Below are 115,697 nucleotides of genomic sequence, written 5' to 3'. Positions count from 1 at the left end.
GGGCACTGTGCTGTCGCAGGAGTCCCAAGCTCACTCGGACTGAAGGGGCCGGGAACACCCCCAGGCCCCTTGAAGGGAGGAGTGCCAGGGGCACACTGTGGAGGGGGCGGGGCCGGGGGCGGAGACTGGCGTGGCCACGGGGGGGTTGTAACCGCATGGGGTGAGTCCATGCCTGTGCGTCCAGGAACCTGAACGTTCCTCCTCAGCTCCAAGTTGAGAGGCTAGTTTTTCTTTGTAATTTCAGGGTAGGTACTGGTACCTCTGGCTTCATTTTAATAATGACTGGCTTGTAGGGCAACCGTTTTATAAATACACGTGTATTATATGGTGGGTATTATATTTAATACATTTTTTCAAAGTCGATCAGGCAGAGAAATGGAAATTTATTTTCTACAACAGTGCCCCTTCCCACATGACCAATAAAAATGGGAAGTCTGTGTGACTCCGGTTACACGGAGTGCTACTGTGAAACGAACCTCTTTGCCCTGGACGTCCACTGTGGGGGGTGGGATTCAGCGGAAGAACGGCCGGATGCGCGTTCCGAACAGAACAGCCCCGCCCCCAGCGCATTGCCCCTGGAAGCCGACCTCGCCGCTGTCGAGTTTCTTGGAAGGAAAAGGAGAAGGCTCGTGTCCGGAGGACGGCTGTGGTCCTGCCCGAGCGCAGGCCAGCTGTCCGTCCCTGACGAGGAAGCTGCAGGCACGCGGGTGCTGGGCTCCTCGAGGCAGCCAGGTGTGCACCGTTAGCCCCACGGTGTCGCCGGGCTCCTGGGCAGGGCGGACCTGCGCAGCTTCGGGTGGTGTCGGTGCCGGCCTGGGAGCCTGCGCCTTCGAGAGGAGTGTCCTCCAGGGAGTAACCAGCGGGAGGAATGTTTTGCAACTAAAGAAACAACCGTAGCCGTGGCTCGCTGCATGGGAGCAGCAGCACCTTGATGCAGGGAAGCAAGGGACGTGGGCTGTTGCCCTGGCAGCTGGTTCGTGGCCGAGGGGTGATGTCGTGGTGGTGGGACTTAACTGTCACCCCAGCACTCCAGTGCAGTGCAGCTGGTCTTCCAGCACAGAGATGGTATGTCTTAAAGGGCTCTCACTTGTCCCCCGAATGGTGGTGTGGTGGATTCATTTCCCTTGACAGCGAATTGCTCTTTGAATTCCTTTTTTAGCATTGGAAACGGTCATTGGGTCAGGGATAGGTTTGGATTGTGTGTAGCCACACCTTAACCAAGATAGTTCATTTCTCACATGAAGACCTGGAGGTCATTAGTCCCAGCCTGGCGTGGTGCCTCAGGGATGACCCGGGTTCTTTCTGTTCACCATCCTGATTGTGGCTGGCAGCCTCAGGGTCACTCACGGTCCCGGCGACTGCTAGAGCACCAGCGACCATGCCCAGGTTCTCGGCAAGAGGAAGGAGCACCTCTCCGCTCAGCCAGCCTTTTCGAGGAGCTGTGCTGGGAGCCCTCCCCAGCTCCTCCATCAACCAGAGCAGATACATGGCTACAGTTAGCTGTAGGGAAGTCGGGGGGTTCCGGCCAAGTGCTTTGCCACCCAGATTCCACTGCAGTTCTGGTTTTGCCCACACGGTCACTCTCTTCAGTCTTCTGTCCTGAAGTGGGAGGCGTTTGGGGTGGGTGAGTTTGGGCACAGGGACCACAGGAACGGTGTCCCAGCAGACACCCCAGTTTGGCCTGTGGACTGAGGACCTCTGGCTTTTCCAGTGAGGGGGCTCGGAACAGGCTCTGCTTCCCTTTTTGTTTTGTTTTCTTTAAAAAAAATTTTTTTTTAATGTCCTGGCTGGTGTGGCTCAGTGGATTGAGTGCTATTCTGTGAACCAAAGGGTCGCCGGTTTGATTCCCAGTCAGGGCACATGCCTGGATTGCGGGCCAGGTCCCCAGCAGGGGGCATGTGAGTGGCAACCACACACTTCTCTTCCTCTCTTTCTTCCTCCCTTCCCCTCTCTAAAAATAAATAAAACCTTTAAAAATACGTAAATTAACTTATCTTTAGAGAGAGGATAAGGGAGGGAGAGAAACATCCATCGGTTGCCAAACCTGCAACTCGGGCACGTACCCTGACTGGAAGTCCAGCTGGTGGCCTTCCGCTCTGCGGGAAGGCGCCCAACCACTGAGCCCCACCGGGCAGGGCTGGCTCCCGTTCTTGTACAGAGCCGGGAACGTGAGGGTGCATTGCAGTTTTTTGCCCTTTCGTGTGGCTTGTTAACGGTTTCAGATCCAGCTCACTCTCTTGAAATCCTTAACAATTTTACTTTAGATTTGTCTGTCTCTCTCTTTTTTTTTTTTTTTTTTTTTAGCACAATCTGATGGAATGGTGAGATAGGCGCCGTGCGTGGCGCCTGGGCTTGTGCACGGCCCCGCCTCCCCAGGGCGGGTCCTGCCCCTTGGCGCCCCGCCCCTCCTCCTCCTCCTCCACTGAGGGGGATTCAGGCCAAAACTCCACCTGCCGCTTGATTCCGTGCGCACTCACTCTGGGGAGCACAGTGGCACTTTGGGCGGCTAGCAACTACTGTCAGCACAGAGCCAGTGTCCAGGGACCCCTGATGACGAGTGTCTCCCTCCCCCGGGGCACAGCTGCCCCGCCCGAGGCCAATGGCGCCTCTGCAGAGGGGCTGCTGCTCACACTTGGGCGGTCTAGCAGAGCCCCGTCGCCCCGATGGAGTGTCCGCCAGGGTGTTCTGGGTCTGAGAACCCGGAGAGAGTCCCCGAGCTCCGCCGCGGGCTTGCGGACTTCTGCCCGCCCGCCCAGGCTTGTACAGGGAGCCACCCAGCGGCGGGCCGCCCAGCCTTGCATTCCTCGGAGTCAGATCGCTCCTATGGCGCCTCTGTCTTTGACGCCCACGCAGTGTCCGCCGCCCCCATCGGACCCCCTCTGAAATCAGTTGTCCCGCCTCGTCCCCACCGGCCTGCAGGGCACACAGCCCACGGAGCTGTTCACAGAGGCTGGTCTCCTCACCAGCGCGTCTCAGCGCCTCGGTGGGGGGTGCACTCTGGGACCCGCCGCGCACGCGTCACTCTGGCCAATGTGTGAGTCACCGACCATGAGTCCGGCCCCACGTCCCTTCTGTCCTAAGTCCCTGGCTTCCCACCTCTTGAACCCAGGCCACTCATTGCATCTGGGTCACAGTCAACACCCCCCCCCCCAAGCCTGAGACCTGCTTCGAGAGGAGCAACTCTCGACTCTTTGCATCTCACGGCCCGCGTGCACTCACCACCAAAACGCTGCAGCACGCCCCGAAAATGCATTTTCTACTGCTCTGCCAGAAACACAGGTGTAATTGTGATTCATTCACACCGACGGCTGCTGTTGTGTTGGCTGGTGTCGTTATTGTATTTGACAATCGAAAGGACCGTGCCCCCAACTGAGGAGGCCGTGCGTGTTTCGGAGGTTCTTGCAGCGCGCCGCCGATGCCGCCATTCTAGATGCTCGAGCTCAACACCGAGTTCGGAGCCTCTGCCTCACGGGTCCCTGCCGATGCAGTGGACCCGACCTGAGCTCACTCGCATCCTGCCCATTGACACCTCAGAGTTCGTTCCCACACGTGCTCTCCAGGTTCCTGTTAGTAGACATTAGTGACACCTCACTGAGCATGTAGTCACTCATGTCTTGCAGGAATAATTAGCAATTGCTTTAGTGAGTACTTCCTCCCTCCCGGCTCCCTGTTTGCCTGCTGCTAGTTACGGGCATGGAGACAGTGAGGGGCTGTCAGGTGGGCGTGGGGAACAGGCGCCCTCTCAGAAGGGCACTTGACAGACGAGGTTGTTTATTATTCGGACAAGAAAAGGCTGCTGTGTTCAGACCGGGGCAGAGCTGGCCGTCTGGGCAGGAGCGGCCTGGGGGTTTGTGAGTGGAAGATTCTCCGATTTGTTTGCATCTGCCCACACATCCTCAGTCCACGCCCCGAGGTCTCCTTCCTAGTTAGCGCCCTAAATGTCACCTGAGGGAGTGGTTACGGCTGTGAATTCAGTTTCAGGTTGGAATTCTGCTACCCCAGCAAGTCTGGGGCCTCATTTTATGCCCTGCAGCTATGAGAAATGAGAGATTTTAAAAAATGGCTAACATAGAAATGCCCTAGTTCTCGGGACACGCCCTGACCTTAACATTGAAGTCCTTGACATTGTCCTTTCCTGTGAATAGCCAGCACAGTGCAGAGCAGCCAGCCGGCCTCACTGTTCCCATCATCATCACCTTCTACGAATGCCAAGTGCGGCATCTCCTTGGTCCAATGAGCCTTGTTTCCAACAGGCACTTCACGCTCAACAACCCAGTCCTAACACACGGCACGCCGTATGTTACCAGATGGCGTTTTCCACGGGCTACAAGGTCTGCATTCAACCGCGGGGTGGCAAACCAAGCTCAGAAACACGTCCTTGAGAGAGAGTGAGTGTGCATGGCCACCCAAGGCCACTCGCGGGAGTAGTCATGGGAGCCGTGTTCCTCCTGATGAAAGTCCACACCTGCAGACACCCCACGGGGACGCGGGTAACAAAGGGAACAGGTATGGGGGTGGATCGGCTGTGGCACCCTCAGCCATCCGAGCATGACTCGGCGATGAGTTTCACGGCCTCGGACCAGAGAGGGCCCGTGTCACGTGACCCCATGTACACGGAGCCCCAGCATTGGCAGAACTGATGCGCGCTGACAGAGACGGAGTAGCACTTCTGGGGGGGGGGGCTGGGGGGGGGGCCCGCTGGTCTGCTGGAGACGTTCTCTCTGGATTTGGGTGCTGTTTACACGCACATACCTCACCGCGTATGTTAGTCCCCAAAAAGATGGGAAACAGCTAAAGCCGGGTTTCAGGTAGATGTAAGTGCTCAGAAGAAGTTAAAAGCGATGCGATAGGTGGATGGAGGCTGACAGGCCAGCACCGGGACCTGAATGGGGACGAGAAGGGGGCCCCTTCAGGAAGGAGCCGAGGGGCTGCTTTGTGGGAGAGGGGCGGCGAGCGCAGGGACCCCCAGGTGGGGTCCCGTTTGAGCAGGTGGGCAGGTGAGCAGGGCCGAGGCAAGCCCTTGGGTGGCTGCTTGCTCAAAGAGCAGTGGGAAGCCGTGGGGGGTGGGGGATGGGGGTGGGGGTGGGGGCGGCATTTTCCGAGCCGTGCAGGGAGTAAGGTGCCTGGAGAGGGGTTTCTGACGACTCCTGACTGTGTGGCCAGGCGCTCTGGCCGGTGGGACGGGGAGGCAGGCAGGCAGGCAGGCGGGAGGCTCTGCAGGACACGTGCTGTTGGAGATGCCCGCCGGACACCTGGGGAGCTGTCGGCGAGGCCGCGGGCCGAGGGCCTGAAGTTCCAGGCCAGGCCCAGGCTGGGACACGTGTCACTGGCATAGAGGTGGCATTTCAAGTCTCAGTCACCTGGGAGAGCAGAAAGCAAGAGGAGGGGACACACAGCATTTAGTGACATGAGCTTTTCTGGAAAGAGACAAGAGGGTTTGGGTTGAAACTGCTGTGTAAAGCGCTCCGGGCCCAGCATCCGGGGCCCAGCATCCGGGGCCCAGAAGTGCTGATGGCCCGGGGCCCTGGGTGCCGAGGTGCGGGTTCCTGGTCCCAGCCACGACCCTCTGAAAGGGCTGACCCTCTGAAGGGCTGGAGACCTTCTCAGACTGCGCCCGTGGCATCTGCATTTTCCAGTTCCCTGGGTGAGTCTTTTGCACGTGGGGCTGAGAGAGAGAGAGAGAGAGAGAGAGAGAGAGAGGGAAAGGGTGCAATTTCCTCTCTGCTCTCTGAGGGTGGGGCTGCTCCAGGAGTCAGGAAAGCGGTCTGCTCTGTTAGCTCTGCCGTGTGTGTGTGTCTGTGTGTGTGTCTGTGTGTGTGTTTGTGAGAGAGAGAGAGAGTCTGAGTGTTGGCATGCCTGGGGGGCGGGCACGGTGTCCCAGGAGGACAGAGTTTGCATTGATGAAAACCCTTCCAGCCCTTTGATACCTCTCTCCCGCCGCCCTGAAGCTAACCGGCTCAGTCCTCCGTGCGTCCCGCTCGCCGGCCACACGCTCTCGGGCCAGGATGGCATTCCCTCTGGCCCTGCGCATGGCGCTGCTGCTCCTCTCCGGGGCCCTGGCCCCTACGGTGCTCACAGGTAAGGCTGCTCCCCGGGCCCTGCCGCCACGAGCCTCCCGGGCTCAAGGAGCACCTTGAGCCCGATTCTCAAACGCCCAAGGGCAGAGGTCCTTCACCGCAGAGGGGTGGCCACGGGGGCGATGCCGCCGAGGGCTCCCCCAAGACAGACGGCAGCGGTCGGGGACTGGCAGCCACAGTGACGACGGTCTCTGAAGCAGGGCCTGGGGACAAGGGGACGAGCCCAGCACCCTAACACCTGAAGCCTTCCAGGTCTGAGAGCCAGGAGGGGACTCCTGGCCCAGGGCGAGGTGCCAAGGGGCTAGAGACCTTCTCCGACTCTGCGCACCTCCCCTGCTGGTTTTCTGAGAAGCCGCGAGTGAAGCCCCAGGCGCTCTCCCCACCCCAGGAAAACTTCCAGAGGGCGCACAGGGCCCGGGGGCCTCGGGAAGACGGCCAGGATGGGGAGTCAGGCTCTGCATGGAGCCAGGGTGGCGGGGCCTGGGGTCCAGCGAGGGCGGCAGGCTCCCAGGACCTCAGCCCCAACCCTGGGCGTGGCTGCGGGCCCGGGCGGGAGAGGCTGACCCAGGCCGGCTTCGAAGCCTGAGAGGGGTGACAGCTGCTCTTCCTCCTGGGAGGGAGCAGTCTGTTGGCCATGCTGTGGCCGAAGGACAATGTTTGAGGACCCTGGGGGGGTCCCCCATGACGGGAGAGCCTCCCTGCAGCATGGGCTTTGGGGGGCCCTGGGGAGCAGGTGAGTGTGACTGTGGCCCTCGAGCGCTGCTGGGGGTGGGGCAGCCACTCGCAGGCACCCGCAGGGAGGCTGGAGACGCCCTAGGAAGAAGGGGCAGCCTGGCTTGCTTCGGACCCCTCCTGGCTGTTTCTCGGCATCTCTGTGCCCCTCCTTATCTGCAGGACGGTGACCCTGTGGTGTCCCTGCCCCACCGCCCCCAGGGCTGCAGGCCGACCGAGTCCAGACCCCAGCTTCCCGGGGCGGGCCAGGCATCGGGCGGTGCTCAGTTGATGTTGATGATGAGGTCTCAGTTGATGTAACGTCCCAGCCCCTCCATGGGGTGCGGGGTGGTCTCGGGCAGAAGCACCCCCTCAGGCGGGCTGGGAAAGCACCACTGAGCTCCCTTTGGGGGGAGAGGTGCCTAGGAATTGAAGAAGTGACCGAAAGTGTGAGGTGGCATCTTCCACGGCCCGGGTCTGGGACTGGGGTGCTCGCAGCCCCCTGCGCCTCACTGGAGCCTTGTCCTGCTGGCCCGGGGGGTCCGGGCTGCCGGGGGAGGGGAGCTCCTGTCCCATGTCCTGTGCCCCAGGCAGCTGGCTCTCCCGGCCCAGGCCTCGGGCCAGAGGCGCCGGGCCGCACTGGGCATGCACGGCCTGGGTGGGTGGGCTCCGCTCTCCACCACAGGAACGCTTGGGTGGGGGGACAGCCTCATGTTTGGTGTCACCAGGGGTCTCGGCTGGCCTCGCCTCTTCCCATGTGTCCCACCGAGAGGGACAGTCCCACTCCTCCCCGAGTCTTCGGGGTTCTGGCTGGCTGTCCTTCCTGCCATGCTGGGAGGGGCATACCCAGCCCAGCAGCCCCCTGCCCGCTGACCGGCGGGCGGGGGTCCTGTGGCTGACAGGCCAGGAAGGAGCGGCCCCGTGGCTGCCGTCCAGGCCGGCCCGCTGTCCTCCCCACCGGTCGCCTGTGGCCACAGCTCCCGGGGCAGGGGGAGCAGGCCAGGTTGCGCAGGCGGGCGGCCAGGGCGGGCATAAAAAGGCCCTTCATGGCCCGTACAAAGGCCGTCTGTGAGCACGGCGCCTGGCCTCGGGGCCCTGTGGTCCGAGAGGGTGCTAAACAAACGTATTTACCTAAAGGCAGGGCAGCTGGGGGCGCAGGGCGGGGGAGAGCCCGCCATGCCCAGGCCAGTGTCACCGGGCCCACTCCCACCGCCTCCCTTGGTCAGAGCCCATGGTCCAGGGCCTCGTGCACTCTGGTGCCCGGGGTCCGCGCCTCCTCCCGGGCCCTCCGCCTTCTCCGTCCCCACGCAGCGTCCCCACAGCTGACTCACTGTGGCCTCGCCTGCCTGTGGGCACATCCTCCACGCCCGGGCCCACTCGGGGCCCTCTGCCCGGCTTCCCTCGCCCCTCTGCTGCTGGCAGCGTGGGGCGGCTGCCTGGGGGAGGGTGGGCCGTGGCCTTGAAACTCTGTTTCCCCTCGCACCGCAGCAGCAGACAGTGGAGAGAGCAGCAAACGCAGAGACAGCTGGACGGGGTCGAGAGGGTGATTCGGCCCCTCCCTGGCAGCTGCACCCCATGCTGGGGGCTGAACCCCGGCTGCCGCCAGGGTGCCCACCCAGGTGGGCAGGGAGCTGGCTGGCCCCGGGGGCCCTGCTGCTTGGGCACAGATGAGCCCTGGGCCAGCCCGCAGGGGTCTCCTGCCACGGTCAGCTGCGGCAGGCACACAGCCCACGGGGGGCCTGGCCCGTGTCCAGCCAGGTGGCTGATGCCGGAGGGGCCCTGGGGGGCGGGGTGCAGCCCCGAGGATGGCGGTAGTGGCACGGTTACTGCCGTGTGTGGCTGCGAGAAGCCCGGGCCAACTCTGCTGCACAGGTCGGGAAAGTGGGGGCAGAGGGGCCCCGGGTGAGAGTGTGCAGGAACCAGGACCTGGACCCAGGGCACTCACTGGGTTTGGCAGCCCACGGGCTGAGTCCCTGGAGCCTCAGGGACCAACTGGTGGGGTGTTGGAGGAGGGGCCGGAGGAGGGTGCGCTCGGCAGGGACGAGGAGCCGGGCCGGTGGGAGCGGCAGGGAGGCTGGTCACAGGGCAGGGAAGGGGAGAGGGCCTGGGTGTGCCCCCCGGCTGCCCTGCTCAGGGGCCCCGCTCCCCACAGAGATGGCCCCCGGGCTCCGGCAAAGGGCAGCGGGTGGCCAGCTCCAGGGCGTGAGCCCATCTGTGGCCACCTGAGGGCCATGGGGCTGGCCACCCGCCTTCTAAGCTCAGAGCCGACTTCCCAGATGCCTCCCAGGTCAGCTGGGCAGGTAGTCTCCCCGGGAGCCTCGGGGCAGCCTCCCTGGCCAGGCGCCCGGCGTTCGGAGGTGAGCTCAGGCCGGCAGCGGTGGACCAGGGAGGTGCCCGCCTGCCGCCCTGTCTCGGGGGTGTGGGGAGCAGGTGGGGGCCAGTGGTTGCTCCGTGTATGTGGGGAGACAGACAGTCTGCGAGCCCTAGACCTCCGGGCCTGCCAGGCGGTGTGTGTGCTCAGGCGTTCTCCCTGCCCGGCTACCGGGAGCCCGAGGGCAGCCTGCGTGGGGCCGCGGCCTCCCTGGCAGCTGCACACGGCTGCGGGCCCTGCCCTCCCCCGGGCTGTGACCGTCGAGGCCTGAGGGACCTCTGCCCTCCCCACAGGGACAGCCTCACAGTTGGTGGGGGCCGGGGTGGCCCCCACATGAGCCTTGGGCCCCAGGACAGGGGAGCTCCCCCAACCTCTGCGCCACTGGGTGCTGGCACCCTTTGCCCCCGGAGGCCTCCTTGTCGGGGGCATTTTCTGAAAAGGGGCACCAGCTCCCATAAGTCTTGGCTGAGCCTCCACACTGAGCCAGCCAGGGGCTGGGGGAGGCTGCAGGGCAGGCTGGGGGAGCCGTATACATTTTTCCTGGGAAAAGATTTTAAGTTTACAAAGGTGTTGCAAAAATGATCCCATGACCAGTAGAGTCTTCACTTAGATTGATGGGCTTCCAACACTTGGCCACATCTGCTCTCTGTCCTCCTGTCGTCTCCCGCCCGCCTGCCTGCCGGCCTGGAGGCCCAGTCGCTTGAGAGGGAGGCGGGGCCGTGCCCCTCCGCCCCACACGTGCCCGAGGACAGGGGTGTTCTCGGCCCAGCCAGGCCCGTGCACAGCGGGCGTGGGCCTGGGGGGAGCACCGTCCCCTGAACACTGTCCGCCTCCCTTGGCTCGCGCCCGTGGCCCAGACCGGCCTCCACAGCGGCCCTCGGCCCCGTCCAGGCTCACGCGGCACTTAGTGGCCACGCGCCCTCGGGCTCCAATCTGGCACCGCTCCTCAACCTCCCTCCGTCTCTCACCTGATATTTTCGAAAGCCTAGTTATGTGAAGACTGACCCCAAATTTGGGCTTGCTTGGTGTTTCCTCGAGACCTGGCCCTGGGAGGCACCGGGGGCAGGAAAGCCCCGACAGCACCTTTGCCTCTTCCCAGAGCACCCCTGGGTCCCAGTGAAGCCCAGGCGTGGGCGGGCCCCGACCCCTGCCAGAGCTGGTGTGCCGACTGAGCCTTGGCTTGTGTGGGAGGGTGGGGGGCACCCACCTTCTGCTGGGGCTCCCTGCACAGGCCCCAGACACCCCTCTGGCTGGTCTGCAGACTGTGTGGGCAGGCTTCAGTCCCTTAGGGTGCAGAGGGCCACTGGGCTTTGAGCCTCAACACCTAGAGGCATGTGTGGGTGGGTGCTGGGCCCTGTGTCCCAGCACCCATGGCGGGGGGGGGGCACGGAGAAGCAGGACCGGCAGCCCTGGGTGTGGGTGGCCTCTGCTGCCCAGCCCCCACAGCAGGGACGCCCTCCAGCCCCGTGGGGCCGGCCAGGGTGGGCAGGACCCCTGGTTCCTGGCGAGGGCCCTGCTCCCCCGTCCTGGCCTCTTCTCCAGGGTGCAGGCTGCCTTGTGGGGGTCCCTCCCAAGTGTCACCCCGCCCAGGCCTACAGAGCCCACAGGTTCAGACGGGGGACCCCAGGCTCCGCTGGGGGAGAGGAGGTGCCATGTCCCAGTTCCCTGATCTGCTGCCAGTTGAGGGCTCTCGCAGCTGTTCTCTCAGACTCTGGTCCCTGCACCCCAACCCCGGCCCCTGCCCCCCACAGCCCGTTTTCACCGGGGCCTGGCAGCTGTGGGGCTCGGGGGTCCCATGAGGGCCCTCACACTTGGTGGTGTCACCCACGACATGGGAAGGCTGGAGGAGAGCTGGACTCCGGGGACCCCAGACACAGCGCCACCTCCCCAGGGGGGCGGGGAGACAGCCCTGTGGGCCTGCAGCCCCGGCCGCAGCGCCTGTCCTTGGCCTTGCAGCCGAGGGCTCGCGGGAGCCCGTGCCCACGCTGTGGAATGAGCCCGCCGAGCTGCCCTCCGGAGAAGGCCCGGTGGAGAGCACCAGCCCGGCCCGGGAGCCCGCGGCCACAGGTCCCCTGGGCGCCACCGCCCCGCCGAGTCCGGAGGACAGCACCGCGCAGGAGCATCTGGACCACGACGGCGGTATGCGGCGGGCCGGCCGGGCGGTGCGGGGGCAACGGGGGGCCGAGGGGAAGGCAGAGGGCGGGCTGGACCCAGGCTGACGCGGCTCCCGTGTCCTTGCAGGCTCGCTGGGGCCCGGCGCCATCGCAGCGATCGTCATCGCCGCCCTGCTGGCCACCTGCGTGGTGCTGGCGCTCGTGGTCGTCGCGCTGAGAAAGTTTTCCGCCTCCTGAAGCGAATAAAGGGGCCGCGTTCCCGCCGGACGCGCCCAGGTCTCGAGTGTGTGTATGTGCCTGAGTGTGTGGCGAGTGGGGGAGGGCGTCACCTCGCGACCCGTGCGTGGGTGTGCACGTGGCCTGGGCGCCCGCAGGAGCCACATGCGCATGCGCGGGCCGGGCCGCCGGGTGCGGAGCCGGGTGCAGCGGGTGCTGGGAGCAGAAGCCGCCCCAGCGCCCTCGGTCCTGGTGCCCTTTGCTCCACCTCAGGGGCCCCTCCACCCCAGGGAGCCCCAGGAGCTGGACGAGCCGAGGGGTGAAGCCAGGGAGCCTCCAGCCTGGCCCGGTACCCGCGATCCCACGCAGGCCCCCAAGGCGGAGCTTCGCAGGAGCTTAGGGCCTCCGCCCCTCCACGCAGGGCAGCTGTTCGGGTGTAGGGAGGGGCCCGCACCGCCCACCTCCTCTCCCCATCTCGCCCCGCCCCCGCCCGGTGGCCTGTAGCCCCCAGCTCCGCCCTGTCTTCCACACTCCTCAATAAGCCTAGCGTTAGTAATTCGGAGATTTAAATCACTGCCTGGCTGCTCTGGGCACAGCAGGGAAGAAGCCGTAACTGTGTCCTTCCTCCGGAAGGTTCTTCCAGAGTGAGGACACCTGGAGGAGAGACTTTTGGCAAACACCTCGGGCCCCTGGGAAGTCCCTGAGTGGGCGGTGGAGGCGGGGGGAGCGGCCGCTCCTGCTCCTCCTCCTCCTCCTCCTCCTCCCACCATTGTCGCAGCTGCCGCCTGGCCCCTTGGTTCCCGAGCTCCTGCGGAGACCCGAGTCCTCCTGGGCACTCCAGATGAGTGCACGTCGTCGTAGCCACACACACACTCTGCCCAAAGCACACCGCGGGCTACACTTTCCTGCTGATAAAGGACTGTCATGAACCTGGCCAGTCTTCAGGAAATTGTTTCAAACACTTCATTTCAGAGAACCTCCAGTGGCCAAAACCCTGCTTTTAGCGCACATGACCCGAGGCAGCAAGCTCTCTCCCAGCTTCGGAAGGAAGGCTGGACGGGGCCAGGTCCTCCAACCACCCCGCCACCTGCAGCAGAGGGCTCGGAAAGGGCCCCGCTCCCACGTCCCTCAGTCCTGAGGACCCAGGTGGGGCTGCCAGACCCTCAGGCACAGAGCTTCAGTCCCTCCCAACGTCCAGGGGCGCTCCCCAGGGGTGAACCAGCGAGTTGCGGGTCTGTGCATCTTGCAGGACTCATGGGGTTCTCAGAGGACCTGGGGGGCCTCAGGCCGAGGCCGAGGGTCATGCCATGGCCTGTGGGAAGGAGCTACAAAGTCCCACTGGATCTAAACCACGGGCTTCTACTCAGAGGCCTGTCCAGGTGCAGAGGAAAGGGCGTCCTGGTTGAGAGAGCAGGCTCCCAGGCAGGCGGGGCTGGGTGGGGTCAGAACCAGGGTGAGGGTGGGGTGGCTGAGGGTTGGGGGAGGAACTGCAGCCTCTGGGTAACCAACCACTGCCCCCACAGGTGGGGAGGAGTGCCCAAGCTCAGTGACTGGCCAGGTAGGCAGCCCGGCCCCCTGCCTAGTGGTCAGACTCCCTGTGGGACCGCCGCTCACTGACACCTCAGTCGCCCTGTGGCCTTGCAAACCTGTGTTCTCACAGGGCATCTCCGACTCCTTCACACACCCTGGTGTCTCTGGAGGCCTCAAACAGGTGGAGGCCCCAACCCCGGGGGCTCCCTTTCAGCCTCCCTTAGAGGCCGCTGAACCCCTCCTTCGGGGTACAACTCCTCCACTGACCTGGGAGGGGGCTCCCCGTCCAGAACCAAATGCCTCATTCCTGTGTGCAGCCGAGCAATAAAGAGGAGAATGTCACCTCCTTTATTTCATACATGATGCTTCTTTTAATGCAGCCAAAAAAATGGTATTTGCTTTTCTTGGAACCATAACCAATACAGGATGCAGTGACCAGTTCATTCCTTACAATACCCGGGCCCCCTCAGGGGCCGGAAGACACAAGGTACAGCCGGCCCATGGGGGAGCCAGAGGCGGCAGGGCCCTCGGCCAGGCTCTGGGAGGCCGGCCTGCCACGAGGCAGGGCCTGGCCGTGCAGCCAGGGGATGGCAGGGGCGGACGGAGGCGGTGGGTCTCTCAGTCTCGTAAACTGGGGACCGAGGGCTGCTCAGCAAGCTCCAGCAAGCTCACCGGGCGAGGGCAGCGAGCCTGGTGGACACGAACGCTTCCGGGTGGAGAAGGGCACGTGCAGGGGGTCATGGCAGTCACCACCGTCGCACCTGCCCTGGGCCAGGGACACCCGGGCCTGGGGCCCCTTCCAGTGCCTGGCCAGGCCCCCGGAGCATGCCGGTCCCCGCCCACCCCCTCTAAGAGACGAGAGGGAGAGGTGGCGTAACACTGTTTAAAATACACTTTCTCATCTGCAAGTGCCTCGGAGAAAAGGCGTGGGCACCGCTTCTCCAGTTTGCAAGCAAGGGGCCGAGACGCATGAGCATTCGCACGCGGCAGGGATGCGGGGCGGGGGCAACCCCCCCCCCACCACGGTCGCCTGTCCCCAGAGCCCCTCCGTGGTCCACGGGATCGCCCGCCAGGCCCTGCTCCCACCCTCCCACACCCCTGGCCCGGCTGGGAGCAGGGGGTCATTGCCGGTTCCGGCTGCCCAGCTTCCTGCGGTCCTTGTTCTGGCTGCGCTGAGGGTCCTCCATCTTGTGCACCCGGAAGCACTCCTTGAGGTTCTGCGATCGGATCTTGGGATTCAAGATCTCCTCGGTCATGTTGCTGGGGAACCAGCCTCTCTCCTGGTCGTGCAGACGCTCGCCAAAGACCCACCCTGTTTGGGGAGGGGGCGGGAGGGGAGGCTCAGGGGGGCCCAGCGAGCGGGGCCTCCCCCCACCCCCACCCCCGCACAGGGGCCGGAGAGACAGGAGTCCAGGGGGCCTGTCCAGAGGCGCCTGCTCCGGAGCCCCCCACCGGGACCCTCAGATGGGGTTGGCCTCCCACTCGGGAGGGAGGCACAGCCCTGGCGCGGCCCCGGGGAGCACGGTGTGTGCGTGTGGCTGTCACATGACAGCCACACTCCGTGCCACGGCGTGTCCCCAGTGTGTTGACTTTGGAACTTGCTCCCAAGCCCTCAGTGGCCCCAGGCTGTCCCACATGAGGTCAGGAGACCCCCAGGGCCACCCCTAAAAGCAAGAGACACTGAAACGGCCTGTGGGGGTTGGGGGTGGCTGACTGGTGGCCCCGGGCCCGGGGGGTCCCATTGCCCTCTTGTTGGCCCCCCCTCTCTGAGCCTCTCAGCCCCCGAGGGGCAGGTGGTCAGCACGGTGCCCCGGCTCTCCCTCCCGCCCCCAGAGGCCGCCCCGCAGCACGGGTCCCGGTGCAGGTCCCAGCGCACACTCTGTGGGCCACGGGGGACAGGCGTGTGCTGGTTTATTCTGTGGGGGTCAGGGAGCCCCTGGAGTTTGGAACCAGCGCAAGTGGCCTCCCTTGGAGGTCGCCAGCCGGAGGCCTCCCAGCCAGGACCTTGAAGGGGAGGAGGATTCGGGGGAGGGGAGGTGCTCTGTGCGGTTTTGGGGAGTCTGTCGTAGAAATAAGGGACCAGTGTTTGGGGAAGGGGTATGAACCCCACTTGGCACTGGTGCACCGACGGGGATGGGTGGGCGCCGGGTGGGCGGCTCCCTGGCCCACACAGGGATCTGAGCCTGGTGGTCACAGGCTCACCTGGAAGCCTGTTGCAAATACAGGGTGTGGGGTCGGGGTGAGGGTCAGGGGTCAGGGTGAGGGTGTTCCTGGCTGTCCTTCCCCCACCTGATGGGTGGGCCACGCCCGGGGCCGTCCGAGGGGTCGGCACAGAGCCGGTGCTGGGCCGGGCCTAGGGTGAAGGCGGAGACGGCCCTCGCTGGTCTGGGGAGGGGAGCAGAGACCCTGGGAAAAGCGGGGGCAGCCGGGGCGGGCAGAGCGGTCGGGGGGAACAGAGACAGCCCGGGCTCGGGCCTGCCTGCCCGGCAACCAGCCTCTCCACCAGGGGGCACACTGCACCCTCGGGCCGGTGCAGGCCGGCAGCAGAGTCCCGGGGGCACCGGTGGGCGCCGCACCCGGCCCCCGCCTTACCGTCCTCCGTCTTGTCCAGGATGTTAAGGATGTCGGCCAGCTCCAGCGTCAGCTCATCGGGCTGCTGGGCCACGTACGGGTGCACGCACTGGACCTGGGGGCAGTCTGGAGGGAGGGGAGGGGGGCGGCCCGTCCTTATCGCCGGTCAGGCGTCACCGTGTCACCGCCCTGCCCCCTACCCAGCAACCCCTGGACACTGCCTGTCTTGCAGCAACTGAAAATAAGTCATTTGAAGGAGGGGCCTCAGCTCCAGAGAAAATGAGGCTGCGCTGGCCGGGGACCCGGAGAAAACACGACATGTTAAAGGGACGGGCAGGCACGCGGGCTCTTGTTTGAGGCTTCCCAAGGGACTCCTCGAACGCGCACCGGGCCCCGGGAGGAAGAGTGGTGTGCCCGGGGCGCAGCGAGGGGCCAGACACGGCAGCTTCCCGACAGGCAGCTGGACGCTAGCGCCCTTCCGTGTTTTGTGAGGTTTTCAGACACCCAGGGACCCCAAAGAACACTGCGTCCGCCTTCTGGGCCCAGGCTCCGAGGAGCCGGTTTCCTTGCAGTGCCTGTCGCTCGGACCCAGGGGCTCACTCCTTCAGTACCCACCCGAGCGCTGGCCGGGCTCAGCACGCCAAGCGCCTCTGCCAGGCACTAAGCTAGCAGCTGGCAGCTGGGGCCCCTGGCAGTTGACGCGGGTATCCCGGAGGCCACTCGGGCCTCGGGAAAGATGGGCTCGGGAAGCACCTGAGGCTGACAGGTGAGGGAGGCCTCACCTGTCCTGCCCAGAGAGGTCCTCATCCCGGAGGGCCACTTACCCAGCAGCCGGGACGTGAAGGAAACAAACTTGGTTCTCCGGTTGGGGGCCAGCGAGGTCATCCAGCGCTTCATCTCACTCCTGGGACAGGGGAGAGGACGCATGCCCCAGCTGCAGAGCCATGCCCCCCCGCCCCCGAGGGACAGTGCCCAGTGCCCAGTGCTCAGCCCGCTGGCTGCTCGGTCCTGAGCCTCGCCCAGGGCTGCCGCAGGACGGGGTGCCCAGAACTCGGCCGACAGGCCGGGGAGCCCTGCGGAGTCTCCCCGGTGCGCTTTAAAACGTCAGCGGAGGACGGCGAGCGCTCTGCCACGCCCCACAGCCGCCCACAAAGAGGCTTGCTGGTGCCTGCTGCCCAGAAGCCACATCCCCGCCCGGGCTGTGGGGGCGGAGCCTAGATGGGCAGGGCGGGCCCTGGGGCTCTGGGGGAGGAGCCAGCGTCTCCAACTCTGATCTCGGCTGCAGGGCAGGTCCCTGGCTGCTCAGAGATGGTGGCTCACGGGTCAGCCCGGGCCCAGGGTCCTACAGCATTCCATGGGGAAGGAGGGCCTGCCCAGTGTCTGAGGCCCCAAGGGAGTACGTGTGCACACACACACACACTCACACACGCACACACAGGGCAACGTGCTGCACCCCGACACCGATGGGGGGGAGGGGGAGAACAGGAGCGCGGCGGGAGCGCACGGGCACTCACTGTGAGGACGCCTTCAGCATGTAGGTGGCCTCGCGGTCGTCCGAGTTCTCAAGCAGCCGCAGGATGAACACGTTGGCCAGCGTCTGGCCCTGGTCCTCCAGCTCCTCCACGCGGAGCAGGCCCCGCGGCGCCGAGTCAAACACCTGGTACTTGTCTCTGGGGACCGGGGGGCGGGGGGCACATCGGTCCTGAGGAAGCGCTGGGGTCCCAGGGGGCCTCGCCCTGGCCGGCGGCAAGACCAGCCCCACCACTGCCACTCCCGGGATCCCTGTCCCCATCCTGAGACCGCCCCTCCCCCGGTGTGGCCGCTCTGCTGAGCGCTCACCATGTGTCAGGTGCTGAGCAGGCCTCTCCACATCCCTACAAAAGCCCCACTGGACAGGAGGGGAAACTGAGCCCAGGGGTTTAAGCGAACTTGACCAAAGGCCCCAGGCCGGGCAAGAACAGAGCTGACGTCAGACCTGACTGACAGCTGGAGCTCCACCCAGCCATCCCGCCAGCCCCCGGGGGAGCCCGGCCCCCAGGGCGGCGCCCCCAGCAGCACACCACCCCCCCAACCCCCACCCCGCGCTCACCCCGGGATCTGCCGGCAGATCACCAGCAGGTCGTTGAAGAGGAAGAGGTAAATCTCCTGGAAGAGTTTCTTGGTCCTCAGGGTGCGGGAGGTCTTGGGGCCTGACATCTGCTGCAGCTCACCTTGCTTCAGCAGCCAGCGGGAGTGCGAGATGATGGGCACCGACTGCGCGGGGGGGGCGGGGGGTGTGCGTCAGAGTGGCCGGCCCCGTCGCCGCTCCCCGAGGCTCCCCTGGGCCCTCGCGGGGGTGGTGAGCAGCAGGCACTGGGCCTGCGAGGGCTACACTGGGCCCGGGGTGCACACAGCGCTGAGGGCGGGTGTGTGTGTGTGTGTGTGAGTGCAGCTGTGAGTGCAGCTGTGCGTGCAGCTGTGTGAGTGCAGCTGTGAGTGCAGCTGTGAGTGCAGCTGTGCGTGCAGCTGTGTGAGTGCAGCTGTGAGTGAGTGCAGCTGTGAGTGTGAGTGCAGCTGTGAGTGAGTGCAGCTGTGTGCGTGCCTGGGTGCAGCCCTGTATCACCTGTTGCGTGTGTATCCATGTGTGCTTCTATGTAATATGTGTCTAAGTGTGTCCCTGTGCATAGCATGTGTCCCTGTGTACAATGTGTCCACATGTAACTATGTGTTCAAGTGGGTACCTGTGTGTGTGTGTGTGTGTGTGTGTGTGTGTGTCTGCACCCCCGTGTGATGCAGACCCAGAGGGGCTGGGGTCCCAGGGAGTGGGGACGGCAGGCTGTGCGAGGCCCCCACTGCGTGGCTCAGGGCCGTCATCCTGGCAGGTGGAGCGCCGTGACGCACAGGCCACATCTGCATCCACGACTGGGGCTCACTCCCCGACCCAGCACGACCCTGGTGACCTTGGAGGGCACTGTGGGTCCACGTGTCCACGTCGCCGGAAACCCAGGCTCTCGGGCTCACTGAAGCCCGAAGCTTCACGTGAGGTTGCGGGAGGAGGGTGGTGACTTCTGTCAGGATCTCGGACCCCGGCTCTGAGAACCCCGGGCCGGTCCCTGTCAGGCGTTTCCTGCAAACTTGCTGCTGCCCGCTCCCAAGGGGGGGTGGCTGCGGGGGCCGCACCCGCCTCTCGGAAGGAGCCCAGGCCCAGGCGGTGGTCTGCCAGCCACAGGGCAGAGGGGTGCCCCCTGCCTGGGGGTCAGGGACGGCCTCGGGGCGAGGTGACACTGCACTGAGACTCAAGGGTGCCTGGCCGGTGACCAACGGGGCCAGCGGGCTGGGCCGGGGACACGCAGGTGGGGGCAGGCTCACCTTGATCTTAAACTCCATCTTCTTCTGAATGCTGATCATCTGCTCCGTGCGGCTCATCTTCCGCACGCCCTCGTTGCACGCTTTCACCACCTGGGGCGAGGGGGGGGACGCGTCAGGCCACCTGCAGCCGGCTGGCCCCGGGCACTGCCCCCTGCCCACGGCCGAGGCCGCCCGGCCCGCCTCGTGCGCGCTGGGGCGCCCTTCTCTAGCCCCTTCCGGAACAAAGGCCGAGCGGGGGGACTCGTCAGGCTGCTAGGAAGCGAGTTTAAGCAATAAGATATGCTTAGTGGTCCGTCAGACTGGAAAAGGCAGGTGACGTGGGGGGACCGAGCTCTGCCACACACTGAGGGGGAGCCAGGGTCCCCCCACCTTCCTGGGGGGCAGCTCAGGTACCCAGAGGCCTAATAAAACCGAGTCTCTGGGGACTTCTGGGGACTCCTTACGAAGAAACGATATTCCACACCGGGTCACAGGCGCCTGGGACAGACAGAGCCCAGCAGCCCCAGCGGGCACCCAGTGTGTGTGCGTGAGGACGGCGCCCAAAGACGCGTGAGCTGGGACGGTCCCTGCAGCGGACGAGAAAACTGTCATCGACCTCAGTGTCCGTCAGCTGGCACTGACGAGCACTAACAGAGCCACGTCAGGAAGTACTCCGAAATCCTAAAAATTGTTAACATGCTCTAGACTTCACACGCTCTAAACCGGAGCACAGAGCCGGTTATGAGGAGCCGCCACCTCTTTTGCAGAGAACGGGACCGCAGCAGCGCGCCCTGGCCCGGAAGGAGGCCTGGAGGGGTGGGTGCCGGCTCAGCGCAGTGGGTGGGGGACTGGCGTGGTCTCTACCTTCTTCTTTCTGGCTTACAAGCACTGTCTGGAAATTTTTGCAATGAGAAGCAGCTGCTTTTATAAATTAGAAAATAAAACCTCTGTAAAAGGAAGTCGTCTGTGAGAAATAGGAGCATGCCTTTCAGTACATGGGCAAGAAAGGGAGAGGACAGAAGAAAATACCTGAAGCCACAGACAACACTTTCTGGCCGCAGGGGACCGTCCCCTGGGGCACTCAGGCCTCTCTCAGGCCTCGGTGGTCACTGGACTCACCTCTGTGTGTGACCCAGGGTGGTCGGCTGCCCGGTGGGGGCTGTCATGAACTCCCACCTGAGCAGGTATGGGCGTTCTAGGGGTGCGCGGAGGGCCCTGAGAGCTGCTACTTGGCCCACACATCCTGACCCTCCCCGACCAGCCCGCCGAGGGCTGCAGCCTCTCCCCCAGAAGCCCGGGACGGGAGTGCTGTTTTCCACAACCAGCGAAGGGTGTGATGGCCGACTGGTCCGAGTAGGGGACAGGAGGAGAGGTCAGGGGCCACTGTCGCATTAAGTTCAGAAGTCCTGGTGGCTCCTCCGCTCAGAACCACCACCAGCCGCCCACGGAGGGAGGCTCGTGCTTTCACTGAGCTGCTGTCTCTGGTACAAGGAGTGGGAAGGACTTCTCAGGACTCATGTCCATCCTCTGTGGGATCCCCAGCATGTCAGCGTGCCCCACACCCCAGCTGCCAAGAACTGGCTCACAGCTGCCGCTGACGCACGAGGCAGCACTTGAGACCAGGAGGAGCCACGTGAGCCCGCCCGCGAGAAAGCACGCACTCGTCGACCCCTCCCGCACCAGACTCTGCCGGCAAATTCCGGGTCAGGAGCAGAGCTGGGGTTTCTCTACGCCCAGCGCTTGGCAGGGCCCCTGCGTCCTCTCGCAGAGTGGGCCGCTGCAGCTCCAGGGACAGGGACGCTGTGGACGCACGGGCTCGGGGCGGGGCTACACCGGGCTCAGAGAGAGAGCCAGGCCAGCCTCTGACAGTCACCGGAGGTAAGACGCCGGAAACGGGCAAGGACTCGGGAGGGGCCTCGGAGGGCCCAGACGTCCGCAGGGGGCAGCTGCTGAGACACGCTGGGCCTCCAGGGGGCAGCAGAGGTCAGCAGGTGAAGCGGGCTGGGCTGCTGCGGGGTCCACCCGGCACGGCCCCGGGGTGGACAAGGAAGACCCGCCGCTCTGTTCCGGCCGCACCTGACCTACTGTTACACCCTGCGACTTCCCTGGATTGCGAAAGCAAATGCTAAAATTAATCTGTATTTTCCAAAGACACGCCCACCTGCGAGGGAGCAGGACCCGGAAGGCAGGTCTAGAGGCGGGGAGAGTCGATGGGGAGACACGGGGGAGGAAGCCCACTCACCAGTTCCAGCTCCTTGTGGGCGTCCAAGGCGGTGCACTCCCGCTCCGACCTCTCCTCCACTCTCTTCAGGATGTTCTGCGCACAGGCGGGGGCGCATTAACCTTCGCAGCGGCCGTCCAGCCCCTCCCCGCCCCCCACCTCGCAAGGGCGGCCTCCTCCTCGCAGCTGTCCAAACAGCCTCTTGGTGCTGCAACACCCACGCACAGCCCTACTAGGTGACGACAGGGAGCCGGAGAACCCTCCGCCAGGCCGAGGGCTGAGCATCCTGGCCCGGCCCTGAACTGGCAACCCCGAGTCGGTGTCCCATGAGGACTAACCCTGAGGGCCAGCCCAGAGCGGACACCTCACTGTACCACGGCCAGCAAAGCAAAGGAAGTGACCAGGTGTCAGCGCGGAGGGCGGGGTCCTGCGGTGAGGGGCGGGAGCGCGGATGGAGATGCAAGGGGAGCTCCGCACATGGGAAGACGCCAGGGGCTTCGAGTCCCCCTCCTCTGGGACTGTCATTTGAAACTTCCTCAGCCGGGCGCACATGACCCTCACACTAGTCTCCTCTCTGGCCCTTCTTGGGCATGGAGAGTCCCAGCGCTGGGTTTCTGGACCCTTTTCTGTCCTTCCTTGCTGGTCTCACTATTGAACGGCATCTCAGTGCTGACAGCTGAGGCCCCTACTCCTCCCTTCCACTCTGAACTCGGATGTTCAACTGCTCAGCCCTCTCAGACTTGGCTAGTTCACCACCGAACCTGGGCTGCTCCCCACCCTGTCTCCCTGCCTCGGGAAGCTGCTCAACCCAGGAGATTCTTTTCTTCCTTCTTACTCCACAGTAGCAAGTTCAAGGCTCAGCTCACTGGCTTCCCTTCAGGATCTCCTCCATGCCATCTTACTTTCTTGAGTCATTGCCAACCCTTTCTTTCTCCCATTTTCCCTCTTGTCTTCCTGCCCAGTGCTCTGCACATGGTGGCCTCTGTGGTCACCGAGGAGAGCACTCGATGTCGTACCTGGCCCCTTAGGGCCCCGAGTGGCCTCTGTCCACATCCCCACACTCACGCCCGTCACTTCCCCCAGCTCACCACTGGCCTTCCTGCCTGTGCACCCAGTGCCCCAGGGCCTTTGCTCGAGCTGCTCCATCACCTGAATGGCTCCTGCCCGTCAGCCAGGTCTCAGCTGAAATGTCACTCGTCCGAGACTCTTTCTGGACCCCCCACTGGCAGTGGCTGGGCAAGCACCCCCATCACATGCCCCAGTTTCACTGTCCTCACAGCCACGGCCACTTCCTGGTTGCGTGTGTGTGTGGGTCTCTCCTCGGCCAAGGACGGGGGTCCCTGGGAGAAGGGAGTCCCCCACTGCTTGGCACCCAGTAGGGGTTCCACTGGGATTTGAGGAGCAGACCGACTTCCTAGAGGCCGGCAGAGACCTGGGTGCCCGAAGGGAACGGTTCTGCAGCAGGGGCACAGTCTGCCCGTTGGGGGGGGGGGTCGAGGGGGCAGGAGGCCATACCTGCACCAGCAGCTTGAGGCGCGTGATCCTCTGGAAAGGCAGGATGAGGAAGGAGGAGAGGGGCAGCCCCCGGCACTTGGGGTCGAGCTCCAGCTGCGAGATCAGCTCCCGAAAGGCCGCCTTCTCCTGCCTGGGGACAAGGACAAGGGAGTGAGCAGGCGTCTGGCTCTCGGGAGGCGCGGGTTGGTGGCGCTTCCTGCCCACCCACAGCCTGGCAGGAACCAGGCGGCCCACGGACACGTAATGCATGTCCATTGACTTGTTTGAATGGAAAGCAAACTGTTCAATAGTGGCTTCACATACCAGGCCCCTGATGACTTAGCCAAACACTGCGTGGGGCACGCAGGCTGGCTGGCCGGCCTCATGCAGCCAAGTCTGCGAATCAGACACACAGCCCGGTGGTTTACCCGGCAGGAACCGCGGGGAGGTGAGCCCAGGAGTGACGGGAGCAGGCGGCAGCTGGAGCCACCCGCCGGGAACCTGCGCCCTTCCTGCCAGGTAGGGGCCCCGCGTCTGCAGGCAGCTGGGCAGTGGGTCGGGGGCACGGCTGCCAGGGCTCCGGAAAACTGCCGCTGGCATTAGAGGCAGGCCCCAGCACAGGCGGGGACACGGGCACCCTGCCTCGTCCTCGGGCCCAGGGCGGTCTGCACTGTCGTCCACACCAGTGTCCCCACGGGCGCCGTGACAGACTGTTCTCCTGTGCGCTCGTCTTCTCCGTGTCTGCCCTCAAAACTGGCCTCCCGGCCCCTCCCATTCCAGTTCTGAACCCCAGATCAAAAGGCGTGTCCCCTACCCCCGCCGTACTCCAGCTTTAAAACGTCACAGCGGATGACACGGTTGGATGGCACGGCCCAGTGGGTCAGTGTGACGGCCGCGTGCCAGCACTCGGAAAGTTCCCGCAGGCTCCCCTGCCCAGCCGAGAACACGTCACAGGCTGCGCTGTCGTCACGGCCAGCACAGAAATGCAGAGGGGACCAGGGAGGCAAGCTGACTGAAAAACTGTCTCGGCCGCTAGAACCCCCAGCAAGTTCACTGAAAGGGCAGATTAGCCAGAACGTCAAGGGTGCGGCTGGGTAGCCACCAAAGAGACCTCGTCCCGCCCACCCTTGTTTTGTCTCTGGTTCAAGTCCCTTTCCTGCCCTCTCGGGCCTCGAGCTGTCCTCTGGGCCTCAGACTCCCTTCTCTAACCCGCAGAGTCTGCACGGCCGTTCAGGACAGAGGTCCCTCGGGCGCCGTGGTGCCCAGTGCACTCACAGCAGCTGCTTGTAGGTCCTCTCCTGGTAGGTCTGGTTGCTGACGTAGGTGATGTAGACCGAGAAGTGGTTGGCCGCGTAGTGGTACACGATGTCACACACGTCCGAGATGACGACGTTCTCCTCCATCCGGCGCTCCAGCTCCAGGAGGAACCTGCAGGAGGCAGTGGCCGGGAGCCTCAAGACACAGCTCCCCCGGCGGGGTCTCCCTGGGACAGACCAACGGACACCGGGGGACCAGCCCGCGGTGCCAGTGCTGCATCTGGTCACATCCGGGAATTCCTGTCTGGGCCCTGGCTGGTGTGGCTCAGTGGATTGAGCGCAGGCCTCTGAACCAAAAAGTCACCAGTTCGATTCCCAGTCAGGGCACGTGTCTGGGTTGTAGGCCAGGTCCCCAGTAGGGGGCGTGTGAGAGGCGACCACACATTGATGCTTCTTTCCCTTTCTCTCTCTCCCCCCCTTCCCTTTTCCTCCCTCTAAAAATAAATAAAATCTTTTTTTAAAAAGAAAAGGAATTCCTATTTGTTTTTTTAGGTGGAAATGGCACTAGGACTATTTTTAAAATCCAGAGAGAGACTTTATCTTTTAGGTGCACACTGATGGGTTCACAGATGAAATGAAATGACGAGGATTTGCTTCAGACGGCTCTGGTGGGTGTCGGGAGGGGTGGGGACGTGGCTGAACCCAGACACTGAAGCGTGGGCTCCCCGTCGCCCTGGGGCCTCTAGTCTGTGTGTTGGGGATGTTTCCTAAGAAGACATAAATGGGTGCTTAACTACAAAGACCCTCTCCTCCCAGAGAGGGTGCGGCGGCAGAGGCTGAGGGGGTCTCAGAGCTCTGGGCCTGCCGACCCCACAGCAGAGAGGCGAGGTGTCAGCGTGGGGGGGGGGGGGCGGGCCTGTGCAGCGGGGGCCAGGCGAGCCAGCACCGGGCTTCACCTCGGAACCCTCGGGGTTGGGCCAGAGGCTCCCAGAGCTGAGTTTTGCGCTGTTAGCTGGTAAGTGGAGCTTTTGCCCTAATGATAGGGTTGGAGTTCACCTCTTCTTCTTTTTAGATTTTATTTATTTATTTTTAGAGAGGGAAGGGAGGGAGAAAGAGAGAGAGAAACATGAACGTGCGGTTGCTGGGGGTCATGGCCTGCAACCCAGGCATGTGCCCTAACTGGGAATCGAACCTGCGACACTTGGGTTCGCAGCCCACGCTCAATCCACTGAGCTATGCCAGCCAGGGCTGGAGTTCACTTCTTCTTCCTGAATAGATGTCGGCTCCTCCCCCACGAGGCGTGCCCCTTCCTCCCTATGGGCGCAGACGGAGGCGCAGTCCCGAGAGCCACTACCCCACACGGGCAGGCGCCGCCCGGCCGGAGGGGAGAAGGCGCTTACATAGACGCCCCTGGACCTGCCACGACACCAGCCGCACGCCCACCTGACTGTGTGGGACCCAGGGACACCCGTGCTCCCGGGAAGGGGCCCGGGGTCACAGTCCTGTTCTAGGGGCGTGGCCGGCCGCCCTGCCGGGAGGGAGGCGGGTCCTTGGGTTCCCGCGTCCATTCCCATCTTGTCACAGAAAGCCCCCAACCCGCGGAAGGAGAGACGCCGTGTCTTGATCACGTGCCCCTGCTGCAGCCGTGCCCTAGGCGAGAAGGGGCGGGAAGCCGGTTCCGCGGGACACGGGCCGGAGGGGCAGGGGCGGGGGCGGGGGCGGGGGGAGGGGGGAGGGGGCTCACCGCTCGCTGACGGCCATGACGTCCAGGACGTTGGAGAAGAGGATGTGGGCCTCGGACGGGTGCAGGATCTTCTTCAGCCGCTCGTTCTCCATGAAGTGGGACACCAGCAGGCTCAGGCTCTTGTAGTAGGACGCCTCGGAGGTGACCAGCTCGAACATGGCCTGCGCCACGGGCCGGCAGAGGGACGAGAGGAGACAGTGGGGACCCCGGAGGACTCGCACCCCCCACCCAGGGTGCCCACCGGCTCTTAGACAGACGTGCGAAAAGGCTGAGGGAGGGCCTTCGAGGTAAAGAAAAGCCAGTGGCGGTGCCGCAGGCATGGTGCGGGGGGGCGGGAGAGTTGCCCTCTGCGGGGAAGGCCCCGGGGCCACGCCCTTCTGCAGGACACTCTCATGGGTTACAGTGGTTAAAACTGCAGACAACCAAGTGTCCCAAATACGGAACACGGTGCTGGTGCCAGAGGCCAGCCGCTGAGGGTGACAGGCCCGGCCCCTGGTGTGGACAGGACTGGACAGTCAGCACCAGAGGGGCCGCACTTGCATCCCGAACGGGGTCTGGGAGGGCAAAGGCCATCTGCAGCTGTGGGCGGGGGTGGACGAGGGGAGACGGGAGGGAGGAGGGGGGAGGGAGCGATGAGTGTGTTCCCCAACACACTGGGCTCCGTCTCCTTTAATCCTCACGGGTCCCTGCAAGGACCCAGGAAGCTCTCAGGTGCAGAGGTTCAGCACTGTCCCGAGGGTGGACTGCTGGCTGGTGGAAGAGCGGGGATTCACCCGGGGTCCCCCTGGGCTCTGCACCACCAGCCCTGCCTGTGAGACCCGGGGCCCGCCCAGCAGCCACTCTGCGGTGTCCAAGCAAAGCTGGCACACAGCCGACGTGGCAAGGCACTTTACAGCAAGTGACCTCTTGGTAAGCGGGGGTGCTCAGTAGCAGGGAAGGACCAGCAACAGTGAGAAAGTCCAGGGGTGGCTTCCAATCACAGACGCTGGGCCACTAGCAGCAGTGAGAGCTGCCCCCACCCCCGCCCCCAGGTCCCCAGTGTCTGTAGCTGATACAGGACAGTGACAGTGAGATGAGGCGCGGGATGGGTCCTGGCCTCCCTGTGATTGTCCCTGGGTCACAGCTGCTTGGCCTCCCGACAGGCAGGAAGCCACGGATGGATGGCACAGCACACTGGCCGTGCTGGCGGCAGAGGCGCGGCCCCGGCGTGGAGCTCCCGTCCACCCCCAGCTCTGCCAGCACCCATGCCAGCGGCCCACCCACCGCCCCAGGCCTCACTGCCTCCAGCCCTGCCTGGCCAGACTGAGGCTGCGATGGGCAGCAGGTTTTCTGGAAGCTTCTGTGTTGCTGATGCGGAAATGAAGTCACTTTCCTGCTGCTAAATTTAAGTGTCTTACGAAAAAATGTCAGGGCATTGTAGCTCATGAGTTCTAAACAAATGCAACAATAAACGGCAACAACCACTGCAAAGCCAATTTGGAGGGGTGCTGGAGAAGACGCAACACCCGGCCCCAAACGCAACACCAGAGGGGCCACGCACGGAAATCAGGTCCCCTGGGCAGATGGCATCTTTGTCATCATCTCTGGAGGACAAGGAGTCTGGGGGGGCAAGTGGCCGGTCAGCCGCTGACGCACAGCGGGCGTGAGGGGGCAGGGGGCGGGGCCTGGATACAGCTGATCTGTGCCGGCTGAGCACCACTCGCCGCCACCACCACACCCACCCCCTCTTTCTCTGTTCGTCGGCGGTTAGTCATCTGGAATTTTAAGTTTCCAGGCTGTTTGTCCTCATTTTAATGTCAAATTATTTGCCACATCAGTAAGGTTGTCTTTTTTTGATCAGTGTGATTTTTACTCTTATCTCATTTAAGTCCTTGCTGGGTAGTGCAGAGCTGACAGGGGCACAGGCTATTTCTTCACTCACTCATTCATTCATTCATTCATTCCCTCACCCACTCACTCAGCCACTCACCCACCCTTTCGCTCCCCAGAGGTTTACCGGGAGCTGCTGGGCTGGGCCCCGGCACCGGTGGTGAACACGGCAAGCGCCCTTCAGCCCCTGAGCCCACTCCCGAGGGGGTTCCCAGCGAAGGGCAAGACCCTCGGTGTTCCAGGGTGAACTCTGGCCGTTTCTTCAGCAGGGTCAGCCCGGGTGGCTGGCGGGCGGCAAGGGCCTGGCGTCCACCACGGGCCGAGGAGCTGCAGGGTGTCCAAGGCCTGGCCTTGGAGTCAGCCAGACCTCTGCTGGGAGTGAGAACTGCTTCCCCTGCTAAGCCTCAGTTTCCCTACGTGCAAAATGGGAACAGCCCTCAGCGGGAAGTGCTCGCCTGCAGCCGGCCCATCTCAAAGCGCCTGCAGACCTGTGGGCTCATCATCAACCTGGGCTCTGGGCATCGCCGTTGCAGGACCAGGCGTCCCGGAGGGCGCTCTGGCCGGAGGGGTCAGGGAGGGCCGGTCCCAAGAGGTGACCCTGGGGCTGCGTCCCACACTTCAGCAAGGAAGCCCCTTCCGGGGGCGCCCATGCAGGGGAGGGAGGAAGGCTCCCAGTAGGGATGGTGGGGCTGGCCCCAGTCCACTGGCTGGGGGTGAGTAGGGGGCTGTGGTTACGTGTAGGGTCCACCCACTCGGGTGGCCGGTCGGTCGTGTGGGCCAGAACCGCAGCCTTGCTTTCGCGAGGCCACGGCGGGCAGCTGCGCCTGGGCTCCGAGTGTGTTCACACAGCTCCCCAGCCGGCCTGTGGACCAGAAGCTGTGCCCGGCTGCCCACGGGCCTCCCCCGCCGTGCTCGGGAGGCACTGAAACATATTTTTCTCAGTAAATTTAGATTTTTCTCCAAAGGAGGAAACAACACATCAGAGAAAGCAGTGGCGGCCCAGCTGGGACCGTCAGTCTCGGAGGAGCTGCGGGTCTGGCTTCAGCTGCTGGGCGCGTCTCCTGTCCTGGGGGTGGGGGGGCAGACTTCCGAGTTTGCAGACCCTAGCCGGCACCACTCGGGAGACACCCCACAGACGTGCAGAGTCAGGACCCCACAGTGCAGCACAGGACCAGGGGGCTGCTCAGGGGTCAGTGACCTCGGTTGGCCTCGGGACTGGAGTGGCCCAGAGCTAGGCGCGGCCGGACACCCCCTGGGGCAGCGCCTTTGAAGAAATGACCAGGCCTGCCAGCAAGGGGGATGGAGGAGGAGGCTGAAACACCAAGAGCAGCCGGGAGGGAAACGCCCCGCTTCTGATGAAGACAGGCCGAAAGCCAGCCCAGAAACAGCCCTGGTCGCCAGGAGCTCAGTTTCCGGACCCGAGGTTGCCCGGACCCGAGGCAGTTCAGCTCGCGTCGTTTCTGTGTGAGTCGGGTCCTCGCCGTCTGGCCCGCAAGGCCTCCTCACGCGGCCCCGCACCCCGCTGCGCCGCCCCCGCTGGTGCCTGCCTCAGCGGAAGCTCAGTGCTGGACGACCCTCGGCCCGCCGGCCCCCCTCCCCTCACAGTCCCGGATTCTCTGCGCCCCACCCCGCCCCCACGCAGTGCTCCCCACCCTGGAGCGCATTGCTTCCGCTCCCCCAACCTCGGCGAACGGGTTGCAGCGTCTTTGAGCCTCCGCCCCTGCTTCCTCCCAAGGCCGCGCGGGGTTCAGCCTGCGCCTGCAGGGCGAGCTCTGTGGGGGCGGAGGACGAAGGGGGGCTGCCCGAGGACTGAAGGTACACGTCACCTGCCTCCTGCTCCTTTTGTCCGGTGTGTCATCAGCCCAACCAAGGAGCAAAGTCACCCGGTCACCTCCCCCCGCGTCCGGGCTCTCCCAGGACCTACCCTCCGAGGTGGCTGGTCTGAGTGCCCGTTGATCTCAGACGGCCACCCTCTGCCTCTGAGCCACCCCGGGGTGGGGGCCCCACTCGCTCCTTCGGACCTTGCTTCCCCCGTGACCCAACTCTAAAGGTACAAAGCTTTCCTCACTTCTGTGGCCAATACGGGGCGGGGGGGGGGCGCAGGGCGGACAGAAATACTTCCAAAGAGGCTGGTGGTCAAGAAACCCCGAGAGAACCCCTTTCTTCTGCAAATAGTAACTGATTAAGTCCGGCCCCAGGGCCTGTGCCCGGCCCCTCGGCAGTGAGATCGAGCCCCGGAAGGGAACGCAAGGAGGGAGGGTCAAGACTGAGTGAGTTCAGGGGGCCTCGGCTGTCACCTGGGGGGACAACTAACTCCTGGGATTGCTGTGGGACTAGGGGTCACGGAGTGACTGCAAGCCATCCACGATGGCCTCGCGCGCCCAGTGCACGCCCCACTGGGCCAGCAGCCCAGACTGGAGCTGATACGGAGAACCAACCAGATCACAGGGGAGGGGCAGGGAGGGGCCTAGGAGGGGGCTGCCGTGGCAACGGTAAACAGCCTAGGACGGGATTGGCTGAGAAGCTGAACGCCTCCGCAGCGCAGGGAACTATGGGCCAGAAGATTCTAAATAAAAGAGGGGCTCTGGGGCTGGCTCCTCTACTCGGAGGCTGCCTGGGTGGAGGTGCTGAAGTTGCCTGCGCTTCCCAGCGGACGGTAATTTGGATGGGTTTGGCAGGGGCAGGAACTCCGGGCGCAGACGAGGGCCGGGCTGGCCTGGCAGCGCATGGGGGGAGGGACGGACACACGCAGGGTGGTTCTCCTCTGGGCGTTGTAGAGGGGATGGGCTCTGAGGCAGAAGCCTGCCATTCTTCCAACATTGTGTGGCTTTTGTATCTTATGTTGTTTCACTGTGTGAACTAACCCTATAGAAGTAAGATAATTAAAAACTAATGGGGAAATGATAGGAAAACCTGGGTGTTAAACATTTTAGCCTTAATCGACGGGGTTAAGTGATGAAAGCTGTAACGAGAGAGTTAAAGAGTTTTGCCTTAATTGTTAGGCTGACGTGACTAGTGCATGTGGAAAGCTGTTATTCCAAAATTGTGAAGCTTTTGAATAAAGACTCCTTTCCTTCCTCACCAAACCTTTGCCTCGGGAACTTTGCCCGGAGGGTGGTGGTTGCTGGGCACCGGAGCCTCAGCAAGCTCTCTCGCCTCTCCTGCATGCCAGTGGTTACGCTTCCTGAGGATGATCTAGTTCATAAGTTACACAAAATGTACAGAATAAAAAAGTTTACATTTTGAAAGACTTGTTGTGTTTGCAACAAGGAGACATCATTTGCGACCCAGCGCCCTCGTCAGGACAACCTCGTGAGACGCAGGTGACAGGAGGCCAGCAGCCTCATCCGCGGCCGAAGCGTGAAGATAACCTGGCAGCATCTTCTCAAGATTTAAAGAAAGCATGCGTCTTTAACCTAGCAGTGCCACTTAGCAGTTCCCGGAGTAGTGCACTGTATAACTAACTCTCGGTCTTCTATTACTGTAAATAATGCTGCAGTGAACATCCTTAATGCACAGCAATTTCTGACTGCAAGTGTCCAGCACCAGGGCACTGATTAGATAAATGACGGAATGTCACAGACCATGGAGCCCCATGAAGCTACCAAAAAGAGAGGGAGAGGGGGAGAGAAGAGAGAAGAAAAAGAGGGGGTACTCTGGCCTGATGGGGGAAGATTTATAACAGTGTACATAGTATCCTACATTCGTGTAACACACACACACACACACACACACACACACACACACACACACTGGCCCTGATGGTGGAGGGGGTGGCAGGGAGACCCCCCTCTACACTATAGATCTGTTTCCTCTTTTTGAATTTTATATCAGGTGCCTAAATTACTTATCCAAAGGTTTCATCTTAAAATGATAAAAGTTACCACTGTCGCATTGTTAGATTGTCCCCTCTGCCTGGGCAATGTTATTTTTTAGGGGCCTGCGTTCTCAGTCGATACAGCAGGAGCTACCTGGGGTTTGGGGTGATGGCTACCGTCCCCCTAAGGCCACGGTGCAAACATCCCTGTGCCGCCCCAACCTGGGCCTAATCTGCGGAACTGGCGATGTGTACCCTAAAGAGGCAAACATGTGATACACTTAAGTTCTGCGCTGTGAAAACAGGTTGAGAAACAACGAAAGCACAGCCCTGAGGTCAGAGGCCGCGCAGGCGGAGACTGAGTTGTACGTAACCGTGACTGCAGCCAGGTAGATCCCCTGGCGAGGCCACATGGCGTGCTGCTGGGTCTCCACCCCTCCGGGTCCCAGCAGGGCGAGGCTGGCAGTGCTGTCTGGGCATGCCAGCTGGGCAGGGCGCCCCGCCTGAGTGTGTGTGTGTGTCCCTGTTTCCCTGGAGACACTCAAAATATCATTCCCTGCTCATTTTTCAAGATCTGCACACCGAGCTCCCCAAGACGGGGACCACGGCGAGCCTGCCTTTTCCCATCTCCTTCACCTGAACAGCTCCCTGGCGCACGCTGGGGACAAAACTCGCACCAGACACAGAGTGACTGCGCCAGGAACCGTGCTGGGGCATGGAGGGGGCGGCACCTCCGGGTTCTCCTGCATTTCTCGTGACACCAGTGTCAGGAGGGACAAGAAGCGAGGACTGGCTGAAGTCCCGCTGCCGGCAGGGACTGTCCCCACCCCTGCACAGTGGCAGGTCCTCCCCCCCCTTGCCTTTTGTTCTCCTGGTGGGACGATTTCGTGTCCCACCCCTTTCTAGAGGAGCTGCCCACCTTCCCACCCGTGCACCCCTGACCCTTTCCACAGTCGCCCCCTTCCAAACTTCGCAGTTTGAATAGGGACCTGATTATTTTCTCCACCTCCTTCCCCAAAGGCGGGCGGGGGCCAAGGAGCCTCAGAACGAGTTCCCAAACCGAAACTGACCCACGAACAGCACCCCTTCCAAACTCAGCGACCTGGTCTTGACGTGAAAGAGGAGGAGGGAAACATGCAACCTTGTTCTTGCAACCGATTCTTCCACAGCTGACCGAGAGTCCGGCCCACGAGAAAGCCATCGTGTGGGGGTCTTCCCTTGTGTGAACCTTCGTCACGGGGGCCTGCTGCTTGCACAGCTGAGGGAAAGGAGATATTCCAGCCACAGCCCGAGTGGGCAGGACAAGCTGCCCAACTCTCCCTGGCAGATGGAACCGCAGCCCGATGCCGGAGTCACCCATGCCGGAGTCACCCATGCGGGAGGCAGCGTCTGAAGCTCTCGGCGCCGTGCCCGCGGCCAGACGGGAACTAAACGGACGCGCACAGTGAGCGCTTTAAAGTAAATATGAGAAGTCAGAAGCCCGCGCGCCCAGGTGACGGTCCCCTGCCTGTGACCACGTGTCCTGTGAGGTCACCCTGATTTATCAAATATTTTGTATGGTCCACGGGAATGACAAAAAGTGTAATTTATCGTCATTTCCTTCTGTGCCCACTCTACTACAGACGTATGTCCCACCTTTTAAAAACTTCATGTGCCGTGAATGTGCACCTAGTTCATTCTCTGGAAACATGGTGTTTTGAGGGCCGTGATTTTGCACAGCCGTACACTGTCCGACTAAACAATTCCTCCATCACCGGGTATTTAGGGTTCTTCCCTGGATTCCTCCCCTGGTTGTGGCTGGCGTGAACATCCTAATCAATAAGCATTTGTGCACATTCCTGATTGTTTCTCAAGGTAAATTTCTAGAACTAGAAACACCAGACAGTGTGCAAACATATTCTTGTAAGGCTCTGGGTTCAAGCTCTGCTCTCCCCGTCAGCTGTGCGTGAGTGTGCATTAAACACCCGCCGCACTAGGGTTGGCATATTTACATTGAAAAGTTTCTGCCACTTCGAAATGCTTGTACTCAGGTCGCTTTGATTTTACCTCTTTCATTACCAGTGAGTTTTCTTTTTTTCTTTTTTACTTTCTGCATGTAGTCACTGGCCATTTGCATTTTTTTTCCACAAGAAATGTTTTCCCCATTTCCTTCTGGTGTTTGTTGACAGAACTTTCTAATTAATTAAAACCTGGTGCCTACAAAGCCAACTAACTTTCGCATGTTTATCTCATCATCAGCCACCTCCCCGGACGGCCTTACTGGGTCCAGGCTTCCTGCTAACGGGGGCCCTGTCTCGCGCAGTCTCAGTCGGGGTGGCTCTGACCTCCCTTCCTTACGGCCCCCTCTCTTTCTCCTGTCCTTGCCTCGCCACCCTGCCTAGCAGGGGTGTCCAACCCTTTGGCGTCTCTGGGCCACACATTAAATATATTACGATATGTAATCACAAAAAATCTCATGTTTTAAGAAGATTTGCGATTCTGTGTTGGACCGCATTCACAGCCATCCCGAGCCGCATGCGGCCGGTGGGCCGCCGCAGGTTGGACGCCCCTGGTAGAGCTTCCAGAGCTGTGTCCGTGTTGGCAAGCATCGCTGTCTGGCCTTGACAGCCACCACCGACACTTGTCGTTGAGTCTGATTCTGGACAGGGCAGCTCCTCTGGACTGAGGTCCTCCTCGTGACTGCGCCCACGCTCCTCCCGGTGAGCTTCAGGGAGCAGCCATCCAAGGCGGGTGTGCAGGCAACGGGGTGCACTGCTCCCCTCGCCCACCTCCCTCCGGGTATTTCTCTCCCCGGCGCATTGAGAGGGTAAATTTGGGTCCCAAACAATATACCATCTTTGCACGTTATTCTTTGTGGGGTTTTTTGTTTGTTTGTTTTAAGATTTTATTTATTTATTTTTAGAGAGAGGGGAAGGAAGGGAAAAAGAGGGAGAGAAACAGCAATTGGTTGCCTCTCACACGCCCCCAAACAGGGACCTGGCCCACACCCAGGCATGTGCCCTGAGGGGGAATCGAACCAGCGACCTTTCCGTTCACAGGCTGGCGCTCAGTCCACTGAGCCACACCAGCCAGGGCCGCATGTTATTCTTTTAATGTATCTCCAGATTTGATTTTCTTACGTTTTATGTCCATTTTTTCCTTAATTCACAGTGAGATAGATCTGTGTTTTACTTCTGGTGGGGTGGGGGCGGGAAGGAGAGTACCTATGTTGTTGGGTTGAACAAAACGAGGACATTCGACCCTTTTTACAGTGTGCTGGGTTTTAAATTAACAGACAGTAAATCGTCCTCTTTGGGGTGTGTGGTTCTCTAAGTGTGAACACGTGGGTAGATCCTCCCTAACTCCACGACCAGGACGCAGCGCGGCGTCCCTCCCCGAAACTCCCCGCACGGCCGCCGCCTCCATCACACCTGCAGCCCCGGCCAGCGCACCACTTCTGCGCTCGGTCCTCGAGGCTGCGTCCTCCTCGGAATGCCCTGCAAACGGGATCCTGCAGGACAGACCCTTTGCGACTGCTTTTGCTCTGCAAGCTGCCTTTGAGATCCATCCCAGTTGTGTTTATCAATTCTTTTTACTGATAAAAAGCCCTTTATCAGTGAGCACACTGCCCTGGGTGAGTGTTCCAGGCTTTGTTTGGAGGACACCTGGGTCGTTTCCAGTTCGGGGCAGTTATGAATGTAGCCGCTTTCTGGGGGAGCCTGAGTTTTTCTTTCTCCAGAGCTGTGGTTCTCCACCAGGAACTGCTTCGCTCCCCGGGGACATGGAGGCATTCAGCTGGGCCTGCAAACGGTGTGGTTGTCACCGCCGGGGGCAGGGATGCTGCTAACCCTCTTACAATGCACAGGCAAGCCTGACAACAAGAGGGACTCGGCCCCCAAGGACGACGGTGCTGCTGTGGAGACCCCGTGCCAGGCGAACACCCAGGCCTGGGGTCACCGGGCTGTGGGGCAAACGTGCGTTTCACTTGGTGAGAAACCGCCAGCACTTCTCCACACACTAAGCGTCCCGCAGCCCCATGCGGCCAGGGGTTCTGTGGTGGGCGGCACAGCCTTAGGGAGCACAGGGTTCAGCAAAAGTATTTTAAGTCAGCCTCATTGTTTTTTGGTTTTTTTTTTTGGATTCCTTGTATCCGCATTGCGCCCACTCCTATAGAAACAGTACAGAGTGTGTGGCATTTCTGCCCGTGTGTCTGAGGGGTCCTGCCCTGTTTGGCTGCTAGTTCCTAACAGTTTATAATTGTCGCCTCTTGGGAATGGCCTTTCTAATCAAGACACAAAATCCAGGGCCCCGGCTGGGTGTCTCCGCTGGTGGGAGCACCGTCCCGATGCACCGAGGTTGTGGGTTCGATCCTCGGTCAGGGCACATACAAGAGTCAACCAATGAATGCATCAATAAGTGGACTGGGAAACTGATGTTTCTCTCTCTCTCTCGGATCAATACATTTTTTAAAATTGAAAGAAAATGATACCACGGACAAAGCGAGAAAGCAAGTGTGCGCTCCATCAGCCGTCGGCCTGTCGCCAGCTCTTCCATGTGTTAGCTCACTCGACCTTCCCGGGGCCGTGATTACCCCACTTCACAGACCAGCGACCAGAGGCGCAGGGAGGTCCAGTAACCTGCTCAAGCTCACAGAGCTAAGCAGCAGCAGAACTGAGATGCAAGCCCAGGTGGTCAGCACCCCTGCACCTGGGTGCCCAGCCACTACGCTACATCCCCTCCCCTTTACTATACTGCAGGAGAAATCATTTGAAATGTATGAAAAATTTAATATCCAGAATGCATAAAGAGCTGCTATCAATGAAGAAGACCAATGTAAACAGCCGGAGAGAGAAAAGAGCAAAGGACAGATCAGCAATTCACAGACAGAGAGATCAAAACAACATAGGAAAAGGTGCTCGATTTCCAGCCCACGAGGGCAGGCAAGTTAAAACCAGACAGGATTTTCCAACCAACGGATTCGAGTGAAATCGAGAAGTCTGCTCCCAGGGCCGGGACGCTGTGTGAAAAGGACCTGTTACTGTGAGAGCCTGTCAGATGTGCCCTTGTGAGTGGCCGCTTGGCGGGACCCCCCACCATGGACAAAGCACTTCCCCCTGGACCAGCGACGCCACACCCCAGCCTCTGCCCTTGGCCATGGGCTCGCAGAAGCCCAAAGAGGCACACACAGCGTCCCAACTGAGCTCTACAGTGATGTTCAAGTTCAACCGCACTGTTTTCCTGCAAAGCTGTGGGGGAACCCGCTGAGTGCTGGGGTGGCAGGCCCCTCTCAGGGGCCACCTGCATGCCTCCCTCCCCACCTGAGTGCCCTGTGTCTGCCCTTAAACTTATGCAGGTCAGTGACACTCGCCGTGTACTTACGTCCTTTAATGATGACAACTAAAGGGTTTTCAGGGCAAAGGGCGCTGTTTTCATGGAAACAAAGGTGGAAGCTGTATGAGCCCCACAGAGGGAGGCTGCACAAACTGACCAAAACCAACGTCAAACTGCTGCTGAATCGTACATCCGTGACCACAGGAGCACACAGCATCAAGACCCACAAGGATTTTGCATGCAGAAACCTTCCGAAGCGTCTGAGCTGCGCAGTCAGACGATGCCTGCTGGCGGCGTCAGGAGAGAAGACGCAGACGCAGCCGGCTCTCCAATGAGAAGCCAGGAGCCAAGAAAAGGCCCGCACATTTGCATCGTTTGCCCGGTTCGTTTTTTTTTCAGCAATTCGAAAAACGTAATAATAAGCTGCTCATTTAATTTCAAAACATGTAAAAATGAAGTGGCACCTTTAACACTACAAAAGGACTCATTTAGTTTTCTAGCCAATTGGAGAATATCTGGCCTTCAATGCAGCATTTACGCAACTCACATTTATTGCTGAGAGTGACGGTCCCCGTGAGCTCCGCCCCCTCATTCGATGCCGTTTCTTTTCCCGCTTCCCCACCGTGTGCTTTCCTTTACTCCCAGGGCCCGGCTGTCTCTGCCTTTCGCTTTGCTTATATCGTAGAAGGTTTACATCAGGTTTTAAGTCCTACTGGCATTTATCTCTACGCTTCCTAAAGTATTTAAAACCTTCATTTCTCCGATTACGTAAAACACAAGTACCGTATTTTGCCGTGTATAATGCACACCCACGTTTTTGGACCAAACTTTCAGAGAAAAAAATCTTTCGTTTTAATTTTTTAATTCAGTTATTTATTTATATTTAGAAACAGAACTGATTATCCTATTCTGGGGTGTTATTTTGCATACGGATATCGTTATTGCTTTCTAGAGTTACACCTTTAACACATAAGCATAACTAAAAGAATTAAAAACAGTTATACAAATACAGAATGAGTACTACCCATGTATAATGTGCATCCTTATTTTTCCCTAAAAAATTTAGGCAAAAAGTATACATTATACACTGCAAAATATGTTATTCCCCCCACCTGGTGTCTTTTCTTTGTTCTGAGGACAGGAAGGAAAAAATAAACCCGGCCCCATGGCGGTAATATTGCATGAAAGAAACCCAAGCAAAACATTGTTGTAGAATTCCTTTTAGAAGGAAGTCAGGGGCCCTGGCTGGGTGGCTCGGTTGGTAGGAGCGTCGTCCCCAAGCACGAAAAGGTTGCAGGTTCGATTCCCAGTCAGGGCACATCGTTAGGTTGCCGGAGGAAACTCATCATTGTTTCTCTCTCACACCGATGTTTTCCCTCTCTCTCCCTTCCTCTCTTTCTAAAAATCAATAAAAACATAGCCTGAGGACAAAAAAAAAAAGAAAAGAAAGGAAAATTTTTTTAAAAAGTCAGAGTTAGGGCCGGTGGGGCCCCTGAGTGTCTCAGGTAGGAGGGATGGCCACCACAGGGGATGTCACCATGTGTTCTGGCCCCTTCCACACTTCCAGCACCTTCCGTGGGCAAAGCCTGGCGGGCTCCGCTCCGTCCAGCTCCACCTGCCTCCGTGGAGACGGGGAACTAATGCCTGGACGTTGTTTGCATCAGAAGTTTCATATAAAACCCTGGAAGCAGCCGTTTGCCAGTCACTGCTCACGGCCCCCGGGACGTCTGAGCTGAAACCAAGAGCTCCTGATCCTACCGGGCACCACGCAGGTGAGCCGTGGGTGGCCCCGCACACCCGGTTTTTATCAGGCTTTCCCGGGAAGCACATGCGCGGAGCGACCCGGGCGAGCCGGAGGACCCCGGTCAGGGAGCGGTCTCAGTCCTGGCCGCTCACGGCGCCCAGCGAGTGTGGTGCCTCTTAAGTAAACGAGAAGAGCTAATGTGCCTGCGGAACCTGGCGCAGGAGTCAGTAACAGGGGTGAACGCCTGGGGTCCGGACTCCAACCAGCAACAGGTTCAGGGCAGCTGCAAGGAGCTGGTGGGTGGGGGGAGGCCGCGAGGGGGCGAGAGGACAGAGACAACGGGATGTGGACTGAATGAGTCGGAAAAGCCCAACCTCTTCACTTCCCCCTCCGTACCCACTTTTTAAATTTCACGACGAACACACACCTGCACGCTCCCCATGTCTCTCGCTCCATCTCCCTCCCTCCTGCTGACCATGCCCTTGCCTCCTATTCCGCGGATTTTCCCTCTGTGCCCACACACCCTCTGTGCAGCTGACGCGAGTGCAGACATTCCTTAGCTACCCATCACTGCCACTGCTCATTTGTGATGGGTCGTCTCTGTGTGGTAGCCACAACCCAGGGGGCGCCTCCTCCGAGATGCCCGAGCCTAACAGACGGAGGGGCGACGTCTGCTTGGACCATCAAACGAGAGGGAAGAGACGCAAGCCCCACATTTCTGCACCAGTTCCAGGGGGGTGGGCATGCCCGGGGCTTTCTTGTGGAGCCCCCAAGTCACCCGAGGCTCAAGCGACTGCGCGATAAAGTTGTGGGCTACGACCGAGTGAGAAGCCAGCACCGACGGCAGTGACTCCACAGTCACCGCTTGCAACGCAGCCCCTCACGCGTCAGCGGTCACAGGCGCCAGGAGACGCCCAGCAACAGCACTGGGTTCCAGGGACACAGTCTTGCTGTCTAGCGAAAGCACTGTACCGAGAACCCTCGGCACGGGGATTACCATCCCAGAAGGTAACGCGGTGCTTTTTTTGTCTCCTGTGCCATCAGTGCATTTCCCTGCACGTTCTGCACGGAGGGACCCTGTCAGCGACTCTCGGGGTGAACCTGCTGGGCTGCCTCATGCCGTGTGCGTTCAGCCGCCCCCGAGCGCCACTCCCCCCCCACCCCCACCCCCAGGTGCCGTTACCTCCTGCAGCTTGATCTCCTCGGGCTGGAGGATGTCCAGCACCCCGCTGCTCTGAATCTCCGGGAGATCCTGCCAGAGATTAAACCGTGAGTGCGGGTTGCTGAGCAGGCAGATCTGGGGCAGCGCCTTCCTCTCGGGCGGGCTGTCCGGCTCCTCCCGCCCCTCCTCCTCCTCCTCCTCCTCCTCCTCGTCCTCCTCCGGAGCCTCCTCGCCGGCCTGGGAACCATGGTCGGTGACCTCCGCGTCCTGTTGCCTCCGGGTTTCAATTTCCTGGAGAGTGGACTTGTCTCGGTATTCCTGATACAGGAGCCCTGCAACCAGACAGAGCGGGAATGGAGAAGAGGAGACGCTGTGGACGAAGACCCTTCAGAATCGCTAGGTCAAGGCTCTGCCTGCTTCTCGGGGCCCGGGCGGGGTCTGGGGAGACGCACAGGTGCCAAAGGGCTGCACCCGGAATCCCCCGCCGGGCCTCCGCCTCCCGGGGAGGACCAGCCCCGACGAGGAACCGGGAAATGCCGGCACTGATTTAAAATCCAGCCACACAGACAAACACACACGCTCCCCGTCCACACTTGTCAAACGACGAGAATCTACAAGTTGACGTGTCAATAAGCAGCGTGTGCGGACTGGATGAAAACACCCCAGTTACGACGTCCCAGCGTCCCAGCAGGAGACCGGGCTGCCCGGCCGCATCCGAACACCGGGGCCGTGGTCTGGGAATGGGGAGGGGTGGTCAGTTCTCCTTCTGATGGAAAGACAGTATTTCACCAGCCTTGGGACTCAAAAGGGAAACATTCCTTTTTCCGCTCCTACAGTTTTAGACTACTTCCCAGACCAATTGTACTAGAAATAAATGTGTTTTCAGTCTCCAAGGAGATTCAGGGGCCTGCAGATCAGCCCTGAGGTGGCGCCTCCTCCTCAGCACGTCTCAGCCATGGGCCGGGCGGAGGGGCTGTCCCTTCACACAGGAGCAGCAGGAAGCTTCCGTGGTGAGGGGGGTCCCTGCCCAGGGAGAGGGGTAGGGGTCTAGGGCGGGGGAGTGGGCGTGTGAAGCTGGGAGGAGGGGCCTCAGACCCCAAGGGTCTTGTCTGCCGGCTGTGCCTTGGAGGTGGCAGTCTGTCCTGCTGGCTGTGGGCGAGAGGGAGGCCCGAGAGGCCGCAGGCAGGCAGCTCTGGTCCCCGGTGCAGGAGGCCCGTGAGGGGATGAAAGAGGCTGTGGCGGTTCTCCCGGCTGGTGGCAGCCGATGGACGCGGGCGGGAGCTGCAGTGGGGGCGGGGGCATGCAGGTGAGCCTGACTGGGGTGGGGGGGCAGGGATAAGGGGGAAGACGGGTCCTGGTGACATGGCTCATATCCAGGTGACCAGCGTGGCAACAAGGTCAGCTGGCCACATCCAAGGAGACAAGGACCCCAGGAGGAGGGTATGGCTGGGGAAGGGGGTGGTGGAAAGGCCCAGTGGGCAGCTGGACACTCTGGTCTGGAGGGCAGTGGGGACCCTGGGCACGTCTGAGGGACAAAGATGACTCTCCCGGAAAGCTCTGGTAGAAGCAAGTGCACGGCTTGCACAGGTATTTCTCTTACAGCGCAGTGCGGACACCGGCTGTGGTGCCTTCTGGACCCAGCGGCTCCATACGCCTACACGGGAGGAAGAGGCGGGAGGGAAAACAAGCTAACTCCGAAACCCTGAGTGTGGACGGATACACTGTATTTACAAATGGGAGCCTAATAAACCCACCCTTGGGGTTAAGCCAGCTGGCCTCCTGTGCCCCAGGAGGCTAAATAACAAAGCCTTCCCAGGAAGTGTAGAACTCACTTAGAAGAGTAAGATCCCGTGATGCCACAGGGTTAGAACCCAGCAGAAGACAAATGGACTCAGCCCGACAAAGGGATGAAAGAGAAAGCCAGGTCGGCTCGAAAAGCAACCCAGACTGAGGATCTACGAAGACAGAAGTTTAAAGTCGCCGCAGGAGCTGGGCCAGCGTGAGCACAGGGCCTCTATTGTCACCGGCACAGAACCAATTACTCCGCAGGTCTGATACTGCGTTCACGGAGGTTTAGAGAAACCAGGTTCCCACCGTTGGCTTGGAGTCGGGTTTCTACACTTAGCACGTGGTGGGTACATACATATCTGTTGAAATGAGCACCTTTTAAAAATGCAGCTTCCAAGCTTCACAAAAGCGTCTGATTTAGCATCTTTTTGCAGGCACAAAAAACATCTCAGGCAGGCTACAGGGGGCAAATCATGGGTGAAATCTGTCTGCAATATCGTATGCTGGAGGAAAGACGTATCAGCAGTGCGGGTAGTTGGGCTGAATTATTTCTGAAACCACACGGTGGCCACACACTCCTCACTGTCCCTCCTCTGTCCCCTCACACCCCTTCTTCCCAGCTGACCGGGGAGGGGTTTGTTTGGATGCTGACCCATTCTGAGCTCAGGGATGCGGGTGAATGTCCTCTGATCAAACCCTTCTGTGACAGGTCCCTTCCCCTCGTCAGTGGCGGGTTTAGACCTAAGCATGTGTCACGACTGGGCTGTGGAGAGCAAGTGCATAGCTTCTTAAGATGTCTCTCTCCAACAGACACTTGGAGAAGACTGCCCTGTTTTGCTTTTACGCCATGTGGCTGCTTGAGGATGTGATGTCTGGAGCTGTGGCAGCCACCTTGTGACATGAAGCCCAAATGCTGAGAATGGTGAAGGAAAAGGAGCTGGGGGATTGCTTAGCTGAATTAACCAAGGCAGACCCTCCTACCCCTGAACTCATGACTGAGAATACTTCTACTGGGTTTTTTTTTTAAAGATGTTATTTATTCTTAGAGAGAGAAGAAAGGAGAAAGAGAAGGAGAGAAACATCAGTGTGTGAGAGAAACATCAATCAGTTGCCTCTCACACTCACCCTAACTGGGGACTGGCCCACAACCCAGGCATGTGGCCTGACCACGAATTGAACCAGCGACCTCTCGCTTCGTGGGACGACGCCCAACCAACTGAGCCACGCCAGTCCAGGCTACTTCCATTGTTTAAGGCCATTGTTTTCTGGCCATTCTATTACATTCAACCAGAGACTCTCAATGCAAGTAATTTTAGAATTTTCTTAAAACTTAAGATTTTTGAAGTATTTAAAATGCAAATTTAAATAGCAATTTTCCTAGAGTTCCTGTGATTGCACAGAGTTATATGGCACACTATGTATCAATTTTTCAAAACCTGTTGATTTTTATTAGCTTTCAAACTCACGTTACCTGAGGAGCTGTGTCACCTGATGACATCTCTGTACTCGATACCACGTTTCCCTATTTATGTTTTGCACATGCAGCAAGCACAGCTCCATGTGAAAATTCACTTTGCCTACCGAACCCTGAGCCCGGCCCCAGCCCCGTGCAGGGTGAGGAGGCTCAGTTCTCGTCTCTCCAAACTCTGGGGGTCTGCAGCAAGCAGATGGCGCTGCCCTGCCAACCAGGGTGGGTCCCCAGCCCTTCTCGTCACGGCCGGCGGGGTCACTCAACATCTCACTTTCTGAACAGAGCAATTCCACTCTTTGGATCTTTCGAACAGAAACCTCTCAAGGACAGGGGATTCTTGTACTGTATTTACTTATGTCTTTGTGGACTGCCGTGACTTCTGCATGCCAGGCGTGTGTGAGGTGTCCGAGGAAACGAGGGATGCCCAAGTGTGTGTGTGCACACCCATGTGTGCACCTGCCGGGACTCAGGGTCCACCACCTGGAATGACCGCTGGGGACTGCGTCATGCGTGATCCCTGCCTTGATTCTGCTCTGGCCCCCGTGGGAGCTGCTGCAGAACCCAGCGCAGCCGTGACTCCGCTTCCCTCCCCTGCCAGTCACAGTGTGTTTTTCGGGACCTGTCATCCCTTCCTGACACCTTGGCAAAGAACGCCCTTCACGCGCAGGGCTAAATGCAAGTAGGGCTGGTGCAGAATCTCTTGGCACAGGCCTCCAGTCTGAGGAGGGCGCAGGGAGAGGGCAGCGACAGCTCTGGGCTGCCATCCAGCCCGGGAACCAGAAACAGGCAGTCACATCACGCCAGCAGACACAGGCAGGGGGCCCGAGCGTCGGTCTCTACTGTGGAGCACTCGAGGAAGCTGAGGGCCAGGAAGGGCAGGCCCCAGAGCTCAGGGTCCCAGACCCCCCGTGTCGGGCTTACGACACTGGCCCAACAGGTCCAGCTGCCTCCAGGACAGAGGAGTCTCCACACGCCCAGAGGGCTGACCAGCGTCAGTCTCTCTCTCTCTCTCTCTCTCTCTCTCTCTCTCTCTCTCTCTCTCTCTCAGAGAGGGGTCACAGGACTCCCCAGCCCCACCCCAACTTCCTTTCTAGTCGTGACATTGATCTTGGCCAAAGAGGACCCCTCTCAAGAGGGTGGAAGTCTAGACGGGGCCCTCCAAGAGGTGGCCCTCCGCACTGGGGGAGGCCAGCATGGCAGGGGGGAGGGAGAATGGCGTTTTCGGGAGTCTGCTCTCAGGTCGGCCCCTCTCCGTTCCCCCAGCAAACAAAGGGAAAGGCCACCACCACCGCTACCACTGCCCGTCCCGACACTCAAGGGGCCGCTGGAAGCAAACTCCCCAAGTCAGCAGCTTCCCGGCAGGCGCTGGGCGCTCGGCCGCCCCCCCCCCCAGCGTGGCCGGGGCTGGGCTCCTCCTCTGGGGCTCGCTTTGGGAAAGCCCTGCCAGGGAGGAGCGAGCCGCCCCCGAAGTCTCCCCAACGCGGGGGCCTGTGGGCAACGGGTGCTCCACGACCACTGGAGACCCTCGGTGTCCGTCTGACGTTTGAGATGGAGGACGGCAGCAGTGTCCGGGGGAGAGAAATTTTCCCAACCTCACAAATCTGACCCTGACAAACGGACTGTCTGCCGAGGACAGTGAAGAACGAAAAGATGTTCTGCGCAGCCGGTGCCGTCTTCTGGATCGCGGGGCCCACAGGACGAGCACTAGTTTGATGTCGTTAGCAACTTTTAAGTCCAAGTGCTGGCGTTCGTGGGGTGATTCTCAGGCTACTTTCTGCATTCACAGGGCTTCAGCTGCAGCGGAGCGGGGCGCACACCGGCTGCACCCCACACCTCCCACCTCGCAGCCACCCCGGGGCTGGACGGGCATCCCTTCCTCAGCGGGGGGTCTGGGAGGGGGTCCTGGGAGGGGGGCTCGCTTTCTCTCCACTCCACTCACTACGCCATTCAAAGTGCACCACTGCCTCCTCTTCCTGAACCCCACCGGTGACTGTGGCTCTCTCCAGAAGCCCCTTTTTGCAGACTCCCTCCCTTTCCAGGTCTCCCCCAGACCGTTTCCTGGGGTTCCCTCCGGTGTGGCCTCACAGCACCTGACCCCTGGTCCTCCCAGCAGAAGTGACCCCGGGCTGGGTGGGGAGAGCCCGGCCGAGAGAGCAGGACAGAAATGCATTTGCTAAGGCCCACTGATGCAGCACCGTTCCAACGTAGCAGTTTTGGAACCCTTTAGAACCAAACATGTCAAAAAAATGTTCTTTTGCCACGTCACATACTTCTGGTCACAGAAACACAAGGATATCTCACAAGCAGGGGACCCTCAGAGTCCCCCCGGGGGGCCACGGTCGCCCCTCCAGGCCGGGCCGCTGCGGGAGCACCCACCTATTTGTTCGATGAGGTTCCTCCAGGAGTCCGTGGGAATGGGGCGGATCATCTGCAGGGCCTCGGTGAGCGTGGTGGGGCTGTCGGCCAGCGCCGGGCACTCCTCGGGCGTGGCCCCATTTCCCGGGGTGGAGGACGACTCGCTGCCGGAGGGAAGCAGGGACAGGGCGGTTATTTTTAAGCAACGACACACACCTTGGCCAGCTGGAGAGAGACGTCCGCACACGGGGCGGCCCTGGCCGGCGGGGCCCGCCCGGGACCGTCCAGGCAGAGCGGCCGCAGCCCCTCCCGGCCAGGCGGGCCCCACAGGCCCTTTCTGTCGCCGCACCAGGGCGCGACCGAGTGATTCACTCCCACAGCAGCCCGCCCAAACCTTCATGTTTTGGGAGCTCGCGGGCAGGCATCGGAAACTTGGCGCGCCCTGCCCGCTCCGCGGCGCCGCCCGGCCGCCCCGACGGTCCCGCGGCCAGGAGCCCAGCCTGCGCGGCGTACCCCGTGCCGCCCGCCGTCGCCTGGCCCCAGGCCCCCTCGGGCTCGGGCCCCCCCCCCCGCCCCCGTCCCAGGGCCCCAGGGCTCGGAGACCGGGTTGCTGAGAAAAACGCGCTCGCCCGGGGCGCTCTTGGGAGGGCGCGGGAGGCGCCCCGGCGCAGGGACAGGCGTGTTGGCGGATCGCACTGGAACTCATCTCCGATCCCGGGCGGGTGCGGGAGCCACTAGGGTCGGGGGCGGAGTGAGGGGCGACGGGGCCCGCCGGGCACAGGCCTCGGGGGTCGGCGTCCGCAGCGGGGGACGCGAGCTGGGGCCCAAGGTGCGCGGGGCGGCGTGCGGGGTCCAGACGCCCGCTCGTCCTCACCTGCCCGGCAGGTGTCCCGTCGCCGAGTCGCGCGCGTCGCTCTCCGAGGTGGAGCTGTCGTGGTCCACAGCGCAAGCCGCGCTGAAGGCTGCGGCCAGCAGCTCCATGGGGGCCGGCGGCCGGACGGGCGCTGGGGTGGATTCAAGGGACGCTCTGGGGGCCGGGGGCCGGGCGCGGGGCGACGCGCGGACTCAGGATCGGGGTCGCAGCGCGCGCGGCTCCAGCCGGAGCTGCAGCCGCCGCCGCCGCCACCGCTGCCGAGCGCCAGCGCAGGCGGACGAGCGCGCGCGCGCGCGCGCGCCTGGAGGATCCCGGGGTTGCTACGGCAACGGGGGAGGCGGGAGGGGCTCACGCGGCGGGGGCGAGGCATGGCGGCCACTGGGCGGGGGAGCAGGGGCCGGGCGCGGAGCCGGGCTCCGGGGCACCCATTGCGGCCCCGGACCTCCCTCGGGCTCTCACCTCCCTGCCCGGCGGCGACTGCGCGGGGCCTGGGGAGAGGGGAGGGCAGGATGCGTGGGGGGCGGCGAGCTGCGCCCTCCGCTTGTGCCCCCTCCTCGCCGCCTGGCTGGACCCCACTGGCTCACGAGGCGGACTTGGAAAGTACGGGCGAGGTGACCCTCTGCCCTGCGCGCCCTCGAACTTCCCCCTGGCGGGTCCCGCACCTTGCCCGCGGTCCCCGCGGGGACCAACCCTGCTTCTGCCTCTCCAGGCTCAGCTGAAGATACTTCCGTCTACACCAGGGAGCGCGAGGCGAAGACGGCGGTCGTAGAGAGCCCCTGCACACATGCTCCCGACCTTGACTCGGGAGAGGGGGGCCGCCTTCAGCCCCCCGCAGGCCCTGGGGTCCCGGGAGGGGTGCGGGGGATGGAGGAGGAGGAACACAGTGCCCCCAAACCTCCACCGCATGTTCCTGCCCGGTCGGTCACACTGACTCTTGGAACCAGCACGTTCGGAGTAACTAGTTGAATCCGTTTCTGGATGCAGAAAGCAAGCAAAAACTGGAGTGTGAGTGACCCCGTGTGACGTGGAAATCTAGAGGGGTTTCCCCCCAGCAGGACAGCTGGCACACTCCCCGTGTCCTTTCTGAGGCCAGACCGCCCGCTCCCTTCCCTGGGCGCTGCGGACAGTGACAGCCGCCAGCGCCCAAGGGCACCTGGGGGTAGGGACCCAGTTCAGAGTGCAAGTTCCACCCGCGGGCCTTTGTTTAAATTAGCAAATTGCTTGTATTTTTGGATGCAGATACTCGTGGTGCGAGGGGTTTGGTTAGCAGCCTGAGGCTGGCTTCAGCAGGTTCCCCAGCCAGCTGTCTAGAACAGGTAGTTGTAACACGGTTCCCTCCAGGGACCAGAATGGACAGGTCCCAGCTCCTCTTGTCCTTAAGGCCTCGATGTCTTCGTGACAATCACCTGGTGTCCTCTTCTCCCAAGACAAGCCGCTCCCTTCCTTGATTCTTTCCTGGTCTCTCCAGACAGCACTCTCTCGAGTGCTGCATTTCCGTCCGCTCACTGGCGGTCCCCTAAACCCTCTCCCCTGACCCCCACACTCACATCCCCCTGCCCAGGTGGGCAGCCACCCCGGCAGAGAACTGGCCTCACTTCTCCTGTTCCTCCTGTCACCCCGGGACCCCCAGTCCTTTAAAGCAGGGCCCCACTCCTTGGCGTGTGGTCCTGTCCACACCCAGTTCACCCTCTCTCTGCCTTCTCAGCTATGGGTCTGCTCTGGTCCCTCCCGTGCTTAAAAACGTGCTCTGCAGTGCCACCGCCTGAGGTGGAGGTGACGGGTTCTCCACGGGGTGCACCCGGTGGCCCGTTCCTTGGCAGCGTCCTCAGGCCACTGTCCTCTGAGGCTTTGGTGTCACACTGGGCTCTCCCGGCTGGGACTCAAGGCGCACTTGGGTGTCGCACCCCTGTCCCTTTCTTCCGTGTAAGCAGCAGCATTGCCAGACACTGTAATTCCCTGTGGACAGGCTGTCCCTCCACTGAGCCCTGGGCCCCTCCGGGGGGGAGGGCACCATGGTGTCCTACTCCTCTGTCACCAGGGCCCGGGATGGGCAGTGTGGGTGATCGCCCGGCCCTGCTGGTTTCGCCGCCCCTTACACCAGCTGCAACATTCATGGAGCTGTTCCTTTCCCACTTTGCTGCACTAAGGGGAAAAGATTAAATTTCTTTTTTAAGCCAGAAAATATTCAAGTGGAACTACATACAGAGGTGGGCAAAAGTCGGGTTACTGTCGTTCACATGGAAAATAATACCATCATTAATGAATAATAACGCACGAATTAACTCTGTTTTGCATGCTCACAACTGCTAGCCCGCTGTGAGCATTCGGGTGGGCATAATGAAAACCTTCCTGCTGAAAAGCAAGCAACGAACGTCTTCCGATTTACAGAGTCAGGTGGGGAAGCCACTGAGTCCTGAAGGCACGCAAACCCCAGCTGACTTCCCCGAGCCCTATCTCACATTCTCTCAGTGCTTCCTGGGCAGGAAGTCACCAGCATCTCCACTCCACTGACGTTTTGCTCACAACGTACTTTATTCTAGATACGATTTTCAAATATACCTGGTTAGCACATGGCCAGCGCTCTGTATTGATGGTATGTTTTTGAACATACTTAGTGTCAAGGAAAAGAATCAACAGGACGAAAGTCACTTTGGCTAAGCAATGTCACCAAAACAAAACTCGATAACTAACCTAACTGTTGTCTCAGCCTGGCCCGGGAGAGACGTTTTAGACCAGTCGGCACTGAACTCCCTGGTCGGCTCTTGAGGCGTCTTCTGCTTGGTAGGAGCCCCTGCCTCCCCCGGGGGAAGGCGTCCTTGTCTGAAACAGCCACGCTTCTAACTTCTTAGCCCCACCCTCTCCTGCCCGTAAAAATCCTTCATTCGGTGCAACTCAGAAGAGCAGCTTCCAGTCGCCAGACGGGATGTGGCCCGATTCAGCATCCCTTAATGAAGCCAATTAGGTCTTCCATTTACTCTGTTGAGTCACGTTCTTGAGAACTAGTTATTTTATATATTTTATCTAAAGGTTGCTTATTTTTGCCTTTGGGGTTTGAATGGTAAGTATTGGGGGAAAAGTGGATTCTTATTTATATGACTACCTCCTCATTTAGAAGTCTTCATTTTTGTTTGCAAAATGTTACCTTATTCTGCGGGAGAGTCGCTAGAAGCAGAGGGAAGTTTGGAACCGATCTGGTCCGATGTTTAGGTCACAGGGCAAGGAGCAGAACCGAACCAGAGGGCTACGATGACAAGCCGAAGGTCACGCAGCTGGCCAATGGCAGATGTTGGAAAATATGCTGGTAAATCAAGGCTGTGTTTTGTGAGAAGGAACGGCCCATTTCTATTTGATTGTTCTGAATATTTTCAGAGTTATGTGGTTTGCAAACAGACAATCAAATGTTCAAATACATGTGTAGTCAAATCTAATAGAAAAAAAAATGACAGGGAATTTTTTTATAGTGAGGAAAACATCCTTAAATATGTATTAGTAACATCTAGAAACAGGTGCTTGATAGCTTTTAATGAACTGTGTCTTTCAAAACCATAAACACAGTTTGGTTTTGCCACTTTCAAAAGACTTTTTCAGTTGCCTCGAGAATTGACTAATTTAAACCACAAAGACAGCACCAGTAGGAAACTCATGGAAGGCTACAGCTTCATGAGATAAATTGACCCCCCCCCCAAAAAAAAAATCAAGGGAGATATTTAGGGAAAAGCCTAGTCCTGGTTAGGGCATCGCCTCTCTCACCAAAGCTCCAAGAGACCCACACGTGATGGGTGCAAAGATTTCTCCACAAGGAGACTTTTCAAAAGTAGACTGTCGGTTGTGTGGTTGGAAGTGTTTTTTGGAGAGGTGGAGGTGGAGACCTTCCCTTCGTTTTGACCACAAAAATAATTTGTAAATGAAGATTGTGACTTGTTATGGAAATAAGCTAAAGGCACCGTCAGTTTAGCCCCGTGTAGTAAAGCATTGATTGGACCCAGAGAGAGGCCTGGCCTTTGTGCCGGGCTCCTGGGAGGTGACCCCTAAGCCATCTGAAAATGTCATTTCTGTTAAGAGTGTCTTTGTTTATCCGGGGCCCTGGGGCCACACCAGAAAAGGGAGGGCTTTGGGCCGCGTGATGGTAGCTCACCCTCCAGAGGGGCTGGGGGCTGAGGTCAGCCGCCAGGGTGGCCAACCAGCTCTAGGTGATGCAGCTCCAATCAGCTCTCTGGACCCTGAGGCTCAAGTGCGCTCCCCTGGTTGGCAGTATCACCGCGCATGCGTCGTTGCCGAGGAATGGTAGCGCGGGCCGCAGTCCCGCAGGGACCCGGCAGCCGGAAGCTCTGAGCAGAGCGTCTCTGGCCCCCGCCCTGTGCATCTCTTCCCCCGCTGACTCCACTGTTCACGCTAGTCCACGGGAACCGTGAGTGTAACAGCTCGCCGGGAGTTCTGAGTTCTTCCAGTGAATCGTGAACTTGAGGGTGGCCTTGGAGACATGCCCCTCCCCCCCAGAGTGGCCTTGAGGCCCGTGCCCTAACTCCACCAGCCTCCAGTCTGATTCAGAGCACGGCCGCCACGCCCCTTAACTGCCTCCCTTTCCGTGGCATCTTGGTCTCTCCTCTAGTCCGCCCCGCACGCAGCTGCCAGTCGGGTTTCCTCAAACCTGGCCGATTCCACAGGGCTGTCACCTTCAGTGACCCCCCAGGCCCTCGCTGGTAATTCATTGCTAACGGGGTTGATGTACAGCCCGGGCTGGGCCTGCCTAGGTGAAGGTGGGGTCACCCTCGAGAGCTCCCGTGGGCCTGCCCTTGGCTCTATGGGTGCCGGCTCCCTGCTGCACGGCTTCTGCCCCGGGGGGGCCTGGCATTCCGGGAGGCAGCTGGGCAGAGGTCGTTGACCTCCGCACCCCCAGCATCCAGCACATGCCGGAGGCACCAGGAGCGGGTGGTGGCCAGGCAAACACACGGAAGCTGGCGGGCGTGACGTCGACAGGTCCTCCGGTTCAGCCCTTCTACAGTTATTGAGTGTCGTGTCAGCATGGCCTCGGTGCTACACTGTGCCCTTCCTCGGTCCCTGAAGGTGTTTCTCTAAGTGTCTCCTTTGGGAACCAGCAGACTTCTAGGGTTGGTGCCTCAGGCTTGGGGGCCGTAACTGCGCCCCGTTAGGATGAGCTAAGAAACCCACTGCAACTCACCTCGCCGGTTTGGTGTAGTGAGGAGCGTTGCTTTTGTCTGTGTTCTTTGTCTGACGTGGTTGCTATGGTGGACATTGTTCTAGATTTGGTTAAATAGGGAAACCCCCGAGGGATGCGGAGATGCACACAAATCGTCGTCTGGTTCAAGGGGACGTGCTAGCGCTGGGTAGGCGTCCGTGGCGTGGGAAGCAGGCGCTGAGATCTTGGGGCTTCGTTGCCGATGATGACGTCACAACACTGAGCTGAATGCATTTGCAGAATCAAACAGAGGTGGCCCAGCTTCGCCTCCCTGCTGGGCCTGAGAAGCAGCTGGGCGATGTCGCTCGGTTAGCGAAGTGTTGGAGTTTCCGAAGGTTCCTGACAGCTTATGTGTCCTTAGTAGTGGCGTTAAAAGATGGGGACACAGGGTAGCCATATGGTCAGTCATGAGACGCAGACAATTGGGTGGTCTTGATAGACACGTCTAACTAAAACGGGCTCCCCGACTAACTCCCGGACGAGGCACTGTAACGCTGGTGTGCGTGTCCGCAACTGTGGGGAATAAACGCGAGGCCACCTGTGGGTTTTCTCAGGATGTCCCTGACCCCTTGGGGCCTGCGACGCAGAGGGTCCAAGGACTCTGGCTGTGCCGGGTGTCACGGGCTTCTGACCAAGAAGCATCCTGAAACTAGGGGGACCTGAGGAAAAATACGGGTTTCCCCCAAGATTTGTTGAGGATGAAACGTGGGGAAAATGGGACGAGGAGCTGCCCGGCACACGGTGTAGGCTGTGACTGGGGAGGTCGTGGCTCACCCCCTCCACCTGCAGAGGGACAAGAGCTGCCTCCTCCCACCGAACCTTGCTCGCTTGGAGTCACCCCGGAAACTATGTGGTTAGAGCTAGTTCGGTCCTACAGGTAGTGGGTCCTTTAAAGCAATATGCGAATAGGAAGTGATATCATTAGTATTTAGGAAGCATGCGTTTAGCACTTAAATCCACTGTTGTCACGGGGAATGCATTGCCTTGACCATTAATCACATATAGCAAAACTATTTAAGGTATGAAGTGAGAAAGAAACAGATGTCCATTCATAAACAACGTAGACTTGAAGGAATAGAATGCAGTTACAATTAATAATTAGACATTATCCATATATTGTTCCATGAAAAGAGCAAATAACTGCCTTTTAGAGAAGCATTTTTGCAAAACGAGAAGTAAGTAGCATGATAACTTTGCATTTGTTATCGAAACAAATCCCTCGCCCTTAACCTCCAGGGGAAAGAATGCTCTGTGTTGAGCCACTGGGGGGTGGGGATGTTCAAAGACCGGGAGTCCTGTATAGAGACCGGCGTGTGTGTCTTTGGTAGAGACCAGTCACTCCGCGGGAGCCACTAGGGGCGCCAACGAGGTGCACTGCCGGGCACCTGGCCCTGCTGGGCCCTCGACAGCCCGTGGTCACGTTGACAAGAAGGCCTGTCCTCCCAGGAGTTCAGAGCTCCTGACTGCTATGGGTGTTTCTTTCTTTGAAGAGTCTGATACGGGGACTGGGGACCACGGCGTGGAAATCAGCACCAAACAAATGAACGTCATCCTAGAGAGAAAGCACATTTCAAAACCATCCCAGACACACAGCCGTCGAAGAGGTTCAAACGTGAACAGACAGTTAGCAAGGCTTGGGAATGGTCCCTGGGCTCCCGGGATGGACGTGGGAATCAACACAGCCCTCATGGAGCGCAGGCTGGACCACCTAAGGCATAAATCCGCAAATGCTCGCCCCGTGAGCGCGGGGATGCTTCTTCCAGGAACAGGTCCTAACGAACTGTAAGAATCCATGTGAAAATAATTAGCTATGAGATTATTTCTTATAGTTCTTTATAATAGCAAAATATTAGGGGCAACCTGAATGTCCAATAATAGGCTATTTAACTATTTAAATTATAATGTATCTCTAAAAATCATTACAAGTGATTTTTAACGTATTGAATGATCTGGAAAGCTGCCTATACTACATTGAACAGACTTGCAGATTTCCTAACTCAATGGCTGCGATTTTGCTTCCCCCCCCCCCCAGCCTGATGGCCCCCACGAGGAAGGGGGGCCGGAAGGGGCGGGGCCGTTTCACCGTCAGCCAGACGGGACCAGAGAGCACGCCACCAACACCCACGAGCGCATCCACGGGGTGGGCTCCGAGAAGCGCGCCCCTCAGGCACTCAGAGAGACCTGGAAATTTGCCGTGCAGGAGGTGAGAACCGCAGACGGACACGTGGACACCAGGCTCGGCAGAGCCGCCTGGGCCACGGGAGTAAGGACTGTCCCATCCGGCGCTCAGGTGCGGTTTTCCAGGCAACGGAACGAGGATGAAGATTCACAGAGCGAGCTCTATACCTTGGTCATCGTCATGCCTGTCATCCCTTTTTAAAATGTGCAAACAGTTACTGTGGGCGAGCACGAACGGCTGACTGTCCAACAAAGTTATAAAACTGCCCCCCCAAAGGTCACATTTTGTTTGTAAATAGACTTATGGAGAGGAAGTTCAGGCACATAGATATTTGAAAAAGGACTGGGAGAGCGATGAGCAAAAACATTTCTCGGTACTGGCGGTTGATTAGTCAGAATCTCAGGGAATTTTCTTCTTTCTACTCATATGTGTTTAACATTTTTTTCTGCAGTAAATGTGTCACTTATGTAATAAGGGGGGGGGAGTTGCCTCGAAAGACATCATTCCCTCACTGCGCACAGATTTAGAGCTGAGCTAACGCGCTCACACACCCAGAGGGCGTCCTGGTGGACAAACGGGGCCGAGCTGTTTCGTATTCTGTAGATTCACTTGGGGTGGAAACACCTCATCGCGTCACAGAAATCCATCTTGGCCAAAGCTCTTCAGTTTCCAAAGAATCGCGGATTCAAATCTCACAGCCGACAACTTCCTGGCGTCTCTAAAATTGAAGCACCTAGCTGATGTTCTAAGTTGCCCGGTTATCCAAACGGTCCTTTCCTTCCGTAACCCCATAGGTGCGACTCCTGACCAGAAGACTTCCTGTTCTCCTTGGGAAGTCACGGTTGCTCGCAAGGAGTCTTTGCAGAAACCGCTGCCTCCCATCAAAGGCAGGTCTCCCTCACACCCAGCCCCCCTGTGAGGCCCTGCCCCCCCAGCTGACTCCAATGCCACCTCCTCCGTGAAGCCCACCCCCGTCCCATCCCATCGCTGGCTGAATTCGCTCACGCTTGGGACTTCCTGCAGCCTTCACCGCGGCTTCCCTTAAGGCTCGGTCGCTTCCCAGAGAATATTTCTCTGTCTTCCCGGACTGTGCAGGGAGCCAGGACTCAGCCTGACAGAGGAAGTGGCCCCCTCGCTGTGCAGGCAGGCGCCTTGCACGTCCTGGAGGCTCGAGACATACTTGCCACGTGGAGGCGGAGCTGAAGAAGGGTTGACAGCGCAGACGTGCCTGCCACAGTCTCCGAGTGAATCACAGCCCCAGAAACATCTCCCAAACCCTTTCCTTTCAGCCACTAAACACAGGCCTCCCCTCCCTGCCACTCCCTTAAATGGGAGCGGGCCTCCAGCTAAAGTATCAATAGCATTATTATCTGGGGGGAAAAAGAATCAGGCTACCCCCGAAGAAGTGTAATTCCAGTTTTGTGTCTGTACCTTCTTACAGTTCGGCCCTCCCCAGAGCTGACCGGCTGAGGTTTCTTTTTTTCAATGTGAAGCCTGCGCCTCATTTTTTCCACGCAGCGAAGATTGCACGTTAAGTGATTGCTACTTCTGAAATGCTGCTCAGCCTTCGGAGTGGCTTTTGTTCGTCACAGTCAGCGGGATCTCCAGGCCTGTTTTTCTCTCGGGCGCAGGGCAAAACGACGTGTTTTAATAGGTCTCTCTTTTCTGCCTCACCACGAGGGGCTTTTGCAGGCCCTCCGAGGAGGGTCTCCAGCGCCCCAGAAATGGATTCCTCCATTTGAAATTAGCGTCTGTTCTCAAAAAAAAAAAAAAGAGAAAAAGACTCTAACCCGTCATCAGCTGAGTGTTTTCCCCGAGGAGTGATGGGTTCTCACCAGGAGAGGGGAGCGCGTTCCCGACACAGTGAGTCAGAGGACGCAGCGGAAAAATTCCTCCTGGTTGAGTGCACCTTAGCAGAACGCACGCTGCCCCTCCCCGCACCACTGCTCCTCCCCGCACCGCTGCCCCCCCCCCCCACACCCGCAGCCCTCAGCTTCAGCGCTTCACGCCGGGAATCGCCACCGACTGGGCGCCGGTCTCGAGGGCGCAGCACTCTGCGTCTTCTGGACTGAAATGCACCGTGGTCACCACACCGAAAACCGTGAGGGGAAGCGGGCACTGGCATGCCTGGCCAACGGGAGCGCAAAGTGGTCCATCGTCGCACGGAAGGGAATTTTTCCGTGACCGACAGAGCCACAGCTGTGCCGTGGGTCGCGAGTTCGTCTCCCCAGATTCTCATGCTGAAGTCCTGGGCCCTTTGGGAGGTGGTCAGGTCGTGAGGGTGGAGCCCCCACAGATGGGATCAGTGCCCTTATTAAGGAAATCCCGAGAGCTCCCTCGCTTCGGTCTGGGACTTCCCAGCCTCCAGGAGGGCGAGAAATACACGTGCTGTTTCTAGGCCACCTGGGCTATGGTGTTCTCATAGTGGCCGCTGATCCAACTGAGCCAACAGGCATGTACCCCTTGACCCAGCAATTCCGCTTCTAAGAATTGACCCTGAAGCCACACCCTGAACTATGAAACAAGCCATGTGCAAGGCCCTTCACTGTGGCAGTATTTCTGATAGCCACATGTTGGAAGCAGCCTCTACACCCCTGCAAAGACTGGCTGCGTGGACGATGGATCGCCACACGGTGGAATGCGGCACAGCTGGGGACCCACGGGAGGGCAGCGCCCCCACACTGATGCCTGACAACGGCAAGCCCCCGCCACGAATCCGCAGTGATACGCACAAACCCCACAGATCAAAAGACAAGGAGGGGCCTTCCGCACAGGAGAAAATCAGTAAAAGTAGGAGGCATAACAGAACACTCCCATTTTGCAATTCCCAATGTCACGGTTGTTTCCGGAAGGACCATCGGTGGCTGTTGAAATGTACACGGTCTTAAATGATCACTTGTTAGTTTCAAAATGGAAAATTGTAACTTTGGAGCAACCTGGCAGTTTCCAAATTAACCATCAGGAGTAGCGGGCCAGCTGGCGCTAATGCCGGCCGACGGGTCGAGGTTCCACGAACTCGTCCCCTGAATGGAATCCAGCTGCCCGCCTTGACTCCCAGCCTCCGGGGAACTCGGAGAGCAAGGTGACACGCTGCACAAGGACGCAGATACCCCCACGTGGCGGTCACCTCACAGTGGATAAGCGTGGACTTTCAAAACGTAAGTCCTGGAAAAAGAGGGCGGGAGGCTGTGTCTATTATAGGAAATGCAGTGCTTGAACTGTATTAGGTTTTGATTCACAAACCTCAGATATAAGAGGCGTTTTGGAGACACTTGGGGGAAATTCAAAAGACAGGCTTAGCTTGTGGAATGATTCATTCCGTAGCTTATGGGATGATGGTGAATTTTCTTCGGTGTGATAATGGCCTTGTGGTGTTGTGGAAGAACATCCTTATTCTTAGAATTTCTAGGCTGGATACTTAGGGGTGAGTCGTAACGATGCCTGCAATTTACTTTCATGTGGCTTTAGTGGAAATGGGGGAGGGAGAGATGGGGGGAGGTGTTTTTTAAATTAACTTTTTTAAATTTTAAAATTAGAGTTGATATATGATATTGAAGTCATTTCAGGTGCATAACCCTGTGATAAGACATTCATATAACTTAATAAAATGATCACCCCAAAATCTAGTACCCATCTGACACTGTTATTACACTATATTGACTATATTTTTTTATGCTGTGACTGTTCTGTAACTACCAATTAGTACTTCTTTAGTCCCCTCAACAGTCCTTTGGCAACGGTCAAAATGTCCTCTGTATCTATGAGTTGGCTTCTGTTCCGCTGTTCGTTTATTTAGGTTTTTTTAGATTGCACCTATACATGAAATTTGTCTTTTTCTGCCTGACTTTTTTCACTTAGCATAATAGGTCAAGCCATGTGGTTGCAGGCAGCAAGATTTTATTCTTTTTTATGGCCGACTCATATTCCACTGTATATATGCATCACGTCATCTTTATCCACGCACCCACTGACAGACACCCCGGCTGCTTCCATACCTCGGCTACTGTAAATAGCGCTGCAATTCACACAGGGGTGCATGTGTCTTTTCGATTTAGTGTTTTGGGTCTCTTTGGATAAATACCCTGAAGTGGGGTTGCTGGGTCCTTCTTTGCCTCTCGTTACAGCCTTTACTGCAAAGCCTATTTTGTCTGGTGTACGTATTGCTCCTTCAGATACTTGTTTCCTCTTGTTTGCATTTTTTAATGAAATGCTTTTAGACACTCAGTCTGTGTGTGTCTTCTCATCGGGTGAGGCTCTCACAGGCGGCCCATGTAAGGGTCTTGTTTTGTTAGCCATTCGGTCATCCTGTGTCTTTTGACTGAACATTTAATCCACTTGCATTTAAAGTAATTGTTGATACAGATGCATTTATTGCCATTTATTATTCATATTTTTATCCTTTTTATTTCTCCTTCTTCTGAAAGAAGACCTTTTTCACATTTCTTGTAATACTGGTTTGGTGGTGATAAACTTTTAGCTTTTTCTTGCCTGGGAAGCTCTTTATCTGTTCTCTGATTCTACATGACTGGTTCTTTTTTACCGATTCCGTGTCCCTATTTCACGCTGTTGCAGTTCCCTCTACGTTCATCTCCTCTTCCCCTAAGTTCATTAAGCATCTTTGCAACCAGGATTTTCAACTGTGTACCTGGTAGTTTTCTTGACTCCATCCCATTTAGTTCTTTTTCTGGAGATTTCTCCTGTTAATTCATTTGGGACGTGTTTCTTTGTCTCCTCATGTCGGCTGCCTCCCTGTGCTTGTTTCTGTGTGTCAGGTAGAGCTGCTACGTCTCGGTCTTGGCAGAGTGGCTGCATACGGTAGGTGTCCTATAGGGCCCAGTGGTGCAGATGAGACGGATCCTCCAGGTGTGCTCCCCGTGGGGGCTGCGTGTACCCTCCCATTGCAGTTCAGCCTTGATTGCTGTTGGCGCATCAGTGGGAGGTACTGACGCCCAGGCTGACTGGTCGTGGGCACTGGCAGCGGAGGAGCTGCTGGGCAGGGGCCCGCCCCACAGAGCAGGACTCACTTCAGCGGATCTGTCTGTGGTGCCCACCACGTCTGCCTCTTGAGTGTGTGGCTCAAGGAGGTGGGTGAGTTGTGATCTGGTGTGGTCTGAAGCTGCTCACCAGGTGTGCTGGCTCTGGGGCCTCCTGGTAGGTTCAGGCCAAGGTCATGTACTGCCTGCACCCTGCCTGGGGCCACCTGGCGTGAGCTGCACAGCGGTCTGCAGACGGCTGCTACTTGGGTTGGGCTTGGAGCTGCCCAGCAGAGGCCACGCTGCAAACCGAGGCTGGCTGCCGCTAGTGCTGGGCCTGGAGCCACTTAGCAAGAAGGACAGGGTAGCAAAGGCTCAATGCTGCTTGTTTGGGAGACTAAGAAAATCCGAAGCATGAGCCAAGACAGGCCGTTTGCAGGCAAAAGCCACCGGAAATGATTTGGGTGGACCCACAAGCTGGTGGGGTGAGGTCCCAGGAAACCACCCAAGTGGGGCCAACGACTCAGCCAGGTTGGTGGAGACGCAGACACGGCTCCCGCCTGCCAGCTCTGCAGGGGGCAGCTCAGCAAAAGGAACAATGGCCTCTGCCAGTGCTCTGGTCTGGGAGAAAGCTGCCCCTCCAGCCTGTGTCCTGAAGGCAGACAATCCACTTCCTCCCGGTCTGTCTCCAGTGCCCTCCACGCTGCTGCCCAGCACTGAGGCTCAGGGGGCGTGAGTCTCAGTAAGTCCGTGTGCGGGCCCTTTAAGAGGCACTGCCTGGGATTCCAGCAGCCCTCTGTCTCACCCCGCCACAGTCCCTGTGGTTTTTACAGCCAAAAGTTACGGGCACTTCTCGTCCTGGCAGTGGGGCCCTGGGCCGGGGGGCCTGGTGTGCAGCTGGGACACCTCGCTCCTCAGCGGGGACCTTTGCCGTCCAGATATCCCTCCCGATTTTTACCCACCCCCAGTGGCTCTGGGACAAGCCCCTCCTGCACCTCGGCCCCTCCTGCACCTCTGCCCCTCCTGCCCGTCCCTATAGCTCCTTCTTCATACCCTTCGCTGGAGGACTTCCGTTCAGCCAGATTTCAGGCGGTTCCGACTGGCGGTTGTTCTGTAGTTTAGTGGTGATTTTATGTGGCCGTGGGAGGGTGCGAGCCGCGTTTACCGCCGCTGCCATCTTGACCAAAGCCGCAGGGCGTTTTAATAATTCGTTGAATCTAGGTTCACAGTGCATGGGAGTTCAATGTACAACTCTTCCCACTTTCTGTATGTCTCAATTTTTTCTTTATAAAAAGTCGGTGGGAAGGGGAAATGGTATGTAGAGAAATACCTCATTTGGTTTAAAGAAATGTAGCAACAACCCAGTTGAAATATAGGCAGACGTCAGGTGCAGAATATTGGGTTTGGCCTGGGTTGTCAGGCACCTTGCTAAGCGTGGGGGCCCTGGGGGTCCCGGGAAAGTGGTCCCTGGGAAGGCAGAGCTTCGGCCCCCGCCCCCGTGTCTGCTGCTGAATCCCCCGGACCCGGCGCAAAGCCCGAATCGGGGTTGGTGTTCAACAAGCATTCGTCTGATGCACTGATGTGTAAATAGCTCGGTGATACACACTTTTGCCTGGTTTTTAAAATTATTTTTAAAAAGATTTTATTTATTTATTTTTAGAGAGGGAAGGGAGGGAGAAAGAGAGAGAAAAACATCAATGTGCGGTTGCTGGGGGCCATGGCCTGCAACCTAGGCATGTGCCCTGACTGGGAATCAAATCTCCAATGCCTGGTTCGCAGCCCACGCTCAATCCACTGAGCTACGCCAGCCTTTTGAATTATTTTTTCAGTATAGACTCTTGGTCAGAGATTAAGAGCATTATTACTGCTTTTCACAAATGTTGAGAAATTACAAAAGGTTACACTGGTTTACACCCAACCAGGGTCTCTGTCTGAGCTCTTTCCGGTACTCGGGTGAGCGTCTGAAGCGATGTGCCAGTTTAACGCACAGAAAGTATCTTGTTCTAGTTTGCGTTTCTCTGCTAGTGACGTCGTCCTAGTTTATGGCTGCTGTCATAATCTTACTTATGAAAGTTTTGTATTCTTCTCTTGTGAATAGTCCTTTCATGCCTCTTGCTCGTTTTAATTTTGGAACGTGTGTGTTTTTCTAACCGATTTGTAAATACAGTGTGCGATGTTGTTTGCAGGAGTATTTTTTTTTTTAGAACGCGGCTCACTTCGAAGGTTTCCCTTTGAACACAGGAGCCCCAACATCAGTTATTTTAGCTCGCGTCTGAGGCGTGTGTGACTCACAGCAGCGGGGAGCACCGCCCGGGGCTCAGTGGCGGGCAGCGGGGTCGGCTGCGCAGCCACTCTCCCCTGGTGCCCCGGAGTCCGGGGGCCAGCCGCCCACTGGAGGGTGGGGCAGGGTGCTGGGCTGGGAGACGAGGGTCTGGGCGTCAGAGAGGGGCCTCGCAGGGTCTTTTGGTCCAGCTCCTGCGTCCAGGCAGGCAAGACAGTTAGTTGTACTGTAATTGTACAGGACAGACAAGCAAGGGGCAAGACCTCTCTCCTCGGACACACCCCGTTCCAGGGCCTTGTGGGAACTGGCGGCTCTTCAGTCCTGACAGTGACAGTGACAGTGACCCCAGGTCCCTCTCAGGCGGTCCCCTGTCACTGCCCGCCCCTGACCCCTGTCTGAGACAGTGTGACCTGAACCAGACACCAGCAAAAGCAGCCTTGCCTCGTCTGCCGGTTCTGTCTCCTTTTCACGAACCCACGACCGACCCCACAGCGCGCCGCAGGAAGACGTGGAGGGGGGAACAGCTGATGAATGCATAGCAACGGCCCGCTGTTCGGTCATGAACTTGTCCCACGAGGGACTGCTGAGCATCCACTACCTGCGAAGCCCCGATGGACCATCAGTCCTCGGCGCCCGCCGTGGCCTCCGACAGCAGGCTGGCCGCTGCCCACTCCCAGCGGCCGCGACGCAGAAACCCCAGGGGCCGGACGATGGGCCGCTGACGGCCGCGGGCCCACCGTGTCCGCAAAGGCTGTGCTCCCGGACGGTACGCAGCTTCACCTTTCCAGTCCCTGAAGGCTTTGTTTTATTGTCTTCCAGGTCACAGAGGCCTAAGGAATAATTCCCGAAAAAAATTGCTAGATAAATTACATATTTAAAGTCATAAACCTATGTGTTCTTTGTTTAACGTTCTCTTCGTGGATTAGAGAACTGGAATAATTTCTTCAAGAATCTGATAACTCCAAGGGGACGACATCTCAGTAAGACAGAGGGGAGTGTTTTCGGTCTTGGCTGCTCCCACAGCAGGGGCTCTGGAGCAGGCACTGCCCCTCGGAGTCGCCCCCTACTCGTGACAAGGAAGCTGGGATGTCGTGCTCTGGCGAGAGCCGACACCACTTACAGGCCCTGTGGAGCGTGTGTGGGTGGGGGCAGGTGCACGGCCAGGCAGGGGACAAGGGACAGGCAAGGTGCAGGGAGGGGGGCTGGACGTCAGACATCCTGCCCAGCATTTGATGTGTCGGTAAGTTTCTAGAATGTTCCCAATGTTTTAGTCATCTACCGCTGTGCAACAAAGGACCACAAGACTTTGCAGGTCGCAGCGACACGCATTCTCCCACGTGGCTCCTGCGGGCCGGGAGGCCTGCCCTGCGCAGGGTGTCCCATGGGGCTGCCGTCCAGCTCACTTGTGTGGCCGCTGGCAGGAACCCTCGGCTGCCCACCACATGGAGGTTCCCTTAGGCAACCTGCCACGTGTCCTCGATAATGAAGGTGGCTCCCCCAGAGCCACGGGTCGGGGGGACTGGTGCCCATCACATTTTACAGCCATGACTCCGATGCATGCACTGGTAATGCACTGTCGGTGAGAAGTGGTCGTGAAGTCCAGCCGTGCCCCGCAGGGCGGGGAGCAGGGTGTGGGCCGGCAGCGGGGTCACTGGAGGCCGTCTTGGAGGTGGACGGCCACACGCTCGTTCTGCTTCCTTGCTCGGAAATTTCCGAGGACAATCCGTGCTCTGTCCCAGTGGGGGAGTTTGACACTCGCCAAAGAAAAGACTTCTATGTGTGCAAAGACACTGGGCCCTGTCGGGGTCCTTCTGCTGCCCCTCAGCCCTCCCCGGGGGCTGCACTGGCCCAGGCGCTTCCGGTAGCCTCTTCAGCCACAGCCGACTCCTTCTGGAAAATGAGGCCGCTGTGCTGGGACGCCCCCCCCGTACCCATCCCAGCCGTCCCATTCCTCCGGCGCAAACACAGGTTCCTGGCACCCTCTCCCCAGGCCAGGCATGGCAGCTTTCTCTTGGCGTACACGTGACTTTGCAACCTGCGAAGACCTGGCTCCTGGCACAGTCATTAAACCTGGCCAAGACAGAGTGTGCTGTTCCCGCCCCGGGGTCTGAATTCAGAGGTTTGTAGTGGCAGGACTGGTGGCGTCGGGCCCTGACAGCACCGATGACCCGGGTCAGAGAGGAAAAAGGAACCCGGGAGTCTGGCGCTCCCTCTCAGGCTGCTGGGCGCCGGCAGCTTTGCGGTGCCACTGCGGCGGCGCCCAGGCCACCTCGCCCCCTTCTCTGTGTCTGTGGCCCGCACCTCCCCTCCCCCACCCTCCACGTGCAGTGGGAACCCCAGCACGTGGCTCGTCGGCGGAACAAACCCTTCCTCCCGTGGAGGACAGGCGCAGCGGTACGGCTGTAGTCAGCTCGACAGGAAGAGCTGCGGGTGTTTCGTGGCAGGACACGGGACGAAGCTCCGTGAGTGGAAGGCGGAGGGAGAGCGTGATACGCTAAGGCCCGAGCACCGAGGGGGACAGGCTGGGGCAGACCAGAGGCGTGACCCCAGGTCACAAGGATGGGTGGGCCTCGAAGCCTTTGACTGCGTGTCAGAGAGGGTTCTGCAGGGATGGGCGGCCGAGCCTCAGGGTCCCCGCAGGACGCAGGCGGGTCTGTGAGGACAAGGCCAGGGCCCTGCTAACGGAACTGAGATGCGAATGCAAACTCTAAGCACAATGCATCAGGACCATGCAGTGCAGGAACCGCCAGGAAACTCGTGCTATTCAAACCCCAGCTGACGGCGCCGATTGAAACGTTTCCCGAGTCCCCGGTCTCACAGACTCCGCCCAAGTCTGGGGAGCAGCGTGATACACATTTCAGGAGCTGTCTGTCGTAGCTCCTTGACAGCCACGTGGTTCTCTCCAACGCACTGCTTTCTCACCGCGTGGACCAAAAAGGCATTCTTAAATTCCTGAAGGGGCAGGTCCCGGGGATGGTCGTGCCCCGGGTCTGTAACCCCCAGGGAAAGTTTATCTTTGCCCTGAGTGTGCCCAGTGATGCTTCCGTGCTTCCAGGTTCACACACTTCCCAGCGACCGCCTCCCAGTGAGAACATCATCCTGTTAACAGCCCCCCGCCCCCCCTTTCTCCCACCTCCAAGGTCCTCTTCCTTAGGTTTACCCCATAACTGCAAGTGCTTCAAGGAGATCGAGAAATTGTGGTCATAATTATAAAGGTGAAACTAAAAAGGGAAACATTTAAACAGTGATTAAAATAGAGGGAAAATACGAAGAAAGGCAACAAGGCAAAGTGCGGAAGCTCAAACAGTAAAGGAACGATTGGCCAAGGGAACTAGCATCGCCAAAATAAGGCCAGGTAAGCCCAGAGGGACCGTCCAGCAGGCGAGAAGACGCCAGCCGTGCCAGAGGCTGCAGATGCAACCACAAGCAGGTAAGATCCATGAGTCCAGCTCAGGCCAGTGCCTGTGACTGTTATTGTTCTTGTTAGTAGTGTTATTATTGTTATTGTTATTAGAGCGAGCAGGTCTCCTGTTTGACCCCTTAAGATCTGGGTTCCTTGCAACTTCCTGAGGTCTGGTCACTGCTGGGGCGGTTAGGTGGCAGGGGGTGGCGTGGGGGTGCAGCTCGGCCATCTCGAGGCCAGGCCCTCCGCCCATACCAACAAGGACTTATGGGGAGGGGGAGAAGACGCCCCTCCAACTCCCCAAACAGGAAAAAGTTTAGAGCTGCCGAAAAGCAGATACAGCTGTCGGAAGTGTCTGTCATTAGCGGCAGCAGCTGTAAAACCTAAGTCACAGCCGTCTTTGTGCGGAGACAGTGTAAGAACAGAAGCAGTGTTAGAGACAGAAAATCCAGACCTCTGCTGTCACCGTGTCCAAGTGGCCCAGGCACCTCTGAATGCTCTGGGGTTCTTTGCTCATGGCCCGTGGGCTGGACGGGCCCTGCCAGGTGGAACAAGGATGCCAGAGAGGAAACTGATGAGCATTGCCGTGTGTGTGTGTGTGTTGCTGCGGGCGTTGGGTCTCCCGTCCTCCTGGGGGAGGTGCGGGAGTGAGTATCCCCAAAACCCCGAGTTCCTGCCAGGGCTGCGGAGATTCACCCGCCCCCTGACCTGGCTTGGCCGGGGCCTTGTTCTGCACGGTCCTGGGCCGCTATTGGCCCAGTCTGCACTGGGGAGCCTGCAAGAGGTTTCCAAGCTCCCAGGTTGCAACCTCTGCCCAGGGACTCTGTATCTGTTCATGCGTCCATCCATCCGTCCATCCATCCGTCCATCCACCCGCCCATCCATTCACCAATCACTCGTCAATCATTTGCACATATGAGCGCTTCCAGGGTGTCAGCTGCGTGCTAAGTGCTCAGGGGAGGACACAACGGGGTATGGGCCCCCCTGTAAGGAGCCCACGGTGACACCCCCGCGGCCTCCGGGGCTGAACTGAGGATCCTGCCCCACCTCCCGGAAGGGGAGACACGGGCAGACGGGCAGGGGGTGCGGATCGCGGCGGGCTGAGGGTCTCTCTGCTCCGGGCCCTGCCTTTTCATTTTTAAAAATAGTGACTTTCAAAAAAAACATAAACATTAAACTTTTACTATGGAACATTTCAAACGTGTTCTAAAGTAGACAGAAGGGTATCGTGAACGCCCGGAGACTTTTCCCCAGAGACAGCAGTTAGAGACGGCTGGCTCGTCTCCCTGCGTCTCTGTCCCCAGACTCCTTCCCGGGCCGGGTGGTTCTGAAGTAGATGCCAGACACCACCCCATTTCATCCAGACCATTTCAGAACGTGTCTCTAAAAGATATGGACTTAGAAGGTAACCATACTACCTCTAAAAACTAATAGTTTTTAGCACCATCAAATATCTGGTCTGTGTTCAAATTCCCCTTGATCAACGTCCTCTGCTGGAGGGGAGACTCCACGGAGGTCTCCACGGAATGGGGGGGCGCGTGGCTCGTGTTGCTTCGAATCGCCCCCTCCCTTCCTTGCACTTGGATGAGAAACTGGGTCACCCGTCCTGTTTGGCTTGTGCTGGTGGCATCTGCGTGGTGTGGTTGTGCCGGTTCCTCCCTCTCCGGTGGTTTCTTCTACATCGGGGGGCGGGGTCTAGAGGCTGGCTGGAGCGCAGCCGCATTCGCCCCGTTCCCGCAGTGCCACCCCCCCCCCCCCGCCCATGACCAAGCGGTGGTAGAACCCGAGAGCAGCTTCCTTGCGTGAAGAGGCAGCCCCCAGCCCACCGCGGAGCTCCTTGCGGTTCCAGATGGTAAAGCCCGCGAGACTCCGGGTAACGACTCACTGCAGCTTTTACAGGCTGCCCCCAAGGTTACGGTACACGGAACGGGTCTATCTCCATGGAAACACGTACAGTTTCTCACATCGAAACTGGTTCTCGCCCAGAATCAATGACACGGCGCAGGCATGCGTCTTTGGTGGCCACGAGGGATTTCATGGCCATGACCCTTTTGGAGAGGGATCCCGGGATAATAGTTGCGATAGTTAATGGCCAGGAAGGTCTGGCTGGACTAGCGGGAGCAGAGCTGGTCACGCTTCGTGAGCTCTCTGCCCCTGGCCGCCCCACTGAGCACGGCCCTGGGGGGCCTCTCCCGTCTGAGGCAGGCTGCCCACCCTCGGAACCGAGAAGGGCTCGTGCAAGTCCTTCAGGGCCCGGCCAGCAGAAGACAAAGGAATTCGAGGTCGGAACACCCGTGGAAAGCAGTCTGGGAAGCATCAGCCTGCTGGATTTAGGCAGAAACACTGCCCCATGTGAAATTTCATAATGCAGTCTAATTTTATATAGAAATGTCCATTTATAGAAACACATATTTGAGTTCTGTTCTTTTTTTATGTATATCTACTTGGCACTTCTGTGACAGGAAATGATTTCTGGGGTTCGAACCTTGGTTTGTGACTTTGCATCTCTAGCAGAGACCCAACTTGGAAGGCTGGACTTGAGGGGACCCGTAAGGGGTTGATGGGGCAGTGGGATGGGGGTGGGGCCCCCGTGCCTCTGGGCTGTGCCCGCTGTGAGCAGGTTAGCAGGAGCACCCTCCGCCTCACAGCCAAGTGCACTCTGGCAGTGTCTCCACCTGGGCTGCCTGGGGAGCGGGAGGCCGTGAGGGGTGGAGTCCAAGCCCCGCCGGGGTTCACGGCGCAGCCTCAGACTACCATATTTTGCCGTGTATAATGCACACCCACATATTGATCCAAACTTTCAGGAAAAAAATTTCATTTTAATTTTTCAATTCATTTTTTATTTATTTATATTTAGAAACCAAACCGATTATTGTATTCCAGGACATGGTTATTGCTTTCTAGAGTTTCACTTTTAACACATAAGCATAAATAAAAAAATTAAAAACATGTATACAGATACAGAATTAGTACTACCCATGTATAAGGCCCATCCTTATTTTTCCCTCCGAAATTTGGGCAAAATGGCACATTTTGCATGGCAAAATACGGCAGTGAGGAACTTCTGTTGGGTCTCAGTTTTCTTGTCTGGGAAACAGGCACAATGGGAAGAGGATTTAAAGAGACAGTGCACACAGAGGCACTCCGCACTTGTTAGTTCCTTCCCTGTTCTCTCCATGCGGCACATCTCCCTGCAGTGACTGCACTTCTCTCCTGCCGCACTGCCCAACAGCACCGTGCCCCCCCCCACCCGCTGTTGGCACGTGGGAGAGGACTGGCAGGACACCCTCGGGTGCGCCACAGGCAATCGTAGGACCTCTGGGGACAAGCACTGGCCACGAAGAAGAACAGCACGTGCTCCGTGTCAGCCCCACCCAAGCTTCCTGCAAGCGGGGGACTGGCCGCTGGGCCCACGGCGGGTCTGGGACGACCTCACCCCGCCGACCTGCTGCCCCCGGCCCCCACTGCTCTGTGTCCGTTCCGCTGCACCTCCCCTCCCCAAGTCGTCTTTGTCATTCGCTCACACGGGAGACCCAGGCGCTCACTACAGGAGACCTGTTTGGGGGGCCTGGTTCTTCTTCACACACTTCTCAAAGATGCCCCCCCCGCCCACACAGCTCTCACTGAAGTGAGAAAGGCCCCGTTAATCCCGCCTCCTGTTCTCTTAGCTGACTGGCCCAGAGATAAACACCAGGCCCAAGGAGAGCCAACCAGATTCTTGTCCTTAGAATTTTTCCTTCTCCAAGAGGTCTGGAAGGAAGTCCCCACTGGCTGCGGTGAGCGGAGCTGAAAGGTCACCCTGGGTGTGGCTGCCATTCCGGGTCACGTGCACGGGACCAGACAGAGAGAAGTGCTGGTCTGGGACGGCACGGGGCTGACTGGAGCCGTCCGGGAAGAGCGCCCCGCTGCCCTGAGAAAAGGACAAAGTGGCTCTGGTTCCCGATGGCCTTCCAGTTCCTGTAAAGCGGGGGTCCACCTCATATACGTGGGTTCTGTGGGATTCCAGCATCCTTACAGTATCTCCCCTTCACTTGATCAAGTTTGAGTGAGTTTCTGATCTTCGTGGTCAAAGCAGCCGTGACCAAGGACATCTACCCCCATCACTTCTATTCAACGTGTAACAGACGCCTTCACCAGTGCAATAAGGTAAGAAAAAATAAATAGCAGGCACGAAGACCAGAAAGGACTGGTACTGTTTTTACTTGCAGATGGCAAGATAGTGTGCATGGTAAATCCAAAGAAATAAACAGTAAGAACTAATAAGTGAATTCATCAAGGTCATGGGGTACCAGGTGACCATGCAAACATGAATTTTTCATAACATACTACTAGCAAACAATTGAAAAACAAAATGAATAAACATTGGCTTTCAAAATAGAATCAAAAGGGTTAAATGCCTAGGAACAAATGTAATTAAAATGTGTGTAAATCCTCTATACTGAAAACTATAGATAATTTCTGGATTAATTTAAGGAATATCCAAACAAATGGAAAGTTAGGACATGTTCATAGATTGAACAATTTACAGTGCCAATATTCAGATGTCATATCTCCAAATTCATCTGCAGTGACGATGCAATCTTACCCAAAACCCTAACGGACTTTTTTTGGAGTAGACATTGACAAATTGACTTTAAAATTTGTATGGAAATGCAAGGACTTAAAATAGCCAAGACCATCTTGAAAAAGAACAAATAGGAAGGGTTACACTAGCAGACTGTAAGACTTAGCACAAAGCTACAGTTATTTAAGAGAGTGTGACTAGACATAAGGGAAAACAATGAGATCAATGAAACAATAAAAGTCTGGAAAAGACCCACATGTCTGCAGCCAGTGGATTTAAAACAAAACAAAACAAAACACCAGCGCCATTTACTGGGGAGACAGGAGCTCTATTTCATGACATTAAAGCAACTGCTATGCACGTGGGCCACAGACGCAAATGGGGAGGGCAAAGTGCAAAACTTCTACGAGACAAACACGGGAGAATACCACTGTGACCTTGAAGTAATCACATATGTCTTCGATAGGATGCTAAAGGACTAACAATCCAGGAAAAACATTGATAGACTGGCCTTCGCCAAAATAACAACTTTCTGCTCATCGAAAGACAAGAAAACCTAAGAGCTAATCCACAGGCTGGTAGGAAGCATTTGAGATACATATACCTGACCAAGAACTTGTGTTCAAGACACACGAGAAAGCCCGCAAACTAAAATAAATAAATAACAGGCGGAAGACTTAACCGGGTACGTCAGGGAAGACGACGAGCGGCCCTTCAGCATGTGAGACGGCGCTGGGCGTCATCCGTCAGCAGGGAACGCACGTTAAATCCCCCGTGAGAAGCCACGGTGTCCTCGGGTGGGGAGAGCTGCCGAGACTGAGAGCTCCGAGCCCCGGCCGGGCAGACGTGCGCGCGACAGTGCAGCCGCTCTGAGAGACCACGTGGCCGTCTCTAGTAACGTGGAACACGCCCCTGCCCCGAGACTCAGGGCTTCCGCTCCTGTGTGCGCCCCCCAGAGAAACGGGGCCGTATGCCCACAGAAGGACTTGTTCTCGACCTGGCTGGCGTAGCTCAGTGGATTGAGCGCGGGCTGTGAACCAGGCATCGCAGGTTCAATTCCCAGTCAGGGTACATGCCTGGGTTGCAGACTATGGCCCCCAGCAACCGCACATTGATGTTTCTCTCTCTCTTTCTCCCTCCCTTCCCTCTCTAAAAATAAATAAATAAAATCTTAAAAAAAAAGGCTTGTTCTGTGAACCTTAATGGCAATTATTTGTAATAGTCAAAAACTGAAGATGACCCAAATATTTATCAACAGAAGGATGGATAAGCAACTCGTGGTAATACTTCTCAGCAGTGAGGAGCATAATCTGATAGGCAGGCATGAAGGAAGCATGGAAATATTGTGTTGGGCAAAAATAAGCCAGACACCATAGAGTTCACACTGTATGGTCCCACTGATGTGAAGTTCAAGAACCAGCAAAACTAATCTAATGGCGGTAAAAATCAGAAGAAGGCGATATATGAGGTGGTTAGACATTGACTGAAGACATGGGCCTTAGGGAGCCTCTCGGCGCAATGGAAATGTTCTGCATCTTGGTCCGGCTGATAGTCGGGTGGGCGTGTACAAGTATGCGTGTAAACACTCATTGCCAGGGACTGAATTGTGTCCCCGCTCTCAAATTCGTATGTCGAAGAAGCCCCAGCCCTCAATGTCAAGGTATTCAGATATGGGACCTGTGGAAGAGAGTGAGGTCTAATGAGGTCGCGAGGGTGGGACCCGGATAAAGAAAGAGGAAAAGACCAACACTGCCTTCCTCCTCCGTCTGCCCCGTGAAGGCACAGCAAGGAGGCGGCCGCCTGCACGGCAAACAGAGAGCCCTCCCTCCCAGGGTGCTACCACGCTGGCGCCCGGCCTTAGGCATTTCCTTCTCCGGGGCTGCGGGAAAACGAATCTCTGTTGTCTCAGCCCCCAGTCTACGGTGTTCTGTTACGGCAGCTCAAGAGGACTAATACATTCGTCATTCCTCCAGCTGTGTGCCCACGATCTGTACGATTTGTACGAGGAAGCAACGGGGTGTCTTTCCCCCTGGTTCTGGGACAGGAAGCTGGGTCCGCGCTTCCCCGGGGCAGCTATGAGAATGCCATCTCCCTGTAACTATCCAGGGATTTGTGGGGAGTGTAAACTTTGTAGGAAATAATGAGAGATGGGCAAGAGGATTTTGCCACAGTAGTATTTATCATAGTGTAGCTTACAAAATAGCCAAGAATTTGAAACTCTCTTGGATCAGAGGTTGCTGTGGCTTTCCCTCTATTCTTTGTGCTTTCTTCCTTATTCTGCAACTAGTTTACTGGAGGAGGAGCGGACTCTGACCCGGTTTAAATAAGACATGCACTTCTCAGCTCCCCTTGCCGATGGAGGTGGCCATGTGACCCAGTTGTGGCCAATGAGATATAAGCACTAACTGTTGGGTGGGCTTCAGGGAAGCTCCTTAAAGGGTCTGACTAGGCTGGCATATGCCCTCCCTCCTTCTCCCTCCCTCCTTCTCCCTCCCGCCGACCCCCCACCACCCTGGCTTTCCATTTTCCCTCCGCCTGAACGTGGCTGTGAGGGCTGGGACTTTGGCCATGACCTTGGCGGAGGTCAGAGTAGAAGGTAAGGGGCCTGAAGGCGGGAAGGAGCTGCTGTTCCGGCAGCCCTCCAGGCGTCCATCCCTCCAGCTGTGTTATCTGGGGGCTTGTTGGGTTGGCTGGCGCTTGGTTTCAAGCAGCTCAGTTCAGCCCTAACTGATACAATACCCAAACGCCCTCCACAGGAGCGCGATTAATGACCCCCAATCCAATCATACTATGGATTGGTTCATAAAATATTTAGAAACACAGAGAAGTGTTGTGACAGACCATTCATTAAGCAGTTTATAAGACTGAATGCAGAGCAGGATGCTGTGTTAGGAAGAGAAAACACGCGTAAGGAGTGGAGGAAAAAGACCCGAAACAAGTACAGCGAAGTAAAACCTCTCCGGGTGGCGGCAATACGGCGATTTTTGTTTTTCTTTTTTTATATCTCAGTGTATGCAATCCCTACAATCTCCTAGTTTTGTGACGGAGGAGTCACAAGGGGGTTACACTTCTTGAAGGACATTGTGGTGATGTTAAAAACACAAGCAACTAAAAGTTACCCCCCTTTTTATTGTAACACAAGACACCCCCGCCTCCCCATGGAGACTCTGCCCAGAGGTGCCTGCTGCGTCCTCACGAACCGGCCCCTCCACGGCTCGCCGTCTCTCACCTGGTTCCCTCGGCTCCTGGGTCCGTCCGGGTCCGTCTTCGCCAAAGAGGCCTTTCGTTCTGGGAGAAACCGAAGGCCGGGGGCTCTTTTTCAGGTTTTCCATTTTCCGGTGGATCTGTAACATTTAAAAAATGTAGCAAGTTAGAAAACGTGTCCCCTTTCCAGGCAAGGAGGGACTGTCCCCTGGGGTGGGGGGGGGGAGGGGACACAAGAAGGGAGTTAGTTCTTCCTCTCCCACCCCCGGGGGGGACGTGGTGCACCTGGCGCTGTATCTGGGGACCTTGGGTGCCGCCCCTGTGGAAATTACAATTATGATACAAGAAAGTCCACCTGCACGCGCACGTGCACACACACACACCTACATACACGTGCACACGCACACGGAAGGAGGGACACCGGAAAGAGCCCTAGTCGTTTCTGTGGGACAAAAATCACGTGCGACACACTGACCCGTAAACGTCAAACTGTACAATGTCCACGTCCTAATCAGCGTTAAATAAGTCCCGTCCCACAGAGCGTCACATCACCCCTGTGTGTGTGTGGGTGGGGGGTTCGTCAGACCCCTGGCGTGACTTTGGAAGGGCGCCCGTTCAGCAGGCGACACAGGGAATGTCTTCACCTCTGGCCCAGAGTGCAGGCCTGCTTTATTGTTACGGAATTGGGAGTGAACCCTTTTCTTTCCTTTCCTTTCCTTTCCTTTCCTTTCCTTTCCTTTTCTTTTCTTTTCTTTTCTTTTCTTTTCTTTTCTTTTCTTTTCTTTTCTTTTCTTTTCCTCTCCTTTCTCTTCTCTTCTCTTTTTTTTGTAAATAAGAATCAAAACTGCTTTATGTGTCTTCTTTTCTCTCGCGTTCTTTCGGAGCTGGGTTCATTTTTCCAGTCTTGTGGAAACGTAGAAGTTCCAGCCACCCTCTGTTGTGCTTCCGTGTCCCGTCTTCACAACCAATCCAGATGGGCCCCGGGAAGATGAGTAAGTCTTATGACTAACTCATATTCCTAAAATTATTTAAGACAGAGGCTTCACTATTTTATTTTTTTTTAGTCCCAAAGCCCAGGATTTCAGCAGCAGGCTGATGCCAGGAGGCCTGTCTGTCTGCCCCTCGCAGGCTGGGCCGAGCAAAGGACTCTGGGTCAGGAAGCACAGGGCCCGCTCGGGGAGTTAACTCCCGGGGGGGGGGGGTGTCACTTTAAAAATAAACCCGGGAGTCTGATGAAAACACTCCTGGTCTGGATACAAGCGGCACCTTCGGGGCTGTTGCCGCTTATCCAACTTCTGCACGTTCTCCATCAGGCCCAGAGGCCCGGGGCTGGAGGCCCCCTCCCTGGTGACCCCGTGCCCTCTCCAGACTCCTCTCACTCACTGCCCCCACCCCCCTCCTCCTCTCAGGAAGATCCCCACCCCGGCCCTGAGTCACTCTTCTCTGCATTTCAGCTCTCTAACCTACCCCCTCCCCAGCCCCGTGCGGCTACGACACACTTGAAGGGTGGCCAGTGTGACTGGGAGGTAAATGCTTGTTTATTTTTTTTTAATTTAAATTAGTTCAAATTTAGATATAAAAACTGGTACTCGAGTCAGTTATTGGAAACCTTTTGAGGATATCTGGAACAATCTGCGTATGTAAATCTGCTTTTCTGACTGTATATTTTAAGACACATAAATCCAGTTTAAGTCTTTCCAATGGAAATGAAGCATGTAAATGGAGGTGCTATAAATATACACTATTCAATAGATTTCAAAAGCTTGGTGCCAAAAATCACAAAGTATCTCATTACTGATTTTTATTTTATTTTTTATTGATTGATTTTAGAGAGGGGGGGGAGAGAGAGAGAGGCATCCATTTGTTGATCCGCTTACTCTTGCACTCATTGGTTGAGTCTTGTATGTGCCCCGACCGGGTTCGAACCCGCAACCTGGGAGCTTCAGGACAACATTCTAACCAACTGAGCCGCACAGCCAGGGCTCATTACTAATTTTTATATTGATTATTGACTACGTGATCAAATGACAACGTTTTGGATGTATTGTGTGGCCTTCAGTAAAATGCCTTGTTAACGTGAATTTTACCCATTTCTTTTCACTGTGGCAACGTGGTCCCTGGAAAGTCTGAAGTGACGTGTGGCCCGAGTTACGTTTCTGTCGGCCAGAGCCGCCCTAACCGGCTCCCCCATCTGCACAGGCTCTGGGACCAGAAGGGTCTGAGCCCTGGCTGAAGCTGCACCACTCACCAGCTGTATGCTTTGGGGTGGGCGACTCAGTCTCTCTGGGCCTCGGTTCTTTTTTATAAAAAACTGTAGAATGGGTACGGTAAGGTCACCCTGGAAATGCCTGCCCGACACAGTCACTGCACCTGTACGTGCTCAGCCAAGGTGGCTCTCGTTGTCCCTCTGTCCCTGTCCTTACACAGCCTTCAAGACTCATCTGAAACCTTGCCTTTTGGTGGGGGGGCTCTTTCCTAACTCCCCCAGAAGGGTCTAGTTCTTTGCCTTTACCTCTCATCAGCTTTGACACACTGCTTGCTATGAAATGACACCATTGCGATCTTGTGGATCCCTCAAGGACAACACCTGCGTCTTTGTGTGCGAGTTTTTGAACGTGTGGGAACATCCCACATTCACGCGCAGACGCCGGGGGAGTAGTACAATGCACCGACCCCCAGCTTCCGCGACTGCCGTATTTCAGTCGCCGCGTGTCTCTCTTGCTGGCCGGCATTCGACACGTGACTTTGTTAGTGTTTGGGGCAGACGGCAGGTGACCACACGCTGTGTGCCGCCTCCCCCGGCTGCTTTGATCTAGGCTGGCCCTGTGAGCTGCTAGGACCCGTAGAATGTGGTGGAAGTGACCGTGCAGGACCTCTGTCCGGGTCTCCAGGCCCGGAGGGTGCTGCTGTCGCTCTCTGGGAAGCCTGCTGCTGTGCGAAAGAGCTCGAGCCGACCTGTCGGAGGATGAGAGACCACGGGGAGCAGAGGCGGCGGTCCCAGCTGAGATCCCCCCCAGGACCAACCTCTCAGCTCACTAGTGACCAGAGAGGCCAGCGAGGCTTCCCTTGACCTTCCAACACCAGAGAAGCCAAGGCCGCTTCTAGCTGACCGCGGAGGTCCAAGTGGCCCAGGCAGGAGCCACCCAATCCACCCCCGGGATCACGACAAACAATGAACATTGTTTTGTCTCTGTGATTTGAGGGTGGATTTGCATATGGCAAAGGGCTTCCTCGTAGAGTTTATGACACGAGTTATTGGCAGAACACGTGACGCCCCCACGTGGAAGCAGGGGTTGCCACCTGCAGCACACTCAGGGGGCGCACTGTCCGGCCGGCGACAGCTGCCGTCCCCCGGGGATGGGGACACGGTCACCCCCTCCACACCCCCAGTGTGCTGCCCGCTCCGCCACATGAGTTGCCAGGATGGGGGTCCGTGGCCCTGACACCCCCATCTGTAAATGTCCCTGAACTGTGCTCTGCCCGACGAGCAGACTCGGAGCAGGAAACACACGCTAGGAACAGGATTACAGACGCAGGGCTCCGGCTGCAGGCTCCTCCAAGGGTATTGATCTTGTGTGTCTTCGGAGCCGCAGAAACCCCGGCTGTCATGGTAACAGGGAGAGGACCAGCACAGCCTCGTGTTCCCAGATGTCCCCAAACATGGATGGCTCCGAGCCTCCCTCCTAGGATGCAAGGACGCCTGGGGGTGTTTTGTTGAGTCCTAAAACCAAACATCTTTTACACAAAAAAGCCAGTTTTACTGTGTGATTTGGGTCAATGCTTTCTGCCGGAGTATCTGCATCACCACCATATGGGGAGAATGCGTGTTCGTTAGGTATCGGCCTCAGACCGTCCCACCGTGTGGGGCCTGTCCTTGGTCGTTCTCATGGCCTCGTATGCTCCTGTCATCTAACAAGGGCCTTTCCGCCCTGATGGCTCTGGGTGCATGGCAAGGAGCAGCTGGGACAGCTGTCCCTGGTACTGACCTGCCAGATGCCCAGGGCCCGGCTCAGAAGTGTCGCCAGCCTTGCCTTTGCTCCTGCGTTTCACGGTGCGGTTGAAGACAGACTTTCTGTGAATCCGGCTGCGGTAACGGGGTTCTGTGTCTTGGATCTCGTCAGCGAGGGGCGTCTTGTCTTCTTCCGAGAGTAGCTCGGGTCTCGCCTTGGCCGGCTCGTCAGCAATTTCCCATGAACCCCCTGCCGATTCCTTCCGGGGCCTTCGCAAATGGTCACCGTCCCTGGTCTCCATGCAAACAGGGCTGATTTTTTTTTTTCTCAACAGAACGACTGGAGATCAGTAAGCTCCCCGAACTTTGCCAGCTTTGAGGGCTTCAGACTAGAAAAGAGAACAATCTCCCATTAGGATCACCGGGCTCAATGTTCCGTTCAGAATGTGTTTTCGACTCCCATTCAGATTTGATGAAATTTGGGGTAATTTGCGCATCCCGGCGAACCACATCTTTATCGAGGAAAATTACCGTTTAACCACGGCAATTTGGATGCATTCACGAACATTTTATAATTGAGGTTTGTTTATTCTATTCATAGGATGCACTTGTGGGGAAAAGGCTTAGGGTGGCTTGTATAACTAACTTGTAAGCAAACGCTTTCTGAGGAATTCGAGAGGAAAGGAGTGGACCGCGGGAGAGGGCAGGCTTCAGCTTTGACGTCAGAGCCGTCGGAAGGCGGGGCAGCTGCTCTGGGGGCGATAAGTTTGCTGTCACTGGGGGGGTCCCGGCAGGGGCTGCGGGGAGTTCAGGGTTCAGTCCTTCCAACGTCTCCTTCTCTCGCCTTTCCTTGAACCCTGTGCCTCCCTCCTGGGGTGACTCTGCTCAGCTGAGAGTTGATGTGGGGACAGCGAGAGGGCAGGGGTCCCGTTGGGGGGGTGTGTGTGGGTAGTACAGGAGTTAATTTGAGTCAGGGCTGGTCTGTGGGGGTCTCTGAACTGGGTCAGGGAGCTCCTGCTACATCTTTGATGCTCATGAACCAGGAGGAGGCAGACCCTGGAAGCCGGGGCAGGCCGGGCTGAGGGGCTGAGGCCAGAGGGCAGGTTTCACACAGGTGTCACCCAGGTGTGGCAGGTGAGTGCCTCAGCCAGGGCGGAGGCTGGGGTGGGGATATTGTGCCAGAGGGATGACAGGATTGGTGAGTCATGGTGATCTGTGAAGGAGCAAGGAAGGGGCCGTCCCAATTTGGGGTTTCGGGGGCCCAGGGTAACTGGGCGGGCCACTACCACTCACTGCCAGTGGGAGACGCGGGAGCAAAGCTAGCCTGGGGCTGGGGCCCTCGGGTTTCAGGGACCTGCAGGCAAAGAGCCTCCCGGGAGAACCTGCCATCGGAAATGCTTGGCCGAGGCTGACTGCCGAGAACAAGGTGTCTTCCTGTGCTGACCACAGGCACCTGGAAGACCTCCCTAAAGTGGGCATGAACTTGGCTGCCTTTTGGCATTCAAGGTTATCATTATTATCATTCTCGTTATCCTCACCACTACGACCTGAGGCTGCTCTTTTCAAACAACTGAGGTACACCTTGCATCCAGGAGAACTTGCCCTCGTTCGTGTCCAGTTCCGTGAGCTGTGACGGACACGTACAGCCCTTGGAGGCAGCGCCAGGGGCAGAAATGCAGGACGCCCCCGCCCCGCCGGAGCTCCCCGGTGCCCCGCCGCACGCAGCCCCTCCCGCAGCCCCAGCCCCGGCGACCGCCCGCCTTGGTCCCTGCTCCTCCAGCCTGCCCTCGCCTGGCTGGCATGCAGATGGAGCTCCCCGTGCGCAGCCTGTGGTGTCCGGTGCGCTCTGGTTGGCGCGGTGCCTTGCCCATTCAGCCCGGCGTATCCACGCCGACCACCAGTGTTTCCCGGGCCGTGCTGGGACCTTGAGGAGGGCTGCACAATGTCCGGTGAAGGGCCCTGGGCCGGGAGTCAGGGACCTGGGTTCGAATCCCCATTTCCTGCTGCCTGGAATCACCTACTTAACGTGGGTAGTGAGGGCCTCGTTTTTCTCCCAGGAGACTTGGGGCCGGTGGGTGCCCTCCAGGGCCCCCTCGCTGGCTCTCACGTTCTGTGATGGCAGCAGGCTCAGGGAGCCCTCAGCGGGAGTGTCAGGAGCCTGAGGGGGCGTTCTCCGCCACCCCTCCCCTGTTCTCCGCACGAGCAGGCTCTCAGACTGAGGGAATGTGTTCCAAGTCACACCGTTTTTAAGACCATCGCACACACACACACACACACACACACAGGCACACAATGAATTTGTGCAGCTCTCCGAAAAACAGCTCTAATTCTGCCTCAATTACTGCCTATTTCGGGCAAATGCATTCTAAATCTGAAATATTTTTATAATCGCTCCATTCCTTCCGCATCCATCAGCTGCTGGGAGCCCGAAGGCCCCACCCCCACCCTTCCACGGTGTGTCTGAAACCAACTCCTCGGGAGCTTTCCGCCCCAGAGTGTCCGTTCCAGGGGCTTCCGGGTGGAAGTCCACAGAGGCAGCTTTGTGATTGGAGGAGGGGGGCTGATGGAGGAGCTGCATTTGCATAATTCATTCAGTCATTCACTCACTCACTCACTCACTCACGCACACAGGCAACAGCCAGGCTGGCAGGCCGCTTGCGTGTTTTGGTTCCCCCTCTGCCCACAGTGCCTTGTTGGGAAACCCCAGAAGGGCAGGGAGCACGCTGTTTTTGTTCCCTGCTGTCCCTGGTGCCAGGCACACACTGCTCTCTGTAAACAGCTCCCCCCCATGAGGCGATGGGACAGTCACCCCCCGTCTCACCGATGACAGAGCTGCAGGGCGGGCAGCTCTGGCCCTTCGCCCAGGTTCAGGCAGCGGGTGAGTGGTACGGCGAGGATCGCACCTCCTCGGTCTGACTTGTTTGTGGGGGGACCTGAGACTCATGGGATGTGGTCAAAAGGTGCTGTGACAGAAACTGGCTGAAGGCTGCCCAGATGACTCAGGCAGAGGCAGGGGGTCTGGCCTGCTTTCTCAGGGCGAGCTATGTGGCTTTGGGCACAGGAGTCAGGACTGACTATTAATCCTCCCAGCGGGACCTCCCTGCGTGAGTCAGGCAGCGGCTGCCTGGGAGGTCACAACACACGCGAGAAGGTGGTGGGGACAGGGGGCTGCCCCAAACCCAGCCATGGCAGCCTCAGCCAGCTGCTCGGGGCGGAGGGCGATGGCATGGTGGGCATAGGGCGGCACATCCCCGGGAGCAGACTTCTCAGAAGTTCAAGGGCAGGAGTCATCTCGGTTCTCGTCAAGGCACAGATTCTGACTCACGGGGTCTGGGGTGGGGCCAGGGCTGCCTCTGCTGTGAGTCCACAGACCAGCCTCGAGTCAGGTCCTGGGGGAACAGACCCCTAGTGGCCTTGGCAGCGTGGGTGTGGGGCTGCTGGGGGTGTCCAGGCGCCGCCCCACACTTGGGCTGATCTGGGCAGCATCACCCCGGGTCAGAGGCAGAAGGAGGAGGAGCAGCGGTGAGGCAGGTGACAGGAGAGGCATCAGGAAAGGGGCCGTGTAAAGCAGGTGCCGTCCCTGTCCTGTCCCCCTCGACCTCTCACCAGGGAAGGGGGTGGGGACAGCAGGGGAGCTGGAAAACGAGAGACATGCAGGGCTGAGGGCGAGCAGGAACCTGGACAAAGGAGCTGAGCCCCTGCCCGCGGCAGGACCCTCTGGGTGCCCGGAAGGAAGGCCCTGTCAACGCCAGGCCTGGCCTGTGGGTCAGAGTTGTTGGGGGGGGGGCGAACACTAAGGGAGGGGCAAGTTATGCACAGGGAGCAGAGAGGGACTTGGGTCACACCCGATGCAGACAGTGACATGTTTGGTGCCCAGAGGATAGAGATTCTCTTCCCGGGAGCAGGCAAGACAGCTGCCTAGAAATAACTGCGGGACGGTGGCGGGGTGGAGGTTAGAGTAACTGAAGGGGGCGGGGCCTGAGCTGAGGCCTGAAGGAGGCCACGCTCCAACCTGGACTTGTCAGCTGGCCTCTGGCTCCAGAGGGAGAGAAGCAAAGGCGCCCCTGGGTTTTCCTTCAGGGCTGTCGCAGCACTGGGGAAGGAGCAGGGGTCTGAGCGGGGGGTTGAGCCTGGGGCCAGAGGGAGATGGCGAGTTTGGTGGGAAGCTGGCCTTGAAAATGGCCCATCGGGACAGAGTCTGAACTCGTGCGAATGTACACTGGAAGGCCACACACTGATTCCAGCAACAACTCACTGAGCACAGGTGGAACCGTAATGCCTTCTGGCCCAAACGGCGTCTCTCTAGAGGCAAGAGAGCGCTGTAACACTGCAGGATAAGGAACGTCCTCAAGGTCACGTGGTTGCCAAGTGCCTGCTGGCTGAGTCCAGGCCTCGAGACGCTGGAGCCAGCGGTGCCACCAGCAGTTGGAACACACACTGAAGACGGGAGGGGTGGGTCGGACACTGTGACAACAAGAATTCCTGCACCAGACGAAACAGACGGCAATCGACCGAGCGTGAACGCCACCCCCTTTGCTGATGATGCCACAGAAATCAGTGAAATGAACTTTAAACCAGGGCACTAGACGGTGGGATAGCAGGGCTGGGCTTGTTTCTTTTTTACAGGACGGGTCCAAATGCCAGAGAGCGGAGGCCTACACGTCTACTTTCATCTGTGTCTACATATGATTTACAACAGGGAGAAAGCCCGTGAGGGAGGAAGAAAACCAGAGGCTCAAAACCCAAACAGATGCTCCTGTCGGCACCACGGTCAGTGACCGGCACAGGGGGAAGAGGGGCCACGAGAGGGGCCTAGATCTCAGGCGGCAGAGCACTATCGAGCCGGGCCACCGCGGGCGATGGAGGCAGGACAAGGTCACCTGCCGGGACCCCGGCGATGGCAGGCCCAGGGCGGGCCGAGGGACTCCAGACAGTGCAGCTCCCTCTGGGAGCCTCCTGTCTCCTAAGCGGAGTGAAAATCCAAACCACGCTGAGATCCTTTTTTCGCTTAGCATGTTGGCAAACACTCAGAAGTCTGAGAAGTGACTGGTGAAGCTGAGCGGCGGCGGGCAGCCCCCCATCACCGATTCCATCCCCATGGGGTGGCAACGTCTGTCAAAGTAGGAAGCAAACCTGCTCTAGCCCCGTGGCCTGGTCTGCAGGAACGTGGCCCACGGATCGGCCCCGCCCGAGTGGGGAGTGGTCTGGCAGCGAGCAACCGGGGACACGGGGATGTGTCTCCAGCAAAACTCGTCACACCAGTTGGAACATTCTAAACGTGTCCACAAGTGGAATAAGATGCAGATGGAAAAGCAAGAGAGAGGAAGCTCTACACACTGATTAAGAAAGGATCTTGGGAGACCTCAAGATTAAAACCAGCAAGGGCAGGAGGTTATGCGTTATGTTTCCATGAGAACACAAGGAGGAAATGCATTCACATTTATCTGGATGTGCCTGAAAAGCTGAGGAAGGAGTTAAAAGAAATTAGCCTCCATGGTTATTTACATACATAGCTTTTTAGACTACAGAATAAAACCTGGGCAGATGGGGAATGAGACTGGGAGGAAAAAACACTTTAAATTACGTATCTATTAACATATTTTTTTATTTTTTAAAGGCTATGTCAATGCATTAACTTATTCAAAAATCGAATAGGTAAATCTCTTGGGGAAAAAACTGAGGAGGACTGAATCTTAAATAAGATTCAGGAAATGAATCACTTCCAAAAACTGAAAGTGACAGAGAAGGTACGGGAAATGACCGAGGAGCCGCTGAGAGCCCTACTGTGCCCCAGGGAAGGGGGTGAGGGCAGGGAAACGGGTAGCCCTGATGGGGAAAAGGAAAGCTACGTTATGTTTATATCTTCAAAAAATCAAGATCCCCCTCCCAAAACCAGATGGAGAATAAGAATGAGCTGCTAAATGAAGTGTTTTCATTCCCTGATTCAAATGTTCTCAGAGTGATTTAACTGAAACGGAGGTGATTTTATAATCCCGAGGTGATCTTAATACAATCTAGCACACCAGTGGGTTAGCGACAAAACTCAGTGCCCGTCTTCAGGAAGGGCCTTCAGAGGTGCGGCCAGAAGGAAACTCATCATGTTCAAGAGCACCGTGCGCACTACAAACACAGTGACGCCGCCGCCGGTCGGAGCCGAGCCCCGCTCTCATTCTCCTCAACCTGTTTCCTGGGCTTCGGCCAACGTCATGAGACATAAAACAAGTGTCACCAGAGAGAAGGGTGAAATAATCGTAATTTGCAGCTGCTATGATTCGTATGCCTAGAAAATCCAAAAGAAGCAATCAAGATGATTGGAATTAAAAGGAGTTCAACCCAGGGCCAAAATAGGATAGATTCACTACCTGTCAAGAATAACAAGAAAGTAGGAGGTAGAAGTAACAAGGCCAGGACACCCAGGAAAGCCATGCTAATAAATACAAACACCCTATATAAAGGGAAAACTTGAGAGATAGAAAGAGACTTGCATGTGTAGAGAAGCATGGGTTTTTCTTGGACGGAAAAATGGAAAGTTACATATAGATCAGTTCTCATGAAGTTAATATATAGTTTTAGTGCTATTTCAATGAAAAAACTCCACTTTAGCCCTGGCTGGTGTGGCTCAGTGGATTGAGTGCCAGCCTGCGAACCAAAGGGTTGCAGGTTCAATTCCCAGTCAGAGCCCATGCCTGGGCTGCAGGCCAGGTCCCCAGCAGGGGGCGTGCGACAGGCAACCACACATTGATGTTTCTCTCCCTCTTTCTCTTCCCCTCCTTTCTGTCTAAAAGTAAATAAATAAAATCTCAAAAATAAAAATTCCAATTTAAAAAACTCATTAGAAGGTTTTGATAAAATGATTGTGAAGTTCATTTGCAGGGCAGACAAGCAAGATAAGCTCAGACTTTTTGAGCAACATAGGGAAAGAAGAGAGTCTACTTCTCCTAAATATCACAGTAATAAAGGAATGTGGTACTGGGACAAGGTTGTCAATCTGTAAAACAGAATGGCCAGCCCAGAAATTCTTATCTATAAAAATATTATGTTATAGATGAGGCATCACAGACATTAAAAAATGGAGCAATCACAAAGCCAGAGGAAAACATTCCGGGAAAGAAAACTTTAGATCAATATTCCTTATTGATATAGATTTTTTTCAAAAGTCCCAGCAAATGAATCTAGGAACATATGAAAAGGATTAATTCACCATGAACAAGTAGATATTATCTCAGGAGTGCAAGGTTGGTTTAACATGCAAAAATAAATTACTATAATACGTCACATCAACAGGCTAAAGGACAAAAACCACGTGATCATCTCAGTTGAATTTGACAAAATCTGACACCCATTTATAATAACAACTGTCAGAGAAAGGGAGAGAAACATCGATCAGCTGCCCCTTGCACGTGCCGGCAACCCAGGCAGGTGCCCCAGCTGGAGACGAACCGGAGCCTTTCACTTTACGGGGCAATGCTCCAACCACCCGAGCCGCGCCAGCCAGGGCGGCTGGTCCCATCCTCAGCTGTAAGAGACTGCATGTGCTCCTGGAGGTCAGCAGGATGGCAAGGATGCCCGTTCTCACCCCTACTATTCAATGTTACAATGGAGGTTCTAGCCAGGGCAATTAGCCAAGAAAAAGAAATAAAAGATATTCAAATTACAAAGAAAGAAATTAAACTCTATTTGCAGAAGACACGATCTTGTATGTATCAAGTCTCAAGAAATCGCCTAAAAAACTGTTGGGACTATGTTCAGCACGGTTGCAAGATATGAGATGAGCATTCAAAAGTCAATTGTATTTTTGTACAGTGGGGATGAACAAACTAGAAATAAAATCCAAAAAAGAATTCTACTTACAATATCACCAAAAAGAATAAACTATATAGGAATACATTTAGCAAAAAAGTGTACAACATATTCTGAAAACTACAAAGTGTTATTGAAAGAAATTAAAGAAGACCTAAATAAATGGAAAGACATGCATTTTCATTGATCAGATGAATTAATTTTGTTAAGATGGTAATACTTCCCAAACTGATCTACAGATTCAACACAATCCAAATCAAAACCCCAGCTGACTTCTTTGCAGAAATTGATAAACTAATGATAAAATTCATGCCAAAAATTTTTGAAAAAGAAGAATAAAGCTGGTCTCATACTTCCTGGTTTCAAAACCTTCTACAAAGCAACAGCGACCAAAACAGTGTAGTACTGACACAAGGTAAACATAGGTCAATAGAACAGAATTAAGAATCCAGTAACAAATCCATATATATGCAATCAAGGGATTCTTGTCAAGGGTGCCAAGACCATTGGATGAGAAAGGAACAGTTGAGTAAACCGATGGCACTGGGAAAACATAGTGAGCACGCAGAGGACATTTGAATCCCTCCCTTACATTATATACAAAAATTAATTCAAAGTGGTTAAAAAAACCTAAGTGTAAGAGCTAGAACTATAAAAACTGTTACCAGAAAACATGAACCTTCTTGACATTGGACTAGGCAATGGTTTCTTGGCTGTGCCAGCAAAAGCACAAGCAACAAAAGAAAAAACAGCCGGATATCATCAGCATTTTTGAAAGCTGTGCTTCCAAGAACACCATCGAGAAAGTGAAAAGACAACTTACAGACTAGGACAAATTTTCTTCAGATCATATGTCTGATAAAGAATTTATATCTAGACTATAGAAAGAACCCTGACAACTCAATTAAAAAAAATAAATAGCCACCCTGGCTGGCATAGCTCAGTGGACTGAGCGCGGGCTGCGAACCAAATTGTCGCAGGTTCGATTCCCAGTCAGGGCACATGCCTGGGTTGCAGGCCATAACCCCCAGCAACCGCACATTGATGTTTCTCTCTCTCTCTCTATCTTCCTCCCTTCCCTCTCTAAAAATAAATAAGTAAAATCTTAAAAAAAAATAAATAGCCTAACTAAAATATGGGCAAAGGATCCAAACACCCATGTCCCCAGAGGGAATACACAAATGGCCAAGAAATAGGTGGAAACATGCTCGACATCCGCGGTCATCAGGGAAATGCAAATCAAAACCACGGTGAGATACGACTTCACACGCACTAGAAGGACCGTCATCAAAAAGACAGACCATAACACGCGTTGGTGAGGCTGTGGAGAAATCGGAACCCTGCACTGCTGGTGGGGATGGAAAACGGAGCAGCTGCTTTGGGAATGGCAGTTCCGCCAAAGGGCTACCTACAGAGTGACCACACGACCCAGCAAATCCATGCCTGAGTACATCCCCAGGAGAAATGAAAACGTGCGCCCACGTGAGAAGCTGAACGTGAATATTCATAGCGGCATTACTCACAACAGACGAAAAAGTGTAAGCAACCCAAATGTCTAGTTACCGAGGAATGAATAAGTAGCATGGGGTGTGTCGTGCAATGGAATGTTATTGTCACAGAAAGAAATGAGGCACCGATCCACGCTACCACACGAATGAACCTCGAAAGCACTTCGCTAAGTGGAAAAACCATGTGCTGTGTGACTTCTCTGACACAAGCCACCCAGAGCAGGCACCTCCACGGAGGCAGGTAGTAGATTAGCGGCCGCCTCGGGCCGGAAGGGTTGTGGGGCGTGGGCGGGGACTGTCTGCTAACGCGGACGAGATTCCCTTTGGGTCCGACGTCGAAACTGTGCTAAAACTCATGGTGCTGTTGGTCAGCCATTCTGGGAACACACGACAAACCACTGCACTGTGTGCCTAGGAGGGCAAATTGTGTGGCATGTGAATTATAGCTCAATAAAATTGTTATTAAGAAAAAGGAGGGGCAGCAATAAAACTTTGGGATATTGGTTAGCAGTTTGGGGAAAGCATCAGTTTAGATCCTTAAAATAAATTCCCTCAATAAAGTCCAATGGAATTAAAGCATTAAATATTTTCTTCAAATGATAGAGCATTCTAAAAAAAATTTTATATGGTTTTGTTACTTTTTTCTCCCATAAAACTGTGTTTTGGGAATGTTCTACTTCAATAAAGTGGGGTATATAGGTTCACTTTTAACATTTTTATGATATCCTGTAACACGCCATATATGTTTCAGTTATTTTATGATTATTTAATTATGTTTGCCTTCTCTCTTTTCCCGTGCATTTAAATCGGGCTCATTTCTGGTTGTAAGAAAGAGACAGCCATTCAAGTTCCTTGGAGGATAAAGAGGCTGACAAGACATCCACGAGGTCGAGACTGGGCCAAGGCACTGTGGGGACCAGCCCCTCCACCTCTGTCGGGGGTTGAAAAATAGAACATTTTGAAAAGGAATGAAACCGTTCCCAAATCTTGCCTGAGGACACGGGGGAGGGGGAAGAGTGTTTAGAGCCAAGGGCAGGGGGTGAGGGTGGAGCCAAGCAAGCGTGGGTGCTAACCCCCCTCCTCACAGGCTGCGTGAGAGGGACGCGTAGCTTCCTGTCGGGCCCCCCAGTCCCTCCGCTGTCGTGCTGGGCGGGTGGCATTACCTAAGTCCCGGGACTACCTGAAGGACGCACAGCGCTGGCACTCATACGTGGTGGCTGTTGGTGCGTTATTATGTGAGTGATGGTACTTCCACTTGTAAGTATCATGCGTATTTACACTTACAGCTCCCTTACTCATCACAGCACAAACTGAAAAAGCGGACAAAAGAAAGAAGAATAAAAGGTGGAGGCATAAAACTCAATGGGGGATAAATATAAAAATTCCTATTACAAGGACTCCTGCTACGGATGGGCCTGAAATACCCCTACGTGTCCTAACAGCCACCGTGAGGACGGCCACATGTCAGCGACCTGTGCCCCTGCACTCGGAGATAAAAATCGCCGGTCGCTCAGGAGGAAGTGTGTTGGCAGTCAGTGCCAAGGTCAGCTAAGGGATTTGTCTCGAGGGGTTTTACGGAAGTGCCGTGTGGCGGTTTTCAAACTTGAAAGTCAGAGCTTATCGAAGTGATGGATTTCTGGGCCCCGGGGCCTGGAGTTTGGACTGAGGGAGGCTGAAGCGGGTCCCCAGAATAGTGCACTTTAGAGAGCGTCCCAGGTGAGGCGCAGACCCGTCTCTTTGCTCCAGTGGGGCGGTCTTCCTCCCGAGCTCCCAGGGCTCACGCACACGCACGCACACGGGTGTCCGAGACTCTTCCTCTCCGCCTTCCGGTGGAGGCCGATGGTTCGTTCCCACAATGCAGCAGGGTCCTTCTGCAGGTGACACTGTGCAGGCTTTTGCCGGATGGGGGAGACCTCAGAGGGGACGAGCCCTCCCCGCCTTCCTCTGCGTGGAGGGTTTGACGGACGTCTGGGAGGACAACCCCGAGACCCAGCTCCTCTGTGAGCCTACAGGTGTGGCTCACCTGTGTTGCCTGGGAACCTCCCTCTCGGAGCACACTGGGGGCTTGGGGAGGGTGGACATCTTCAGGGACAATGGGGGTCCCCCAGGAGGACCAGGATGATCTCATAAAGAACATTGTTTGGACGCCAGTCTCGCCACCCGGCTGATAAGGGCCAGAGCCACAGAGCTCAGTTCCAGGCTGTCGAGGCCCTGAGATGTCTGGCCTGGAAAATTCCTTGGCAGGGGAGGCGAGATTCTTCTTTCGACCTTCACCTCCCCCCCGCCGCGCACCACCGCCGGAGTAAAACATTCACAGAGTGTCACCTTGTGCAACATGACTTCCTGATGTCCCCTCCAAGATAAACTCGCTGTGAAATGCGCACCCGGGGTAATTGAATGCGGCTGCTTGTTCTCTGCAAACAGTGTCTGTAGACCAGGGAAGAGGCGGGAGCCGCAGCCGCCATTACCATGAACGGCGGTGCTCGTTTCAGACGGGAGGATCGGCCGCCCTTCCTCTCTCGGGTTTCCATTAGCTGTTGTCTGCTAGGACCTCGTGTAGGTTGGGTTCATGAACACGTTTTGGCCACGGGGAATAGGATGCCCAACTTCTCACTCCTTGGAACAGGAGGACAGGCCCCACCCCTCCCAGGTCATCCCCAAGTGATTCCAGCCAATTACTAGGCTACACAATGAAGAGGGAGCTGGCACTTCTAGTTTACCCTTTCATGTAATTCAATGCTTTTTAAAGAAGAGTTTATTTTGTTTATTTTTAGAGAGAGGGGAAGGGAAGGAGAGAGAAGGAGAGAAACATCACTGTGTGGTTGTCTCTCGCATGCCCCCTGCTGGGGACCTGGCCTGCAACCCCGGCATGTGCCCTGACTGGGAATCGAACCGCAGCCCCTTGGTTCACAGGCCCACGCTCAGTCCACTACACCAGCCAGGGCCAATTCTTGTTTAAATTTAAGTGTATAGAATACAGAAAGTGTCCATCTCTTAAGGGCTGAAGGTCAACACCTGGTGTCTCAGCACCCAGGTCCAGAAGGAGAATGTCACCAGCACTCCAGAAAGGCTCTGTGCGCCTTCCCGGCCCCAAGGGGAACGGGCGACTCCTAACAGCAGGGGTTAGTTTCGCCCGTGTTGATACGTGATGCAAATGGAATCTTTAAGCATGTTCTCATGCCTGACTTCTTTTTATGACATCAGGCTTATAAGATCCATCCATGCTATTCCACACTGTTTCACATTGTTCCGTGGTGTTTCACATTGTTCCATGCTGTTCCACACTGTGCCATGCTGTTCCACACTGTGCCATGCTGTTCCACATTGTGCCATGCTTTTCCACATTGTTCTGTGCTGTTCCACATTGTACCATGCTGTTCCACAGTGTTCCATGCTATTCCCATTGTTCCATGCTATTCCACATTGTGCCATTCTGTTCCACACTGTGCCATGCTGTTCCACATTGTGCCATGCTTTTCCACATTGTTCTGTGCTGTTCCACATTGTACCATGCTGTTCCACAGTGTTCCATGCTATTCCCATTGTTCCATGCTATTCCACATTGTGCCATTCTGTTCCACATTGTGCCATGCTGTTCTACATTGTGCCTTGCTGTTCCACATTGTCCTGTGCTGTTCCACATTGTCCTGTGCTGTTCCACATTGTGCCACCCTGTTCCACATTGTTCTGTTCTGTTCCACATTGTGCCATGCTGTTCCACATTGTGCCGTGCTGTTCCACATTGTGCCATGCTGTTCCACATTGTTCCATGCTGTTCCACATTGTACTATCCTGTTCCACATTGTTCCATGCTGTTCCACATTGTTCTGTTCTGTTCCACATTGTGCCATGCTATTCCACATTGTGCCTTGCTGTTCCATGTTGTTCCACACTGTTCCATGCTGTCCCACATTGTTCCACCCTGTTCCATGCTCTTGCAGAATCTGTTCTCATTGTTCTGAAGCAGTGGCTCTCATACTGGACCAAGCCTCAGGATCGCCTAGAGAGTTTGAAACACAGATTGCTGGGCCCCACCCTCAGAGTTTCTGACGTAGGAGGTCTGGGGTGGGCCTGGGAATTTGTATTTCTAACAAGTTTCTCAGCTGCGGCAGCTGCTGGAGGCCTGGGGGCCACACCAGGCTGACTGCCTCTTGAACCTGGCAGATCCCCTGTCCTCTGGAGAAGGCCTCTGGTACGGTGGAAATTTCCAGAATATCGACTGGTTCCTAGAGTCCCGCCGCACATGAGACCAATTGGCTCTCCCTCCCCGGCCCCTGCACACTCACCCCTGGACACCAGGCCATTCCCCAGCCCACTGACGGGTCTTGGATAAGGGGGTCTCTTTCCTCCTCTTTCCAACGCCTGTTGCCCACCTGCCCACGCTTCAGGTGTGTGTGTGGGCACGCTCCCAGCGCCCGGCCCCTCTACGGCCTCCCGTGTCCCAGCTAGTGCACCCCGTCCCCTCCTTGCTCCGCAGTGTCCTCCGTCCTCCTCCAGCCGCCCCTCCCCCAGCCCTGGGCCTCCTCTGCTGCTGGGGCTGCCACTGGCTGCTCTTTCCAGGAGGCCTTGCCCTCCCCCCGAGCTGCCGATGGCGGTCCAAGCCCCTGCCTGGCACCGCTGTGTGGCCGTCCACAACCCGCCACTGTTGTTGGGTCAGGGTGCCCTGAAAGGACAGGCGGCGGCCCCTGGCCACCCCCGGCCACCCTCCTCGGGGTTTCTGAAGAGGCTAGGATGCAGGCTGCAGGGTGGGTCAGCTCGAAGTGCTGAGGAGGACAGCAGTGGCCCGGGCCAGAGGCAGGGACGGAGGCCGCCCCGCCAGAGAGCAATGGCGCCGAGCTGCAGGCACAGTTCTGGCCGCCGGTCAGCGGGGGTTCCCTTTCAGGCGCTTGTCCTTGAGATCGCCTGATCCTCAGACAGCCCTCAGGGAGGAGGGAAGGAAGGGACGGTTACTAGTCACGTTTCAGAGACGAAGAAGCTGAGAGAAACGCAGTCCCTTGCTAGAGATCACGCAGCTGGTAAGTGGCTGGGGCAGAATTCGAACCTGGGTCTTGTGGGTCCCCGAGCCCTGCCTTTCCTCTGGGAGGTGGAGGTGGTCCAGGAAGCCATGCAGCCCTTATCGAAGAGCGACAGGAGGCTCAGAGCACACCCAGGGGACCAAGCCAGGGCGAGGTCCGACTGGCCCTGCTCTCTCTGGGGGAGCTGAGCCGTCAGCTCCCTGGGGACTCACCCTGGGCTGCAAAACCCCCTCCACGCTATGTGGAGGCTCCCTTATGGGGGGCCCTGGGTAGTTTGGGGTCAGGGGCTCAAGCCAGGTGCAGAAGTGTCCTCCCCAGAGTGGCTGTGTCCCACCCGCGGTTAGTCACGCGAGAACGGCAGCCACTCCCAGGCTTCTTAGGGAGTTGGGGGGGGGTAGTGTGAGTGCTTCCCACCAGCCCTCTTCCTCTGAGGTCTACGTCAGGCTGAAACTGCGGGACCTCTGGAACACGGAGGGAGGGGGAAAGCCAAGCTGCCCCTCCCCCAGAACCTCCTGGCAGGACTCTGGGGGTGGGTCTCCCCCCGTCCTTGACACACCCTCAGTCCTCAGCACCCCCTCTGTAGGGTGGTGGCACCCACCAAGCTCACTTGGGGCTGCACTGGGTTATGATGCCTCACACGCTGAGCACAGCTGTGTCCGCCCTGTGCTGGGCACAGCATCGCAAGACAGAGGTGGCCTGTGGCGCAGGAGCCCAGGGAGCAGCCTGGAGGGAATTTCACAACACCCCCGTCACCCCATTTTGAGGTGACAACCAGGGTTAAATGTGCATGCGTGCCTGGCCCCCATCAGCCCACAGTAAACAGCACTCCCGGCTACCCTTGTCTCGCTCTGCGACTAAGTGAGAGATCTGCTCGTTTAAATGGTTCTTACTTTTTGGTGTAACAAGAATCCAAGATGGCCCTGGCTGGCTTAGCTCAGTGGATTGAGCGCAGGCTAGGAACCAGTGTCGCAGGTTCGATTCCCAGTCAGGGCACATGCCTGGGTTGCAGGCCACGGCCCCCAGCAACCGCACATTGATGTTTCTCTCTCTCTCTCTCTTTCTCCCTCCCCTCCCTCTCTAAAAAATAAATAAATAAAATCTTTAAAAAAAAAAAGAATCCAAGATGGTAAAATGCCTATGGCGTCCCATATACAAAGTAGGTGTAGATGTTTGGAAAAGCCCAGACAGACGGTCCATCAGAGCCTCAGCTCTGTCCCAGCAAGCGAATCTGTGCCTTGCCTCCAGGGACGGGCTGGCAGCACCCCTGGGAGTCCCCTGCCTCCTGGTCACATCTCAGCCACTCTCGGCCGGGTGGGGGAGGCGAGGGCTCAACCTACTTTTGCAGAGTGAAGCCAGAGCTTGCTGCGGCTCTGCCTCCCCGTGCATAAGAGAACTTTCGCCTAATTAATGGAAGCTGACCCTCTTTCGTGTGTCCCGGCTGTCACCCAGGCTGGGAGCCGTGGCAGGGAGTGAGCTGGGGACAAGGACTGCTCCTTCAGGGCGTGCCTCCGCCGGCCACGGCCCTTGGCCAGCTCCCTCGCGCCCGCGGGTGAGGTCTGCTGGCCCCAGCCAGAGGTGCTGCCGGCCGGCTGGCTGGCAGTCACGGCGCAGGCCAGACACTGCACAGAAGCTGGCGATGCCATTTCCACAGCCAGACAGGGATCGTTAGGGGCAGGACACCGCTCTCGGACTCTGGGTGTGCGCTGGGCTCCAGGAGCGGGGTGGCGCGCCCTTCACCCTCCACCGCAGAGGGCTGGCCCAAGCCCTGCGGCAGTGGCCACACCTGCAGCGGTGTCTGAGCTCAGGCTGCCCGGGCAAAGCGCCGTGGACGGGTGGCTGGAACAAGACATTCATTCTCTCGCCGTTCTGGAGACGGGAAGTCGGAGGTCAGGGCGAAGTGTGGTCAGGTTCTGGTGATGGCCCTCTTCCCGGCCTAGGGATGGCTGCCTCCCGGGCATGTCCTCACCTGGCCTTTCCTGGGTGTGTGCGTGAGAGGGAGGGAGGCGGGGGAGGGGAAGGAAAAAGAGAGGGAGGGAGGGCATGGTCTTCCTCTCCTTCTACGGCCACCGGCCCCTTTGTAAGGACCCCCACCCTCAAGACCTCATCTACCTCATTGCCCTCCAAAGGCCCCATCCACAAATGCTTTACACTGGGGGTTGGGGGCTTTAACATGTGAATTTTGGGAGACCATGAGCATTCAGGCCATACCATTGGCAAAGGGATGAAGGGTCCTGGCCTTTCCGGTTGGGAAACCCTGAACCCCGCCCCGGTGTCTCGGGGGGACCCTGGGCGGTGCGCAACCAGAGCTGCACCCACAGGCAGCCCCCCCTCCTCCTGCTCCAGAACCTTCCTGGGGGTCTGCTCCGCTGTCGGCTGCAGAAGACGAGGCCCTTGGTCGTAGCTGACGAGGACAGAGTGGACCTGTGACCCAGGAGGACCCAGCCCAGCGGCGGGCTGACCCCATCAGATTCCATCTCTCGGGAGAGGGCTGCACCAGAGACCGGGCCAGGGGCCGGGGGCTCCAGGCTGGACGGCCACGGGCCGGGGGAGGGGTTGAACGGCCCCGGACGGGCCGGGCGTCCGTGCAGCGGGGCCAGCTGTGCGTGGGGGTGGCGGGAGCAGAGAATGCGAGGACGAGAGAGATGTGGGTGCCTCCATTCCCCACCCCTGGGTGTTGCCCCCAGCAGGCTGAGGTGTTCGTGGTGCCCTTCGGTTCCTTGCATTTTCTCCAGTAACATCTCCTAAACTTTTTCCTTATCCAGCTTGAAAGGATCGCATGTTACTTCCCAGTGGTCTTTGTGGTACGCCTAGTACTGAGCTGGCTTGGTCCGCCACGTCCTCGTGTCCTTGGTTCTTGTGCCCAGTCACACGCTGAGCGCCGCTGTGTCTGCCCTGTGCTAGGCCCCGGTCACGAGACAGACGCGGCCCCCTTGCTCAGCCCCCAGAGGGCAGGCAAAAGGGAATTTCCTGACATTCCCCATCGCCCCAGACATTCCTCTGGCTTCTCTTTTCCTTCTGGAAACATCTGCTATCTGTGCAGCTCTGGAAACATCCCAGGTGCCTCCGCACACTGCTGGTGTGACCCCGGGACCTCCCTGCAGGTGGGAGGGCGGTGACTCAGGCCCTGAGGAAGGTCTACCTCGGCTCACTGAGCAGGCGGTAAACTGAGGCATATGGCAGGCCATCGGGATTGAGACCCGGGGAGCGTGCCTGGGCCCGGGCAGTGGGCCGAGGGGGGGGCGTAGGAACCCCCAAAGAGAAGGGAATGCTGGCGAGAGGTGGGAGGTGACAACCGTGGGCGCCCGGGGACAGGAAGGCCGGGACTTCCGCCCGGTTCAGGTGAGCGAGTAGTGCCAGAGGGAGACACGGCGCTTGTCCGGAAACAAGCCGTAGCGGCGGAGACGTGGAGGGGCTGAGGGTTCTTCGAGCATCCACGGGATCTGGACGAATCCCGAGAGCCCCCCGCCCCCTGCCAGCTGCGTGGGGCGTGAGCAGCCCGTGGCTGGGAGCTGGGTTTCAGAGGCGCCTCAGACGTCAGAAAAATTAATATTGTGTGTGTTAGAAAAACCCCTGAGTGCATCCAGCCTGCAGTTTCACAGACATCAACGCCCGGGATGAAAATAGGGACCTGAACGGAAGCCCATCTGTGGGAAGCACTAACGGCACGGCGGCACACGGCCGCGGGGAGAGGGGCATACGCGGCAAGTCCACAGTCGACCTTGAAGTCACCTTCTGGACGAGCCGGCCAGCAGGGCTCTGCTGTCTTCCCAACGGAGGCCGCCTTCCTGCCCTGCGAGCCAGGGCTCCCTTGGGCCGGGCGGGGGGGGGGTGCGGCAGGGACGCCTTGTCGCAGCCCAGCAGGGGTTTTGACGGCCCATGGGGCCACTCAGCCTCCTGAAACTGAGCCTCGGCCAGTCTCAAAATCTCCAGGACCCGAGTGCGGGGCGGGGGGAGGGGAGCGTGTTCGCCGTCATCCAGCCCCCAGAGGACGAAGGCCCCTGCTCTCCGAGGTGTCTGCCTCATGCGTGTTCCTGCCACCTCTCTGACACTCGTGTTCGTGGATCCATGTGCTTTCGATGATAAACAACCCCAGCCTTGCAGGGGGTCTGCAGGGCACATTCAGGGATGGCTATAGCAGCTGTTTGAGGCTGCCCCCGTGGAGGAAAGTATCCAGGAGGCAGCTGGGGGCTTCCTCAGGGGGGCTGCCCACCCCGCAGGCCACAGCGGCACTGGGCAATCTCCCCCCAGGGCCTGGATCTCCGCCCCTTTCCGATCCTTTCTGCTTCCGGCAGTTTCCACCCCACACCCCCCTGGGAATTCTCCTTCAGCCCCTGCTGACCGGGCTCTGGCCGTGGCATTGAGCTTAGACCAGCCCCGGGGCTCCTGCCCGTGGCCCCGCCTGCTGCCAGGCCCCCTCGCCCTCTGCCCCTCCGTGCTCTGCCTTCCGGGGCACTGCTGGTTCCCGGGGGCCTGGAAGCCCTTCCCCGCACAGCCCACGCCCTGAGGTCCACAGAGCCTTCCGTTCATTCACGGACCCCTTTCTCTCGCCAGCATCTGGCTACGACGCTGCCGGCCTCGGAGACAGAGGAGGAGGCCGCGAGGCTAGGAGTGTGGGCCGTGCCGGCCCCTGGCAGCCGAAGAAAGCAGAGAGACGTTCTCCCCGGAGCCTCCGGCAGGAACGCAGTCCTGCCCACACGTGGGCTGTGGCCCAGCAAGACACCCACGGCGTCGTGTGCCTCCTGGAACCGGAAGGCAATCGTCGGCATGGTTTTAAGCCTCTCGGGGCCGGTCCTTCGTCTCGGCAGCCGCGGGAAGCTAGAGCACTCCTCCCCAGACGGAGCCCGAGACCTGTGAGGTCGGCCCACCGCCGGTCTCCTCGAACTGTTCCCACACCAGCGTTCAGAGAAAATCGGAAGCAGCATCTACGCTGGCCAGGAAGCCACGCCTTCCCTTACTCACTGGAGGCCAGGCGTGATTCCAGGGCCCCTGCGCCGGCACCCCGAGGGAACCCTGGGGTGCGCAGTCCCCCCTGCGGACGGCGGGCCGGAGGGCCCCATCGGGAGGAGGCGCTCTCAGGGGGCCCCCTCAGGGTGCTGGGGGCAGGTGGGGTGCGCTCTCCAAAGCACCCCAGTTCTCCGTGTATCTGAGAGCCCTCTGCACACGTGCCGTTCAGTCTCACCGTCCACTTCTCCGTGGAAAAGGAGGGTCCCGTTCCTCTCCCCGGGACTGTCGCGATAACGAGAGCTTCAGGGGTGGGCGCCGAGGGCCTGCCACCCTTCACCTCGTCGGATTTCAGCGCGGTCCTGCATGATTGCCACAGTCCTGTCCCATCCCCCCCCCCATTGTTACAGAGGGGGGCCTGGAGGTTCAGAGAGGCCGACTGCCTCGGCCAAGGCCACGCAGCAGCAGGTGGGAGCGGCAGCCTGGTGGGCAGAGCGGTGGGCGCGAGCTTGCCCAGCTATGGCTGTCCGCCCTTCATTCCGGACATCCGACCTACAGCCGGCAGCCTCTCCCGCGGACACAGCGTGAGAAGGTGGGAGAGGTTTGGGGAGCAGTAAGAGTCGACAGAGGCCCAGCCTGGGGCTGGGCAGCGACAGGAGGGCCACCGGAGCCACCGGAGCCTGTGCCCGTCCCTTTATTCCGGCAATTTCCGTGGTATCTCTCCAGTGAACGAATCTGCGATCAGGAATCATACTGCTCCAAACAGAGCCCGGCGGGTCTGTTTATCCTCGACTGCACACCAAGACGGCTTCATTCTGACCCCGAGCTAGAATCGCTCCATGTCTTAACCTCGCCTTGAAACCCAAGTTAGCCGACCGCAAGTGACTCTGATCTTGACTCTGAACTGGTTCCAAAAAGGCCAGAAAGCTGTGCAAAGAAAGTTCCAGATAACCATTCTGATATCCCAGGCACCAAAAAAAAAAAATGTCTATGTGCCAGATGCCTTTAAAAAAATTTTTTTTTTTTGCCCTGGCTGGCGTAGCTCAGTGGATGGAGCGCGGGCTGCGAACCAAAGCATCACAGGTTCGATTCCCAGTCAGGGCACATGCCTGGGTTGCAGGCCACAGCCCCCAGCAACCGCACATTGATGTCTCTCTCTCTCTCTCTCTCTCTCTCTCTCTCTCTCCCTCCCTTCCCTCTCTAAAAATAAATAAATAATTTTAAAAAAATAAAAAAATTTTAATTGATTTAAGAAAGAAGGAGGGGGAGAGAAACATCGGTTTTGTTCTTTTATACATGTATCCACTCATTTATACATTCATGGGTTGGTTCTTGATGTGCCCTGACTGGAGATCGAACCCACGACCTTGGCCTATCAGGCTGGCGCTCTAACCCGCTGAGCTACCAAGAACCTTAACGTCACTTTCCAATTCAAAGATAATCCCCAAAAAAGTACTCCATAAGAAAGAAGTCTTTCCCTCAGCATTTAAGAATCGGAGCCGGGCATCCAGGACCACTGTCAACCGAGGCGAAGAGTGCGGCCAACAGGCTCCTCCTCCGGGCACGTCCTATAGGCCCAGAGGCGGAGCTCCGCCCCCTGGGCGGGGCCAGGGAAAGGAGACCAGAAAGAAAATTCCTTCGATGCCTAAGCCGAATAGAGGTGACCCTTAGGCTCAGAGAGGGACCCCCTGGCTCTGTACCCCCTGGCTCACCCGGCAAAAGGCCTCTCAGTCCTAGGGCCCCACACTTGTTTTTGGACGAGGAGGGTGTTCTGGGCCCCCTGGCAGCGGAACCGCCTGTAGCCTGGCCTCTGGCTTCTGGCTGTCCCCTCTGTGCCCCTAGCGCCCCTTCAAAGCCTGGCCTGCCAAGGTGCTCAGCAATGATTCAATGAAGGAATTTTTACCATTTTAGGGCGGTGCTGGGGGTAACCTCAGAAGATCAGAGCTGACCCTTTTGGGGGGAGGCACTGGGCTCACGAAGAGGGGAAAGACCCCTCCTGGGAGATGGGGTGTCTGATCTGGGGCTGGCGGGCTCAGTGAGTGGCTCACCGGCTGTTGAGACACTCAGTGGCTCCAGGGCCCGGTGGAGCCAGCAGGCGGACGGCAGATTTGGTCTCCTCCCCCGAGTCTCCGGGCTGGTCTGTCCCCGGGGCAGGTGTCCTAGGCTACCCGGCCTGGGCCAGAGGGGTCCTCCACAGGCAAACAGTGGTTCCCCTCCATCTCTGGCCCCTGGGGTCCCCCTGCCTCTCCTGTGGGGACCCCCTTCAAGGGTGAGGTTTTCAAGACAGTTTGGACTCCGGGAAGGGGTCAAGCGGTTATTGTTGGCTGTCATGGACTGGACTGGTGTCCCGTCCACCTGGGTTTAGACACCCCCAGGGACCTGGGTGTCTGCTGCTCAGTCTAAACGGTGCCAAGGGTGGCAGGAGGTGCGGCCGCCGTGAAAAGGAAAGGGAAACTCTGGGCGGAGAAGTGGAGAGGGACACGCGGAGGGGAGGACAGAGGTGTGACAGGGCGTGATCGGCGGGTCCACACCGACGGTCTTCCTGCAGTAGCACCAGCATTTTCCCAAAGGCCAGGAACGTGTCGTCACTGTCAGGACGCCGCACAGCTGGCCGGGGAATGGAGCCGTGCATCCAGTTCTGTTCAGCCAGTGACCGTGAGCACCCCAAACTTCAAACCACGACAAATGAGAACCCACCCCCACCCCATCCAAGTCAGAGGTGTCCACAGACAGCTGAGTCACACCTTGCTTTGGCCTGATGCCAGCCAGGTGCGCCAGTCCAGAAGGTCCAGAGGGGTGGGGCCCTCTGTCCCCTTGAGGAGGGACCTTGAGCAGCAGGGGGCAATGTAGAGGGGAGGCCCTGCAGGGGACTGTTCCTTCGCTGCCCTGGCTTCCCTTCCCCCAGGTGCCCTCCCTGCCCCTGAGATTGGAGCCTCGGGCTCAGAGTAATCACGGTGTGCCTGACACCCCACAGTCTGCTTACAGAGCGTCTGTTATCAGGGCTGGAGCTGGGCTGTGGCTTGTGCTCCTAGAAGGGCCACACCCTTGGTTTAAGGTGCCGCTGCCGCCATTCTGAATAATTTTCCAGTTCTGCATTCTCGAAATTTGTAATGACTTTTGAATAAGGGGCCCCACATATACCCTGTGCACAGTCCCCTGCAGGGCCTCCCCTCTACATTGCCCCTTGCTGCTCAAGGTCCCTCCTCAAGAGGAGAGAGGGCCCCACCCCTCTGGACCTTCTGGACAAATTCTTTTTGCCAGTCCTGTGTTTTTAAGATTTTACTTATTTATTTTTAGACAAAGGAGAAGGGAAGGAGAAAGAGGGAGAGACACATCAATGTGTGGTTGCCTCTCATGCGCCCCCTACTGGGGACCTGGCCCGCAACCCAGGCATGTGCCCTGACTGGGAATTGAACCTGTGCACACCAGCCAGGGCACCAGTCCTGCTTATTATCCCACCTGGCCCCGTAGCCACCCCAGGAGAGGCGCCCAGAAGGAAACGTCAGCCCAGTTCAAAACCAGTCAGCCTGAGTCCTGGCCGGAAGCGTGGTGCCGGAGCCGAGACTGGCCTGCCTTTGGGGAGCAAATTCTGGGCTGCTCTTTGGAGCCGCCTCTCCCAGGGCAGGTCGGCGGTGGTCTCCTGACCTTCACACACCTGCCTGGGCTCCTTCCCATCCTGCCCCGGCTGCAACCTCCATGCCATCTCTTGCTTCATCTCACTGAATAAAAAAATACCAACACTCTTTGCTCACCTGCAAGCGAGGAGCTCCTGGACTCCAGCCTCCTGGGTGGCTCTCCCTCTCCTGTCCTCTGTCCTCAGAGGCCTCAGAGCAGGTTGGCCTGGCCCCAGCAAGGTCCGCACGGCCTCCGGCAGCCCACAGGCACACGTTTTGTCCTTGCTGAAAAAGGGATCCCTGGGAGGCATTCCTGACCTTCAGACCTGCCTCAGCCTCGGGCTGGCCTCATGCCCGTGACAATCACTTCCTGGCTGGGTGTTTACCTTCCTGGGCCCCATGGGTCCAGAGAGGGTGGCAGCCACATACCTGACCCAGCAGCTGCGTGGGAGGGAAGGTGCCACCCACGCTGAGGGCTGGCAACACCTGGAACTGGTCCCTGGTGCATGGCGGCCCTGATGGTCCCTCACACCCCTAATCCCCCGCCCTTGGCCTTGGCCGGGGCGATACAGCTCTTGAATCTGAGGCTTGGGGAAGGGCTCGGGGTCTTCCAGGGGTCCGTTCACTTCCTGCACGTGGCTCAGCTTGATCACTTCCGGAAATGGGGCACTTGCTGCTTTGGGAGGGAACCTGCTCCATTATTATTATTTATTATTGTTGTTGTTGTTATTTTCTAATGGCTGCCTTCTATTCAATGACAGGTCCTGGGCTCAGTATTTCACATGGTCACTTCGTGTAACCCTTGTGTGGCTTCCAGGAGCAGAGAATTATGCTCCCCGTGGAGATGCAGAGACAGGGCTCAGAGGTTGGCCGACTTGCCGAAGCCACACAGCTAGGAAGCCGGGGACCCAGGATGCAATCTCAGGCCGCTGGTTCCAAGATCTGGGCTCTTAACCACTGCCGTCATTTGCCCCGTTTCATCGCCGGAGTGTCCGTTTTTATGTTAAACGCAAACCAGCCACTGTATTAGCTACGGATTGAGGGCAGCAAAGCAACACAAAACTCAGGGACTTCAAACAACACACGTTTGTTTCCCACAGTCCCTGGGACCAGGAGGCCGGCCCCGCTCAGATGGGGCCCTGCCCGGGGTCCCTCACAGGCCGCGGCGAACGTGCCCGGGGCCTGGGTTGCGTCTCAAAGCTCCTCAGGGGAAGGACCTCCTTCCACATGCACGGGGTCGTTGGCGACACTCCGCTCTGTGTGAGCTGTTAGACTGAGGGCCCCGGCTGCTCGCCGGCCTGAGGCCACCACAGAGGCAGCCCGTCACCAACGTGTGCCGCAGAGACAGAGTCCGGGAAGGTGGGCATCACCGTCTTTTGTAACATCCTATCACTTTGCTGCATTCTGCTCGTGAGGAGGAAGTCCGCAGGTACAGCCAACACGCAGAGGTAGGGGATCACACAAAGGTGCAACTACCAGGAGGGAGGGTTGCCGAGGGCCGTCTTTGAAAGCTGTCCGTCACAGCCACCCAACTGCCATACAACAGTGGTTTCAGTTTTGCCTCTGAAAGCCAGACAGAAGTAGTCTCTTACCCATCCATCTACCCTCCATCCATTCACTCACCCACCCACCCACCTACCCACCTACCTATCTTTCCATCTATCCATCCTTCCATCCATCCATCCATCCTTCCATCCATCCATCCATCCATCCACCCATCCATCCACCTACCCACCCACCTACCTACCCTCCCATCCATCTATCCTTCCATCCATCCTTCCTTCCATCCATCCATCCATCCATCTGTGGCCCACCCATCTTTCCATCCACTCACCTACCCACCCACCTACCTACCCTCCCATCCATCTATCCTTCCATCCATCCATCCTTCAATCCATCCATCCATCCATCTGTGGCCCACCCATCTTTCCATCCACCCAAGTACCCACCCACCTACCTACCTATCCATCCATCACTCCACCCACCCATCCTTCCATCCATCCATCCACCCCTGTTAACAGACATTTGAACAGGAAACTCTAAGCCAGACCCCGTGTTAGGCTCAGAAGATACCAGGGTGATGCAGTTATTCACTCCCCCCTCGCTGTACCCCCCCCCCCGGAGGCTCCCAGCTGAGCCTGCACACACAGGGGTTTGGGGGGCGGTGCCCAGCGGATGCTCTGTGCTCCAGGAGCATCAGTCCTCTGGCGACTGGCCCTCCTAGGCCACACCCTTGAGATTCCTTCCCTTCCTACTCACTCTTCTTTCTTTGTCTTGCTCAGTTTAAAAAAAAAAACGACCTATTTTAAGCACCTCCTAAGTGCAACGAGTGAGGGTAGCTGGTGTGGGCATGCACATGTGTGTGTGTGTGTGTGTGTGTGTGTGCGCGCGTGCGCATGCGTGCATGTTAGGTCACATCTGGTTCTCTTGGCTGACTCTCCTCCTTTCTCACCAGTGATTTTCCTGCCTTCCCTTAGCTCCTGAGGGGAGCAGGGCCCCACAGCTTTCTGGAGACCCCTCTCCTGCCGCGTGCGCACGGGGGCCCAGCTCTGAGCTGCGCCTGTGGTTCCCCGCTCCCCGGCCTCGCCTGCCTGCGGACCCCACCTCCTGACCCCACCTCCTGACCCCGCTGAGGTCCAGGGCCGGGTGAGTGAGCTCTGGGAAGAGGGTGACAGGGCCTGCGGGGTTTGCCTCCTGAGGTGCACGGACGGATGCCTCTGGGAGCTGGAACTGTATGTCTTCACATGGGAGACCATCCATTTCACACCTCGGTGGGGCGCCTGGCAGGTGTGGGTAGTGTGCTCGGCCCTGGGGGCACCACTGGGGCCACCGCTAACGTGAATCTCGTTTCGTCCTGCCTCCTCCACGCCCTCTCAGCTCCCGAGCCGGCCCAGTCAGCCCTGACCCAGGCCGCTGCAATGTTCTGTCCCGGCCCCCTGGGTTCTCTCTCTGCCGGCTGCTCCCAGTCCTCCCACCCCGTCCCACCCCGTCCCACGCCGTCCCACGCCGTCCGCCACGCGACTGTGCTGGCACAGCCCTGAGCTTGTCAGTTCCTTCTCGAGAACATTTTACATAACCCATGTTCACAGTTTCGTGAGCATCCTAGAAATGTTCTCGCTACATAATCTCTCTCTCACACACGCACACGCACGCACACACTCACATCTGTGCTTTATTTAGGCCGGACCACAACGTATAGGTTCTCCTCTGTCTCCATTGCCTTGGCAGTTTTCCAACGCAGCACCCCTTAAGTACTCTACTCTTGTGCCTGACCATCTATCGTTCCGCTATAGGAATATTCTGGGGTGATCCTGACGGCCAAGGGCTGAATGTTCGTGTCCCCTCAAAATCGATATGTTGAAACCGAACTCCCAAGGTGACGGCGTTAGGAGGCGGGGCCTGTGGCAGGTGCTCAGGGGCGCCTGAGGAGGGAGCCCTCCTGGAGGGGCGGTTAGTGCCCCTCTAAGGGAGAGCCTGGGGAGCTCCCTTGCCCCTTCCGCTGGAGGGAGGAAGGCCGGCTCTGACCCAGGGAGTGGGCTGTCCCCACAAACAGAGTCTGCCTGTGCCTTGATCTTGGACTTCCCAGTCTCCCGAACTGTGAGAAACTAATTTCTGTTGTTTAGAAGTCCCCCAGTCTGTGGCACTTGGTGGTGGCAGCTTAAGTGGCTAAGACGGGAGAAACCCTTCTCAAGACCTGAGATGCTCTTGACCAGAAGCTTTTGAGAAGTTTGCTGGGTGATAACTTTTGACAGATCATTAGTGGACTTAATAACGATACGCCCATTATTTTAAGGAGATGATTACAATTGTGCGTTGATGAGAATTGAACATTCAGGTGTCGTAAGTTTAATTCATCATAAGAGAATTTTTTTTGAAAGATTATCTCCTAACTTCCTGTGTAAAGTTTGCTGTTGGGACCAGGGAGAGGAGAGAAATCTAAATGTTTGAAATGTTTTAAAATTGTGTTGTTATTCTAAAAACACATTTGAAATACGTAGAGGCACGGGACTGGGCGTGGTCAGGAAGAAGCACGGAGCAGAAGCGGGAATCATGGCCACAACATCCGTCGGCGCCCACCCTGGGGTCCGGCTCTGCCCTACGCACTTCGCGGGAACTGACTTGCTCAGTCTCCCCTGCAGTCTTCCAATGCGGAAGCCAGGCGAGCAGAGGGTCAATGGCTTGCCCAAAGTCACAAGAAATGTCCTGAGCACACAGAAATGCTGAATATAAGTATGGATCTATCGCATATATGCATACCATATGTGTGTCATGTGACTCCATATTTGATTTCCAGGGCAAGAAGGTGAAGTCTCTAGGTGCCATAAATGGACAGGCAGTTCTCAGGTAATTAACTATCTACCCTGGTGAGCGGGTGCTTTCGGGACTCTCACACACATGGCCGGGCGTGTCCATAAGCTGGCAGTTATGGGAGAGGGGGAATCACAGCCTTTGGGCTTGAATGCAGCAGGAATTGGGAGAGAAGTTACAGCTCATGAGTTAAAGAACGCCCTGGGCCACGAGCAGAAATCGAATCACCTACAAGAAAACGGAGAACAAACCGGGCTTGCACGTGGGGCTTACACTTTCACCACTCACAAAGTACAGAAACTGTAAGACAGAAACCGAGAGAGACCGCTGAGGAAGTGTGAGTCCAGGAGACTCAGGGCGAGACAGCTCTGGGGAGGGTCCATGATCTGGGGCACGGGTGGGACCCCCAGGGGAGCACCCCCACCGCCATACCCGAGAGACGGTTCCCCTGGAGGGTGAGCTCGCACACGGCAACTATAAAACACTCGAGGAAGACCAATATGAAGAATATAAGAGAATGTGAATCATTAAGGTGTAAAGGACCCGCGGACAAAGACAGTGGGGAGGGGGAGGAACTGCATGTGGGAGGTCGGGGGTGGGCAGGGCAGGGCAGAGTAGTGGGAGAAAATGGGGACAAGTGCAATTGAACAACAATAAAATAAACACAAAAATAAAAACATTGAAAAACAGTATTATAATACGCTATGACGCACTTGAGGAAGTCCAATACGAACAAAGCCTCCCACAAACAGGGAGTTCACAGACGAGGAAAGAGAAACAATAGAATGATATGAAAAGACTAAAACAATAAGTATGTTTAAGGTGCTTGAAGAGATGAGTGAGTAAAATCTGTAAAATGAAAATAGAGAATCATTTTTAACATTTTTAAGACTTTAATTTTTTAGAGCAGTCTCAGGCTCACGGCCAAACGCAGGGGAAGGGACAGGGACTCCCCGTGCACCACGTGTTGCTGCGTCTGACGTGCACCCCTGGTTCTGTGCACATCCCACGCGGGATTTATTCTGCCCATGGCGTGTAATCATTACACCCGTGCATGCTGTGCATCCTCACTTGTCCCTCAAAAATTTGGGCAAAAGTGAGCATTATACACAGCAAAATACGGTACTCCCTGCCCCCGCACGTGCCCAGCCTCCCCTGTCCCCAGCCTCCCCACCACAGCGGAGCAGTTGTTATAACTGAGGGGCCTTCCCCGGCCACCCCCATCGCCCACGTCCCTCGTTCCCAGGAGGGCTCCCTCGGTGCTGTGTGTTTGGACACACGTACAACGACATGCCCCTTAGGGTGGCATACGAAGGGTGTTTTCACTGCCCTGAAAACTGTCTGTGCTTCTCCCGCTCAGCCCCGCCCCCAGTCCCTGGAAATCGCTGACCTTTGGGTCTCCACGGGCCTGCCTTCTCCAGAGTGTCACCGGGCGGGAGCCGCACGCACGCACGCACGGCGTGCGGCCTCATCGGACGCGCTTCTCCCACCGAGCCGTGTTCACTGAAGGTTCCCGTGGCCTCCCAGCTCATCGCTTTGTCATGCCGAGGAAATGAGTTTATTCGGAAGGAAACGCAAAGAAGGACTAAGTAGAAATGGTGGAAATAAAAAGCATCGCATTTAGAAACACTCGTGGCTAGACACAACTCCGGATTCGGTGATTGGGAAGGTGTGTCTGGGAGCATGACCCCGAATGCAGCACCAGCCAGCAAAGAGATGGAAAACGTGGGAAATTAGTCAAAAGACATCTGGAGAACAAAGCAAGAACACCAGACACACGTTTCAGAGGCTACCCCGAAGGAGAGGGGGGAGGGGAGGCGGCGTACGAGCATTAACGACGGAGACGCTTTCACAGTCGGAGAGCCATGCGCTCTGAGCTGGGAAAGCGTGTGGAGTCCCGGACGCGCTAAATAAAGTGAATTCCCATCTGGGTGACCCAGGGAGTGGGATCACAGAGCATCAAAGGTAAGGAAGAGCCCTCAAAGCCGCCAGAGATTCCAAAAGCAGTGGAGACCCCAGCCAGGCACGGCCCGCCCCCTTGCTTCCTCACACTGGAACTGAGGGCCCACTGTGCGCGCGGGCCTGTGCCCCCTGCGGAAATGTTCTAGCTCTGTTTCCGTAAATTTCACCTTTCTTCCTGCTCTAGCCCAGGTCATACCCCTTCCTCCAGGGAGTCTTCCTGACTACCCCTGTTCTCAACGCTTCTCCTTGCTCTTCATCACTGTCCCCATCACAGTCCGCCCCCCACCTCTGGGTGCCCACCTTCGCTGGGTTCTGTCCCTTGAGTGTTCGTCCTTGTTCCCCACGTAAACAGTGAGCCCTGGGGGCCCTGGGGCCTTGTCCACGATCTTTCTCTTCTCCCCAGGTGAGTGTGGTGTTGGCTGGCTACGCACACATGTACAGTGAAGATTCTGGAACTCTTAGTCAATCGATCCTTTGGAGTCAAACAGGAGTTAGGTTCTCACACTGAGTGAAGCCCATTTTTACAAGCTCTTTGGGCCCCTCTGAAAGCATATTTCCACCCGATGGTCCGGCCAGGGTAGAGTTAATAAACACTCTTAAGCAGAGTTTTAAAGCCTGTCATTATATTACTTATGGTCGTTTTAAAAATAACCCCCTTTTAAACTAATAATCAGATCATCTGTGCCTGGAAGAGTACAGGAAGCAAAGAAGCATCGTTTGTAACCCCACCGGTTAAAATGGATGATGCTACTTACTTATTCATTCTCTGTTCACTAGATATTTGCTAGATACCTCTTTTGTTCCAGGCACCATGCTGTTTTGGGAGTGCAGTAATACACGTTTCGATATACGTTTTGCTTATTTTTCATAGAGGTTTTTTAGTATATAATACACAAATTTATAGAAGTGCTACCGTAGCTGATACGCCGTCGAGTGCCCTACTTTTACATTGCGGTTCCCACGGTCCCCGCATTTTCGCACGCATTATCTTTAACACACGCTTTTAATTCACCAGCTGCCTAGCATTCACTTTATGGACGAGTTGTGATTTCTTTAATGAGCCACCAACTGCACGTACCTCACTTTTGAAACCCCCTTTCTGGGCCCAGGGAATCTGGGCGGGGGGCGGGGGGGGGGCAACGGAATGTAACCGCGTCAACTTCAAGGCCATTCCTGGAGCTCCCGCGGGGGTGGGGGGTGGGGAGTGGGGCTGAGCGTCAGCGCTGGGGTCTGGGCTCACCGGGGCGTTCACACGGGCGGGCCTTTGGGCGGGGCTCTCACACGTAATTCCACGGCCAGCCCGTGACCGTGAGAAGGCTAGACCAGCGCGGGAACAAGGGGACCCGGAACGGGCCTTGAAGGCATCGCGCTGACCTCCCAGGAAAGAGGCCCGAGCTGTTGCTGCTCCAGGCTCCACCCACAGGGACCGTCCAGAGCTGAAGACACTGGGAAGGAACCGCGTCCAGCGGAGGGAAGGGGACTAGGTGAGGGGGAGCCTCCCTCATCCGTCCATTCTTGGCTAAGAAGCGCCCTTTGAACTGAATGGACTGCCTTCGGATTTTCCCAGCTCCTGCGGCCCCCCCCCGCCCACCCTGGCGGTGGACCGGGGTGAGGTGGGCGATCGTACTTTCTGACTGTGTGCCAGCCACGGGCTCTCCTCCTGGGGCTGAGCTCGGGCCGTGGTGGGTCTGGTTAGGCACGCTGTGGGGGGGCCCAGAAGCAAAGGGCTTGTTGCCACGTCGGTCTACGTGCTGGTGCTGGGTGAGGGGTTTACACGGGCCATGTGAATGCCCACCCGGTGCGGCGGCCCGGCCAGCAAAGGCAGCCCCGCCCCTCCATTCGCTCAGCCGATCCGGCTGAGTGATGTGGGTGTGGGTGGAGCACCAATGACGTACCCAAGACCCTGTGGGCGCTGTGTTGTAGTGGCGGGCGAGTCATGCCGTCTGTTCCCAGGCAGCTTAGTGTCTCTCAGAGAAGGAAACTGAGGTCACGAGAGAGCAGGAAAGCTGCCCTGCTCACCCAGCTGGCCCGGGCAGAGCCAGAGAGAAGCTGCGGCCTGGGCAGCCCCAGCCCCCGCTGCACCCGCAGACCCTCCCAGGTCCTGGAAGTTGGAGGTCCCTGACGCGCACGCGCTTGGCCCGCCGCCTCCCTCCGGGCGGCAAGCGGGACTCGGGCGGCCTGCGGCTCGCGCTGACTCAGCATGACTGCGTACAGGGTTGCTTGCCGGCGCGTGAGAGGCTGCGACCCAACTGGGCCAGGGCTGGGCCTGTGCGCTGACATCACCCTGGCACAGGGCGGCCGTCGAGTGGGCGGCAGAAGTCGGGGCCTCCCTCAGGTGTTTATAGGCCCAGACTTGGTGGGGGAGGCTGTGAGACTCGGGGTGAAACCAGGGGAGCTTGGGAGCTGCCCTGTCCTTCTAGAAGCTGGGTTCCTGCTGCCTGGACTCACACACACTGATTTCCGAGCCAGGCCCCAGGATCTGACCCAGAACCCTCTCTCCCTGAGGTCCAGCTTCCCTGGGAATCCACCTACCTGTCCCCTTGTTGATACAAACAGGAGTTCTTCTGTACCAGGTAATTACGGGGTGATGGTGCCATACTTGGGGATGCCTCGGATGGTGGCAGTTTTTTTTAAAGATTTTATTTATTTATTTTTAGAGAGGGAAGAGAGAGAGAGAGAGAGAGAGAGAGAGAGAGAGAGAGAAACATCAATGTGCGGTTGCTGGGGGCCATGGCCTGCAACCCAGGCATGTGCCCTGACTGGGAATCAAACCTGCTACACTTTGGTTCGCCGCCCACACTCAATCCACTGAGCTACGCCAGCCAGGGTGGATGGTGGCAGTTTTTAAGTGTGCCAGCTTATAGCCCCTCATCCCCTGAGATGTCTGTCACCCACTTTTTGGGGGAGTGTCCAGAGGACACGTTGGATGGGAAATGTGGGATGATGGAGGCTCAGATCAGCCAGTTCAAGAAAACGCCTGACTTTACCCTCGTGTTATTGTCAGTCTGACGACCTTCCAGAAGGATGCTCAGCGGTCCTGGCCTGGCCTGGGAGTGGCGACAGCCCCTCTCGCCTGGGGTGGGAATCCCCACGGAGCCCTGGGCCCAAGCGGAGTTGTTCGGGTGCTTGTTTGTGTTTTTTAATTTTTATTTATTGATTTGAGTGAGAGAGAAAGAAAGAAAGAAAGATCAAATTGTTCCACTTACTTATGCATTCACTGGTTGCTTCTCGTTTCTGCCCTGACCAGGGCTCCAACCCACAGCCTTGGCGTGTCGGGAAGGCGCTCTCACCCGCTGAGCTGCCCGCCAGGGCCCCAGCCGAGTCGCTGAGCCTGGTGGGGTTGCGGTTTCCTTGGGGGAGAGAGGCTGCCCCACGCGCTTGCTTTGCTGGAGCTGCGGCAGGCCACACGCAGGCTCCGTCGGCTCTTCGGAGAGACGGGGTTACTTCAACATGGCAGCCCACAGGCCAGCCTCCCACCCAACACCGGCCCTGAGGACAAGGGCCGTTCCCCCGGGAAGCGCTGCAGCGTGCGCCTCTGTCTCGCTCCCCAGAAGCCTCGGCTCTCACTTACCGCCGAGGGCTCCGGGCAGGCAGGCAGGCCCAGGGCTCGCGGGCTTACCTGTCTCCCCGCCCACGGAGCGTGCTCAACACAGACTTGTGAGTTGGCAGGGACTTGTGAGTTGGCAGGGCCCTCCTGAAGGAAGCGAGGGGATGCCAGCAGCCACGGTGCCCCCAGGAGGAGAGACAAGGCGGCCAGGGCTCCTCCACCGCTGGTCTTGGGTTAGGAGCTTTCAGCCGTCAGAGTCCCAACTGGGGGTCTGTGGCGGCAGGAGTGGCCAATGGTTAGGGGCGTCTGTCCTGAACTAAGGCAGATCCAGGCCCAAATCTTCCCACCTTCCCCGACTCCAGGAAGCCACCGCCACCTCCGTGAGTCACTTCTCGGCTTCCCCACCCGAGCCGGGAGTGCGAGGGCAGGCCTCGCAGGCCGTGTGGGGAGCAGTGAGCTTCCAGTGCAAGATGCTTCATCCCGGGTGTGGAGCCCATGAGGCTACCAGCCACGGTGGCCACTGGTGGGGCGGTCTGAAATGGCCACTGTTCAACCGCTTTTGACTTGGAAAAGGGCAGTGTCTCAGGGTGAAGGCTGGCCTTGTTGTCTCTCCGATCGCCTGTCTGCTGAGGCCCTGCCCAGCCTCCCCCGGGGGTCAGGTCCTCAGGGTCACCTCCTCCAGCCCCCTTCCTGCCAGGCGGGGAGACAGAGCCCGGGCAGAAGGTCCCTCCCTACCCGGAAATTCGCAACCTGACGGGCATGAACCGAGGCCCAGAATCCAGTTCCTAAATGAGTCCCCTTTCCACGACCTCAGCCGGAAGCGGCTGCCGGGTGTGACCCAGAGCTGGGGCCGAGCGGGCAGCTGCCCACACCAGGGGCTGACGCGTCCCTGGAAGTAATGAAGGGCAGGAAGGTGACACTTCCCAGACGCCCCGTCCCGTCCCCCCAGGCCCGCTTCAGAGGAGGACTGGGTTAGAAGTGCCTGTAGCCCCAGCTCCGATGCTTTAGGGCTGGGCGAGCTTGGTCTGCTCATCTGTGCAATGGGGACGATAGCATTGCCTTCATGGGGGCGTCGTGGGGGCCGAGCGAGGACCATTTGTCAGCTGTGCTGTAAATAATACAGTGTGCAAATACAACTTCCAATGAGAAAAATGTTACACAGCACTTGAAGAGCACCCAGCGCTTGGCCGGGGCCACTTACGTGTTTGCTGTCTTTACCGTGAAGACGTCTGGGGACTGGTATTGCCCACGCAAGTGTGAGTTTGGGCTGGGGCTGAGTTACTGAGAATAGGGAAGAACCCTCTAGAATGGACCCCAAGGGGCTCTTCTCCTCCACCCCACTCCCTCCCGCACCCGCCGTGCTCGAAACGCACAAGGGCTGGCAGCCCAGGGCACGGGGCTCGCTCGTTCTACTCACACAGCCTGTCCAGTTCCCAGAACCACGCGGGGCTCAAGGCCGGAGCACAGTATGTCTTTGCGGGACGGAAGGATAAACTTGTCCCTGCCCTGGAGGGTCTGAGTGTCACGGAGGAATGCAGAAAACAGTCAGAGGAGCTCTGGAAATCCATTCAGAACACTTGAAACGTGGGCATTCTCACACCCTCCCAATGCACCCTCCAAGTCACGTGACTCCTGCTGTTTTTATGAGCCCGGCTCCCCTGTCTGGTGTCCTGGGAGTCTGCTTCTCCAGGCTCCTGGCTTATCTCTCCTGGAAAAGTGCAACAGACTCGCCCTCTGCCCCCCGCCCCCTGAAGCTAAAAGAGCGACTTCCTAAAAATCATTGATCAGGCTAGATCACTCCCTTCCTTGCCTAAACACGCTCCAAACCTTCCCTTTGTCTCCAGGTGAAACCCCACTCCCGGTGGCCAAGGAGCAGGGGCACACGTGCTCCACATCGCCGGTCATGGGCATCACAGCTTCACACCCCCACCCCCCGGGAGGGCGACGTTCAAACGCCACCGTCTCCCGGGGCGAGGGGCGGGTGCAGAGACCGGAGGCCTCATGCACGGCTGGCCGGGTGTGAGCCGGGCCAGCCGCTGCGGGAAGCAGTCTGGCAGCCACCCAGAAAGTTAAAACACCGAATTCCCACACGGCCCGGCAATTCCGCTCCGGAGCCTCAGTAAATCCCGATCCATTTTCTAGGGAGCATTGCTGCTATGCTGAATCTCTCCTCCATTTTCATTTCAATTTTGAATTGTATTGATTTTTTTTCTCCCCTGTATTTCATAACCACGTTTCCTCAGCCCCTGACATGGCTGCTGAGCCCTCTCTGCTCAGATTCCAATGTTTCAGGTCGAGATTTTATCACAGAGACTGAGTCCTTTTTCCCACGTTTGGGCAGCCGCGCATTTGTGCCGTGGCGGCCTTTGCCCTTGCTAGTTTTACTCGGTGACCCTGTCCTAACGATGCTGTTCGCCTCGGATTGGCTGCGACACTGATGGCTCGCATGTATTTCTCAGACACGTTAAATAAGTTGTCAATGGATAATCACGTACCCAGCAGGGGAAAATGCAAGCAGTGGGGAAGGGCGCTCAGAGGAGTGGCTGTCGCAGCTGGTCCCCCACCGCAGAGGATCCGGTTAGGTCAGGGGGCCGGGTCTTCGAGGTCCGGGCAGGCCCGCTGCAGCTGCGGTCCTCCCGGGGATGACCAGCAGGGGGGGTTCTCTTCAGCCGAGGGACCCTGCTCTGCAGTCTGCGCTCGCTGCAGCTGGGCTCCCAGGTGGCCCAGCGTGGAGGCCACTGTCACGCAACGTCACCAAGTTATCTCTGCCCACCCCCTACCCCTTTTGGCCAAATGCTTGTTTTTCATGTTTATTGTTTTGTGCCTCTGGAGAACCCTCCCGGCCCAGGCGAGCTGCCAGGAGCCTCCCTGGCCCCAGGTTGGGCCCACGCGCTGGGGGCGGCTGGGAACACAGCCTCGGGCGGCCAGCGGCCGCGAGCCTGGAGAATCCAGGCTGTCCCCCGCTTTTCCCTTTTTCCCTAAGGTGACTTTCCGGGGCTCTGCAGTTATAAAAAGCACACGTGTGTCATTCTCTGGCAGTCTGACAGCTGCAGGCTGTCACTTGGCAAGGCCTCCCGTCCAACCCGAGGCTTAGCTTTAGCATTTGACTGGCAAAAGCAGTTGAAGGTTATCCCAGGCTTGTCCTGACGAGGTTTGTTAACTTAGAATAAAAATTCAACACAAGATATGCTTTTCCAAACGCCCTCTCCCCGAAGTCTCACGGACAGAGCGCTGCCCAGCTCCAAGGCAGGCCCATGCAAAGCTGGCAGGCAGGACCCTGGAAGGTGACGAGGGGGACAGACCCCGTGGGGGGAGGAGGACAGGCCAGCGGCCTCGGCCGGCTCGCCCGTGGTGCGGGCACCCCCTGCCCGGAAGGACGGCCCGGGCCCATCTCAGGATGTGACTGCAGGGGACCCTTTCTGCGCCTCCCCCAGGCCCCATGGCACCCTGCGCTGTCCTGCAGAAGGAGACGGTGTTCCAGTCGGGAACCCGCACCTACAGAATCCCTGCCCTGCTCCACCTGCCGCAGCAGGAGACGCTGCTGGCCTTCGCGGAAGAGCGGGTGAGCAAGAAGGACGAGCACGCGGAGCTGATCGTCCTGCGCAGGGGGCGCTACCACGCGCCCACCCACCAGGTCCAGGTAGGGCGGGATGAGGCTGCGGTAGCCCCGCCGGGGATACGGGGACCATGCCGCCCTTGGCTGGCCGGGGTCTGGGGACAGAGGGGAAGGAGACACTGAAACCCAGGAGGGGGCCCAGGGGCCGTTATCATGGTTGAGGCAGAGCAAGTGGCCCCAAAGGGTCGCCCAGAAAACCTGGGGTCACCAGGACCAAGTCCAGGTGGCCCAGCAGCGTCGGCTTCAGGTCATGGCCGGGCCAGTGCTGGGAAGCTGATGTTCAGAGAGGTTTCCCTGCGTTACTGAGAACCTGAGGGAGGGCTAGTGTATCACGCACCTGGGGGTGTGTCCTGTGAGTAAAATTAACCCGGGGAGTGGGGGCTGGGGAGGGTGGGAGTGACCACTGTGTCCCCAAGTTCCAGCATGTAGAGCAAGTTGTTGATTTTGACAGACACCCAAGGCTGGTGTATCACATACACAGGCTTTAATATCAGTACCGTCATTACCCTGTGGTCCTTATGGCGTAGCAGCAGTTCAGAGTGTGGGGTTGGAAGCAGATAGACCTGGGTTCGAGCCCTGGTTCTGTCGCTTCCCAGAGGTGTGGCCTTGGATAACTCCTGTACCCTATCTATCTAAGCTTCTCATTGTCCAAATGTAAGATGGGGCTCCTATGACCCACCCCCCAGGAGCGGGGGCCAGGGTAGACGAGATGACGTAAGGTTCCTGATGGAGCCCGCCTTTAGAATCGCTGTCTGGGGACAGCTGTTACCGAATGGGGGTAGGCGGCAGAGGGGCCGCACGGATGGCATAGACTGGGGGATCACGGATGCTCCGTGTGACCCTTAGTGTCATGGAGATGCCCCCCTCCCCCAGGCTGCGTGACTGGAGTGTGATATGTAGAAGGCGGGAGGTGACTGTCACATTCTGCCCCACGCAAGTCAGACGAGCGCCATCACCGCCCGGGCTTCCCTTTCCCAGGACGCGACGTTGGCCGGGACTGGTGGGTTAGGGAACCAGGACGGAGCTGGGAATGGCTCCGGCCCGAACGGCCTCCGTGACCGTTGTTAACTGGAACGGAAGCTATCCTAAGCCCAGTGCATGTTCTCTGTCACCCGTGTCAGTGGGAACAGAGGCAACGGCCATTCCAGGGCAGTGGGCTGCGTTGGAGCGGGGAGGGGGGCTCTGGGAGGCGTTGTGGGGGTCCCGGGTGAACGCTTTTCCTCGACGGCCTTGGACCTAACCCCACGAGACGTCCCCACCCAGCGTCAGCCCCGGTCATTGTCACCGATCGTGTTACAGCAGCGTTCCTCTCCTCTCCTCTCCTCACTTTCAGTGGCGCGCTCAGGAGGTGGTGGCCGAAGCCCAGCTGGAGGGCCACCGGTCCATGAACCCCAGCCCCTTGTATGACGAGAAGACGGGGATCCTCTTCCTCTTCTTCATTGCCGTCCCCGGGCAGGTGTCCGAGCACCACCAGCTCCACACCAAGGTCAACTTGACACGGCTGTGCCACGTCACCAGCACGGACCACGGCAGGTCCTGGAGCCCCGCCAGAGACCTCACGGGCTCGGCCATCGGCCCCGCCCACAAGGAGTGGGCCACGTTCGCCGTGGGCCCGGGGCACTGTCTGCAGCTGCGCGATGGGGCGCAGAGCCTGCTGGTGCCCGCCTACGCCTACCGGAACCTGCAGGCCCACCTGCGGCCCAGCCCCTCCGCCTTCTGCTTCATCAGCCACGACCACGGGCTCACGTGGGAAAGAGGCAACTTCGTGGCCCCGGACACCCTGGAGTGCCAGGTGGCCGAGGTCGGGGACGCCAAACGGAGGGTGGTGTACCTGAACGCCAGAAGCCTCCTGCACGCCAGGGTTCAGGCCGAGAGCACCAACGACGGGCTCGATTTCGGGGGCGTCCAACCGGTGCAGCGGCTCGTGGAGCCTCCCCACGGGTGCCACGGCAGCGTCGTCAGCTTCCCCAGCCCCAGAGCAGGGTCAGACTGCTCGGACACGTGGCTGCTCTACACCCACCCGACCGACCCCCAGCAGAGATCCAACCTGGGCGCCTACCTCAACACGCGGCCGCCGGCCCCCGACGCCTGGTCCCAGCCCGCCCTGCTGGCCGAGGGCAGCTGCGCCTACTCGGACCTCCAGAGCCTGGGCGTGGGCCCCGATGGCTCGCCCCGGTTTGGGTGTCTGTACGAATCTGACAACTACGAGGAGATCGTCTTCCTCATGTTCACCCTGAGACAGGCCTTCCCTGCTGAATTTCCACCTCGGTGAGCCTGCCCCGTGCGGCCGCCCACCCCCAGTTCTTGTCCCCCTGACCGAGAGACTGATGGGCCCGCCTCTGACTTCGCAGGAGCTCTTGGTTCCCGTCCCCGAAAGCGTCCTCCTTGGCTGTTTCACCTTCTCAGAAGGCTCTGTTTGCAGCCCAGAAACCGAAGGAGCCTGGCTTGCCAGAGGTCAAGGGCAGGCTTGATGGGGCAGGCTCAGAGAGCTCAGCGTGCGCTTAGCCCCGGCCCCCCTGCGCGGCTCAATAAATTATCCAGTGCCTCCCACTTCGTCTTGGGGAGGAGTGTTTCCGGGGAAAGGCTGAGACCGTGCCGTCCGTGAGCAGAGCCGTGCGGCTGTGGGTGTGTCTGAGTGTGTCTGTGTGCGTCTGCTCGGGCAGACGGCTGGGAACAGCGTCGAGCAGAGGTAGGGCCGCATCTGGGAAAACCGGGCCAGCTGAAGCCGTGAGAGCAGTTTCCCGGGGCTGCCGCGAAGAGGCTGCAAAGCTGGCAGCTAGAATGACAGAGATGTGCCCTCTCGCAGGTCTGGAGGCTGGGTGTCCGAAGTCGGGGTGTCTGCAAGGCTGTGCTCCCCCGGCAAGGCTCTAGGGTGGGATCCTTCCCGGCCTCTTCCGGCTTCCGTGGCCCCAGGCGTTCCCGGCTCTCGGCTGTATTACTTCAGTGTCTCCATCTTCTGATGCCTTTCTCCTCCTTCTCCCGCGTTACCTCTCCTGTCCCTTATATCCAGCACACCTGTTGCTGGAGATAAGGAGCCACTGGACAGTCCAGGGCGAGCCTTCACTTAACTACATCGGCAAAGGCCCTTTTCCAAATAAGGCCACGCTCACCGATTCTGAGAGTCAGGACCTGGGTGTACGTGTGGGGGCCATCATTCGGTCCACTGCAGCTATGAGAAGCTACTTCTCTGCAGGTGACGTGGCTAAAGGTGCAGAGGGAGCCCCGATCTATCAGGTGACTCAGAAGTTTGGCGGGGGCGCTCAAATCCTGCAGGGATTGGGCAGTTGAAGGCACATCTGTGACTCAGAGCTGCTCTGGGGCACTCAGTCTTCATGGTGACAGCTGTGTCACCGGGTGGAGATGGGGAGAGAGGGGAAAGGGTGACACTGACACCTGTCTGAGCTCCGGGGTCTTCAGGGGCTTTGGCCACGTGTCCCTGTGGAAGAGTTGGCTTGTTCCCCACCCCCTCTAATTGGCTCTTTTACCGATTGGATCCGTCGGGCAGTTTGGTGACAGAGGGGTCAACGACAAAGGCACAGAGGCAGTGAGTTGGTGCAGTTGAGCGGTGTCCCATGTGGCCAGGCAGTGGGTAAATGGGATTTTCACGGTGAGCG

At 57.9% G+C, this 115,697-nt stretch overlaps 3 protein-coding genes and 2 long non-coding RNA genes across 8 annotated transcripts; 4 read left to right on the top strand and 1 right to left on the bottom strand.

The window, feature by feature from the left end:
• The first annotated feature begins 6,005 nt into the window (after window positions 1–6,005).
• Window positions 6,006–11,535, top strand: SNORC (secondary ossification center associated regulator of chondrocyte maturation). The gene is made up of 3 exons (XM_045845860.1): window positions 6,006–6,078; window positions 11,116–11,298; window positions 11,401–11,535. The coding sequence occupies exons 1-3, from the start codon at window positions 6,006–6,008 to the stop codon at window positions 11,508–11,510; spliced, it is 366 nt and encodes a 121-aa protein (XP_045701816.1). The 3' UTR covers window positions 11,511–11,535.
• A 1,796-nt stretch (window positions 11,536–13,331) lies between these two features.
• On the bottom strand, window positions 13,332–98,989 carry NGEF (neuronal guanine nucleotide exchange factor). Of its 3 annotated transcripts, XM_045845665.1 has the most exons (15): window positions 98,789–98,989; window positions 75,810–76,161; window positions 71,849–71,963; window positions 45,170–45,312; window positions 39,556–39,866; window positions 25,633–25,793; window positions 23,908–24,060; window positions 22,654–22,783; window positions 21,160–21,234; window positions 18,939–19,028; window positions 17,680–17,843; window positions 17,105–17,260; window positions 16,415–16,494; window positions 15,612–15,716; window positions 13,332–14,331 (listed from the first exon to the last, which is right to left on the bottom strand). In XM_045845665.1, the coding sequence occupies exons 2-15, from the start codon at window positions 76,072–76,074 to the stop codon at window positions 14,141–14,143; spliced, it is 2,139 nt and encodes a 712-aa protein (XP_045701621.1). In that variant the 5' UTR covers window positions 76,075–76,161; window positions 98,789–98,989; the 3' UTR covers window positions 13,332–14,140. The 3 variants fall into 3 exon arrangements, with proteins under 3 accessions (XP_045701621.1, XP_045701623.1, XP_045701622.1); XM_045845667.1 differs by lacking the exon at window positions 75,810–76,161 and having other exon boundaries at window positions 98,789–98,988; XM_045845666.1 differs by lacking the exons at window positions 71,849–71,963; window positions 75,810–76,161; window positions 98,789–98,989 and adding an exon at window positions 46,023–46,268.
• On the top strand, window positions 20,597–24,054 carry LOC123823202. Its single transcript, XR_006786489.1, has 3 exons — window positions 20,597–20,795; window positions 23,068–23,151; window positions 23,923–24,054. It is a non-coding gene; the product is annotated as an uncharacterized LOC123823202 (long non-coding RNA).
• On the top strand, window positions 97,551–105,619 carry LOC123823203. 2 transcript variants are annotated; one of them, XR_006786490.1, is made up of 4 exons: window positions 97,551–97,691; window positions 99,412–100,098; window positions 101,128–101,296; window positions 104,319–105,619. It is a non-coding gene; the product is annotated as an uncharacterized LOC123823203 (long non-coding RNA). The 2 variants fall into 2 exon arrangements; XR_006786491.1 differs by lacking the exon at window positions 104,319–105,619 and adding an exon at window positions 102,945–103,349.
• A 6,026-nt stretch (window positions 105,620–111,645) lies between these two features.
• Window positions 111,646–114,614, top strand: NEU2 (neuraminidase 2). Its single transcript, XM_045845791.1, has 3 exons — window positions 111,646–111,751; window positions 111,902–112,107; window positions 113,417–114,614. The coding sequence occupies exons 2-3, from the start codon at window positions 111,907–111,909 to the stop codon at window positions 114,353–114,355; spliced, it is 1,140 nt and encodes a 379-aa protein (XP_045701747.1). The 5' UTR covers window positions 111,646–111,751; window positions 111,902–111,906; the 3' UTR covers window positions 114,356–114,614.
• The last annotated feature ends 1,083 nt before the right edge of the window (window positions 114,615–115,697 follow it).

Source organism: Phyllostomus hastatus, unplaced genomic scaffold (assembly GCF_019186645.2).
Source record: "Phyllostomus hastatus isolate PE091 unplaced genomic scaffold, TTU_PhHast_1.1 phas_contig_477, whole genome shotgun sequence".
NCBI lineage: Eukaryota > Metazoa > Chordata > Mammalia > Chiroptera > Phyllostomidae > Phyllostomus > Phyllostomus hastatus.
Note: the sequence above shows the minus strand (reverse complement) of the source record. Positions and strands in the feature narration are given on the sequence as shown.

Excerpts from the sequence above, each read along its gene's own strand:
- NGEF (XM_045845665.1), bottom strand. The coding sequence starts at position 76,074 with ATGGAGACCAGGGACGGTGACCATTTGCGAAGGCCCCGGAAGGAATCG. Across the intron at positions 22,784-23,907 it reads AGGACCTACAAGCAGCTGCT|GCAGGAGAAGGCGGCCTTTC; the intron begins GTGAGTGCACTG and ends CCTTGTCCCCAG. Across the intron at positions 17,844-18,938 it reads AGATGGAGTTTAAGATCAAG|TCGGTGCCCATCATCTCGCA; the intron begins GTGAGCCTGCCC and ends CCCCCCGCGCAG.
- SNORC (XM_045845860.1), top strand. The coding sequence starts at position 6,006 with ATGGCATTCCCTCTGGCCCTGCGCATGGCGCTGCTGCTCCTCTCCGGG. Across the intron at positions 6,079-11,115 it reads GGCCCCTACGGTGCTCACAG|CCGAGGGCTCGCGGGAGCCC; the intron begins GTAAGGCTGCTC and ends TTGGCCTTGCAG. Across the intron at positions 11,299-11,400 it reads GCATCTGGACCACGACGGCG|GCTCGCTGGGGCCCGGCGCC; the intron begins GTATGCGGCGGG and ends GTGTCCTTGCAG.
- NEU2 (XM_045845791.1), top strand. The coding sequence starts at position 111,907 with ATGGCACCCTGCGCTGTCCTGCAGAAGGAGACGGTGTTCCAGTCGGGA. Across the intron at positions 112,108-113,416 it reads CGCCCACCCACCAGGTCCAG|TGGCGCGCTCAGGAGGTGGT; the intron begins GTAGGGCGGGAT and ends CCTCACTTTCAG.